This window comes from Beta vulgaris, chromosome 5, assembly GCF_026745355.1.
Source record: "Beta vulgaris subsp. vulgaris cultivar EL10 chromosome 5, EL10.2, whole genome shotgun sequence".
Lineage (NCBI taxonomy): Eukaryota > Viridiplantae > Streptophyta > Magnoliopsida > Caryophyllales > Amaranthaceae > Beta > Beta vulgaris.
Window position 1 is genome coordinate 35,517,872 of NC_079206.1, and position 117,500 is coordinate 35,635,371.

At 35.9% G+C, this 117,500-nt stretch overlaps 3 protein-coding genes across 4 annotated transcripts; 1 reads left to right on the forward strand and 2 right to left on the reverse strand.

Moving 5' to 3' along the window:
• Positions 1 to 8,907: 8,907 nt before the first annotated feature.
• LOC104908329 (uncharacterized) lies at positions 8,908 to 9,519 on the reverse strand. The gene has a single exon (XM_010697422.1). The coding sequence runs from the start codon at positions 9,517 to 9,519 to the stop codon at positions 8,908 to 8,910; it is 612 nt and encodes a 203-aa protein (XP_010695724.1).
• Positions 9,520 to 38,198: 28,679 nt separating this feature from the next.
• On the reverse strand, positions 38,199 to 39,019 carry LOC125497762 (uncharacterized). Its single transcript, XM_048645439.1, has 3 exons — positions 38,833 to 39,019; positions 38,450 to 38,559; positions 38,199 to 38,345 (listed from the first exon to the last, which is right to left on the reverse strand). The coding sequence occupies exons 1-3, from the start codon at positions 39,017 to 39,019 to the stop codon at positions 38,199 to 38,201; spliced, it is 444 nt and encodes a 147-aa protein (XP_048501396.1).
• A 16,772-nt stretch (positions 39,020 to 55,791) lies between these two features.
• Positions 55,792 to 90,184, forward strand: LOC104908328 (pectin acetylesterase 5). Of its 2 annotated transcripts, none has more exons than XM_048644566.2 (12): positions 55,792 to 56,215; positions 56,407 to 56,489; positions 68,287 to 68,416; positions 72,540 to 72,619; positions 72,721 to 72,810; positions 73,987 to 74,111; positions 79,674 to 79,722; positions 80,383 to 80,436; positions 80,551 to 80,628; positions 80,705 to 80,810; positions 88,606 to 88,748; positions 89,856 to 90,184. In XM_048644566.2, the coding sequence occupies exons 1-12, from the start codon at positions 56,011 to 56,013 to the stop codon at positions 89,967 to 89,969; spliced, it is 1,257 nt and encodes a 418-aa protein (XP_048500523.1). In that variant the 5' UTR covers positions 55,792 to 56,010; the 3' UTR covers positions 89,970 to 90,184. The 2 variants fall into 2 exon arrangements, with proteins under 2 accessions (XP_048500523.1, XP_010695723.1); XM_010697421.3 differs by having other exon boundaries at positions 55,794 to 56,215; positions 79,674 to 79,734.
• The last annotated feature ends 27,316 nt before the right edge of the window (positions 90,185 to 117,500 follow it).

Genomic DNA, 117,500 nt, shown 5'->3' on the forward strand with positions numbered 1-117,500 from the left:
TTTAGCTTCCTCTGTCTAGATGCTACCAGGCGAAGAATGCTTAGACAAAGGTCGTGCACTCTTTATCTTGCGTTCCCCGTCTTCGAGGACCCATCCTGTTGATGCCTCCATTGCATAGCTAGAGGCCTAAAGGACAATTCCACGTCTAAGACGAGCGGCTTGCTTGACGCGTGCTAGATTACCCTGCACCGGTAAGGATCGGGTCGTCTGACTTTGTCGTCCAAATCCATAGAAAAGAAATGCATTACCGGCCAGAATAGTCCCAACCCTAGAATGTACCGAAGAAGAAAAGTTATCGGTTCTAACATCAAGACAAACTGTTGGATGGCCGAGATTATTTGACGAAGAACAGTTATTCATTTTTATTGATTTTCTAGAGAAGAAATAAAGAATAAAGGATAGCAAAGAAGAAAAAGGGGATACCTGATGAGCGATCCGGACGTTCGGTGGAGAAAGCGAAGATGGACAAACTGACTCACTCTCTAGAAATTCATAAATAAGGCAGAGTCTCTCTCTAGGAAAATTCTCCGAAAGTGTGAAATGGTTGTATAAAGGACAAAAACACATATTTGTAGAAGGGTGAAAAAACCTTCTAACTAGGTTAAAAGTGACTGTTATGTTCAAAATCAATTAAAAAGACCAATGAAACCGACAAAATGGCCCGTTTTGCCATTTTTTTTGAAAATGTGTTAACTTCCATAAGTAAAAAGGTATTAACCGTCTTGGGGCCAACAGTAAAATCACCTTTTAGGGGAAAATATTATAGCCTAAAAATCAACGACTCCTCAAGAGGGACGTGGATCCATCTAGAGTGTCCACGTGTCCCCTCCCCAAAGAAGTAAAAAGAAAAGGAAGGCTGAAGTTCTGACTTTCACTAAGAAAAAGTACCAACCCACCTTTTTTGGCCTGACAGATTATCCATGCCCAAATCCTAAAAAATGATTGCATATGATTGGTTGATGTTTATCACCCAATCATTGCATGCCACGAGTCAAGCTCTAATTGCCTAGCCAATCAGGTGTCCTTAAATTACGGTGACCTCAAAAGGCAGCAATCGGATCCCAAACACTATGAATTCTCCCCTTAAGACAAAAGGTAACTTTTTTGAACAGTGTGCCAATACTCACTGAAGATACTCTTTCACTTTCTCTCTATCTCTACTTTTCCTTCTCTCTCCTGATACCTGACTTAAGCTTCGGAGGGGGAGCCACCACTCAAACCTCCAGAGTGGGATCAGATTTATCTGACTTGGACATCGTTGCAAAAGTCTCCAGTGAAGAACAATTTAAAAGATAGGAGTTTACTTGCCAGTCAATACTCACTATAAAGATACTATGTAAAATGATTATAGTTCTCTAAGGAGAAATCATGTGGTTTAGTTTATTACCCAAAGATTATTAAGAATTATTATAACTATGAAATAGTTCTAAGAATGATATAGTTGAGTTATAAATGATAGTCGAAAGGAATCTAAAGGGGAAAGTAGCCTCGTCTGAGTCGATGGATGAGGTGACACGAACAATGCCCCATGGACTGTGAACCTTGGGGGCCCCACAGGAAAACTTTTCCATTGCTCTGTGGGGTGATATATCAGGTAATGTGAAACCTATGGATGACAGATGAAATCAGCGGAAAGTGTACTCCGGACTAGTCGCAGTTATTGGCCAAAAGTAAAGCGAATGTTTTGGTGACGACCCCCACTGTTGGAGTGTAAGCTTTATATCCTGCGCCGCGTTCTCTTTCCCCTTGGTTAAAAATAATGTTATCTCAAAGTATGAAAGTTACTTTAATATGGGTTTCCTGATAAAGAAGCATATCACGGTAAGTTATTCTGATATTGGATTCCCGATAAGGAATCATGTCATGGAGTGTTGTCATGCTATTTATTTCCTAATAAGGAATTGGTTGTAAAAGTATAAGGAATGATTGATATAGTATCTGAAAGCATAAGTGTGAGTTTCCGCTAAGAAATGAATTAAAGTAGATAAAGTATATTGTTTATATCAGAGATGGTAAACACATATCGTTTATAAGAAATTGTAATATATGAAATGTCTCTGTTGTGAATGTGTGGGACTTCTCTTACTACGCTTATTGTTATGTGAAAGATGGTGTATTATAAGAAGAGTAATTGAATAAAGGTATTACCTATATGTGTCTGATAAGACACATGTTAAGCACTATTATAACAAATGTGATTATCATGTACGTGTCCCACATGACAAATGTTATACATTTTTATGACATGTATGTGATTGTTTTGACCATGTTGATCGTTGAGAGTCGTTTTCGAGTAAAAGCCACCAAAGCATGTGTTAATCTTATTTATTGGTTCGGTACTCGGCTTTGTTAATGTGTATATGTTGTTTTGTCATTTTTGTGGCGAGTCACTTGGTGGGTGGCAATATCCTAAATATTTTAGGTCGAAGCCGTGAGTAATGTTTCCGGAGCTGAAGCTATAATGTTCTGCAAGAATAATTGTAATGTTATATGTGATACCAAAGTGAGGACGCTTGACTTTGTAGTAGTTAATCGTTTATTTTCTATAATCTATTTCTCCATTTAAGAGTTATTAGTCCTTTTCAAGTTCTATTTAAAGATTATGTTTTTATGATTTGTTTTAGTGTTAGTTATATTTAGAATAAGCTTTAATTTACTGTTTTAATGGTGAATCTATGATTACATACTTTATGTGTTGAAGAAATAAAAATTCAGATTTAATTATTATGTTTAAATTGGATTATTAATTAACAAAGCATGGATTTTTAGGGTATTAAAGATTGGAAAATCATAGTAGTATGTTATAATCTATGAAATTGATTATACTTATAAGTTTAAAGATGTTTAAGTATACTTAAAGGGAGTCTAATAAATTATGTGCTGCTGGAATTTTAAAAAGGTTGTTAGTAATGGAGTTTTATGGATTTTAATGACTAGTATAGTAGTACTATGTTAGGAGATATTAGTGATTGAATTTTTAATGACGAAAACTACTTTTAAGTATTTTTAGAGGAGATTTAAAGTATTTTTGTAACGCCCCGACAAATTTACATGCCTTAATCGTCAGCGAAAGCATAACTTAATCCTGTGGGTTATGACCCACAAATAAAGTAATAGCCTAAAATTGAAAATTCACTATACAAATACTCATCGTATAATAATAATTGTTTATCCATCATACAAAATATCTCAAAACCTCATAGATCGTACATAAACTTCATAACGCAGTATAATAGTGATCCACAACTGTTCTTCCATACCTAAAACATAAAACAAAACGTCGTGAGCCGAGGCTCAGTAACATACTACTCTAACATCGTAAATTCATTTCACATCATTTTAGTTAAAAACAGGGAGAAGAGAATAAGTAAAACCATTTCACAAACATATCATAGCATGTTACATTATCTTCTTTATCATGTTCATCATCATATATTTTACTTTGGTAACTTGGCTATTACAACGGAAGGGACGTCTCCCCAAAACATCATAACATCATAAACGGAAGGCAGCCACCCGAGGACAAAAGCCCTCACTAAACGGAAGGTGGCGTTATTTGCCCAGAATGCGCGGTGCCACCCGAGGACAATAGCCCTCACTAAACGGAAGGTGGTTAACCGGCCGGAAGGTACGTGCACGACCCGGGATAACAGAATACTTGCCAAGAACCGTCTTTCACTTGAATTTATCATGTTTCATTGGCTTTAAGCATATCATCATCATCGTGAATAATTATTTTCTTTCATTTCATATCATAATATCATCATCATCATTTCATAACATCGTATCATCATAAAACATCATAAAACATTTCATTTCCCGCAATCCATATATAAAACATAATATTAATCATGATCATAAAACATACTTTGAAGGGGAATGCGGGTGTTAGCAGTAGACGTTACCTGAATTCCTGCTTACCAACCATGATAGCCGGGGGAGGCTTGTAATATCCTTTATCTTCTTTAATCTATTCAAGAATAATTTTATTAAAGAACGTTTCGTTATTATTTAGCTTTTAAGCTTAAATATTAGTTAGCGCTTATTAAGGTCATAGCGGTCATTATAACGTCGTAAAGTCTCCTTAAAGGTCATTATTTCTTAATCGTTAATAACTTTGTTCAATTAAGGTGACTCTTTAACAACCACGTAATGAAATAACTCATTTAGCTATATTTTTAGAATTAACGAAACATTAAAGTTATATTACTACATATTATACAATCTTTCGAAAACATAACATTATTCTAGTTCATAGTTAGTAACTAATTAGTCGTCCATTAATAAATTAATTAAGTTAAGCTATGCTAGAACCATTAACATTATTTAATATTATTTAGTCATTTAAAATTAACAAGTCAAGTAACTAATTATTATAAGTGAACTTAAGGATTAGTGAAGTACTCATAACTTAAACTTAATTATAAACAACATGCTTAATGAATTAGTTTTTAATTAGTTTTTAGTTAACTCATGCAACTCAGTCACTAGGAATTATAGCCCAAACATAGTTTTAGTAAGTAGGTTGGGTGGTTTAATAAAACTAATTAAATCAGTCCACTAAAGCTCAAAATATTAAAGCAACAAGATTAACTTGAATTACTTAACTAGGTAAATCAGATTATAAGCCCAACATTATACTTAATTAAACTAACATGACTTATTAAAGCACTAAATCAGCTTTAGTTTAAATCAATTTGTCCATCTAATACTAAATAGCTTAGCTAATACAATTAAAAGTCAGATTTGAGCCCAATTTATGTACATGCAATACTTGATTTGGGTTGTTTTAACTAATATAAATCTGTTTCCTTTAGGCCCAACTTAAACTAATTAACACTAGGTAGTAATTTGGGCTTATATTAACATAAACTAGAGAAATCAGAATTTTTTAAAAAAACAAAACATCAACTCTGCTACTAGGAGCAGGGAGACCACGAGTGGGGCGAGGAAGCTGCGAGCTCCGGTGTGCAGCGTCTCCGGCGAACGGCGGCAATGCGACGGCGAGGCAGTGGCGATGTGCGCGTGCTGCTGGCGCGACGAAGGAGAGCGGCGAGAGAGTGCACGAGGAGGAGAGAGAGAACGAAGCTGCTGGCGCGGCGGAGCTCCGGCGACTGACGCGCGAGATGGGGGCGCGACTGAGTCGTGGCGCGAGGCCGGCGTCGCACGACCGGCGGCGACCGGTGGTCGGTTGTGGGGGGGGGGGACCAAAACAGAGGAGAGAGAGTAAAAATTTGGGGTTTTTTTTTTTTTTTGGATTTCTTTTTGTTACAATTTTCCGGCAATTATAGACGGAATTTCTGATTAGAGAGAAGAGATGACGAAGGTTGTTGTTGGTGTGTTCTTGGTGTTGTATCCATGACTATTTATAGGGAAATTTGGAGTTAAAATCAGTGGTTGGGAGGAAGATGGTGAAGTAAATAATCTGATTTTGTTAACTTGATGAAGCTTTGGTGAAGATTGGTGACAGATTTGTCTGAAGAAGGAGAAGAAAGTTGTGCTTGCATGAGTGACAAATGGACATGGTGGAGTGAGGAAGAAGACACTTAATGGGGGGGGGAATTGACCATAGCTTTGTTTCTCTTTTCTCTTTTTATTTTGCAACCCAAAAATCAGAAATTTTTCCATACTAACACTCCTAAACGTGACTTAATGAAACTTTGGGTGAAATGTTGACATTTTATACTTTGTGAATTATCAACTATGTTAGCCTTCTTGTTTAACTCATGAAATCGTAAATTATAAATTATCGTCACTAGTATATTAATATTTTTAAGTTGAGAATTTTTATATTCGTTTTATTAAACGTTACTTAATTAGTGAAACTTTAAGTAAAATATAATTTAACTACTCAAAAAAAATTAATTATTTACTTAAACACGTTTAAGTTTTCAGGATATTACAATTTTAAAGTTGTTTGAATTTATTTGGAGTATTGATTAAAAAATTTATTGGTTGTTTAGGCGGAGAATTCTCTCTAGGCGACTTCTAAAGTTGTTAAAGTGGCCTATCAATTTGTCTACATAAGGTACGTGCATACCTATATGTTGTGTGATGTAGTATCATAATTTTAGGAAGGAAAGTTATGTAGTATCATGTATCGAAACTTTGTGAGTTCATATATGATTGTTATTATGTTGGATTTTACATGTTTTATGCTTGTGTACAAACATGTTAAGTATGAGATTTAATTATGAGATCTATATCATGTTTGTATGGAAGATTGATGCAAGCATGTTGGTTGGGAACTTTATTTTATTAATTGGCATGGGGAAATTAATATATTTATTGTTTTGGATCATGATTTAATCATGTGTTCCCTTTTATTATTATTTTCACTGCTATATGAGGACTATGGGTCTTATTTGGTGAGTTGATATTTGATACCTTTGAAAGGTAAGTTGGTTGTTGGCTAGGTTCAACAAATAAGAAATATTGGGTTATAAGCTGTATGATCACTTATTTAATCGTAAGATAAAAATAAAGTTGTGAATGTTTTATTATATATTATCTGTGTTACTTGTGTGTCATGACAAGTAATAATTGGTAAATCATGTAAAGTGAAACTTGGATAGTAATAAACTTTAGACTGGTGCACGTCCGAAGTTGGACAAAAGGAGTTGGGGTACATGGTGAGCGGGCCATGGCTTTTTCTGGGTTCAAATTGATCATTGTTCCTATTTTTATAGAAAAGGTTCCTTAATATCAGAGGTCATGGGAATACGAAGTCGCACCCGTACTTCGTCTTCCAAAGGGAAGGCTGGTTTTTAGTTAGACAACTCGGTCTAATGACTATTCCATTAAAGTAATAAAAATGTTGTTAAAGTTTAGTTCAGTAAAAGTTGTCTGCATATTATTAGATTGTTATGTCGTTATATATCCCAGCTTAATATTTATTTGTATGTGTTGATCATGGTTTTGCCTTATTGATTCTGTGACGATCCATTTTCTTGGTGAGCAGATTCTCTAGTGCATTATCATCTACAGGTGTGCAGATGATGCATCATGGGGTGTTGGGAATAGAGAGCTTGTGTAGCATGTTGATTTATTTATTGTTTTATAGTTGATACATTTATGGTTAAGTTGGTTTGGAGATAACGTTAACATTGTTATTTGGTTTTAAGGTTGACTTTGTTATTTATTAAATTTCAATTCTTTATGTTTAGTTATATGTTTTCCACTACAAAATTCTGAATAAGCTGATACATTATCACATGGGGAATAATGCTTTGATGATTCTCTAGTTTTATATTTGAAAAGTATTTATGAAAAAGAGAGAATTATCAGGGTGTTACAACTTTGGTTTATGCCCGGGTTTTGTAAGGTTCACATTGTACGCAGGTAAGGTGCTAATGCAAGGTCTTTTCGAACCCTTGACACCAGTATAAAAAACAATAACCAACAATAATATTTTCCAACAACATGACAGACAACTAACAATTACCAACAACAATAACCAAAGGTTGTAGAATCCAAGGATGTTCCTCAATAACCACTACAACTCCACAAGTATCACCAAAATAATAGTGCAATTAACCAATAATAACACCACCACAATCACAATCAATCGATTTCAAGAACAAACTCAAGCCAAAACACTTAATTTCATCTACCACAAAATCTCCAAGTGAAGCCCTAACAAAACCAAGCATAAATACTCAAAAATAAGCAAAATGAACTTAATTAGGAGATATTTTACCACAATTGGAGCCAAATTCTTCCTCTTTTTGCACAATGGAGAACAAACCCGAGTAAAACCCGAAGTGGCCCGATAAGAACTCCGAATTGGTGCTCAGAATATGATTTGGAGGGGGAAATTTTGAGTGGGAGTGAGAATAGGGTGAGTTTTTGGGTGTTTTTTGGGGGATTTGATTGGTTTTGATGAGTAAGAGTAGTGATTTGTGGAAGCTTTGGGTAAGAAGAGGGTGGTTTGAGGAGAGAATGAGGGTTTGACGGTTTGTAATTTGATTGTTTGAGTGAGAGATTGGGAGAGAGTGAGGGTTTGTGCTCCCCTTTTTTTCAGAAAAATCGTTCGAAGCTCCCGCTCCAAACTCAAAGCGAGTGCTCTGACTCGGTTCCTCGTTTTATTTTTTCTGAAAATTCGCCCAAAGCTCCCGCTCCAAGCCCAAAGCAGTCGCCCAAAGCTCTCTCTCTAAATTGTTGGAGTGAGGGCTTCAATATTGCGGCATTTCGTTAAAGGTTTAGAGCGAGCGCTCCAAATAGTTGGAGCGGGAGCTCTGAACCCCGGACTTAGCCACTTTTCTTTCTTTCTGCGGGAGCGGTGCTCCAAATTGTTGGAGCGGGGGCTTCAATATTGCGGCATTTTGTTTGAAATTTTCAGAGCAGGCGCTCCAAATAGTTGGAGCGGGAGCTCTGAAACGCAAACTTAGCCATGTTTTTTTCTTTCTGCAGGAGCAGTCGCTCCATGAGGGTGGAACAGGGGCTTAAATTTTGTGGCATTGGTTTTAAATTTGGAGCGGGAGCTTTGAGCCCAATACTTAGCCGATTTTCCTTTTCCTTTTTCTGCACACACACAAACAACAAACCATATACATACCCAAATCACAAAATCATCACAACAAACATGTCAAAAATCGTAATAATATGTGCAAAGCCAACATTCCAAGTAAACAAAGCTAAAAAAGAAAAGAAAGAAATAGAAGTAGGTGAGAAAAACGGGTTGCCTCCCGCTACGTGCTTGTTTTAAGTCATTGGCTTGCCAACCATAAATCTTGAATCACTGAGAGAGGAGCAGTCCTCAAGTGTAACATAATATGCTTCTTGAATGAGTGCACCATCATAATATAGCTTCAGTCTTTACCCGTTCACCTTGAAGCATCCTTTTGCATCGTTTTAAATCTCGACCACACCATGTGAGAATACTTGATGCACGGTTAATGAACCACTTCACCTTGATTTGAGCTTGCCCGAAAATAACCTTAACCTCGAATTGAACAAAAGGACTTTGTCACCAACTTTGAATTCCCTTTTAATGATTCGTTGATCATGCCAAGCCTTTGTTCTCTCTTTATACACCCGAGCACTCTCATATGCATCCCTCCTAAGCTCCTCAAGCTCATGGACATCAAGCATCCTTCTTTCACCGGAAGCTTGAAGGTCAAAATTCAAAGCCTTGATGGGCCAATAAGACTTGTGCTCCAATTTCACGAGTAAATGACACGATATTCCACAGACAAGCTTGTAAGGTGTCATGCCACTAGGGGTTTTGTACGACGTGCGGTAGGCCCATAATGCATCGTCTACTTTGGAAGACCAATCCATTCGATATCGGTTCAAAATTTTCTCCAAAATGAGGTAGTTGACCTCTCGATTAGATATCTCCGCTTGACCACTAGATTGAGGATGGTAAGAGAGACCCATTTTGTGATGCACCCCATATTTAGCAAGAAGGGCTTTGAATGATTTCTTGGCGAAGTGTGAACCCCCATCGCTAATGATAACTCTTGAAACTCCTAAACGGGGAAAGATCACCTTCTTAAATAACATGACCACTACCATGGCATCATTTGTAGGAGACACTAGTAGAATAAATGCTTATTGTTGCGGTCATTAAGTGGCCTATTGCGGCGGTTTTGGCCGCACAGAAATGAAGGAGGCAACAATAGGTAATTAATATATTGTTGTGGTTTCTGGGTAAAACCGCGGAAATATATTTATTTTATATCAGATTCATAAAGCATATTGTTGCGATTTTTGGATAGGGGTGGATAACCTTAACTACTGCTTGACCGCGGTAATTAACATACTGCTTGACCTCATGCATGAACCTCCGCTTCTGTTGGTAGTTAAGGTCATCTGGTATGACTCCACTAGCATGAAAATTAGCAAAATCCGCGAACAAAGGAGCATACATGGCCTTAACGACATAGAGGAAATTGTCTTCGAGAGAATCATTGATAGGGGGGTCCAAGTCTTATGAATTATCCATGGGAAGAAAAGAAAGGTGGTCGACAACCGAGTTTTTAGTGCCCTTCTTGTCTTTGATCTCAATATCAAACTCTTGTAAGAGTAGGATCCACCTAAGTAAGATACTTGATAACCGTGTGATCTGTGTATACCACTATCCTAGAGCACACAAGATATGATCAGAACTTGTCAAAAGCAAACACGATTGCTAGGAGTTCCTTCTCCGTGGTGGCATAGTTTCTTTGAGCAGAATCAAGCGTCTTACTTGCATAATAGATCACATGGAGCTTTTGTCTTTTCTTTGCCCTAAAACGGCTCCCACTGCGCTATCACTAACATCACACATTAATTCAAACGGCAAGCTCCGATCCGGAGCTTGCACTATGGAGGCGAAAATTAGGGCCTTTTTTAGAGTTTCAAAAGCATAAATGTAATATTTGTCAAATTTGAATTCGTTGTCTTTTTAAAGCAAATTAAATAGAGGCTTTGAGATTTTAGAGAAATCTTTGATAAAATGGTAATAAAAGTCTGCATGTCCAAGAAAAGATCTCACTCCCTTCACCAAAGTTGGTGGAAGTAATCTCTCAATAACCTCAAATTTTAGCTATGTCCACCTCAATCCATTTTTGAGATATCTTATGACCAAGGATTATGCCATCTTCAATCATAAAATGACAATTTTCCCAACTAAGAACGAGGTTCATCTTTTGACATCTCTCCAAAACTTTTTGAAGGTTGAAGAGGCAAATGTCAAAAGAAGAACCTAACACGGAGAAGTCATCCGTGAAGACTTCTATGGTTGATGCAAGCATGTCCGAAAAGATGGCGGTCATACATCTTCGGAAAGTAGAAGGAGCATTGCACAATCCAAATGGCATCCTTCGATAAGCGAAGGTGCCAAATGGACATGTGAATGTAGTACTTTGTTTATTTATTATATTTAAAGTATGAAGTTTAGTTATATATGTTTCCGCTGCAAAATTCTGAATAAGCCGATACGTTATCACACGGGCGATAATGCTTTGGTAGTTATGTATGTTTTATATTCAAAAGGTATTTTTAGAAAGAGAGAATTATCGAGATAATACAAAGTGGTATCTGAGAGCTTTAGGTTATTTTTAAAAAATTTAGGCCCCTAAGTAACTTGCTAGTTATTTATATAAACTTCTTAGAATTGAGCTCCTATTTATTCGTTTTGAAACATGTTATTATTTTAAATTAATAAAAGGAATATATTATTCTGACATTTTATAGGTCAGAAATTTGTTTTTATTAAGGTCCGAATTATTTTTAGTTCGAAATATTTTTTTTATTTATTCGAACTTTTATTTTGTTCGGAATGTTCGTAAGGTTCAAAATTCTTTGTTTTGGAATTATATTCCAAAAATATTTTCGGTTCGATTTTTTTTAATGTTCGAATTTTTTTTTATTCGGTATTAGTAGTCGAAATTTTTTTACGACATTTGGTTCTTATTATTTTATTTGAAAATTACAACTAGTGTATGTATTACGTTATTACCTTTAAAGTTGTACTTGTTGTATTGTGAGAATGGGTAGTATATAAAGGACATGTAGAATAGAAATATTATATGTCTGCATTGAATAGTTAGTTCAACATGTTATTATTTTTATTCCCTGCTAACTATTTATAATTATTTTCTTTCCTGATAAATGTTTATATTTTCTTCCCTGTTAACTATTACATTCTTGTGCCCATGATGTTACTGCTAACTCTTTATTATTTATTGCTGGGACTTGAGTTCAAGGAGAATACCAAATATATTATTGAATATGTTTATTTGTTGTAGATCCTTAACCATGTATGCCATAGTGATGTGATTTTTGTTGGTGGTTCGAACTCTTTTTGTGTTTTTATGAACTTATGGACGAACAATAATAACAATAAAAGGGATAGGCTCTTAAATCGCAGTTTAAGAGGTTCTCTTGTGAGTCTCGGCTCCAAGATCACACGAAGTCGCGGTTTGTGTATTTGAACTCTCAGTTCTATGCAAGCACAACAAGCTTAACACTTTAATCTATAAACTCAAAATCATCCTTTTATTATGATGGCCGGAAATCTTGATTCATAGTACAAGATTCCTAAACCTATTAAAACTAGTAAAGCTTAAGGACCAACATAAATAACTAACTAACTTATCTAACTTTATCTTAAAGGATAAACATAAATAACAAACTAAAACTAATCTATAGCACACGCCTATTATCTAATTCACATGCCTATTTTAAAATAAATATAAAAATAAGACTCCTAATTAGACTCAATGACAAGTAATTAGACTCCTAAGTATAATAGGATTCCTTTATCACTTAAATACTTAAATTAAAGCAATTAGAAATAATTAAACTACATAGTCTCCTAACAGAACTAGGACACTACATACGAATCCTAACAGAACTTGGACTCATAGAAAATGACCATATCTCATATGTTTCACATAGTAGGAAGTTACCAAAATCCTATTGTAATAAGTGATGATGAAGGTGATGATAATAATATCCTGCCAATGATAATAACTATACCATTCTAGATTGGAGTATGCGTACTGTATTAAGATCAGGTGTAGCCAGTGATGAGGAGCTCATTGTGGAGTTCGACCGTGCTAGGTGTCAGACCAGACTAGACATTTACCGTGCATCCTTCAGGTATAAAACTGAGTCAGAATCAAAGAATAAAGAGCCTCAATCTACAAGGAGATCTAAACGACATAAGAAATACGTTGACTATTATGATGAGGACATAGATGAGTTTGAAGATGAGATCTTCACGCCTAAACGGTACAAGGAATCCAACGACAAGAATGATAATGTGATACCTAATATTACTATCTATGTATTTATGATTAAGGAAAATAATATAGTATAATAATATAATAATGTTGAATAGTTGGCCAACAGTGATTAGAGTTGTTTTATAGTACTTTTGTTTTAGGAAAATATAATGTTATAGTAACAAATATTTATTAATATCCTTTTGGAGGAATAAGAGTTAATTATTTATTTATACGAGTGAGCATAATTTATTCTGGGCACATGTTGGGAATCTTTTTATTATTTAAATTTTTATTATGTCATTAAATTCTTGTTTGTTTCCACATGTATGTTTTGATGTGAATATTTTCTTCATGGATGATTATGTGGTTACTAGAGAACATTTTATGTTGTTCTTGGAACTGTTTGAGAAATTGTTTGTTGATGCGATCTTATTTAATCAAATCAAATGTTGCCTTCTTAGAATGACACATAAGTTATATTGAAACCTAAAGTAGAGTTATATTACTTTCAGGTCAGGATAGGATGGCTAACAACAACGACCTAGCTACTGCTATTCGCCTCTTGGCGGAAAAATTGACTCAAGAGAGAGATGAGCGTCCTTAGACTGCTGGGGACATGTTTGAAAGGCTAGCTAACGTTAAGCCACCATACTATAAGGGGCAAGCTAATACTACCTTCCTAGAAAACTGGATTAGAGAGTTTGAGAAATCTTTGGGGCTGTGAAGTATCCTGAGAATATGAGAGTGTGTAACACCCCGATAATTCTCTCTTTCTAGAAAATACTTTTATAACAAATCTAGAGAATTACCCAGGCATTATCGCCCGTGTGAACGTTTCGGCTTACTCAGAATTTCGCAGCGGAAAACTTTATAAAAAATCAACTTTATTAAACTTACGAAACCAAATGACAATGTCAAAACTAAACACACCAACTTAACTATTGTCTGAAAAATATAAACTCCTAGAAAACAACTTAATAAAACTAATGTCACAAAGCCTCTCCATTCCAGATTCCCCAATGAATGCATCTTCGAACCTGTAATGTCAATGCTGTTGACTCTGCTCCCCGAAGGATCACCACAGGATCAATAGGCAAAGCCATGATCACAAACACGACAAGCACGTAATCAGCAAAGCTGAGTACTACATATCAGACATCATAATCCTAAACATGATACTACAAAATATACTTGCAGGAATAAATAATAATAACAATAAAAACTGCAGACGATCTTACTGAACTAGACTCTAAACTTTTATCTTCTTTAAATGGAATAGTTATGGACGAGTTGTCTATACTGAAATAGGAGTATGGAGCTACCACATATTCCAATGACCTGCGATATCGAGGAACCTTTGACTAAAGGAAAGGTGATCAATCCAATCCTAGGAAAATACATATCACGGCGACTATGTATCCCAACCCTTAGTGTCCAACTCTAGACGTGCACCAGTCTAAAGTCTATAACCTATTCTCGTTTCACTTTACGTTGCATTCATTTTATACTTGTGTTGACACCAACCAAGCACATAACACACATACTAATAATCACATAACATCACAAAACTCCTTTTTATCTTAGAATTAACAAGTGTTCACAACTTATCATCAAGACTCCTTTAACTTCTTTTATTCTTTACTAACTTGCCTGTTGAACCTAGCCAACAGTAAACTGTACCTTTATATAGGTATAATCATATTACCAAATAAGATCCACGGTTCTTATAAGATAAATAAATATACTCAAGAATCTATGTAAACATGATTCAACTTACTTACATTAATTCACTCACGAATTAATACTAAACTGAACTTATCTGCTTGCATCAAACTTCCATACAAACATACATACTCATAATACTTCTAGTTTACATGTAGCACAAGGCAAAATACATGTAAACAATTCAGTAAATCATATATAGAACAACAAGTCCTATACATGATACTAATAAATAAAACATCCCTAAGGCATGTTTCTAAATATATAGCACGTAGACTATGTACGTACCTTGTTAAACGAATCGGTAGGCCACTTTTGCGCTCTAAAAGTTCCTACTATGAATTCTCCGCCTAGAAAATAAAATAATAAAATAAATACTTTGAACTAAAAATTTACATCAACTTTAAAAACGTCCCAAACCCTTTTAAACGTCTTTATTTTTTTAATCCCTAGTATAGTACAACTATTCTAATGATTATAAATCATTAAAACCCCTTAAAATACATACTTTCTGAAATTCCAGCACTTATAAAAATTATAAATCTTCTGAAAATATATTTAATGCATATAAAATCATATTCTAATCAAAACTCATATTTATACTTTAAATATATAGTTTCTAGTGATTAAAACCCTAAAAACTATATCTTTCATAATAAAAACTAAAATAATAAATCTGAAATTATTATTTTTTACATATGAAACCGAAATATATTTTCATATAAAAATAATTTAAATCATAAACATGCTAATAATAATAAAATAATTAAAAACTAATACTTTAATGGAATCTTAGGAAGAAGAAAAGAAAAACAACCAAAACAAGAGGAGGAAGGGCGCCGGAGCTGTGACAGCAGCAAGGGGCGGCGCAAGTCTTGGCTTCAAGAAAGATTTGTGACGTTTCTTGTTCAACAAGAAACGTTACTTAGCGAAGAAGAAACGATTTTGAGAGAAAATTGAAACTACGCACAAAGGAAGAAGAGAGAAAAATGTCGAAGGAGGGAAAGGAAGTGAAGGGGGAGAAAAATAATGTGTGGGAAAATATTGGGTTTTAGGATATTTAAATAAGGCTAATCCTTTTGGGCTTAGGAAAAGAGATAAATTTAATAAATTTGATGACTAATAAGATGGCACTTAGGACTTTAGTCATCAAATACTCTTTCCCTTTTTATCTTTTGGGTTTCGATTCCATTAACTTCTTTTCAAATATCTTTTAATAATTAAACTCTTATTAAAACATGCTTAATTAAAATATTACAATTTTATTAAGCTATGAAAAATATTTTTAGTTGACTTTTAAAATAGTCAACCCTTTTTAAAAGTCAAATCATTTTCCAAACTCATTTGGATTTAAATATAACTACATAAATACTTTAATATATTTATGAAAATCTTTTAAATTGTGGGGATTACAGTCTACCCCCTTAAAAGAAGTTTCGTCCCGAAACTTAACACAAAACCCTCGTACTTTCAAAAGTTTGAACTAACATTTCGAAAACTTTTGGAGAAAAGGTAGTGCCTCTGTGCACTTTCCCATTTTTAAAACACTTGTGTTACTTATGAACACTTTTCTTATGCGGAGACTCTACTTCTTTTGCACTAACATGTGCAAATTGCCCACATAGGCATACATATGCATGAAAATCTCATAAAAATAGACAAAAGCGCGAAATTTATCGCATTCTACCCCCTTAAAGAAAACGAGTTACGCCCTCGTAACTCACCTCAAGGAATAGGTCTGGATACTTTTTCTTCATATCCTCTTCGGCTTCCCACGTTGCCTCTTCTGACTCGTGGTTAGACCAAAGAACTTTGACAATATGAACATCCTTGTTACGCGTACTACGCACTTTCCTGTCGAGAATCTTGACAGGTCTTTCCTCATATGAGGCTACTATCTATCTGAACTCTTTCAGGCTCTAACACATGGCGCTCATCAGGGATATAGCGCTTCAAGTTGGGATATATGAAACCATCATGCATCTTTTCAAACTCCATTGGCAAGCCAATCTATAAGCTACTTTCCCAATGCGCTCCAAAATCTCATATGGGCCTACATATTTATCAGCTTGCCCTTTTTCCCAAATCTCATAACGCCTTTAGTGGGTGATACTTTCAGGAATACTTTATCACCTACAGCGAACTCATCTTCACGCCGTTTTAAGTCTGCATAACTCTTCTGCTCTATCTTGCGCAGCTTGAATTCGAGCCTGAATCAATCTAACATTCTTGACGGTCTCCTCAATAATTCAGTCCCCAAAACTATATTCTCACTAAGTCATTCCAGCAAATGGGACTTCTACACTTCCGTCCATATAAGCCTCAAAAGGTGCCATCTTTATACTCGCATGGTAACTATTGTTGTAAGAAACTCAATCAAATCTAATTGGTCCTCCCAACTCCTTGAAAATCTATAGCACAAGCTCGCAACATATCCTCCATAGTTTGGTTAGTCCTCTCAGTCTGACCATCGGTCGCAGGGTGAAAGGCGGTACTCATCTTTAATGTTGTCCCAAGGTTTATTGGACCTTTTCCAAAACTTATAGAAATCTAGAGTCACGATCCGAGATAATGTCCTTTGGAACTCCATGCAACTCACTACATGCTTGATATAGGTTGTAGCGAGTTGCTTCTTCTTCCATGTCTCCTTAATAGGTATGAAAACAGCGGACTTGGTCAGTCTATCCACATAACCCAAATGGTATCATTTCCACTCCTCGACTTGGGTAAGGCAGTCACAAAGTCCATAGAAATCGAATCCCACTTCCATCCAGGAACCTCTAGTGGTTGAACTTTCCCCATGGGTCTCTTATGGTCTATCTTCACTTTCTGACAGGTTAGACACTTAGACACATACTCAGCTACCCCTCGCTTCATGTTCGGCCACCAATAGATCACCTTAAGGCTTTATACAGCTTGTCACCCCAGGGTGCACAGAATATGCAGTGTTGTGCCCTCGTCCATAAGACGTCTCTTAAGGTCATTGCACTTCTGTGGTACACACCACCTCCCTTTAAACCTTAGACTCCCATCATCATGAATCTTGAAGTCTACTTCCTTACCTTGCTTCATTTTCTCCTTAATCTTGTCTAGATGCTCATCCCCGACTTGACCCTCAATAATCTCATCGAAAACTGACACTCCCAAAGAAAGATTACTAAGTCTAGCCTCACTTTCCCCAGGATTTAAAATTTCTAGGTTCAACCTTTGCATATCTCACACAACTCCTCAGGGACTATCAAAGCACTCAAGCTATGACTCGATTTCGATCAAGGCGTCAGCAACCACATTTGCTTTCCCTCATGATACTGGAATCTAGATCGTAATCCTTAATCAACTCTAGCCATCTTCTTTGCCTCATATTCAAGTCTTTTTGGGTAAATATGTACTTCAAACTCTTATGGTCTGTAAATATCTTGCAAGTTGCTCCATAAAGATAATGTCTCCAAATCTTCAATGCAAACACTATGGCAGCTAACTCTAGATCATGGGTAGGGTAATTAGCCTCATAAGGTTTCAATTGACGCGACGCATAAGCTATTACCTTACCATTCTGTTGCAACACACAACCCAAACCATTCTTTGAAGCATCACTATAGACCTCAAATCCCTCATTCCCATCAGGTAGGGTTAAAACAGGTGCAGTGGTTAAACGATCCTTCAAGATCTGAAAAGCTTCCTCACACTTCTCATTCCACTCAAACTTGGACTCCTTTTTCATCAAATTAGTCATAGGTCTGCTATCTTCGAGAAATCTCTCACAAATCTCCTATAATAGCCAGCTAAACCCAAGAAACTCCTAATGTCAGACACACTCTTTGGAGTTGGCCACTCACTCACAGCTTGAATCTTAGCAGGATCTACAGAGACTCCTTCCTTAGACACAAAATGACCCAAGAATGCTACTTTCTCCAAACGAAACTCACACTTAGAGAACTTGGCATATAGTTGGTTCTTCTCAAGGTCTCCAAATATCCTCAAATGTTCATCATGCTCGGTTTCATTCCTCGAATATATCAAAATGTCATCAATGAAAACCACTACGAACTTATCAAAAACTCATGAAAGATTCTATTCATCAAGTCCATAAATATAGCAGGAGCATTGTTAACCCAAATGGCATTACAGTGAACTCGTAGTGACCATAACGCGTTCTAAAGGCAGTCTTAGGTACATCCTTATCAGCTACCCTCAATTGATGATATCCTGAACGTAAGTCAATCTTCGAGAACACACTCGCTCCATTCAGTTGATCGAATAGGTCATCTATTCTAGGCAAAGGGTACTTGTTTTTGATGGTAACATTGTTCAACTCCCTATAGTCTATACATAATCTCATACTCCCATCCTTTTTCTTCACGAACAAAACAGGAGCTCCCCAAGGCGATGCACTAGGTCTGATATAACCCTTATCCAAAAGTTCTTGCAATTGTGTCTTTAACTCACTCATCTCAGGAGGTGCCATTCTATAAGGTGCCTTAGATATAGGTGCAGTCGTAGATATGTCATAGGAACTAAGTCTATGGTAAACTCAACAGCTCTTGCAGGCGGCATACCTGAAATTTCACTCGGAAATACGTCCATAAACTCATTCACTATGGAACATCCTCAAGTTTCAACTCAGCTTCCTTACTCAATCTTGCACGCTACAGAAAAACAGCTCACACCCTTTCTCATCAACTTCTGCACTTGCATAGCAGAGATCACTCCAAAGTTCTTAGGTTTCCCAAATCGTCTATATGAGGTCAATTTTCCCGAAGGGTTTCTCAACACTACTTTTTGAACTTCACAATCGATCCTGGCCTTGTAATGACTCAACCAGTTCATCCCAAGAATCACATCTAAATCTCCTAAGTTAAACTCGATTAAATCGGATGGAAAGACACTCCCTCCTATCTTCAAAGGTAAGTTCTTGAACAACTTAGTACACTTAACGACTTCCCCAGTAGGAATACTAACAGACAAGTCAATTACTCATACTCTACTAATCCCAGACTCTTTAAACAGAAGGCGAAATAAAAGAATAGGTCGCCCCCGAATCAAATAACGTTTTAACTAGAGAAATTACCAGTTACCACATCCGCAGATCTTTCTGCTTCGCTATGACTCATCACGAACACTTTTCCGCAGGTTGTTCTGGGTAGGATTTCATTAGCAGTAGGCCTACTATGGTTTCCTTGGTTATTCTGACCTCCAGGCCTAGGACCCTGGTTCCCTATTATCTGATTTGACCCTGGTCTAGTCTGATTACTATTTCCCTAAGTCTTCAAACCTTTTATGTGCTTAGCGTAGCACTCATACTCTCTGTGCCCTTCTTCTGACAATAATGGAAGGTCACTGCTCTCCCTTACAGTCTTCCCAGGATGGTTTTTGTCACACAACTTGCAATTGTGAACCCTCTAGGTCTACCCTGACTACGGTTATCCTGGTTGTCCTTCCTTGAAAGTTCCCATTTCCATTCCGGTTTTTCTTAAAGTTACCTTGGTTTCCCTCAGTACTAACCTCTTTTCTCTTTTCATCAACTATCCCATTCTTTTTGTCCCTCCTTGATTGCAATCCATAAATATGGAAGCTCTCCCATACACCACATCTAAGATGTAAAGGTCTCACCCCCTAATCCCAGCTGGATTTCATCAGTCAACCCTGTTCGAACCTCTGAGCCTTAAGCTCCTCAGTAGCTACCACCTCAGGTGCAAACCTAGACAGGGTTATAAACTTACTATAGTATTCAGAAATAGTCATACTACCCATTCTAAGGTTAATGAACTCTTGAGCTTTCTGTTTTCTCATGAAAGCAGGGTAAAACTTTCCTCTCAGCACAATCACAAAGGCTTCCCAATTGAATCCCTCAGCAGCACTCAATCTAGCCCCATTTTCTCTCCACCACAAATCAGCCTCATCCTTTAGGTATAAAACAGCCTGGCCTACTCTCATATTAGCAGGGCAATTCACTACCTCAAATAGTTTCTCAAATTCCCTAATCCAGTTTTCTAGAAAAGTAGGGTCAGCTTGTCCCTTAAAATAAGGTGGTTTAACTTTGGCCAGTCTTCCTGATTCAGTTTCTCCGCCAAGAGGCGAATAGCATCAGCTAGTTCAGTGTTGTTAGCCATTCTACTTCGGGACCTGAAAGTAATATAACTCTACTCAGGTTCCAGAAAACTTACATAGTCATCTAAGCAAGGCAATACTTGATTTGATCATTAAAGATCGCATCAACATACAATTTCACTAAGTTTCAACATGGAATGTTCTCTAATATTCATATAGTTGTTCACGTAAATAAATTCATATCCACATGAAATTGAGCAAGAAAGTTGTAATCACATAATGAAAATAAATAAATAAATAAAAACATTTCCCATTACGTGCCCAAAATAAATTCTTACTCCTTGAATAAAATAAACTATATTTTTATTCTTCCATAGAAGGGAAAAAAAAATATATGTGAAATAAAATAACACACTAGTGTATATATTTTTCCTAAAATGGCAACTCTATAAAACACCCTTGTCTTGTTGGTACATATCCCACATTATTCTTATAACTAAAACCTTAAGTATATCTATATGTATATATAAAAAGAATATCTATAAGTACATAACCTATGGCACTACATTGCCATCCTTATCCTTGTCTTCCTTATATTGCTGAGGTATGAAGTCTTCATCACTAGCTTCATCCTCTTCTTCATCCTCATAGTAATCAATGAACTTTCTCTTGATCTTAGACTGTCTAGTAGGTATGGTGTCCAAGTCCTCTTCAGGTTCAGATTCAATCCTCATACATGCATCATAAATGTCCTCCCTAGTAGTACCTCTAGCACGATCCATCTCTATGATGACTTCATCATCCCTAGCATATTCTTTCCTCAAAATGCAACGCATTATCCAATGCAGTTCTTCATATCCCTATGGTCAATGGGTGGATGACGGTTGTCGTCTTCATCGTCAGTCAGAACGATGGGGTTAAAATAGTTTCCTAAATTTGCAGCCATATCAGTAGAGCTACATCACAATAAACCAAAGGTTTAGCACTCTTCCTAACGTGTTCCCACAAATAATCAAAAGGTAAACAAAAACAAAGGCATGTAAACATAACACTTTGCAGGCAAGAATTATAAACAGTTAGCAGGGAAGAAAAACATTCATGCATTATTAGCAGGGAAGTAAAATAATAATGCACTTTTTTTGCAGGGAAGAAATAATGATAATGTTGAACTAACCTCTTAATGCAGGCATATAATATTTCTATCCTATATGCCCTTCTTATACTACCCATTCTCACAATGCAATACTATAAACCTTAAAGGCATGAAAATAATGCAGACACTTTTATAAATAACATTACTTAAGTGCCTAAAATAACTTTTCGAAATAAAATATTTCGGACCCAAGACACTCGAAAAAAAATGTTCACTCGAAAAAAAAAATTTTTTTTTTTTCGGACTCTTCAAATTTTCGAAAAAAAATTTCGAACTCACAGAACTTTTCGAAAACAACATTTTCGTACCTCTAATTTTCCCAAAAATTTTGGTGTTTCTAAAAAATTCTTTTTGAATAAACGTAGGAGCAATACTAAGGTTTCCTCCAAATAACCAATAAGCTAGGTAACTTAAAAACTAAAGTCACTTAATGAGCTAGTTAGTTAGGCGCCTATAAGTCTTAAACTAACCTAAAGCTCCAGATACCACTTTGTAACACCCCGATAATTCTCTCTTTCTAGAAAATACTTTTATAACAAATCTAGAGAATTACCCAGGCATTATCGCCCGTGTGATAACGTTTCGGCTTACTCAGAATTTTGCAGCGGAAAACATTATTAAAAATCAACTTTATTAAACTTACGAAACCAAATGACAATGTCAAACTAAACACACCAACTTAGACTATGTCTGAAAAATATAAACTCCTAGAAACAATTAAATAAACTAATGTCACAAGAGCCTCTCCATTCCAGATTCCCCAATGAATGCATCTTCGAACCTGTAATGTCAATGTGTCTTGACTCTGCCCCCGAAGGATCACCACAGGATCAATAGGCAAAGCCATGATCACAAACACAGACAAGCACGTAATCAGCAAAGCTGAGTACTACATATCAGACATACATAATCCTAAACATGATACTACAAAATATACTTGCAGGAATAGATAATAATAAACATATAACAACTGCAGACGACTCTTACTGAACTAGACTCTAAACTTATATTTCTTCTTTAAATGGAATAGTTATGGGACGAGTTGTCTATACTAAAGTAGGAGTATGGGAGCTACCACATATTCCAATTGACCTGCGATATCGAGGAACCTTTGAGCTAAAAAGGAAAGGTGATCAATCCAATCCTAGGAAAATACATATCACGGCGGACTATGTATCCCAACCCTTAGTGTCCAACTCTAGACGTGCACCAGTCTAAAGTCTATAACCTATCTCGTTTCACTTTACGTTGCATTCATTTTATACTTGTGTTGACACCAACCAAGCACATAACACACATAGCAATAATCACATAACATCACAAAACTCCTTTTTATCTTAGAATCAACAAGTGTTCACAACTTATCATTCAAGACTCCTTTAACTTCTTTTATTCTTTACTAACTTGCCTGTTGAACCTAGCCAACAGTAAACTGTATCTTTTATATATAACTCATTTTACCAAATAAGATCCACGGTTCTTATAAGATAAATAAATAATCTCATGAATCTATGTAAACATGATTCAACTTACTTACATTAATTCACTCACGAATTAATACATAACTGAACTTATCTGCTTGCATCAAACTTCCATACAAATACTCTCATAAATACTTCTAGTTTACATGTAGCACATAGCAAAATATCATGTAAAGCAATTCCAATAATCATATATACGAAAAAGATAGTCCTATACATGATACTAATAAATAAAACATCCCTAAGGCATGTTTCTAAATTATAGCACGTAGACTATGTACGTACCTTGTGTAAACGAATCGGTAGGCCACTTTTGCGCTCTAAAAGTTCCTACTATGAATTCTCCGCCTAGAAAATAAAATAATAAATAAATACTTTGAATTAAAAATTTACAGCAACTTTAAAAACGACCCAAACCCTTTTAAACGTCTTTAAAATCGTTTTTATGTATTAAACTTTCCTTATTTTTTTAATCCCTAGTATAGTACAACTATTCTAGTGATTAAAAATCATTAAAAACCCTTAAAATACATACTTTCTGAAATTTCAGCACTTATAAAAATTTATAAATCTTCTGAAAATATATTTAATGCATATAAAATCATATTCTAATCAAAACTCTATTTATACTTTAAATATATAGTTTCTAGTGATTAAAACCCTAAAAATATATCTTTCATAATAAAAACTGAAAATAATAAATCTGAAATTATTATTTTTACACATATGAAAACCGAAATAATATTCATATAAATAATAATTTAAATCATAAACATGCTAATAATAATAAATAATGTAAAAACTAATACTTTAATGGAATCTTAGAGAAGAAGAAAAGAAAAACAACCAAAACAAGGAGGGAAGGGCGCCGGAAAGCTTGTGACAGCAGCAAGGGGCGGCGGCAGCAATTTCTTGGCTCAAGGAAAGATTTGTGACGTTTCTTGTTCAACAAGAAACGTTACTTAGCTAAGAAGAAACGATCTTTCAGAGGAAAATATGAAACTCACGCACAAAGGGAAGAAGAGAGAGAAAATGTCGACGGAGAGAAGGAGTGAAGGACGTGATTTATGAAGAAAATAATTGTGTGGGATAAAATAATTGGGTTTTAGGATTTTTACATAAAGGCTAATCCTTTTGGGCTTAGGAAAAGAGATAAGATTTAATAAGATTTGATGATTAATAAGATGACAACTTAGGACTTTAATCATCAACATGACTCTTTTCCTTTTTATCCTTTTAGGAGTTTCGATTCCATTAAACTTCTTTTTCAATATACTTTAATAATTAAAACTCTTATTTAAAACATGCTTAATTAAAATATTACGAATTTTATTAAGCTATGAAAAATATTTTTAGTTGACTTTTAAAATAGTCAACCCTTTTTAAAAGTCAAATCATTTTCCAAACTCATTTGGATTTAAATATAACTACATAAATACTTTAATATATTTATGAAAATTCTTTAAAATTGTGGGGGATTACAGAGTGGGTCAGGCTTTGTTGTACCTTAAGGATGAGGCTGATTTATGGTGGATGGAGAATGGAGCTAGACTGAGTTCTTTGGAAGGGTTTAATTGGGATGCTTTTATGATTGCCTTGAGAGGGAAGTTTTACCCTGCGTATATGAGGAAGCAGAAGGCCCGGGAATTCATTAACCTTAGGATAAGTAGTATGACCATCTCTGAATATTACAGTAAATTCATAACATTGTCGAGGTTTGCACCTAAGGTTGTAGCTACTGAGGAGTTTAAGGCTCAAAGGTTTGAGCAAGGGTTGACTGATGAGATACATTTGGGATTAGGAGGTGAGCCTTTACATCCCTAGATATTGTGTATAGGAGAGCATCCAGTCGAGGATGGATAAGAAGAATATTGTGGTAGGTGAGAAAAGGAAGAAATCTAATGCTGAGGGAAATCAGGGGAATTTCAAGAAAAGCAGGAATGGTAATGGGAATTTCCAAGAAAGGAAAAACTAGGATAACCGTAATAGGGGTTGAGCTGAAAGAGTGTATCACTGCAAGAAGTGTAACAACAACCACCCTGGTAGAGACTGTAAGGGAGAACTAGTGACAAGGGTCATAGGGAGTTCGAGTGTTATACTAAGCAGAGCAAGGAGCAGAAAAGCAATGGGAGGTGTAACCTAGATCGGGGTTCAACCAGTCAGCAAACCAAGGTCCTAAGCCGGTAGGGAAATAAAACAACTAAGGGAACTATAGTAAGCCTGCCAGTGAGAAGCTCAACCAGAATAAGCGTGCAGGTAAACTGTACATGATGAGTCGAAATAAAGCTGAGAAATCTGCGAACATAGTTTCTGGTAATTTTTCTATTAACTCCTTCTTTGTTAAAACATTGTTTGATTGGGGGCGACTTATTCTTTTGTGTCGTCACCTGTCCTAAAGAGTCTAGGGTTAGTAGATTACAAAGAAATTAACTTACCTATCAGTATTCCTACCAGGGAGATCATAAGGTGTACCAAATTGTTTAGAAACTTGCCTTTGAAGATAGGAGACTATGTATTTCCATCTGAATTAATAGAATTCAATTTGGGAGATCAGACCTAGATGTTATTCTGGGGATGAACTGCTTAAGTCTTTACAAGGCTAACATAGACTGTGAGGTTCAGAAGGTAGTGTTAAGAAACCCTTTGGCAAAATTGACCTCCTATAGACGTTTTGGGAAGCCTAAGAAATTTGGAGTTATCTCTGCGATCCAAGTGAGGAAGTTGATGAAAAAGGAGTGTGAATTATTCTTCTGTAGTGTACAGGATGTAAGTAAAGAAGTTGAAGTGAATCTTGAGGATGTTCTAATTGTGAATGAGTTTATGGATGTGTTTTCAAGTGAGATTTCAGGTATGCTACCTATATCTAAGTCATCCTATAGAATGGCACCTCCTGAGATGAGTGAGCTGAAAATGCAATTGCAAGAATTACTGGGTAAGGGTTATATTAGGCCCAGTGTATCACCTTGGGGAGATCTTGTGTTGTTTGTGAAGAAAAAGGATGGAAGTATGAGGTTGTGTATTGACTATAGGGAACTGAACAATGTAACCATCAAGAATAAGTACCCTTTGCCTAGAATAGATGACCTATTCGATCAGTGAAATAGAGCGAGTGTGTTCTCGAAGATTGATTTGCGTTCGAGGTATCACTAATTGAGGGTAGCTAATAAAGATGTACCTAAGTCTGCCTTTAGAATGCGTTATGGTCACTATGAGTTCACCGTAATGCCATTTGGGTTAATAAATGCTCATGTTATATTTATGAACTTAATGAATAGGATTTTCCATGAGCTTCTAGAAAAGTTTGTGGTGGTTTTCATTAATGACATACTGATATGTTCGAGTAACGAGGTTGAGGCATGAGCACTTGAGGATCATTTTGGAGACGCTTAGGAAGAACCAATTGTATGCCAAGTTCTCAAAGTATGAGTTCCGCTTGGAGAAAGTAGCATTTTTGGGTCACTATGTGTCTAAGGAAGGAGTCTCTGTAGATCCTGCTAAGATTCGGGCTGTGAGTAAGTGGCCAACTCCAAAGAATGTGTCAGATATCAGAAGTTTCCTAGGTCTACCTGGCTATTATTGGAGATATGTGAGAGATTTCTCGAAGATAGCAAGGCCCATGACCAACTTGATGAAGAAAGAGTCAAAATTTGAGTGGAGTGAAAAGTGTGAAGAAGCCTTTCAGATTTTGAAGGAACGTTTAACCTCCGCACCTGTCTTAACACTGCCTGATGGGAATGAGGGATTTAAGGTGTATAGTGATGCTTCAAAGAATGGTTTGGGATGTGTGTTACAACAGAATGGGAAGGTCATTGCGTATGCGTCGCGTCAGTTAAAACCGTATGAGGCTAACTACCCTACCCATGATCCAGAGTTAGCTGCTATAGTTTTTGCATTGAAAATTTAGATACATTACCTCTATGGAGTAACTTGTAAGATATAACGACTATAAGAGATTGAAGTACATTTTCACCCAAAACGACGTGAATAGGAGGCAAAGAAGATGGTTGGAGTTAATTAAGGATTATGACCTAGACATCTAGTATCATGAGGGAAAAGCAAATGTGGTTACCGATGCCTTGAGTAGAAAGTCGATTCATAGCGTGAGTGCCTTGATAGTCCCTAAAGAGTTGTGTCGAGATATGCAAAGGCTGAGCTTAGAAATTTTGAAATCCTATGGAAAGTGAGGCAAGACTGAGCGCTTTATCTTTGGGGTTGTCAGTTTTCGACGAGATCAAAGAGGGTCAAGTTGGGGAGGAGCACCTAGATAAGATTAAGGAGAAAATGAAGCAAGGTAAGGAAGCCGACTTTAAGATCCATGATAATGGAAGGTATAGGTTTAAGGGAAGGTGGTGTGTACCACAAAAATGTAATGACCTTAAGAGACGACTTATGGATGAGGGGCATGACAATCCATATTTTGTGCACCATAGGAGTGACAAGTTGTATTGTAACAGCCGTATTTTTAAGCATGTTTTAAATTAAGTAATTGTGTTTATTAGTTTAACTAAGCTTTATATCAAACAGAGATTACTAAGAATTATTATTTTAAATACAATTATGATGGTGTGGATTTTATCAAATTGAGGTATTTAGTAAATGATTTTAAGCTTAAAAAGAAAAGAAAAGAAAAAAATATATAAAAGCAAATCTCTCATTTATTTTCTTGTCTTCGTGGCTTATCAAGGAGTAGACACCAATGTGTCTACTTGTCAAGTTATTGTGTCTTCTTTGACAAAAATTAAAACCTCAACTCCTTCTTCACTCAACATCTATTTTTCACTATTCTTCCATTTTCTCTCAATCTCGGACCTTACCATAAGGTGTCATCTTTGTTTCTCTCTCTTTGAAACTCATTTCTTCGATTTAACGATGCTGCCACCACTGGTGCTGCCGCGCTACTGTTCTTATTTCGCTGCCGACGCAAACCGTCGGTGTTGCTGTTTTGTTTTATCTTCTCTTCACCATTGTTGGGGTCATGTGTTCTTCTCCCTCCTCAGCTTCGTTTCTTTGGTGCTGCTACTGTTTTCGGTGTTCCTCGCCGGCGAGCTGCCGGCGTCATTGCATCACCTGTTTCGTTAATGATGCTGGCGAATTTTCTCTCTCCCCTGTATTGATTTTGGTGGCTCTAATTGTTGCCGTCGCTGCTGCTGTACGTTGTTATTGTTGTTGAGTTCTCCAAATTCTGATCTCTTTAGCAAGGTATAAATTCTGGGTTAAGTTGTGAATCTTATTTCATCAAGTTCAATCTAAGCTATATGTTAATAATAGTTCTGATTTTCATAAGTATAGTTGAATTTGTTATTGATTTGAAAAATCAGATTATGGGATTTAAATTGGTATAATTTGGGTTGTTGATATTAAAGATTAAAATTTTTGCTCAATTATTAGATTGAAACTCATTTTTTCGAATTCTATAATCTGAATTTCACTTCTATGTTAAGTTAAAGTATGGAATCAGTTGTTGATTTGGTTTAAGTAACTAGGTAGGTGTAGAACTTGATCTTGTTGGTAAATCCCCTTACGTTAAACTAAATTGTGGGATGGAGAAGTGAATTTGCTTATTTGTTAAGAGGAATAAAGTTAATTACAGTTAGCAAGTGAGATTGATGATTGAGTTAGATTAGAATAAGGGTGTGTATATAAGAGTTATAATAGTTAGTTCATAAAGAGTTTAGAAATATATAATCAAGTTAAGATTGTCAATATGAATTGTTCTAAAGATGGATACTAATTTTTATTGTTCCTATGAGGTGAATGATTGTGGAACTTGAATATAATTTGGATATGGATATTGGATTCTCGAAGATAATTTTGGAGAAGAGTGCTATTTGAAGACGCATAGAGGTACACATTGTCCATCCACTTTTGATTTGGAAATTGGTATTTTTGTATGATCATGAGAGTTCTCTGAAAAACATTGATTTTCATCGTTAATTTATAATGTTGTTTCTGGAAGCTTTAAGCTACAGTTATTTGAGATGTTTCATAAGCTGATTGTATTTATAATGGAGTATTTGATCAGCAATTAGTGTATTGTTCAAAGTTGGTGTTACTATATTAAACCTTCTACTGCAAGTATGATAAGTTTATGAATTATGAATTTGAACAACCTGATCTGAACTTACACTATCTAAGTACTACCATTCGTTGTACTAAACTTACTTGTTTATGAGACCCAAAAGTATTAAATGTGATGTTGGGTGATTTGTATAATGAAGTTTTTATTGCAAATTATGGTTGTATATAAATGAGTTTATAAGTGGGAATGTTCAGACATATTTATCAAGTATAATCGATTTATCCACTAGACAAATTATGAATTTATATTGGGTATGTAAATTATAGATAGATGCTTGTGTTGTGACTCATTATGACTATAATATGAGTCTTCAAAAGGAAGGAGTTTTCCGATATAAATTTTGAGGATTTTATCCTTCGGCTTCGGGGAATAAGAGTTTCTAAGTTCATAAACTAAATACCGTGTTATGTGTTTGCGAGGGGAAGAAGTCCATATTATAATTAAATTATATTATTTAGAAGCACCTTTAGATATTCTCTTAAAGAAACTTTGGTTATACGCTGGAATTTATGATACTATTAGAGCAAGCAATAAATCATTTGGGATATTAGATTTAGTATGCATCTGTAAAGTTATAAGTAAGTTTTCTGAATGTGTTTTGGGGAGGAAGAGAACTTCAGACTAAATGATATATCACATTATTCAGAGGTAGTCTTGGAGAATTCTGAATCCTTGAAAATGGATTTTGTAAGATAGGAAATATATATTGGAGATGGTTGTGAGTTTGTTGGATTGCTAAATAGGATTAAATGGACAGGTTATTCTTCGTAAAGAGCATTTGTGTCTTAGATATAAAGTTTATATAGAATAGAAACTCTAATTTGGAGTTATGATCTTTTGGTAAGCAATGTTTTGTTTTGGAGAATCTTTTATGGGATTGAAGCATAGTTTCTTTAAAGTCTGTATTTGAAAGGGATTTAGCCTAAGAATTTTTATAAAAGGCTGATTTATACCAAGTTACTAGAAACTCGATTATATTATGCAAGCAATTTAATTTGGGTATATTTAATACCCGAAAGTGATTCTGTTATGAGAATTTGAGATTTATGAATCAGAATTTCGAAAATATGAAATTATGATTCTGATTTTATGAGGGGAAGGAGCTGCTAAAGCAGTGATGAACAACATTCGTAGAGCGAGTATTGCTCATTATGTGTTAGAGCGGGTATTGCTCTGGAGCGGGTATTGCTCTGGAGCGGGTATTGCTCCGTTATGTGGAGTCATGACCTAAAAGTCTTGCAAGCAGTACAAAATGGGAGAGGGAGACGTCCCTTGAAAAAAGCTTAGAGAATTCGCCTGGAAGGCAACACTATTCGTGTTCTCTTCCCCAGTGTAATGATTTATGAAAGAAAATAGAATATGTATTTGAATATTCGAGTGGTTTTGTGGAAAGTTATTTCAAACTTTAATTTCTGAAATGATGTTTTACTCACCCAAGTTATGGAATTCATGCGCCGATTATGGAAATGATTTACCAAGAAACTTGTTAGGAATTTATGAAGGAGTTAACTACGATATACATATGGATTAAATGTTTTTGTGTATGAACCACCGAAGTCGGAGATCTTTATTGACGTAAAGTATGTTAGAGTTGACTTCGGAAGATCTTATTAGTTCTATAGAAGTAACATTATAAATTGTGTTCAAATATTTGTTATATAATTCTTTGACTTCACTCTATCTTGATTTTAATTGTTTCGTAAGATAAACTTAAATCTGTAAATACGTTTTAAGCCACTTAAAAGATTGTCTGGTTGGACAGTGTGTACTCAGTTTATCTGATTTTGTTCTTGGAACCTTAACTGGTGGGGGCAGAGTTCATTGTTAGAAATTGTACAGGCAAGCGCGCTCCAGAATGGATTGATGATCGTTAGTTATGGTAGGAGAGGTGTCCAGCTCAACCCAAGATGGAAATCAACATTGTTGAAAAATATTCTTATGATGTATGATTTTATCTATTGAGAGATTTAATTGGTTTAGACTTTGAAGTTGTATATACTATTGTTGGCTGATGTATCGTGGCGATAAAAGAACTGGAAGTGTATTTTTGAATTATATTTTGCTGCAGGTGATTGTGTGATCAAGGTTAATCAATGATAAATTGAAGTTTATGATTGTTAAGGGTAATTAGCTAGTAGCTCGGAAGTGCGGGTTGTTACATGTATAAAGACCTTAAGGGTATCTATTGGTGGCCAAAAATGAAGCGAGAGGTAGCTGAATATGTGTCTAAGTGCCTAACCTGTCAGAAGGTGAAGATAGATTGTAAGAGACCCATGGGGAAGGTTCAATCCTTAGAGGTTCCTGGATGGAAGTGGGATTCTATTTCTATGGACTTTATGGCTGCTTTGCCTAGAACGAGGAGTGGTAATGATACTATTTGGGTTATTATGGATAGATTGACAAAATCCGTCGTGTTTATACCCATTAAGGAGACATGGAAAAAGAAGCAACTTGCAAAGACGTACATTAGGCATGTGGTGAGATTACATGGGGTTCCAAGGGATATCATTTTTTATCGAGATTCGAGGTTTCTTTTAAAATTTTGGGAAAAGGTCTAATTAAATCTTGGGACAACATTGAAGATGAGTACAACCATTCACCCTGCGACTGATGGTCAGACTAAGAGGACTAACCAAACCATAGAGGATCTGTTGAGAGCGTATGCTATTGATTTTCAAGGTAGTTGGGAGGACTAATAAGACCTGATTGAATTTTCGTACAACAATAGCTATCACGCGAGCATTAAGATGGCACCTTTTGAGGCACTATATGGACGAAAGTGTAGAAGTCTCATTTGTTGGATTGATTTTAGTGAAAATGTACTCTTGGGGATATAATTTATTGAGGAAACCGTCAGGAATGTCAAGTTGATTCAGGCTAGAATTCAAGCTGCTCAAGATAGGCAGAAGAGTTACGCCGACTTAAAACGGCGCGAGGATGAGTTTGCAATAGGTGATAAAGTATTCTTGAAAGTATCACCCACTAAAGGATTCATGAGATTAGGGAAAAAGGGTAAGTTAAATGCTAAATATGTAGGCCCGTATGAGATTTTGAAGCGAATTGGAAAAGTAGAGGTTGGCATTGCCAATGGAGTTTGAGAAGATGCATGATGTACTCCACATTTCCTAACTCAGGCGATATATCCCTGATGAGCGTCATGTCCTAGAGCCTGAGCAAATTCAGATTGATAGTAGCCTCACATTCGAGGAAAGACCTGTCAAGATTCTTAAGTGCATAGTACACGCAATAAGGATGTCCATATTGTGAAAGTACTTTGATCTAACCATGAGTCTGAAGAGGCAACGTGGGAAGCCGAAGATGAAATGAAGATGAAATATTCGGACTTGTTCCTTGAGGTGAGTTACGAGGGTGTAACTCATTTTCTTTAAGGGGGATAGAATGCGATAGAATTTCGCGCTTTTTGCCTATTTTTATGAGATTTTTATGCATTTTTATACTTATTTTGGCGATTTGCACATATTGGTGCAAAATAAATAGATTCTCCGCATAAGAAAATGTGTTCATGAGAAACACAATTGTTTTAAGTTGGTAAAAGTGTGCACATGTGTGGCATAATATTTCTCAAATGAAAGATGAGTTTCAAAGTTTTGAAAATGTGTGATTTTTGTGTTAAGTTTCGGGACAAAACTTCTTTTAAGAGGGGTGGACTGTAATCTCCCGTAATTTTATGGATTTTATAAATATATTTTAGTATTTATATATTTATATTTAAACATAATTTAGTTAAAAATGATTTCTTTATTTAAAGAATGTTGACCATTTTGAAAGTCAAAGAAATTATTTTAAGGATTTAAGAAAGTTAAAATATTTTTGTTAAGACATGCTTTGAAAAATGTTTGAAAAACTAATTGGATTTGGAAAAGAAGTTTAAATGGGCTTAAGGAACCTAAATTCTAAGTGGTTTAGGAAAAGGATTTATATTGATGTTAGGAGTTCTAAATCATCAATCATGTTCATCATAAAACTCTATTCAAACCCAATTTCCTTTTCCTAGGCTCAAAAGGAAAAGCCTACATATAAATATCTTAAACCCAATAAATTTTACCACACAAATTTTCTCTCTCCTCCTCACACTTCACAAGAGCCGGTGCATATTCCTTCCCTCTCCTTCACGGTTTTCGTTTTCTTTTTGCTTACTTCTAATTTTCTTTCTTCTTCGTCAAGAAACACTTTCTTCTTTGCCAAGAGGCATCCCACACCACCACAATCATCACCATCACTTCCGCCTTGCTGCCGGTGCTTTTGTTGTGTGATTGGCATCCCTTCCTCAATTGTTTCCTTCATTTCGTTGGTTTAATTCTTTTCTTCCTCCTCAAGTTTTGATTAAAGATTATGTTTTTATGTTTTATTTTAGTAGTAATTATGATTAATAACTTTAAATTACTGTTTTAATGATGAATCTATGATTATCTAAATACTGTATTGAAAGAATAAATTTTCAAATTTGATTATTATATTTAGATTGATTTTTTAATTATCAAAGCATGAATTTTCAGGGTGTTAAAGATTGGAAAATCATAATAGCATATTATAAACTATGAAATTGATTTAATTTATGAATTTAAGCATGTTTAAAGAGAGTAAATAATTTATAAGTTGCTGGAATTTTAGAAAGGTTGTTAATAATGGAGTTATATGGATTTTAATGACTAGTATAGTAGTACTATGCTAGGAAAAATAAGTAATTGAAGTTTTAATGGTAAAAAACAACTTTTAAATATTTTTAAAGGAGATTTAAAGTATTTTAAAGTTGCTGGATTTTATTTGGAGCATTGACTTTGAATTATATTGGTTGTTTTAGGCGGAGATTCTTCAGTATGCGATTTTTAAGGTGATTAAAGGTGGCCTACCAATTTGTTTACACAAGGTACGTATATGCCTATGTGTTATGTGATGTAGTATCATGATTTTAGGAAGGAAATATTGTAGTATCATGTATAGGAACTTTGTAAGTTCATATGTGATTTCTATTATGATTGGATTTTACATGTTTTATGCCTGTGTGCAAGCATGTTGATTATGAGATCTGATTATGAGTTGAATATCATATTTGTATGGAATATCTATGAAAGCATGTTGATTGAGAACTTTAGTTATTAATTCACATGGGGGAATTAATATATTTAATGAGTTGGATCATGTTGAATCATGTATTCCCTTATATTATTATATTCACTACTTTATGAGGACTGTTGGCTTTATTTGGTAAGTTGATAATTTATGCCTTTAAAAGGTAAGTTGGTTGTTGGCTAGGTACAACAAATAAGAAAGATTGGAATAAAAAGGAATTAATCTTGGATTATAAGTTGTGTGATCACTTATTTAATCCTAAGATAAAAAGGAGTTCAGTTGAATGTTTGATTATATATGTCTGTGTTCCTAAGATAAAAAGGAGTTGTGTGCAAGCATGTTTGGTTAGATAACTCGGTCCAATAACTATTGCATTAAAGTAGTAAAAGGATGGTTAGAGTTGAGTTCAGTAAAATTTATCTACAGAATGTTAGATTGTTATATTACTAATTAACCCTGCTTATTATTTATTAGTATTATGTTAGGAATGTTATGTATTATTATGTAGTACTCAGCTTTGCTGATTACGTGCTTTGCTTGTGTATGTTGATCAGGGCTTTGCCTTATTGATCTTGTGATGATCCATTTTGGTGAGCAGATTCTTTAGACACTAGGGGAAAAAAAAGGAAGGGTTGCGCTGGAAGGGCTGCGCTTTTTTCATTATGCAGCCCTTCTAGACAGTAGGGTTGCGCTTATAAATAAAAGCGCAGCCCTTCTGTAACAGTAGGGCTGCACTTTTCCAAAAAAAAGTGCAGCCCTACGTTTTCTTCTCTTTTTTTTTATTTTTGTACTGAATAATGCGCGCATGTACAGTAGTATACCAAAGCTTAGTAATTTTTCCCTCCCTTAGAGAAATTTCACGAGCGAAAAACCAACCCATTACTCCTCCACCACCACAGTGCGCGAACCCTAATTCCAGTGCACCACAACTACTGCTGCTCACCACTTTGCTCCACCACCACCACATTGTTGCCCACCACTGCTGCCCACCACCAATTAATTTGAGTGGGTTATTTGTGCACCACCACATTTGCGCACCACCACATTGCGCACCAACCACCACATTGCGCACCACCACCTTGCGCACCACCCGTCACCATTACCCTTCTCTTCTCTTCTCTTTTCTTCTCTTCTCTTCTCTTCTCTTATCTTCTGTTCTCCACCATTTGAGTGGTTTAGGGTGTAGTGGCACTACTACATTTTTAATCAAAAGCAATGGCTAAAATTAGCTATTGCGACGACTGTGTTTTATACCGTTGCAGTAGGATCATCTATTGCAACGGTCCTTTTCAATGTAGGTTCACGGATTGAGCTATTGCAACGACTTTACGATGACCGTCGCATTAGGTATATCTATGGCAACGGTTTCGTGATTGTCGTTGCATTAGATGAAATTATAAATAGGGTCGTTGCAGTAGATGTTATTTATGGCAACGTCATTAATTAATTGGCATAATTATTCTAATTAATCAATTCCCTCTATTTTTATCAGGAAATTTCAAAACATTTTAAAAGAAAACCTATCTTTCTACCCGCTAATATTTCGTGAAACAAGGAACAAAAACCCATTAACCCATTAACACAAGCAACTGATCGAATTGAGTTGAAACACAGCCAAAAGAAAATCCAACCCCCATATTTTGCAACTGTGCGCATGATTACATACAAAGAGGTAAAGTAAGAATTCACGAGATTTCATCCAAGATTCTTCCATAATTCTTCCAAATTTCATAAATATATGCAAAATTCAAGTCTTTAGCACAGCAAGTAGGTGAAATTATTCAAGAAAACTCAAGTAAAGAGACGAAATTCAAGAAAACCAAACAAAGAGGCGAAATTCGGAGTTCCAAAAGGTATGTACTTCATTTTCAATTATTTTGGGAGTGTTAGTGTCGGTGACTTTTTCAATTTTATAGTCATGGGGATTTCGAATTATGCATAGCATAGGCGAGGATTCAGATTCCTTTGTTTGTATCATATCACTTTCACTTCTCCTCAATTCTTGTATGTAGTTGCACTCTTTATTTCATTAATTCTTTAGTATTCATGTGTAAAAGTATTATGTAGTTGATATCAATAGAAAAAAATTTGCTAAACTAAAATCAATTACAAGTGTTGATAGAATTTCATTAATAAAATAAAATTGGAAAAATTGAACTTATAAATTACCTTGTTTTACCGACCTTGCTGTACATGGAATCACTTAAAAGTTAGATGTGAGGTTTTTCCTTTTATCCGACTTTTGATATTAGTCTAAATGTAGAAATTTATAACTCTAATAATTTGAAAGGTTGAAACTTTGTGAAAATTGAAGAACTAATATTGTTATCCTGTTATTTTTTATGCTAAGTGGACTACTTGTTGCTTATAATTCGAAAGGTTGAAACATCAAAATATATTCTTGATGCTAAGTGCACTACCTGTTGCTTATTAAAGCTTGCCAAAACTGATATTGAGCTGTTATTGTGTGCATTATGTTGTGTGCATAAAGGTCTGTGTTTCTATGTTTAAACTCCAATTTAAGATGTTTTATGAATAAGCAAACACATTGTTTTTCATAATTGCCATACTCAAAGCATAGTTTATTTGAATTGAATCGAGAACTAGATGTTGAAGTAACTATACATCTAACTTTACTAGTTGTCTATGCTATGTAATTGGATACTGCTATGCCTCTAAACTCTGAAAATATCATAAATTCAAGCTAAGTTACTTTACCTTCATATGTAGGTTCATTTCTGCGCTCTTAATGTTTGCATTACTGAAGTTGTTTGACATTCTATGGTTAACAAGTAATAATGAATTGCCAAACTTGATGCACTATAATAGCTATTGTCTATTTTATGACAGGTAGATTTGCCAACTATATCCGTCCCATCTAGCAAGCTAGTCAACTGGGTGCTCCCTTGTGCAAGTATTTCTTCGCTTCTAGTTGTATTAAGGTATCTTCATAACATCATTTTTGTTTGATTATTTACCATGAAAACTAAAAACCTAGTTTAAGATATATATTCTGGCTAGTTTTTAAATAGTGAGGATTTCTGTACATTGTCCATTTTTGGTACAACAAATTTCACCTTGGAGATAGACACTCTACAAAAAGTTGAGGTAAAATATATGCTTGATTTCTTATGGCTTCAAATTCTTGTGGGCTGAAACTATAATGATTAAGTCTGATGAAAAGTATATTTTTTCAATTTAACTGTTACCTTGTATCAGGGGATTGATTTGAAAAGTACCCCCCTTGAAATAGAAAGGAATTTTGTATCAAATATCGTGATCTTGTAGTATCCTTAATATAACAGACGTAGTGTCACAAATGTGACCTAAAAGTACTCCTAAAGCTGTGATGTAAGCCACTTGGCCCTTGTTTTAAATTTGCTGGGGTGGATGTGACATTTTCTGCTCTTCTTAATAAAAAAAAATTATAGCTTTGTGTTTAGGTGCTAACCTTAGGGGTAGATTCATCAAAATGGGATGCAACTAGAAATTAATTTGTTGGATGTGGTCAGTGGTGATGTGGAAATACTTTTCTGAGTTGGATTCAGAAAAAAGGGATGCAACCAAAAGTATATAGTTGGATTCATCAATATTTGTTTTTTTCGTGTTAACTCAAAAAAAGAGGTTTCTCATTTCTACTTCTCTACTGTCAGGATAAGTAGGTGGCTGAAGTTTAGTTAATACATCTATTAGAAGACTGAAATCTGTTAATGAACATTACTACTAAGGAATTCAGTAGCTTGTGAGGTTTTGAGGTTTATGGGAATCATTGTCTATCTGAAAACTAGGCTTGGGACCAATGAATAAAGGAAATAAGTGAGAATATAATGATATAAAACTTGTGGCCATAATGGTGGTGGTATTAACGAGGTATTAATATAATATGTGCAGTTATCAACTTAAGTCTAATAGGAGGTGATGAAAGAATCTTGAAAGCATCCATCATTTTTGTTACACAAATTAGATTGATCTTCAGAAACTGCAACATCACCACCACTTGAGATTTGAGTCCTAAGCTCACTTTTCAACCCTAAGTTCTCTACTACAGCAACCTAAAACAGAATAAAAAATAGTGTAAAAAAATCATTAGTGAATCACTTAAAAATCAAACACATAGAAATAATCCAAGAAAGCTAATAACTTTCAGCTTTCAGACCATCCTACAGACTGTACCATCCTCCTCAACGTGCCATGCGACTTCTTCACAGAGAGCCTTCAACAAGTCATTGTTATCAGCATGTTTAGGCAACTTGTAATTTCCATGAACTCGAAGTCAAGCACAAGAATACCATGACAACGTTAATTGAGGAAGGCTCGAGGATCTCAAGACCTTCTATTCACAATTCTAGTGTTTTCTCCAGTCTTATAGCAACATTAGATTCTCATGAATCAGATAATGTACCCCACTAAAACTGAAGCTACCTCTAAATAATAATAATATATCAAGTATGAATAAATTTATGAGAAACTAGTAAAAATAAGTCAAGTTCAACATATCAACATTATAAGTATTAGTGTAAAAAGTATTAGATCAATTACCTTCCGCAAAATTAAACTGTTTGATTCTTCCAACAACATAGACATCTCCTTCAACGTGTATGCTTTTAATGATATGTGGTACCACTTTGGAGAAAAGATTGTGGTTGCCAATGCACAGGGCCTTAAACAGACGTGCTGGTGCAATAGCTCTCGTTTCGTCGATGATGGTGAATGTGGAGACACCCATTATGATAATATACTGCTCAAGATTATGAGGAAGTAAATAAGAGAGAATTATATAAGTTGATGATGTTGGATGCAAAATGATGAATGTTCTCGTTGGTTTTTATAGAGCTGAAGCTTAGGTTGCATGAAAGCAGCATTTTTGTTGTTTATTTTCTGGTCTACTTTTGCTGATGATAGTGTATGCATTGGATAATGACTTCTCTTTCTGACCATAAAATAAAATATTTGAAGGGTGATCAATTTTTGCTTATGCTCCATATATTATTAGTTGAAAGGTGTGACGTGAGTGAGGAATCTTATTTGCTCGTAAATGTTATTACGTTAAAATTATCAACTACTAATAATGGTATGTTACCAGTTACATGACATGTGTTGTATCTTGTATTAGTTGTATATGTTTGCCATAGGATTTATATCTATAGAAGAAAAATATTACTAGTAGATAAGTAGATAAAAATATTTGTATTAGCCTTTTTTTTGTGTTGTTGATGGTGTACGTTTACTAACTATTATAATGTTTGAATTTTTAGGTGAATAATGAACCAACTGGAGGCCGGAGATCAAACGTAGACGTCTCACTATACATACTATCGGCCAGATTTAAATAGCTATATTATATTATAGTGATGCGGTACTTGGTGGTTTGAAGGAAAATGATCTATATGTACTTATTAGAAGTATTTGTGGTACTAAAACAAATATTTATTTGTTCGGTTTGATTAAATACATTAATTTTCGTTAATCAGGATTTGTCATGTATACTCTAAATTTAATTAGTTTTGGAAATTATAATATAAGTATGACAATTATTTTTGGCATTTGAAGAGTATTTTTGCATTTGTTGCATCGTTACTAATATATATATCCAGGGCTGTACTATTATAGGTTTTCGGTAGGTTACAGTAATAGTCGTTGCAATATCCCCACAAAAATGAAAAAGAAAATTTCGTTGCACTAGCTTAAATTTGTTGCAATAGCTTAGTTCGTGGGGGTTGCACTAGCCAAGAATGTTTCACAATTAACCACTAACATAGCCGTTGCAAAAGATAGTTGACCTAAGGCAACGACATGTTTACCCGTTGCAATAGGGCTAAAAGTCGGTGCATTAGGCCTATTGCAACGCCAACAAATGCAACGGTACAAAACCGTTGCAGTAAGCCTATTGCAACGACTTTTAGCCCTATTGCAACGAATTTGGTGTGTTGCCTTTGCCTTTTAATGTAGTAGTGTGGAGCTCCTCCACCACGCCACATTGCTACCACCACGTCACCAAGTATGAATTAATCTTGTTTTTAAGTTACTTTTGTTTTTCTTAATTGATGTAAATGATTAATGTGCAATGTGGGTTTTGTCAATTGTAGGAAGAAGAGGCTAAGGAAGGCAAATAAAGTTCCAAGTATCTCTTTTCTCTTCATTGCTCGTCGTTGGTGTTAAGAGGTAACTAGCTAGTTTAATTTCGTTGGCATTTTTGTTTGATTTAATTTGTTAATGAGACAAAGTTGTCATGTGCTTCAAATTGATTAAGTAATGATAATTTATTGATATGAGATTGTATGAAAACGCAATGTAATTTAGCCATGAAATCTACAAGTTGTTTGAATCATCATCATATGCCTAGATACCCGTTCAAGACTTACTCATTAGGAGTAAGTCTTGAATAGTCCCCGGTTTGGGACTGTTCTTGGACGTTTGATCTCACTTAGGTGGTGAATGTGTGCCTTCTTTTCAATTCTAAGGAAATTCTTGGCTTATCGTTTCTCTACATTGTTCTATGGGTACATATATATGTAGATAAGCAATTATCTACATTGTGTACTTGGAGAACTGTAGGGAAATGCTGCCGATTTTTCCTTAGAATTGAAAAGTTGGCATATATTCACTAGTGAGATTAGACGTCCAAGGATGGGTTAGGTTGGACTGATAAGGACCTTCGGCTGCATGCATACAATTGAACATGTCACTATCTTAGCTTGCTCTATACGTGTGTGATTTGAATATGTGAGTGTATGTACTTTAATAATGATTGATGCATTATAATGAATGTTGTGTTTAATTATTAGAGGTGGTCTTCTTGAATGAGATGGATCGTACTTGGATGTATGGTAGTCGTGAATCGATTGAGTTTGTGAATGGGGTCTCGGAATTCTGTACAACTGCATTAGAATATCAAACATCCTCTGGAGCAGTCGAATTTTATATGAGGTATAATGTAACTAGTGTGTAGAGTTATAGGCTTTCATTTGTTGTTGGTTGCATTTCGGGAACGAAAATGCCATTTCGGGCCTATTTTGGCATTTTCGCTCCTAAATCATACTTATCGAGTCATTTAACCCCAAATTTTCTTTGAACATGCTTATATGAGGTATAATGTAACTAGTGTGTAGAGTTATAGGCTTTCATTGGTTGTTGGTTGCATTTCGGGAACGAAAATGCCATTTCAGGCCTATTTTAGCCTTTTTGCTCCCAAATCGTACTTATCGAGTCATTTAACCCCAAATTTTCTTTGAAAATGCTTATATGAGGTATAATGTAACTAGTGTGTAGAGTTATAGGATTTCATTTGTTGTTGGTTGCATTTCGGGAACGAAAAGGCCGTTTCAGGCCTATTTTGGCCTTTTCGCTCCCAGATCGTACTTATCGAGTCATTTAACCCCAAATTTTCTTTGAACATGATTATATGAGGTATAATGTAACTAGTGTGTAGAGTTATAGGCTTTCATTTGTTGTTGGTTGCATTTTGGAAACGAAAAGGCCATTTCGGGCCTATTTTGGCCTTTTCGCTCCCAAATCGTAATTATCGAGTTATTTAACCCCAAATTTTCTTTGAACATGCTTATATGAGGTATAATGTAACTAGTGTGTAGATTTATAGTCATGCATTTGTTGTTGGTTGCATTTCGGGAACGAAAAGGCCATTTCGAGCCTATTTTGGCCTTTTCGCTCCCGAATCGTGAATGCTAATGGCTAAGTTTTAATACCCTCCTTTTATAGTTAATAATCAACTTCATGGTCTATGGTCTATGACTAACTTTTACTTTGTCTAAGTTTTAATACCCCCTTCCCCTCCCCCACTACTGCCCTCCCCTCCCCCCACCACTGTTACCCTCCCCTCCCCTCCCCACACCCTGCTGCACACCCTCCCCACAGCCTGATGCCCCCCTCCCCATACCCTGCTGCACACCACTGCCCCCTCCCCACAGCCCCCCTCTGCACACCCTCCCACTGCCCCCTCCCCCAGCCCCCTCCCCATTGCCCTGCACCCTCCCACAGCCCCCTCCCCACTGTACCCCTCCCTTGCACACCCCCTCTACCACCCTCCATGCCCCCTCCCACAGCCCCCCCTCCCACTGCCCTGCACCCTCCCCACACCCCTGCCCCCCCATCGCTCCCCCTCCCATGCACACCCCTCCCCACTACTGCCCCTCCCCACTGCACAGCCCCCTCCCCACTATACTGCCCCCTCCCCACTACACTGCCCCCTCCCTCCCTAAATGTGATTTTTTTTATTAATGCGTATATTTGTACTATTTCAGGGACATGGTGGAGGTGCATACGGATACGAGTGCGGAACACACTAGAGAGGATGAGTCTTTCGATTACCAAAAGGAGCGGGCAAATTGGTTCGAGCTCGCCGTGAAGAAAAAGATGCACAAAGGATAGAAGTCATTGGCGACGAAAAAGAGAAAAGGAAGGGGACCTACAAAGTCACTAGGGAAACCCACCCTAATGACTTTGGAGTACGATCATTTGGGGCAACCTTGTGGAAAATGGCGTCAAAAGTATGCCATGCAAGTTGGGATTTGCATGCATAAGCTCTCCATTCTCCACTCATGGAAAGAGGTGCCCGAGTCTTTGAAAAAGATGATTTGGGAAGATACTATGGTAAGCTTCGCGTACAATAACGTTTAGAATCTTAACACTTTAGTTAAATATATGTGTAATATTTACTAATTTGTGAAATGCGTTTTTTGTAGAATCAATTCAATATTGAAAATGATGAAGCCAAGAAGAATGTGTTTCTATCCGCGGTTGCCCAGAGGTTCAGAGATTTCAAGGCCAAGTTAGTGTTGGGATGGACCATTAAGCGGAGAAAAGTCGTGGGTACAAAGAAGAAGAAAATCTACGGTGGAGAAACAGACACCGGTTCTGAGGCTTCACCGGACACATCATCTGAGGCACCCTCCAAGTTACCATATCAGATATGGAGGCATATCAGACCTGAGGAGTGGCAAGCATTTGTTGCACAAAAAACAACCCCAGAAGCTGTTGTAAGAATATTTTACTAGCTAAGATTTAATACTCTTAGATCTAGTATTATTTTATAACACCATACCTAACCTTTGTTTATTATTTTGTGTTTCAGGCAATTCGTGAGAAAAGTAGCGCGAATGCAAAAGCTAGGAAGTACTATCACCATCTGGGTACTCAGTCGTACGGTCAGGCGAGAGATACGTGGATGTATAGCCGTTACCCCATGATTGGGTCGACAACGGCAAAGGGCACTAGCTCTAAGACGACAGTTGCACAGCCTCGGCAACCAGATAAAGTGCTTAATTGGTGGTGTTTGATGCATCGGGTTGATGCAAAGGGACAGAGAGTCTTGCCTGATCCCGGAACACAACAGATAGCTAATGCCATTGTAAGTACATATTATAAGTTTTTGATAAGGTATATATAATATAACTTGTGCGCTCACGAGCATTTTTCTCTTATTTTTATGTAGATTGGCTTGAAGGAAAAGGAGGCAACTGGTGAGTTCACTCCTAAAGGACAAATTGATGCCTTACACGAGACTTTAGGACGGGACCAATATGGACGTGTGAGGGGCGTAGGAGGTGTCCGCCTCGGGGTGAGAAAGGTGTATGGTGATCAATACACTACTACGTCAAAATCCAGTGCCTCCAGTGTGAATTCGGCAGCTTCAATAGATGTGGAGGCTATGAAAGCTGCAATTCGGGAGGAGCTCAGAGAGGAGATGACTCAGAATTTCAACGCCATTTTGGCGCAAATGGGCTTACAGACTTTTGGTGCTTTCAAGCAGGGCAATGTTATTACACCTACGCAGCCTGATCCAGTTCCGGAGTTCACGGTAATCACTTAATATCACAACTATTGTTCTTAAATGCATGAAATTCTTACTATATATATGTTGTTTCATAGACTAACTATGAATAGAGTTTTTTTTTGAAAGGAAGAGACACCATATAAGCTATTAGCTCGTGGAGATGGTCATGGCAGTTTCATTCTCGTTCTTATGGCCAAGCACAACCCCCTAGGGACCGGGTACGATTGCACAACCAGGCAGTGGCTGATATTCACTATGTGGTCAGTATTTCAGAGATTGTGCCTGGTTTCGAAGAATTACCTCTTCCGCTGCCGAATACAGAAGTTGGTCTACATTCAGTGACTGGTGCCCTTAGCAGTTATGTTCTTTGGCCGCGTGCATTGGTGCGGTTATCAGATGAGGCACAATGATTAACATAACATATATATATATATATATATATATATATATATATATATATATATATATATATATATATATATATATATATATATATATATATATACACATATGCCTTAAGTAGTTTTCAATTCAACTAACTTCCATAATAAGTAAGTTTTCTTTTAATCAATATGATTTCTCAGGTTATTATACAATGAATTGCATCTAGTGAGCCAATGTTTGGTTGGTTATGTCCAAGCATAGTACGAGATGACAGTTGCTTAAGAAACAAAAGGGAGTTGAAAGAGTATCTCAATGCTTCTTTGAAAGCATGTTCTCGTCTTGGATATAAGATCATTCTTCTTCCTTATATTGAAACGTATGCTTCTTAAACTCACTTTACTTTATTTAAATTGACCTATTAGTTGTTCTACGATTAATAATAACTATATTTTATTGTTGTAGGAATCATTGGACACTGATTGCGATATGTTTGTCACGTAACGAAGGCTACCACTTTGATTCTTTGCGTAAACAACCACCACGGTCCTTACTATTTAAATCATTGTTAAATAGGTAGCCTAATCGAAACTCAATATATGCGCACTTATTAATATTAAATGTACATCTAATCTTATAATAATCTATTGATGTAGTGTGATGAAGGATGTTAATGCAATAGGACTTCGATCCCTAAAATCTCTGTTTGGCATTCAGTCGAGGTAACATGACTAATTTTTTTTCCTTATATAGAAACACATAATACACATCTAACATCAATGTCATTTATTGCATCCTTTGGTGAATTTAGTGTCCGCAACAAGAAGGTGGACTTGCGTGTGGGTATTATGTCATGAGGTTCATGTTCGATATCGTCAACCATTGCACTACAGTTGATAATCTTCAAAATGTATGTAACTTATTAATTAGCATATATTAGTTTCTGCCTATTTTTGCCTTTTACACTTCCAAATCGTATTTATTGATTCATTTAACCCCAAATTCATTTTGAACATGATTATATGAGGCATAATGTAACTATTGTGTAGATTTTTAGGTTTCCAATTTTGTTTGTTGCATTTCGGGAACGAAAAGGTCAATTTAGGCCTATTTTTGCCTTTTCGATCCCAAATCGTACTTATCAAGTCATTTATCCCCAAATTCTCTTTGAACATGTTTATATGAGGTATAATGTAACTATTTTGTAGAGTTATAGGCTTGCATTTGTTGTTTGTTGCATATCGGGAACGAAAAGGTTAATTTAGGCCTATTTTCGCCTTTTTCGCTCCCAAATCGTACTTATCGAGTCATTTAACCCCAAATTTTCTTTGAACATGATTATATGAGGTATAATGTAACTATTGTTTAGATTCTTAGGCTTGCATTTGTTGTTAGTTGTATATCGGGAACATAAATGTGATTTCAGGCCTATTTATGCCTTTTTGCGTCCAATTCCTATTTCTCGAGTCATTTATCTTCATTTTCTTTTTGAATATGATAAAATGAGATATATTATAACTAGTGTGTAGAGTTTTAGGCTTTCATTTGTTTTTGATTGAATTTCGGGAAGGTATATGTCATTTTTAAAACTATTAACTACGGTGAAATGATTGAATTCTTATATATGTGTTTATTCCTTGATTGTTTTGCAAGGTTTATAAGAACAATTCCACACCAAGTTTGAGGAACTTCACCAAAGAAAAAATAGATGAAGTTCGGGATAAGTTGGTGTCCCGCATTACCGATGATTGCTTATGATACATTTTAGCTCGAATCTACTATTTGTATCAATTCTATTACACTTTTTACATTATTAAATAATGAAGTATTAATTATTACCTTTCTCCACTTGTCTATATTATTGCATTTCATCGGTTTTTTTTGTGTCAAGGGAGGTTTTGGGTGGGGGTGGGGCTGCTGGGTGGAGGGTGTGGCTGGGTGTGGTAGTGTGGGCAGGGGTGTGCAGGGTAGGCGGGGGGTTGCAGGGGTGTGCTAGGGGTGTGCAGGGGTGGGCGGGGTGTGTAGGGGGTGGGAAGGGGTGGCGGGGTGGCAGGGGGTGTTCAGGGGTGGGCAGGGGGTGTGTAAGGGTGGGCAGGGGTGGGCAGGGGGCTGGCAGGGTGTCGGGGTGGGAAGGGCTGGGGTAGGCAGTGTGTGGGGGTGTGCTGGGTGTGGGGCAGGGAGTGGGAAGGGCAGGCCGGCAGGGTGTGGGGGTGGGAAGGGCTGGGGTGGGCTGGGGGTGTGCAGGGGTGGGATCTGAATTAATTTTCAAAAAAAAAAAATTAAAAACAAGAAGGGCTACGCTTCTTCAACAAGGGCAGCTCTTCTAAGCATGAAGGGCTGCGCGTTTTTCAACAAGCGCAGCCCTTCTAAGCTTGAAGGGCTGCTCTTGTTGAAAAAGCGCAGCCCTTCATAGTAGGAAGGGTTGCACTTGTTGAAAAAAGCGCAGCCCTTCATGCTTAGAAGGGTTACAGCCCTTCAAGCTTAGAAGGGCTGCGCTTTTTAGGTAAAAGCGAAGCCCTTCGTTGTGAAGGGTTGCGTTTGAAAAGCGCATCCCTACTTAAAAAGTGAAGGGCTACTATTGAAAGGGTTGCTGTCAAAAAGCGCAGCCCTTCCTTATAATTCCACTAGTGAGAGCATTGACATCTACAGGTTTGCAGATGTTGCATCATGGGGATCTGGGAATGGAGAGCTTGTGTATGTAACATATTGTTTTATCTATTGCTTTAGTAGGTATAAATTATTAAGTTTTGTTTGAAGTTATCATTTATAGTGTGTTGGTTTAAGTACTTTGTTTATTTATTATATTTAAAGTATGAAGTTTAGTTATATATGTTTTTCACTGCAAAATTCTGAATCAGCCGATACGTTATCACACGGGCGATAATGCTTTGGTAATTCTCTATGGTTTATATTGAAAAGGTATTTTCGGGAAGAGACAATTATCGGGGTGTTACAATTAGGGTGGAGCGTCAGCTTCAATTTCTTGGCAGAATTGTTTGTATAAAAGGGAACTCGGAGCTCCCGTTCCAGAGTTGGAGCGCCAGCTTTGACTCTTCTTCTAGTCTTCTCTGCAATTTGAAGCTCCGTCTCTCCATCCAAAGGCTCCTTTTTGCCATTACAAGCTTCAATATTCTCGATTAGGCCACTACATAACCTAAAAGAAGATAAGAATAAGTCATCATAGGGTGTTCACAACATTCAATCTTCACATAAAGTGAAAACAACCTATAACTCCCAAAAAGGACTCAAAATGCATGAAGCTAGTAGAGTCACTAACATTGAACAAAGCTAAGCTAAATAAGCATGAAAATGGACTAAACAAGGGCTTAATTAGGATGGAAAGGGGTCATAAAAGCGGCCTTAAAAGCCACCTATCATGTTTGAGGGTACGAACACGGTCAGGATCCAAGTCACCCATTGCTGGCCTGTACCAAATATTGATTCATGTCAATTTTTATGCAATAAAATAACCAGAGAATATTTTCATGCACCTTAAAAATAACTTAGTCTAGGTTGATTCAAGAAACACATAAAAGATTGTTCTAGTGACAAGTTATTAAGCAATCAATTTGATTAGCAAAAATAACTTGTGGGTGATAAAAATTATGCATAGAACAATCAGGCAAATATATAATAATATAAGAAAATAAATAAAAGGAAAGAAGGATTAGAATGTATAGTAGAACGATTTTATATTAAAATTCTACATCAGGAAAGAAACAGTTAGAATGTCTGAAAGTATGAATGTCTATGTATGTAGATTTGAATGTGTTTCTGTTTGAATGTATGAGTTTTTGTAGAGAGGTCACGTAAAAGTATGTCAAAGTACAATGTAAAAGTCGAATGTTAAAATATGAAAAATCATCCGAAAACCGTACGAAAATCAAGTGGTATTTATAGAAAAAATGATCGTGCGCTTCACGCCCCCCTACACCATGCACAAGCTGATGTGTGAGATGCAATTTCACGTGTCAGGTGCACATTGGTGCGCCTGACGCGTCATGCCTAGTAGAAAGCGTACACGTGGTACGCGTCTTTAAAAAGATAAGAAATAAAACGTTGCGTGACACATCGTGGTGCGTTAGACGTACGAATCTGTGTGACTTACAGATCCACGTGTCAGGCGCAGCTTGGCGCACTTAATACAGTTTGGCCAATGCATTGAGCGCACATGAGGAGTTAGCACACCGCCTGCGTCCAGCCCATTTGCTAAGCTTTTTCCTTAAACGCACTTTAAAAGATTGTTTTATCCCTTAAAATCCGAAAATTTGATTTTACGGGATAAAAAATGTCTTTAAAAATATTTATTTAATAAAATAAAATAAATAATTATTATCAAATAATTAATTGGGTTTTTACAGGATTGAGCTCCAAGTATAATTAATTATCATCAACAATTAATTGTGTTTTAAAATATGGTTTTAACACTTTTTGAAATAGCTTTAGCGATGACTTTTCCAGGCTGCTCTGCCCTTAGGTTGGACCAATTGAGACCACGATATATTTCATCATTGGATTCTTAAATTGGGAGACATGATTATGTGTCTACACCATGTTAAAAGATAAAAAGGTCATGAGAACTTATAAAGTATCAAGATGTTACTTATAATTGTTCACTTTGCTATTCCTTATGGCTTTGAAATATGTTTTACTCTATTTTCTTCCCCCTGTTTGCAAATAAAATGAATTGAAATGAATTTACGTTGTTTGGGTAGCATGTTACTAAGCTCGAGCTCACGATGTTTTTTGTTTTTATTTTAGGTACTTATGTAGGTGATCGGATGGCGTAGAAGTGAGGATGATCAACCACTTTACATTTATAAAAACTATATATATTGGTTGTGTAATCTAAACTTACTATCACTAGATCGAACATGGACTCAGCTAAACTATAACTATGTAATTAACTATATATATATATATATACACACACACACACACACACACACACACACACACACACACACACACAACACACACTCACAACACCACACACACACACACACACACACACACACTCACACAACACACAACACACACACACACACACACACACACACAATATATATATATATATATATTATATATTATATATATATATATATATATATAATATATATATATATATATATAGATAGACACACACACACACACACATATATGCAAGGCGTTATCAAACAATTTACTATCGAGTACTTGATACGACCAACTCTAGATTATGTGGCTAGACTACTTCGATTAGGTGAACAATGTGGGTTTTCGGACATGATAGACAACATATATTTTATGTATTAGGAGTGGAAAATTGCCCGACACCATGGAAAGCACAATATCAAGGACAAGGAAAAGCTGGTGTTGCTACTTTAGTTCTTGAAGTTGTTGCTGATAGTCACTTATGGATTCGACATTTTTTTTTTTGGGATACCAAGTTCATGCAATGACCTAAATGCTCTTCACTAATCTCATGTGCATGTTTTAAGAGTGTTTTAGGAGGTCAAGCACTACATGTGCACTTTACGATGAATGGCAACCAATATGATGAGGGTTATATCTCAGTAACGATATATATCCAAATTGGGCAACAAATCGATTAAATATCATTAGACTCACAAAGACAAGTTATTTGCTCAACACCAAGAAGGAGCTTGAAAAGATCTTGAGAGAGCATTTGGGGTGTTGCGCAACGGTATACTATAGTTATGATACCATCCCTCGCATGGGTATGAGGAAATTGCCAATGATATAATATTGTCTTGCATTATCATGCACAACATAATTGTGGAAGATGAACGAGATACATATGCACACTACCAATACTACTGAGTTTTGTACAAACACCAGTAATAATGACGATTAATTTGAATATTATCGTGATCGAATCGTATATATCTACATTTACATGGCGAATAAAGACGCAATTGAAGATCAAAATGTGCATCAATCCTTGAAACATGAGTTGGATGCCAATATATGGCAGAAGTTTGGCCATAATGCTAATTAAGAGTATTTTATGTATCTCGTTCTTAATTAAGTTATTATTTGTCGCACCACTGTAGCCTATAATTAAATCAGTGCAATTTTATCCTTGTCAACATCTAAATGCCTCTTAATTAATAATATATTAAAAACACTAATTGTGTCTCTTAAATTAATTATTAGATCATGGATTATGCATGCATTTAAGATAGTGTTAGCTAATTCCATATTCAATTAATTAGTAAAAACACTAATTACCTATGCTAGTTAATTAGTAAAAGCTAATTGTTTTGATAATTTAATCATTGAAATGATTTCAATTAATATTTTTTATCAATTATTAATGGCTATTTCGTATTATTAAGCAGTATTCCCTCTGTTTTTTCTTTCTTTCTCACTTTTATGTGTGCGTCTTCCAATATACATCTTTGAACTTAAATTTATTTCAATATATATTAGTACAAATTATAACGATTGAATATTAGTAAGGTTCTAATTGAGATGAATGAAACAAGACCCCACATGACTATATTTTTTCTTATAGATTGAAAAAATTGAGAAGATTCTCTCTAAATAGGATCGAATAGTGGCAAGATTTTAAGTGAGAATGATAAAAAAAAAAACAGAGGGACTAGATAATAAAAATAGCGAGAATCATGTGGGAATTAGGATGCGTTCTCTTCACCTGAATAGCCCTGAACTTATCTGAACTGAACTTATTGGATCTGAACTGAACTTATTAGACCTGATTGGACCTATTCAACTTATTGGACCTGATTGAACATTATTGGAACTTATTGGACCTAATTGAAACTTATTGACCTGATCGGAACTTATTAGACCTTATTGGACCTGATTGAAACTTATTAAACCTTATTGGACCTGATTGAAACTTATTAGACCTTATTTGACCTTATTAGACAAAAAAATTGATGAGTTATAACATAAATATTACCCTAACGTACTACCCCTCAAATTTTATCATGAAATAATAATTATTAAAATTTGTGCTTTAAAAATTATATATTACTCCCTTCGTTTTTTTTAATTGTTACACTTACACTTTTCACGCATGCCAATTCAAAACTTTGACAATATATATCTCTAGTTTTATATTTGTAAAAATAATAAAAAATACATATTAATAAAATACATACTACTCCCTCCGTTTCCTAAAGATCTTCCCACTTACTGTTCCTACAGATACCAAGGAAAATCAAGTTGTGTGGGGCATGATGTGAGTAAAGTAGGAGAGAGAAAGGGGTTAAGATAAATAAACAAATAAAAAGGGGTTAAAGTAGGAGAGAGAAAGGGAGTAAAATTGAATTAATAATGTAATGGTGGACCATATGATAGTGACATGAGAGGGTAAATAGGGAAATTTGTTTTGCCAAATAAGGAATAAAGTAAAAGAGGGAAGATCTTTTGGAAACACCCTTAAACGGAAAGAGGGAAGATCTTTAGGAAACAGAGGGAGTAAGACGTATCTAACAAGATCCCACATGACTATGTTTTTATTCGCGTATAAATCATAAACGAGGGTCAAAGTGCAATTCGTGAATAGTGTAAAACGTCAAAGTGTAACAATTAAAATGAAAAGGAGGGAGTATTAATTATCTCGTACGATAAACAATTTAACAAAAAAAATACTATTTATATACTTGCCTATATACAACTTTCACCTTTAATATATCTTATAGTCTTGTTAATAGTAATATGAATAATAAAATAGTAGACAATAATACAAGTATAATACTATACATTGTGGTACTTTAATTCAAAATGTAATACTCCGTATTTTTGGAATTAATTCGTAATAATTAAGAAATACCAAGACAATAATAAAATGGTATTTTAGTATTATTTACAAGAATAATAAGAATATAATAATAATAATATGAGTCGGTTGTGTTAATTTCGTAATTTATAAAAGTTAAGCCGAGTTTACCCGATCTAGAGTTACCACTTTTAGAAGGTTATAAAACGGAAAGGAAGAGGAGAAAAATTTCAGAAACCCTAAATCTCTTCCTCTCCTTCCTCAGTCGTCACCCTACCTTTCTTCTCTCTCCTCTCTCTCGTTGTTCTTCCTTCCTCTCTCGATGTTCCTCCTACCCCTCTCGCTCGTCCCTCAGCTTCTCTTTCTCGCTCTCTTGTCACCTCCCCTAAATGCTTCACCGTCGAGGGTGCGTGACGGGTGACGCTGCTGTGGGTGCGGAGTGACGAGTGCTCGAGCGAAGGTGTGCGACGAGGGTTGTGCGAGGGTTGTGTGAGACAAGCGAGTCGAGGGCTGGATCGAAGGCTGTGTGAGCGAGCGGGTTGGTGCGAAGGGAGTGCGAGCGAGTGTGTGAGTGAGGGCAGGACGCGGGCTCGAAGCACGCGACGAGGGTGCGCGAGACAAGCGAGCAGGTCTTCGTGCGTGGGGCTGTGCGACGACGAAGGCTGGAGCGAGGCTCGAAGGTTGGCTCGAGTGCTGAGCGACGAGCGACGAGGTGCTGCGTGGGCTGCGCGAGTGCTGCGGTGCGTTCGAGCGTGGTGGTGCGAACCAGGCAGTAGTGCGCGAGTGTTGTGTGCCGTTGCCGGAAATCGGTCGCCGGAACTTGATTCCCGGCGAGCTTAACGGTATAAAACATTTTATATATTATATTATTATATAAAGTTTAATTATAATTTATGTTTTCATAATTATGTTAAATTATAATTAGTTAATTAATAATTCAAGTTAATGAGTCCATTTTATTATTCTGACTATAATTGCGGTATAACTTTTGGACATAATACTGGATCGGACCTAAGACTTTGGACATAAGATTTTGGACATAAAACATGTTGGACTTATAATTTAATTGGTTTGGTAAAGATAATGGACTAATGACACTAACTATATTAGTATGCTCACTAGCTTACTCTAAAAGACGTTAAACTCTTATAATAAGAAAAGTAACGAAAATTCATAAACAAGGGGTTTAGTTATCGTTTACTTCGAATTATTAAACCGTATAGTCTTAGTTACGTAGTAGTTGTTAATATTACCAACGACGTAGCACTAAAGCTTTTATTTAACGGTTTAGGTCCCAATTTCATAAGCGGAACGTTCGATTAAGACAGCGAAAATTCTCCGTTACAAGGTACGTACGCGTACCAGTTTAATCCCAAGTATTAGTATCATGATTAGGTTGCAATCTATGTTATTGGAACCTAGAAGCATGATAGGGAACGTTTGATTGATTGAGATTGTCTGGTTAGACATTTGTAATTGAAATTGATATGTTGCATTGGAATGCGTAATTCTATCGTAGTATAAACAAGAGCATTTTTAATCTATCCATAGTGTAACAAGGTTGTTACAAGAGATATGATTCGAGCATAAGAGGACAGGTAAATGATTCTATGTATCCATAGTGTAACAAGGTTGTTACAGGAGATACGATTTGAGCATTCTAACTAAGAGTACAGGTAAATGATTCTATGTATCCATAGTGTAACAAGAGTGTTACAAGAGATACGATTTGAGCATTGTAACTAAGAGAACAGGTAAATGACTATATGTGGTTATGAAATGAATGGTTAATATTAAAATGAATTATGGCAATATCTTGTAGCTGGACTCCCTACAAGTGATGAACAATGGGGGGAGTGTGGGACTTGTCCTACGCTCCTACGCAGGCCTACTGTGACGACAGTAGTGTCCTTATATTTTTGACACTCAAGTAGGCGGAAGGTTCCGTTCGATCTTGGGGTATGCATACTAAGGTGATGGGTGTGAGACGGAACAAAACCGTATTTGCATTTCATCTAACAGACCTAGTGTCTGTTAAGGATTCAGTAGCCCGTATGATTCTAGTAAGATGACGGTGCCCGTTCGATGCCAATTAAAGATTAAAGATATAAAGGTTAAAGGATGTAACATATGTGAGCATCATGCTTAAGATTGTTCATGTGTGCATCATTTATGCTTATATGTATTCAATGGTTCATTACGTACTCAGCATAGCTGATTGTGTGTTATTATGTGTTTGATGAACTGCGATGAACCATTGATGCTACAATGGGGAGCAGACTAGGTGTGCTGGTGTTGCTGCATAATCTCGAGCATACGGGGACTAGGCTGTGGTATTTACATTAAAGCATTTTTAAATAAGTATTATTGGTTTTTCTAAGACTTATATAAATGGTTTGTGTTTGAATGAAAGGGGTCATTGATGATTCCCGAGTTGTATTTTTTTTTAATTCCGCTGCATTTTAGTTTTCAAGATGATGTTTTAAGTTATCGTTAACTCTTATTATGCCTTGCGTTCCACCGCGGCGGTAACACGCCCAAAGTCGACGCGACGTAGCAGTGGTAGGCGTGCGTGGATTTTGGGGGTGTTACACAAAAGTTTTCATAATAGCATAATCAACTAATAGTAATATGAATAATAAAATAATAGACAATAATGCAAATATTTAATAAAATAATATACAATAATACAAGTTTAATACGATATAATCATTGTGGTACTTTAATTAAAATTATAATAATAACATAATCAAACTAATAGTGATATGAATAATAAAATAATAGACAATAATACAAAATGTTTATTGATCATTAACTATTTGGACCTTATTGAAACTTATTGGACCCGATTAGACCTAATTGGAACTTATTGCAGCTGATTGAAACTTATTGGACCTTATTAGACCTGATTGAAACTTATTGCACCTGATTAGATCTTATTGGACCTTTTTTTTACAACAAGTACAAACAACGAAAACCTACGGTAGTGGCTTGCCTAGTCTAGCCGATTTGGCTAGGACAGGCCCTGATATTACATCCTGACGACTTACTTTACGGATTTCACAATAAGAAAACTTACTACAAGTTACTTTAATGTCAAGAATCAGGGTGGATATTTCGAACGGCTGATGTTGTGAGCTAATTGCCCGTACTAGCTCGACGCTGTCTGTGTTGATTTGAACACTCATAAAGCCTTTAGTAATAGCTTCCCAAAGTCCTCGCAGCAGCGATTGGGCTTCAGCTTGTAGCGACGTTATAACCATGGTCCTATCGTTACCTTCAAAAACCTCTATACTATTAATTGAGGCAACCCAACCTATTCCTATCCTTGGCTTATTGGACATTATTAGACCTGATTTAAACTTATTGTCCTGATTGAAACTGATTGAAATTTACCTGAACTGAACTGAACTTATCTGAATTGAAGTGAATTTATTGGATCTGAAACTTAATTTATTAAGATGAAGTCATGAAGAGAATGCACCTTTAGTTGGGTAGAGTTAAAAAGTGAAAGAGAGGGGGAAAGCGTAATTGGGATGATTTTTTTTCAAAAGATTGTGAAAGAGAGTGATCTAAGGGCGTTTTAGTATTTCACAATTGCTCCAACCTATGCAGCCCAACTCTGAAATCCTTCTCTTCCATTGCCTTCACGCTGACCCGGAAGTCAGAACAACTGACACAATTCCGGATTTCTCACTGATGACTGAACACTCAGATCTTTCATTCTCTTTCCTCTGTTGAATAATGTAGGCATGCCATTGTTGGCTGCTTCTAAACTTCACCCATTTATTTAATGGCCATCTTAAGACAGTCAGCTCTTATTTGGTGCAGGAAATTCAGCAAGAGAGACCTGCTCACTGCATCTGTTGGTTTAACACTCATTCTTTTTTCTTTCTCCTTCCTCTTCAGCTTTTCCAAAAATACTGTTGTTTTCACTCTTAACAACTCTAATTTTGTCCCACTTACTCTCCTTTTCAACGCCAAAGATCGAGGGGCCTGTAAGTCAACCATAATCTTGATGTATTTTTTAGTTTAATCCTAACCACTTGGTTTGTTTTATTGATGGAATCTGAGTTTTGTCATGAAAACGATTTCATATGACAGTTCATGTTAGCTGACCCCAAAGACTAAGGCTTTTTTTGTTGTTGTATGAAATCTAATTTTTGGGTCTTTCCTTTTCGATTTGCAGTTTGCTTGGATGGGAGTTTACCCGGGTACCATTTTGATAAGGGTTATGGATCCGGATCTAGTAACTGGGTTCTTCACATTGAGGTCAGTTTAACTGTTGGTTGACTTGCATAAGTGAAATACATACTGGGGCCGTTCTTTTCAACTTATTATTGCTGAAGTGAAATTAGACCTAATCTCAACTTATTAGACCTTATATTGCGACTGTGTCAAACTTTTTTTTTACTAAATTGAACTTATATGAACTTATTAGACCTTATTAGCGTATTGCCATATTAGACCTTTTTAGTCCATATTAGACATTGTCTTAACTTATGTGAAATTATTTTTTAAGGACTGAAAGTAAGGTGAACATAATAGATCAACCGAGTCTTTCGGGGTGTCTAACAAGTAATTTGAGCTCGAGTTGATTAGTTAATGTCTAGTAATTTCTTCTGAAAAAATTAAGTTTTTGATTTGGTTGCTTTTTAATGTGAATGTGGATAATTTTGATTGTTTGATGAACATCTATGTTACATCACCATCAAGTGGCTGTTGTGAGTTTCCTATTTGTATTCTAGACTTACATTTTATCCATCTTCTTCATGAAAGAGATGAAATGGGATTTCGTTAAAGGGTTTCTAGGTTTTGCTTTGATCACCTCTTTGTAGTTATTCTATTAGAGTTTTGATATTGTTATGGTATGTTTAGGGTTCTAGTATATTTAGGAACTAGAGTGTGTGTTAATTTATGTAATTGATATTCGAGCAATGTATACCTATTATACTTAGGTTATGGTTTCCTATACAAACCCATGCTGTATTGAAGTTATGTGGGTATGTTGTTGTGAATTAATAATATTGAGATTGAGTATATCTCCATCTTAACATATTGAGTCATACTCCCTCCGCTTTTATTTATTTGCTATATTTTAGTTTACACAAAAATTCCGGAGATGTCATTTTCATTCTTTTTTAGTGTACTTTTTGACCCCTTTAGCATTATATAGGGTGGGAAAAGGTAAAAAAGTAGTACTTTTTGGTGGAAGAAGAGGGGAAACAAATATAATACTATTACTTTTTGGTGGGCTAAGTCTCCTAATAAGGAAATGTAGCAAATAAAAAAAAGCAACCCTTTTTGGAAAATGTAGCAAATAAATAAAAGCAGAGGGAGTACTTATTTAGATTGGTGAGGGAGTACTTATTTAGATTGGTTCGACAAGAGAACATGGCTTTGCTCAATAGATTTTAAATTTTCTAAACGCACCTTAATTGAACTTTTGGGTCCTTATTTGTACTTATTGACCCTTACTTTTAGCTGTGACTTGAACTTAGTTGTCTTTACTCAAATAATTGACCTATATTCGAACTTATTATTGGTCCTTATATGAACATATGAACTTGTATACTTTTTTTTTCCCGAAACTTTTCTTAAAAGCTAGCCTACAAGGTAATTGCATCGTAAGTGGGCATTTCAGGTAGTAAACGTGAGTTTTGAAGCTAGACTTATCTTTTGGCTTGTGGATGGGTGTTGAATGACAAATGGTCTTGAGGACTAAAGTGGCAACATATTGGGGTAATTAAACTTTTTTTTTTGAGATGGTCAATGGAAGGGGAATGAGGCGGGATTGGGAGTTTCTTAAGTAGTTAGATTTTGGTTGGAGTATGACCTTTTACTAATGAATGGACATTGATTGATGGGGTTAATTAGGCTCCTATGCTATTTGAAGTGACTCTTAGTCTTAGTCTAGACACAAGAAGGAAGATGTTGCACCAATTACCTTCCTCCACACCTCACCATTCATGCACAAAACACTGTTTTATTTGAGGCTTGCTTGATCGGAGTTCCTTCAAGCCCTATATCATCGTGGTTTATGTTTTTGATGTCTTAGATTAGTTTTGCAAAGCTTAAGGAATTGCCTTCTGCCATGGCTGAATAGTCAAGATTCTTTTCAATCTAGGGTTTGTTGACAAACACCCTAGCTTTGACTAAATTGACTGAGTGGATTACAAGATAAAAGAATAAGAGGATTGTGTGATCACTGATCAAAATATTTTGGAAATTCCGACAAAGAGACCAACTTAAGAACTGTTAACTAATTAAATCTGAGACGGAAGAATGTATATGTAAGGTAGAAATAGAATCTTTAAACTCGAGGAATGCTAATAAAGTCATGGACAAAGGCTAGAAAATGGCTCCACTGTACCTAAAGAGCTACCTAAAAATTAATTAAGCCCTTGTTGCATACTTCATACCTGTTTAACAGACGAACTTGAGAACTGTTAATTGATTAGTTCTGAGAAGGAAGACTCTAAATTACTCATCTATAAAGTAGAAATAGAATCTTTAAACTCGAAGAAAGCTGAAAAAGTCATGGAGGAATGAATAGAGAAGGGCTCCACCCTACCTAAAGATCTACTTAATTAATTAAGTCCCGTTGCCTACTTTGTACCTGCATAAGAGACGGAGAGCAATGAGACATAGGATATGATCTCCTAATGTCAGGATAAGATTCTTGAGTCTTACGCTCCTAGCTAGTGTTCCATTGGTACCATGAAAAAAAACGCGGTCGCGTTCGCGGTAACGCGGGAACGCCCCGTAACGGCCAAATAGAACGTTTCGTGGCCGTCGCGGCGTGAATTTATTGGAAAAATTCACATAAGTTGGTTTTGAAGCTTGTTTTTTCATTTTTTTTTTTTGTTTATAGTACCATATTATATTGAAATACACTATTTGGGATACTTCTCACACATTAATAATTATTTAAAATATTATTTAACTAATAAATGAGTTAAAATAATCAACAATTCATATAATAACTAATTGTGGAAAAAAATACTTAATATGTGTGTTTCTGTTTTAAATAGCTCACCTTTTCCTCCTTCACCCACTTTATTTGTGTGATTGTGTTTTGAAGTAGTTCAAACGCTCCATGGTTTTGCTTTCATCTTTGGGTAAGTGTTGGGAATTGAGGTTGAGATATTTAGGAAGGATAGTAGTGACGTGGTGGAACTTGTTTTTGGTGAAGGAAGTAAATTAGTGATGCGTTAGTATTTTAGGAGGGAAAAAATGGCGGGAAACATGAAGGGAAATTAGGCTCCTTTATGGTAAAATACATGTAGACACTCGATTTATTTCCATTCTTTTTACTAATTTTTTAGATTAACATATTAAGAAAATTGGTACCATTAGTTAGCAAGTCGCAAGCATAAAATTTAAGCAACTTATTTTTGTAACGAAAATAGATTATTAGAAGTAACTAGTAGTATCGTACATAAATTAAATAAGTTATTAATTATTACATGTCACTAAAAGTAAAATATCAAATTATATACGATACTAATAGATAAGATTACCACCAAAATGAACGACGATGGGGTTCTTTCGTTAGTATCATCTCTAGCCGGCTCACCAAAACTATATGAACCCATTGCCGTGTTCCCCATCTCATATGTGTTAGTTGGTTCACTTACTTGACTCCAATTACTTGAATTTGTGGAGTAATCATAATTTACATTTCCATAATTAATGGTCCCGTGGTTGATGATTTGAACGTGATCACGATATTGAGCTCTAACCTCAGCATCTTCATAATTAGTAGATGTATTAGGCATGCTCCATCTCCAATTTTCTTCCCAATTTGCTTGAGGTTGTTCATGGTATGGCTGAGGTGGGTAATATGGGATTGGTGGTTGTACCTCCATCGCGTCTCCCCAATTGGGTGTAGGGTATGTTTCGTAAAATATATTATTCCCAACGCTGTTACTTGAATAACTTGAATCACCCATATTACTCCCCATGAAATTTGGAGTGTTATCATTTGGCGTTCTGTACGAGCCTTCATCATTCACATGGCTCTTTCCCCGATTTTGGCGTCTTTCATACAATTGAGTTGGTTGAGAACGATGTGTCCTCTCATCATTTTGGTGACCATCCTCTTGTAGATCACGATCATCTAAAGCACTTGAACCTGCTTGTCGATGTGGATTATGATGATATCCATATTTGTCCTCATATCCACCCCCACCATCATCATCATCACTCGGGGGTGTTAATGCGCAGATCTACCCGATGGGAAGGACTGTGGGTTGGTATCATAGTTTAGAGGTGGAGTTACACCAATTCTTATTTCTGGATCATCATCATCAGTATCAATTGTATCATCCTCATCATCACCAAAGTTCATCCACTCTAGATCATCATCTTCAAAGACCGGTTGCTCTCTTTCTTCCAACCATGCATTAAGTGGATCATCCTAAAAAATGTGATCCAAATTGATTGGATTGAAGCTTGAATCGATTTCTTCATGACTCCTCCGTATTGCATGTCTTCTTCTCAATCTCATATTATAACGGAGGTAAACTATCATATGCTCCTTGCCTTGGTATGAACTTGACTCCACATGCTCCAATTTCTTTCACAATTTGAGGAGCACTTTCACCAAAAGTCATCCACCATTCAGCTACAAAATTTAAATTTGTTATAAATTGTTGTTCCTTTGAACTCATTATAACATTAATAATTCGTGTCAATTACATATACTTATTTTTTGTACCTGGATTCATGTGTTTAATAGCACCCTTAACCATGCTATTTCTGAAACTATCAAGCTTCTCCTTGTAGACGTATAACTGTAAATATTATAACAATATGTTATATGTTATACTATTTACCAAAGATATAAATGCAAATCTGAAAGTGAAAAGCTAAGTATTACTTGATTCAAAGCTTTAATAGCATTGTCCAGATTGGGTTCTATTTTCTGAATGACCTTCTTCACCCTCGACATGACCTCATTGTAATCAATAATCTTGTCATTTGAATAACAAAATTGTGGATTGAGAAAATAACCTTCATTCAGTAGTAAAAAATGATATAATAGTAAGTAATAATATCTATAGAAAGTTGCTTTTAGTTGAACTCACCAGCTGCATTTAGATCATGATGTAGTTGAAAATTCCACCTTTCATCAATAATTTTCTAGTAGGTTCTGTAATACCTATAATCCTTTCTTATAGCCAATTTGGCTCTTTCCATTGCCTCGTAGATGAAACCCATAGTCGGTTTTTCATCCTTATCAACAAGCCTCAAAACCTTTAAAAGTGGCTCCATTATTTTTAGAACATCGTTTGCCTTGTTCCAAAATTTAATAGCATTATCCGTTTGTGCAAGTAAAAGCTCACGGACCTTTGTTGCATTGTCGTCTGTCATTTTACCCCATCTAGATTGCTTCCACTCGGGAGATTCAAACATATCCCGCATATCATTCTTATGCGTGACAATGCTCTCTAATGACACAAAATTTGTCGCAAATCTAGTGATGCCAGCCCGCAAGAGCTCTCGGTTGTTGGTGAACCTTTTCATATATTTCACGCACTAAGTCGAATTGTAGATGAAGCTAGATATCGACTTTGCTTGTGATATAACATCCTTGATTGAAGACTTCTTTGCTATGTCCTCTAATATAAGATCTATACAATGAGCAGCACAAGGAGTCAAATATATATGCGGAAAAGCATCCATTAATTTTTTTCCTGCTGCCTTCATGGCAGCCTCATTATCGGTCACTACTTGGACCACTCGATCTGGTTTCTACTACTTTTTTCATCAAAGAAAAATAGTAGTCTTGACGACACATTGGTGGCATCAACTGATTTGTGAAATATCATGCCATGGGGAGAATACACAAGGTAATTCAAAATATGCATTCTGGTTGGACCAGTCCATATTGTGACACCTCTCTCATCCCACACCTTGGCAATTGCCTATATATTCTTTCATCAATGTCATTCTTCTGGGAGATATACTTGTGCAAGCTCATATGCAGATGGAGCTTTGACATCAACTGAAGTTTCACGAATGACATTCATTAACGGGTTAGTGAATGCCGAATTAACAGCGGCAAATGGTTGATTGTTATCTATGATCTAATTACCAAATGCTTTCAGAACTTTCTCTTTTCGCCTTTTTAGCCAACTAGTGTTGATCTTTCTTTGTCTTTTCACCTTTTCATTTTTTTTCTAAATCAATCTCAATGGCTCTTAACCTCGATGCAGGAGTGGATACCGGTTCATACATTTTATCCCTACCTCGTTGTTGACCTCCTTCTCTAACAGTAAATGATCTATTCATTCGAGGGACCCCATTACCACTACCACCTTCATAGTTACTACTTCTCCCCTTCAACATATCACGCTCTCTTTCGAATTGTTGTTGCATTCGACTATGCCGCATTCCCATAACCAAATTTGGATCATCCTCGTCATCAGAATCACAACGATTTATATCTCTCATTATTTCTTGTTCAGAATCAAACTCTCTTCTCTGCTTATTTGTTTTGGATTTCATATACTCTTGTAGTAGATTGTGCATTTCTCTTTGGATTTGTGCCGGAACCTTATCACATGCCATGACATTACCCTTTTTATGAGCCAAGTGCTCTTTAAGACGTGTTATCCCCCCTTTGATTACTTTTTGGCAAAATTTACATTCTACTGTTTTCCCATCTTCAGAGAGTTTCAAACAAAATCTCCATCCCAATCTTTATCTTCAGATTTAGATCGTGGCATTTTGCAAGTAATTCTGTGAAACTAAAACAATGTACATATTTATATTTTTTCTATAGACTGTACAATACATATGCTTTTTTTATGCCCAACTAATTAATTCCATCTTCATATAAGTAGTAATATCTCTCTCTCTCTCTTTCTCTCTCCTTCTCTCTCTCTCTCTATATATATATATATATATATATATATATATATATATAAATATCACAATCTCATTTTAAGTATTCAATATTAAAATTCCATGCTCATGTAAGTATTAATATTTAGCTAATCTATATATATATATATATATATATATATATATATATATATATATTATATATATATATATATATATATATATATATATATATATATATATTAGTTAATTTCTCATGTAAGGGGGCGTTTGGTTGGGGGTGTTAAGAAAGGGTAAGGGAAAGACCATTAATGAAACCCTTTTTTGTTGTTTGTTTCACCACTTTAATGAAACCCTTTACCTATTTTTCCTATTAGGTTACCCCCAAAGTCCTCTAAGTTGATTACCCCACCCCCCCAAGGGTTTTGAAAACCCTTACCCCAACTCATTACCCTCCTCTCTCTCTCCTCTTGTGTACTGCTCAACTCTCTTCAACAATTTGTTTCAATTTTTCCCCTGTGACCACCGGCCGACCTGTGACCACCGGCCGACCTGTGACCACCGGCCGACCTGTGACCACCGGCCGACCTGTGACCACCGCGCCGACCCGTGACCACCGACCGACCCGTGACCACTGCGCCGACTCCGACGACCCCGACGACTCCATAACCCGGCGACTAATGTAAGTACTACTTGTTTCGATTTTCCCCCTCTTCTCCGGCGAGTTCTGTATTTTCTCCGGCGACCAATGCATGATTTCTACTCAAAATTTTGATTTTTATTTTTTCCGGCGAATGCAGTATAAAAAAATGCAGTAGTTATTCTATAAACAAATGCAGTAGATGAAGATTACATATAAAGATGAAATTTTTTTCCCAAAACAAATGCAGTAGATGAAAATTTTGATTTCTATTTGTTTTTTTTGTGTGACTGTTCTATAGTGTAGATGAAGATTTATAAACAAATGTGATGTTTGTGATAAATCATGCTTTCTTAAGAGATTTTGTTTGACTGTTCCGGTGGATTTTGCTTATTGATATGTGCACTCTTTCTTAAGAGAGATGGCAGAATTGGGCTTCTTAGGATCATAAACAACTGAACAATCAATGAATCTATAGAATTTATGATCCTAAGAAGCCCAATTCTATAGATTTAAACTAATCTCCCCAAAACATAAGCTCTAGATCGTACTGTGAAGCTTAAAAAATCTAATAAACTGTTGATTCCCTTTCTTAAAAAACCAAACAGTCACAAAGGGAATCAGGGAGTATACCATTCCCTTTCAGGGAACAGACAGACAAAATCAGGGTCATTCCTTTCCTTTCTCCTTGTAACCCTTTCTGGATTCCTTTCCCTTACCCCTGCCCGAACCAAACGCCCCCTAAGTATTAATATACATTAGCCCAAATCATAAATAAATTAAGTTATTACAATTTTTTTTTAAGAGGACAAGTAATTACATAATTGTAGTATATTATACCTTTTTTTTGTGAACTTTACTATTTTTTTTGGATAAACCATTATATTATACCTTGGTTTATGAAAATTTGATGCACCAATAATGCATCTTATTACAAGCCCACTCACAAAAAAACAAAAAATTCTTTTTCAATAAATATCTAACAAGACTAACATTACACGGTACAACTACACCCTAGTACCCTACACATTTCACATAGTTGTCATTCAAATACATAACTGATAACACATCATCTCTTCTTCTTCCCTTCTACAGTACACATCTCAGCCTTTTTTATTTTTTTAAAAAACACCTTTCTTCATTCAGCTTCTTCGTTATATCTTCGTTATATCTGGTGAACATTCTTCACGCCAAGCATCAAGAAATCACAAAAAAAAATCTTCTCTTCTACTTTTCTTCACACAACAAAAAATCACAAAGAGGAAACAACAAACAAGAAGACAACCAACAGGCAAAAAAATAAACGCCAAGCATCACGGGAAAACAAACGGCAGAATTGCAAAAAAAAAAAATTCGAAAAACGAAAGTAATGCACAACAAATTGAGGTTAGTTGTTACCTGAATATTTGAAAATTATTTGATTTTTGTGTTGTGCTCTTAATCTGTTACTCTCCTCTCAACTTTGCTGAGTTTTTAATTTTTATGTCTTCTACTCTTTAAGGTTAGGGGTTTATATAGATAATTTTGTTGTTTGTTTATGTTGGGTTTTTTGTGAAATTCAAGATACGAATTATATGATTTTTGCTTTATTTCATGTCAAAAATCTACTTTTTCTGCCTACAATCTTCCCACCGCTTGTTAATTTGTCATCTTCTTCTTCCCAAGACCCCATCTGAAAAGAACGGTCATTTTGGCCTGTATAGCGTTCTAGAACGGCATTACACCGTTCTGTAACGGCGTAACGCCGAGAATCTTGTGAATTAAAAAAAAAGTTACATAACGGTATATAACGGAACGACCACTCACAAATCCGTTACAAAGCGGCCGTTCCATAACGGAACGACCGAGTTTTTCTTCCCTGATTGGTACATGCCCTCAGTAGGTTTTACCTATCAAGGACTCTAGGACATGGTCACAAAATTACTAAAATGGCAGTGCTTCCTCTTTGGGCCTGTAAACAAGTTCCCAACTTACATTTTGATCTCATCTCCTCATCCACCTAAAACGAGTGATCTCTTATACGTTTTGGTATCTTCATAGCCCCATAAAGATCGAGTTTTACGAGGACACTTCAAAGTTGGCAGTTCTTCTATCCTCAATTTTATACATTGATTAGTTTCTTATTTTCAACCTTTATATGTTCATATAGCAGCCTATATCTATTATCTTTTGGGTATTGTCCTCAGAAATAGAAGCTTAAGCTTCATGATGGGAAACTAGAGGAGCACACCTCTTTCCTTACTCTTCTTGGCTCACTTTCTTCCCGTGGGTATCAGATGCTGTCATGTGAATTTTGATCATTCTATGCAATCTTGTTGACACTTTGGTGTCTTAAGTATCCAATTTCTTGTTTGATCATATGTGTGTTTAGAAACCCCTAGAAGGCAGAGCTTTTACTTAAACTATTTTTAGTAGTAATTTTGTGGAACTATTTTTAGTGGCAATCATAAGCTATTTTTAGTAGCAATAATTTCCTCAAGATATACTATTATCCTCGTTAAGTAAAAGGCTTGCACACCTTCATCATGTTTGTAGTTTTAGAGAAGGTTCTCGATGGTGCATATAGAGTTTTTGCTTTCTCACATGTCTAATATATCTTTTTGGTAAGGAGTTGAAACAAGAGTTGTGACACGATGTATTTTGAGCTATTTTGGTGTATTTTGTTTGGGATGATGCTCATATCTCCTAGGTTCTCAAAGATATTCAAACCATGGAAATTATGGTGTACTTTACATTCCTTCATGCTTTTGCAACACTTGCTTTTGAGAAAAGCTCATTTACAAATTTGAATCATACAACTTGTGATCGATTAGAAAAGTTTCTCCTCGATGTCACCTTTTTGTCTTATAAATTGAGATTTAAGCAAAAAATTGTGGAGGAACTTAATAAGTGCTATTCTAAATCTTTTGGACTCTTCGAGTGCTGTTGGTCTTCATTGTTCGAGTTCAGACTAAAGGACCGACTTGTGTCTTATTGTAAGGACCACGAAAACCCCTTCTAACTAATGTAGTTCATAATTTTAACTAGGGTAGTAACAACAACGCTTCAAAGTAGGAACATTATTAGTTTGAAGTCACCAACGAGTTACGGAAAATTCATAAACAATGTTCAAATTAACACAAGCAATAAGACAAACGAATAAGATAAGTTTAAAGCATAATTCAGTCCCATAGATCCAGAAGGGGGATGGTCCAATTAGTGTTGATGCAAAGATGACTTAAAGATGGATTGGAAACGGAGGTTTTACTATGGATTGGGGAGATAGTCTAATTTTTTCCTCCCACTTTAAATTATTTTCTTCATTCTTAACTAACCTGCACCGAAATTCGCAAAACGACCACATTTTGACACCAACTTTTAAAGGATAATGAAGTTTTGGGTCAAAATGGAGGAAAGAGGAAGGAAAAAAGCAAAGGAAAACAAAGTCAATGTCGGAAAGTAACACTTGGAATCTATCCAAAGTTAGTTTTTTACAAATTGTATTTAATAATGTAGATTTTCACAAAAACTTATTTCATAAGGTAGTGTGTGATGTATTTTCCTTATATCTTTTAAAACTAGCTTCTACTTGGGAATTTAGGCTCTCCCACTGGAGTTCAGTAGGCAGAGGAGGTTGTGGATGAAGGGGTCCAGCTGGCTGGAGGTGTAAGGCTCTCGTTCTCATGAGGGTCGAATGTCTCTACGGTAGGTGTGCGATGAGAAGGTGGATTAGGTTCTGACTGAGGAGCTTTGAGGTTTCGGTGGATCAATGCCATTTTAGCTCTCGGTTGTGGCTTGAGATTGTTGTATCCCTGTAGACGGCGCCAAACTACTTATGTCAAGAACCTTTAACTAATGATGAAGGGGATGTCAATTGAATGCTGAGAGGGTACGAGAGCTCTGATGTGCATTGACACCGGTAAACTTGCAAAGCACACTGAAAAACTACCTCGGATTTTTTCCGGGAACGCCCCTCCGACGCTCAAATCAGTAATTGAGGTATAGAGAGAAAGCAATAATTGTAGATAGGGATGCTCTAGCTTTTTAGGTGAGAATTGAATCTCTTTTGACTGATGGGACAACAACTATTTATAGTGGGGTATTTAGGTCAACTCCAACTGGTGGAGGATTGATGGCCCTAGAAATAGGGGTATTTTAGTATTTTTGCCGGACATGGGCTGGTCCAAGAAATGGGCCCAAACAGTAGACTTACATTGTTCCTTTTTAGAAAAAAGAGTATCCGTTTATTCTTCTTATGGCTATTGTTGTGATTGCTTTTTTATGTTTTCATTACCATCGCTATGTGATAATGGTGGTAGTCATACATTTATGCTTTCCCGATTTCTTTGCATTCATTTTAATTACTTATCAATAAAATTTTATGTGGCTCTTTCATAGACAACATATGCAATAGTTAATCATCATTTATGGTAATGCCACTTATATGTGAAATCTAACTTTTAACGGGATTTATTGTGGGGTTCTTGTTGCATTCTTTCCTTCTGTCTTTTACGGTCGAGGTTGTGGTCATGCTTAGTTGTGATTTTATGAACGACCAATTATCCTAATTTGCAATTGTTACTTTTTATCTTATAGGGGGGAGGTTGGTGTGAGTCAGTAGCAACATGTTCACTCAGGAAAAAAACGGCATTAGGTTCCTCAAACCACATGGAACAAGAAGTTCAATTTTCTGGAATTCTGAGTAGTGATCCAGCACGGAATCCTGGTACTTGTAATTCCAGCACGAGATATCCTAGTTTGAGTGATCTAGCTTAGTTGACTATCTAATCGTCATGACGTGTACTTAGTTACGGTTAACTTATTCTAACTCTAATATCCTCGTAATGCTCATGGATTTTGTTTCCTCGACAAGATGTTAACATAAAAGCAATCATGACTCATGAGTAGGAAAAGATAGTTTGCTACAAGTCCTTACCAAATATCGTGTCCGCTCATTATTTATGCTTGTGTTTTATGTATTGCTGCTAGTACAACAAAAGAACAACAAGAGAGCCTCAATCCCAAAATGTTCTAACATGAATCGTCATGAGAAGTCGTTTCCATGACAGAATAAACAGTAAAAGTACGAGATAAGATAACAATCCTTACCAAATATTGTGTCCAATCATTATATATGCTTGTGTTTTATGTATTGCTACTAGTACAACAAAAGAATAACACCAATAAAGCCTGAATCCCAAAATGTTTTGGGGTCGACTAACATGAATCGTCATGAGAAGTCGTTTCCGTGACAAAAGAAACTATTAAAGTACAAGATAAGAGTTTAAATAAAGAAAAATGAGGGTGTCGAAGTAAGAGGATTAAGATGATAGAAAACATAAGAAACCAAAAACAGAGATGGATGTATTGATATAAAAATAAAATTTGAGGATATAATATATAAAAGGTAAAGGGTAAAACAAATGTGAATAAGAAATTGACAGATTTGAGAAACCCCTTAAAAGGAAAAAAAGGAAAATGTTTTGAGGGAAAAAGTTTGTGAAATACAAGGAAAAATGTAAAAGAAATGAAAATGGCGACAAACAAAATCAGTATAGATTCTCTCCCTCCACTTCGCCATATCCAACACCATATTTTCCTCAATCCCGTGTAAACTCATCAGTCTCAATCACCCTTTTCCACGTTTTCTTAGGTCTACCCCAATCCCATACCCTCTCATTTTGCAAGTTTTCTGACCTTCTAACTAGTGCATCATTTGGTCTCCATTTGACATGTCCAAACCACCTTAAGCGGTTCTCTCTCATCTTGTTCGCAATAGAAGTAACTCCTTTCTTCCTAATCATCTCATTCCTTAACCCGATCCTTTCTTGTTTGTAGTGCTGCTAGTTATTGATTTAAATGAGAAATTATATGGTGTCAATATTTTTTTTTCAAAGGGAGATGCTCTTAGTTAAATTATCTGGCGATAAAGCTTATGAGTCATAATTGAAATTATGTAGGAGAATGATAAAGTGTCGATTGTGGCAATGCACAATTATTTTAGAGAATCGGTTTGGGTTTATGTTGGGACGATCCACCATAGAAGCCATTCATCTTATAAGACAGATGGTGGAACAATACAGTTGAGGAACAAGGATAAAGTAGTGAGTGAAGCACTTTGGTGGGCAATATGAAGGAAGGGTATACCACGTAAACATATGACTTAGTCAAATATATGTATTGAGACGTGAAAGAAGGTGAGGATCCTCTTACAATAAGTGTACATCATGGATTTGATTTAGTTAGTTTCTATTCGGATTGTTGTCCTAGGTGAGGATACCATTGTGTATGTTGTTTGCATATGATATTGTATTGGTAGACGAGACTGTGATGGGTTTAATCGATATTGGAGTAATGCAGGAAAATTGTAGAACCTCTAGGCTTGAGGCTAATTCAAAACAAATTTTGATACATGAAGTGAATTTTAGTAATGAGAAGGAGTTAAACCAGCTTTTTGTAACGTTGGATGGCAAGGAAGTTCCGGTGAGTTCACAATTACCTTAGGTCAACTTGTAGAGCAATGGAGATATTTAATAGACATGTCTCATAAGATATAGTCAATGTGGCTTAAATATAGCGAGGAGCTGTATATATTATGCAAGACGTGATGTGACTTAACTAGGATATTGTGTGACCGTATAAGGTTAAAAAGGAAATTCTAAAGAAAACCTATTATACCACCACCATTAAATGGCTGGAGTGTTGCATTTTGAAGGATTTTATTAGAAAGATTAGAGTAATAGAGATGTGTTTGTGGTGTGCGGGAACACCTAAGAGGAATAGATATTGAGGTCAAAGTTGAAGTAGCTTATATTAAAGTTAAGATAAGAGAGAATAATTACGTTAGTTTGTGTATGTGAAACATTAATTAGATGATGCATCATTAAGGGTAGTGTAGAGTTGGGATTATGGATATTTTCAAAGAAGTCGACGGAGGTCAAAAAGGACATTGATAGGGGGTGTTAGAATGAGATAGCAAATTAGATTTGTGGAAGCATATGACAACTATAAAAGAGGATGGAAGCTGAAAATCTATGTGGACGATCATGTCGTGTTAAATTATGGCCTTGTTTGGCAAAATTAGATGTTTGAATTCACTCTAGATTATTTAACTAGTCAATCCTCTCATTTGCGCGTTTGGTATAGAGGTTTCAAATAGCTTGTTGGGCCCAGAAAAGCTGGTGGGAGGAGCTTTTAGATATTAGAGGTTTGAGGATGAGTTGGGTAAATTACATTTATGTCCCAAAATTCTTTAAAATTATATTTATACAAAAATGAATTATGTGCCTTTGTCTTTATTGGTCATTTTACGCAATTAAATGGCAATCACTATAGCTACTTACCAAACACCTTTCAAATAGCTAATACAATCCGCTATTCAACTATCCACTAATTGCTAAACACGGCCTATGAGTCATGCAACCGACTCCACCCTATTGGGTTAAGGCATTGACGTTGTTGGTTTAGTTCACAATGTTTTTGTTTTGAAAAAGTTGTATGTGTCCTACTAATGGGGGGGTTGGGGTGGTGGATGGGTGGTTATAAGAAAGGGGAAGGAATCTAGTAAGTTGATTTCCTTGTTTGTTTTGTCTATTTAATCATTCCTTTTACCCCCTTAATTACCCCAAACTCGTGTACATTGATTCCCCATCCCCTCCAAGGTTTCACTTACCCTTTCTCTCCTCTAATTCCATGGTCACCCTGACGACCACACAAGCCACCACAACCACTACTATAACCATCAAACCCATCACACTAGTCACCGGACGTCCGAACCACCATCCAGCTACCCCACGACCACCATGACAAGCACTAAACAACCACCCCACCACCACCACCACCATGTAACCACCACGACACCACCATTGAACCCTACCCCACTACCACCATAACTACGAAATTACCAAGAAGCCCCACCCTACAACAACCACGAAACTCCACCCCGCCACAAAACCACCACACCAACACGGAACACCACAAGCCCACCACCACAAAACCACTACCGGTCCACAAAACCACGACAACCACGTAACCACCACAACAACAAAAAGCCCCATCGAGCCACCAGAAACACCGCCCTACCCACTTCAAAAACGAAAGAAAAGTAAGAAAAACAATGGAATAACCTTCTCTTATCCTTGATTATGACTTTACATGGTCAAATTCGACCATGAAAACTTCAGATATGAAGTTTTTATGGTCGAATTTTACCTATAAAAACTCAAATTTGAACTTTCATGGTGGTCGAGACGGAAAAGAGAGAAGAGAGAAGAGAGGTGGTGAAAGGGCGGCGTCAACAACAATTGGGGGGGGGGGGAGCAACAATGGGATGGGGTGGTGCAGCAACGGTGAGGGGCGACGGAGCAACATTGAAGAGTGGCGGCGAGGTGGTGGTGGAGGTTATTGGGATAGAGAGGGAGAACATATAGGGTGAATGGTGAGAGTAGACAGAGATGTATTATAACCAAACAACACTCTTAATCAAAGGGTTTAGCTTTCCATTCTCCTTGTTTCTCTTTCTTCACCATTTCCCTTTCCCCTTCAGTAACCAAACTCCCAAAGTTTAATCTCATATATGGTCACATATCACATTGAAATCTATTAGCTTATTTACTCAATGACCAATTGTAGATAAATCTTTCCTGTTCTATGTGGTCATTACAAGATTATTTCTAAATGCTTTCATTGACTACACAATTTGCTATCGTCAAATTTCTTTCTCGAGGTTTTGATTTTAGTTTTTGGTTTCAACCTTTTTTTGTGGGGGAGTTTTGAGCTCTAAATGTATAGTTCAATATAATTTTTGCTTTCACTGAAGTAAGTGTTTTGGTGAAATACTGAATTCCTAGATTTCTTCAACTGGAACAAAGTCAAGATCCGTTATTGTGATGGTTCATCATTTGCAGGGCATCCGGAAAGTGAGTTTCATGTAAGTAAAAGTTATCTAGTCATACTGATTTGTGATTTTCGTATTGTTCAGGGACAAAGTATTAATTATGATTTTGTTATCACTTAATGTGAATTTTTCAGAATGGGTCAGGTCTTTTCTTCAGAGGTCAGCTCATTTGGGAAGCATTAATGGACGAATTTCTATCTATGGGAATGTCTAATGCTAGACAGGTATTCTAACCCTCATGTGTTTATGTATGACATACGATGTCTTTGGTTTACGTACTTACATGTGTATTGTTTTGCTAGCTTGCCGGTTGAGTGCAAATTGATGTTTTCTGTTTCTCATTGATTATCCAATGAGCAATACATCCTCCATTTTATTAGTTGCAACATTTGCTTTCTCTTGGTGTTCAACACACGGCTTTGACGATCAATATCTTTAATTACGTGTTCATAAAAGTCATAAAAAATTGATATTTTGAAACTATAAATAGCGATGAATTTAACAATATCCCATATCATAATATACTTCGTAATACTCCTGTTCACACTTCTACCACATTTCCTTTTTGTCTTTTTAGAAATATTTCTACCATTTCTCCTGTTGGTAAGTTTAGGCTTCACTAATTCACCTTCTCTTGCTTTTATCAATTCTTCCACCTCCTCTCTCTTACTTTTATCAATACTACTGTTGTTTCTCTCTTACTTCTAGCATGTCAGTTCAAGATAATTGTATGCTTTTCTAATATTTTAATTAACAACTCTTGTACTTCGTGGCACTTATAAATGGTAGAAGCATTAATGAACTGAGGGAGCATATATTTGGGGATAAACTGGTCAAACTATGAAAGTTTGTAAACTTCAACCTTCAGAAAAAGCAGATGTTGCAACTTGAAAAACAAAGGTAGTATGAAGTTCTGTATGGTACTATTTATGCCAAAAATACCTGCTCTTTTTTTTTTTTTTTTTGGGTGGGGGGTGGGTGGGGGGTGGGTGTGGGGGGTGGGATTGAGGAACACCTCTGGTGGCACACAATTGACTTGTGACTCATGTTCTTTACTCTTGTATTATTGGGAAGAAATTTCCTTGTATGAAAAAATTGCAATAAAAGATAAAATAAAAGGGTGGTGAGGGGACCTTTCAAGCACTCCTTAAATTTCCAACTTTGCTGGGTCCCCTTTATATTCTTTAAATGCAATGATCCATTGGACACTTGGTCTCTTTAAAGTTTGGACAGCCTTCAGTCAATATGCATTATGGTTATTCAGATATCTTCCGAACTTATCTGTTAGTTATTGAGCATCAAACAGTACAAGCTCATCTTGTCAGAAATCTTTAGAATGAGAAATTACTAATCGAAAAACAGTGTTACATTACATACTGTTGCTGCTGATAATCTCATAGGCTCTTCTTTCAGGATGCTCTGCTGGCGGGCTCGCCACTATGATACACTGTGACGACTTTCGTGCTAAGTTGCCGAAGGCTGCTATTGTGAAGTGTCTTGCTGATGCAAGCTTTTTTCTTGACGAGTATGCTTTCTACACAACTTTGATTTTGAGGAACCAGGTCTTAAGGCTTTCAAGTAAAAATATCTATGAAACAATTTTGTGGTGTTGCGGAGCCTCTGTTTCCGTCTTGTTATGTTGTACAGCAATATACGGTATTAAGAGTTTCTGTTTTGCTTATTGCTTCCTGTGCCACTGATCAATTAGCTTCTGAAATCTTCTTTGATGGAGGTTGATGTTTGATTTTGTCATTCAACCAAGGTGCAGCAACCTTTGTCTTTTTGAAGGCCTTGCTAAATCCTTGGAAGTTTGATTGAATATATAGCTGTTAATGTCACAAGGGTAGATGCATTATAGATGGTTGAAGACTGTTGACTATCTAGGTCAAGTATATCAATAATCTTAGGTCTTTAAAGGAGCGGTAATGATGAAGGTGATGATGATGATGTAAGGGATACTGGTTACCAAATATATTTGATACTATGAGTCAGGTAGAGCTGCTTACACTTCTGCTTGTTTTGCTATTATTTTATTCTCCGAGGGGGAAGGGGGAGGTGCTGAGAGAGCACTGAGCACAACGACAATATCAAAAACGTTATCTCAAAAGATGGGGGAACCAAGAATTTGTCCAAAGAGATCCTACCCCTACCCATCTTCTAAATATGATACTTACGGAATGCCCACCGTTGTTACTGTGACAATGGTTTCTTGAATTTCCCCTTGACCTTAGAACGATACAATCTCATAATATCCCAATTGCTCCTCATTTGAACATCGTGGAGTTAATATCTCCATTCTTATGAAAAAACAATCAAGGTACATACTTAAAGGCATCTACTTACCATCTAATGTTACCATTACCTCATTTAACTCCCTCTTAGCAGTGTATCTCGTCCATATTAATCATTTACTGGTGCAAAGAGGAATTGACTCAAGGTTGAACTACGAGCCGTAGTTCAATTGTGATCAGTAAATCCACTAACACTACTCTGTTTGTCTTGACATTTATACTAACCCGTCAATTTGGAACGATCCAATTCGGGATTTTCCTTGGGAGGTATCGGAAAGGAATTGGGATGTAATATCCACTTCTCGTGGTCAATATACTTACGTTATGCTCTTCTTTTGGTCATTGCCTAATAAAACAGATCTCTTAGTAATCTTTCATAAGTAACCATAAGTGAATGAACATATGGCAATTTTTCTGCTTCCCTCGGTAATGCTTTGTCATTTGTCTCATAAGATGGATGGCTTCTATGGTAGATCGTCCTGCCATAGACCCAAATTGGTTCTCCTAGTGCTTTTGCATTTCCTCAATCTCACTTCTATCACTCGCCCCCATAAATTTCCTCTACGAATTACTCCATCCGTCCCATCATATAGTGTTTGATTCCTTTTTTTTTCGGGAATTAAGGTAAGTCGAATCTAAGAGAAAAGTAAAGACTTCTTATTTATTTAAATAAATGATGTACGAAAAAAGGTGTTTTTAGGAGAGAGAATGGAGAATTGGTGAAACATCATTAAATGTAACCCTTGGGTCGAATAAACAAAACAAAAAAACTAATTTCAGGAAGCAAATAAATGATGATGACACGATTGTTCTAGGCCAAAAAAAAAAAGTATGGAATGAAATATAGAACCGAGCGCTATATTTTGGGACACCCAAAATGGAAATGAAGCACTATATTATGGGATAGAGGAAGTATGTATGAACATATGATAACTTGAGGAGTCTTGGCCATCTCCTCCTTTCTTGTAAATAGATACCTGTTCAAATTTCCATCGTCAGTTTTGAAGTTTAAGTCGTTCAATTGGTCTTTTTTGGCATGACAACTGGTGTGCGGATCAACCTCTAAAAGCTTGAATTCTAGATTTTATCATATTCATGTTATTTTATGAGGCCACCATGTTTCAAGGTTTTGATATAAAATGGTAACCATAAGCATTGGAATATTACCTATTAAAGACTTCCCAACGATTGGGAAGAAGATTTGGTCTCAAGGCTTTTGGAATCAATTTTGCTCAAGATGTTTCTCTAAAGAGGAGATGATTTGGCGTTATAAGTGGCTCCTTTTTTGTTAACTGTTGAGAATTCGTGTTTCTTCCTTCAAAAATATTTACCTATGAATTTCCCTAGTTTTTATATTTGGAAATCTTGTTTCTTCCGTTAGGGCGGTGGTAAAGAAAAAATACATACTTAGGATGCTCTCAACAAATGGAGCTTCATCATTACTAGTCGTTGCAATCTCTACCTTAGGAGAAGGTAGAAAAAACCTGATAATCATCGCCTCTTCATTTGTCCTTGGGTTTTGGCATTTATCCTCAACCTTGTTTGGGTGATGGTCCAACCTTGTTAACTCAAAGATATTCTTATTGCATGGAAGGACGAGACGGGATGATTGAGGTTTAGAAGATGATTTTGAGTGTTTAGCCTCCACTCGCGAAGGTTTCTAAGTTCCATTTTTTTTAGACTTATGTATAGTTCCATATAAGGATAAGGGCTATGTTATACCCATGTCGGATATGGGTACGTGTCTGACTCGGCTATTCTGTGAAAGTTTTCAATGTTTGGCCCAAAATGAAGTGTCTAAGTGTTTGTGTCCATGTCGGAGTGTCAAAGATCTAACACGGGTATTTGAGGTGAATTTAAGAGTTCATATAACTAAGGTTCATGGTATTTTGGGACATATAAACGAGTTGTTCCTTATCTTCCAGCAAATAACTAGTTTTATTACCCTAAATTTAATAAGTCGTCATAAAAGTTATACTAGTAGATTATTCTATGGGTTTTTAGGGTTTCCTTATGTTATAAAATGACCCTCTTGGTGATGAGTGTTTGATACGCACTTTAAGCCATTAAGATTTTAGGACTCTTTGTGTATTCTCTTTGTTTTTCTTCATTATAGTGAAGAAGCTCTCGAATCCTGTGGACGTTGGTCTATTTTGACCTGTCTCTTTTGTTTATTTTCTTTATCGTTCTTCTCGTTCTTATTATTTCATTGACTTGTTCCGCATTGATCAAACTCCACACCAACCAGTATCAAGAGCAAGGTTTTAAGGTCTTAGGTGTTCATAGACGAGTTTGATTAAATTATGCCAATGAAATTCGACATTGAGAAATTATATAGGCAAGTAACTTTTCGCCTATGACAATTGAAGATGAAAGCCAAATTGGTTCAAAGTGGCTGTCACAAGGCTCTTGAAGGTGCATCCAAAATGACTTCGGGTATGACGGATGATCTGTGGACGAGATCGATTTCAAAGCTCTTTCAACAATTCAATTAGATCCTGAGAGAGGTTGCAGATTTGTGGTTGAAGTTGGAGTCACTTTATATGACAGAGCGTGACCAACCGTCTACTACTCAAATCTAGACTTCATAATCTCAGTCTAGAAGAAGGTAAACCGCTTGAGTCTCATCTAGATAAATTCTACTTTGTTATTATGGATTTGCAAAACATCGATGCTGAGGATATGCCTATTACGTTGTTGTGCTCTTTACCGCTTTCGTATAAGCACTTTCGAAATACTTTATTGTATGGTAGAGATGATTTGAGTTTAGATGATGTTAATGATGCCTTAACTCACCGAGATTTAATTGACAATAACCCTTCTCAAACTAATGCTTTGGTTGCTCATGGTGGTAAGAACTTTAGCAAAAGTAAAATGTGTAACTATTGTTACGTGAAAGATCATGTTAAAGTCGATGTTGGAAATTAAAGAAGAATAATGAGAAAAAGTCCCCAACGATGTCTTTGATGATGATATTGCACTTTATGGTTACAAGTTTGGGGCTGCGGTTTCTACGATCTCTTCATGATTGGTGCCCTTTTGAGATCTCTTGGTGAAACGAGAAACGGTGTGGATTTTGCTATGAAGTCTATGATAAATTGTTTTTGAGTTTGTAATAAAGTAGCAATATTGGTTATGCATTAGATTTAATTCTAGTTATGTTATTTTTTATCTCAATTTGTGTACTTTTGTGCTTTGTCAAGTACAATTGTAATTTAGAAACTATTGATGTAATTTGAATTTTCTGGAATTGCTTAAGTTTGTTGTTGAGAGGAAGAAGTGTTTGAAGAGAGTTTTGGTCAATTTGAATAAGCATGCTTGGCGTTGGTGACATTATACCCTCATTCAATTCAGGTCATGTGATGGTTTCGTATACGGAGTATTGTGTTCAAATACGCACCGGTACAAAATTTATAGAAGATGTTCGTTCTTGATTCCCTAAAGTGAGTGGCTTATGGAATTTTGTTTAAGGTGGAGGTTTTATGTTTATGGTGAGCATCACTTCTTTTTTTTTTTGAGTTGAAGGTGGAGTTATCTTGATTGATCGATTTCAAGTCAAGGTAGAGATTTGTTATTCATGACTTGAAATTTTGTGAAAATGGCATAAGGCTGACTTTGAATGCACATATTTCTCAATCTATAAATGGTTTTGATGTGCTTCAAAGATCATATGCCCAATTATGTCGAGAAACGAGGAAGTTATGGCTGTTTTACGAAAAACTGTTAAAATTGGAATTGCGTCTCGTACCTGATAGGGTGGATTTTGGCCCGACTGGGCGCTTTGGCCCGGGCGACGCGTTCTTTTCACGGGTTATTCTAATTTTACCATAGGTTTATTAAGCCGTCATTAAAGTAATATCAGTAGATTATTCTAGGGTTTATTAGGGTTTCCTTATGTTATAAAATGACCCTCTTGGTGATTAGTGTTTGATACGCACTTTAAGCCATTAAGATTTTAGGTCTCTTTGTGTATTCTCTTTGTTTTTCTCCATTATAGTGAAGAAGCTCTCGAATCCCCCACCTGTGGACGTTGGTCTATTTTGACCTAACCACGTAAATCTTTGTGTCTCTTTTGTTTATTTTCTTTATCATTCTTCTCATTCTTACTATTTCAATGACTTGTTCCACATTAATCAAACTCTACACCACACGTTTCCTAACACCTTGTCCTTGATTCTTATTATGGCTGGCAGTTTTGTGAAAAGCTTGGTGAGCTGAAACCTGAGTTGGGGCTCGGCTTTTTGTCCTTGATTCTTTTCGTAATATATATCTATTAAAGTTAAATATTTTAAAAAGAATTGTGAAATAAATAAACCAAAAAGAAAGAAAGATGTCAAAGAACAAAAATAAACTTAGGCTGACTCTTATTGGGGTTGGGATCACCTTATTTTGGTTCAAAGCTTAATTTGGGGGGGGGGGGGGGTGAGGTCTTGTGAAACTGAGTCAGAGAATTTTGACCAGGCTAGGCATGGCATTTTGCTGAGCAAGCTTGGCTTAGCTATAATGCAAGTCTTGTGAGAGGCACTACGTGTACACTACTTTATGGTGTGTTGTGGTCACTGAGGGACTGAGGGTAAAGTACTCATGGACTTCACTTTCTCTTTTACCATGTCAGGTGAAGGAGTAATCAGAAATTTTTTTCCCGCATCAAGTTTCTGCTTATTACCTGTTTTTGAAGGTAGACTTGTGCAAATATCTGATAAAATATGGGAGGTTTTCTCAGTAGTATAACCTGTTCATATATTTTTTTGTTCTCCTATAGCTTCTTCTTTGATCTACTGCTGCTGCTATTTCAGGGAGGATGTTAGCGGAAGTCGCACTATGCAGTTGTTCTATAATAATGTGGTGAATCTTCATGTAAAACTTCTGTCTTCAGTTATATGTAAAATATTAATGCTTGCCATATTTTTTCTTCACCTTGTCTGTTATTTTGCTGCATCATCTGGACATAATAGTAGATTTGTAAAGCTGCTGAGAAATAACTTTGCTCTAGGATCACTTTCAAAGTTTTGGGAGCTAATTGAATATGTAATGTATTTCTTAATATTCCAAATCTCCTTTCCCCTTCCCAAAAAATTTATAGATGAAAGGAAAGGAACAGAGAAAAGAAATCAAGAGTAAGAATTACTTTGAGCAGTTTGTCATAGATTATTTGTAGCTGTGCTTGACACGTATTGGATACCTTAAATGGTCGTGGATTATTAGTTGTTATCCTTACAATCGAACAGGAGTACATAGAAAAGCGTTTTATATCCATGCTGGATATTTTTGATGAATTGAACAGTTCTAGTGAGTGATTACTTATGCAGGCACATACATATTTTAGAAATGTTCTTCGTCTCTTTGACTGTCATTGAGTCTGCATCATTGTTATTGCCACTTTGCTATTCTCTTCAATACAATGTTCCTTTGAGAATATTCCTGTCACTTACATATGAATCTGTGTATTCTATGTTTAAAGTCCAATCTTTGATTATTGATGGATTGTCATGGTGTTTATGCTAGGGTGTAGCTAAATCTTTGCCTACTGATTGTGTTGCCAAAATGGACCCATCCTTGGTAATTTTCTTTCACCTCTTACAATGGCTTTAGTCGATGCAAGGAAATCTTCGAGACTCAACTCTGACATACTGATATGTTGAAACAACAAATAATAATTGTATGACATTTCAGTGTTTTTTCCCTCGACAAATCATTGGAAGCGTAAAGACCCCATTATTTCTTGTCAATCCAGCATATGACTTTTGGCAGGTAATTAACTTTCTAGTTCAAAACACACATGCAATACTCTGTAATGGTTGATGACAACTTTCTAGAGCTTTTACAGATACAGCATGTCTTGGTACCAGCTGCATCGGACCTTCCTGGTGAATGGCGAAGATGCCGACTGAATATCCAAAAATGTAATTCGCATCAAATGGACATTCTACAAGGTAGAGAAAAATTTTGTTTGCAAACTTCTGGTCTGTGGAATTCTTAGTTGATGCTCCCTACCTAGATATTCTATTGACTAGTCCTATATGCATGCGATGCTTGCGAAAACAAACAAAAGGTCAATTGCGTAATAATATATACGAAAAATTGTTCATAAAATAAAATTGTATATTTGTCTTCTGTTTTTTGAAAACCAATAAAGCAAGGATGATGTAAATATTTTGTTAATTGAGGGTATAATGGTAAAAGATGGTGATTTGTTTTCTATAACTTAATGGTATAAAAGGGTTTACCATTTTTGGTGTCCCCCCTCCTCTTCCCTTATATAATAGAGTTTTATTACTTAAGGGTATAAAAGGGTTTACCATTTTTGGTCCTCTTCCCTTATATAATAGAGATGACGGCCTTTTCCAACAAATCTTCTATTATATTTCCGTTTTCTCTCAAAAACCCTTTTTTTTTTTTTTTACTGTTGGATACTTCTAAATTTCATACTGACAAGTTTTTCTGTGTTTTTAACCTTGTTTCTAATCACTTATTTCTTTTTGCCATTGCGGCAGTAGCAAAAAAGTTTCGTAGTTTTCCATGTGTTTTTAACCTTGTTTCTAATCACTTAAAAACTGTAAAGGGAGGTAAACAGCGGTAGAAAGAATCGAAAAGGAAATAGGAATTGACAAATTTTTTTAAGAAAATGAGATTTGTTCCAAAATATGGTTTCCGTGATTACCTGAAAATCTAGAAAGTTGTGTACTTATTTCCATCTGGCGCTTAGGAAGTTGAAAGGTGAAGTATAAGTGAGACTCTTCATTGTTGTATGTGTATATTTAGTTCAAATCTCACAAGCATTTAAGTTTTATAGCTCTAGAATCATCTGTATCTTCTATATAAAAGCGGCTGATACAGGATTCTGCTGTAACATAAAAATATTTCAGACCTTAATAGCAAGAGATTCAGAGTTCCTTTCCATATCTGCCTAACCAAATCCTCTTTGCACCTAAGGTGTGTTAGAGCTTTATAGGGTGTCTAGGGCCAGAAAACTAAAGAGAAAAAGAATGAAACCTGTCCAGTTGTAGCAAGGCTTTAACATTGATCTCATCAACAATTTCTGTGCAAGAACGTGGCTTCCACACCCATGGGGGAGAATTCTGATAACTGGTGCATTGAGATGAAGCTCGTCCTAAAAGCAAATACACTATTGCAGATACTGGAGTACAGGATCTAGCAAAAGACAAGTCATAAAAAATGATAAAAAGAATTTAGTGAAGGTGAGATGAAGGATGCAAGGGCCTTATCTCACATAATGTATTGTGTCTTGGACACCATATTCTCGAAAATTATGAGAAAAATAAAATCAAACGGAGGTAATATTAGTTGTCAAAGGCTATTACTCTGGGCCGCATGTAGACTTTGGGGATACCTGCTTCGCTTTCATGGCTAGAAATGACACCATCTATAACCCCCAGAGTTGTAGTGCAAGGCCAGGAAGGGAAGGTCCACGCAATTTACTAGGCTTTCTACTGACGAAACAGGCTTTGAGAGTGTGTTAAACAAAATCAGTTCTTACTTCTTGAGAAAGGATTTAAGAGAAGCAAGATCAAGCATACACTTTACATAAAATAGTGTGGCAATAATACTATTACATGTTATCACTCTATGTTAATGATCTCATTATCACTAGGAACAGGAAAGATGATCTTTGCGTTCAATTAGGAGAGATATATGAGAGTGTATATTACTGATTTGGGCTTAATGAACTGTTTTTCTCGGCATTAAAGTCCATGAATCAGAAGGAAGTTTCATTTTGCAAACTAAGTATGCTATAAACATTCTAAGTACTGCAAGCTGATACCAACTCCCTCGTTAGCTTTCATGAACAAGAAGTTTGAGTTGGATGGCCGCAAATAATTACACCCAAAGCAGCACAGCTGTTTGTTTGCAAGCTGCTTGTATATTACTGCCACAAGGCCTAGTTTAATACTTGTTGCAGTCTGGTAGGTTCATGACTGAACCAAGGTACTATGGATCCTGCAAAAAGAGTACTTGGATACTTGCTATGTACATCAGATGGTATAAATTTAGTAGAAACCTCTATATCTTCCAAGCCTTCAGTCAGATTTTCATCAATAACAAAAAGTTCAGATTTCCTCTTGAATTATCCCTCCTCTTGAAACCTCTCCTTCTTCTTCCTCGTGCAAGTGAGTTGTTAGTAGGTCAATCCGCTTTCTAGTTAGTTTTTCTAAGCTAAGGCCATCAGTATCGGTAGGAAGCAAGTTAGTTGAGTAAAAAAATGTCTATGAGTGGAGTAGTGAAGGTCGCAGGCAGCCATCTTGAGAAGTTTTCTCTTAATAGAGCTTTTGTCTTTTAGACTAAGTATTACTACGCACTATGATGATTTAGTATGTTGAAAGTAAGTGGAATCTTTGCTTGGTTATGATATGATTCTGGGAACGGAATCTCCTTAGCTTCCCTAGATCTTCACTCGACCAAGTTTCACTAAGGATTCTAACTCTAATACTCTGGCTTCACTCACCAAAGATTCAAGCTAGGAAGGTTTTTAGATGATTTAATCTAGCTTCGCTCACTAAACAATTCATCTAAGCTTAATTTAAACTTCACTCGTTTAAATCAAAGATCTTGTGTTTAGGTTCACTCCCTAAAAACAATAATAATTCTGGAAAATACATCCAAAATCAACAATAAACTTACTTTTATACTTTAATCAAAAGCTTCTATATTATTAATAAATTCCACGCATAAAATATATGGTACTTAAAAAAAAAACCTAATTGTACTAGAACTAAGAAAGATAAAAATCAGCAAACTTAATCCTAAATTTACACGCCTAAGATAAAGATAAATAATAAATACGAACATAAGCTAGACTCCTATGTGCTTAAAACAAGTAAAACCTCTCCCAAGTAGGAAAGTGAAACCTTGTAAGCAAAAGACTTCTACGCCATTAGACTTCTAACTATAATTCTACTCTAATTAGTAATCCTAATCCAACTAGGATTTGGACTCCTAACTCAATTAGAATTATGAACAAATTAAACTTTAATACTCCTAACAGAACTAAGAGTTCTAATCCTACTAGGATTAGGATTTCAAGAGTCTTATTCCTACTAGAATTAGGAAAACTACGAATACTACTAACAAACTAAGAATTATAACACCTAAACTATATAGAATTCTAACAGAACTAGAATACTACATAATTAATACTTTCATACGCATCATCATAAAACCCTTCTTAAAAAAAAACTTGTCCTCAAGTTTTGATGTAACCAAGCAATCATCCACGCACAATAACCATGAACTATAAGAACAAGTTCATAGATATGAAAAAAATGTTGAGTCTATGATGCTTGTGGAAATGACAAAAAACTACATCATGATAACCAAAATCAGTAGAAGATGCTTCATAATGTTGTCCCCCACGCTGCTTGGAAGCTTTCTTTGCACATGGAACATCAACTGAAGGTATAGATTCTGTTGCATCAACGCGAGGGGTCGAATCTTCCTCAGGAGAAACTTCAAAGTTCAAATCATTAGCATGGAAAGTATAAAAAGTTTCAACCTTTACATCCTCTTCAACAACATCGCGGATCTGAGATTTTTCCCACTATGTTGCATGAAACATTTTCAAGATACTAATTGAGCTTTTCATCCAAAGTTTGAGTTGAATCATATATTAAATTCCACTTTGTGTAGTAGTCGTAGTGATAACTCTTCAAATATTTTGTCATTAGAAAGACCATCACAAGAACGAAAAGAACAATTCATGTTTACATTGATATAGGTTAGAATCTGCCCACAATCTAAATCGAAAGTTCGGATGTCAAAACTCCATCAAAACTACTTCAAATCTTGTGGTTAGTACTTAGTTCTATGTGTCTGGAACACTCGACCAGAATTTCATCAAAAAATAGCAAAACAATTGATTACAGTTTTTGTTTTACTAACAAAATGTAATATGCGTCAAATGTTTGTGTTTGCTGTGACTTCGTTACTTATTGGGTTAAGCTGAAATTTTGACACAACAAGCTTCACGATGTCTAGTTTAACCACCAAAACTTTCGCAGAAATCCGACTTCACACGCGCCCTTACACGCCTCCACAACCTTGCTGCTCTGATACCACTTGATAGGAATCTGCTTAGCTTCCCTAGATCTTCACTCGATCAAGGTTCACTAAGGGTTCTAACTCTAATACTATAGCTTCACTCACCAAAGATTCAAGTTAGCAAGATTTTAAATGATTTAATTTAGCTTCACTCACTAAATAATTCACCTAAGCTTAATCTTAACTTCACTCGTTTAAATCAAGGATCTCGTGTTTAGGTTTACTCACTAGAAACAATAATGATTTTGGAAAATACGTCCAAAATCAACAATAAACTTACGTTTGTACTTTAATAAAAAACTTCTATATTATTAATGAATATCACGCATACAATATATAATACTTAAAAGAAAACCTAATTGTACTAGAACTAAGAAAGATAAAAATTAGCCAACTTATTCCTAATCTTACACGCCTAAGATAAAGATAAACATAAGCTAGACTCCTATGCGCTTAAAATAAGTAAAACTCTCCCAAGTAGGAAAGTAAAACCTTGCAAGCAAAAGACTTCTGCTACCATTAGACTTCTAACTATAATTCCACTCCAATTAGTAATCCTAATCCAACTAGATTTTGGATTTCTAACTCAATTAGAATTATGAACAAACTAAAGTTTGATACTCCTAACAGAACTAGGTGTTATAATCCTACTAGGATTAGGATTTCAAGAGTCCTATTCCTACTAGAATTAGGAAAACTACGAAGACTCCTAACAAACTAAAAATTAAAACACCTAAACTACATATAATTCTAACAGCATTAGAATACTACATAATTAACACTTCTCTTACGCATCAGGTTAGCTAATTAGAGAGGAGCTTATAGGATTTTGTATGGTTACCTCGCGTTCCTTCCATATTTTTAATGAATTCGGTGAAGTATTATTGAAAATTTGCTATAAAAATCTTTGCAATTAATTCCTCATGTAAGAATCTCATGTGCAAGAAAGTGAAAGAAGCGGGTCCTACCTGCCTTTTAAGCTCTCCTCTGTGTGTATTTTATTGGGTACCTCTGTTACCCGAACTCGCCAAATTTTGCGAAACACTGGTGTCGGTATGACATGACACCGACACGGGTACGAAATTTCTGTCAGATCCGGCAACTTTCACTTGGACATGGCGCTAAATCCTAAAGTTCGAATGCGAAGAGAAGAGGAGGAGAAGAGGATAACTCACCTCGACTCGCCGCCGCAGCTTCGAGCTTCAAACTCGCCGGTAAATTTCATCTCTATCTTTCTTCACTTCTCTTCCTTCTCTTCTTCTCTCTCTTCGAGCTTTTTTCTCTTCACCTTCTCATTTTTTCTTTGTCTTTTTTTTTCCTTTATTAGTCCACTTGACTCTTCATCTTTTTCTTTTCTTTTTTTCTTTTGTATTTTCCTTCTCTCCTTTCCATCTTTTGTTCTGCTTTCTTTTTAAAATAATTTTTTTCTCGTTAGCCTATGGCTATGTTGTTATTCTTTTTAATAAATACCTTATTTTAATTAGTATATTATATTTAGACAACCATAAAATGTAAATTAGCTGATTAATTACTAAATTTTAATTTATAAAAATATTAATTCCGCATACCTGTACCCGTGTCCGAATTTCGGAGTCTCTCTGATTTTTTGGAAGTGGCATACCAGACATTTGGATCCGTACCCATACCCGACACTCCTAGTCGAGTCCAGGTTACATAGTTGAGTACATAGGGTGTTGTCGTAGACAAACTGCTATGAGACATATTCACTTTCTCATAAGCAGTAAATATGCTTGTCCCATCTGCAATAATAATTTTCAGTTTCTAATAGTTAATTAATTAATACAAGTGAGTTTATGTTTCTTATTTTCTACTCCCTCTGTCCCAGAATAGTTTTGACACTTATCAAGTCACGTAGTTTTAGATGATAAGTTGTTTGGTTATCAATTGTTATTTTATTGAAAAGTAGATGTTATAAGAGTTAATAGTTAGTAAAATTAGTATTATTTTATTTCAAGGAGAGAGAACGTGGGCCATGGTTAGAGTTGGTAGGTAATAAAAGTGGTATTATTTTATTTGGAGGAGAGAGATTACGGACCAATAGTTAAAAAGTAGAATGATTAAAATAATAGTGGATCATATCCCAAAATAGAATTATAAAGAGTATTTTGTTACAGATAAAAAAGGAAAGTGTAAAGAATATTCTGGGACAAAGGGAGTACGGTTTTTTCACCAAATACCACTGAGTTTTCAGAAAATTCACGAGTTATCCCCAACTTTTCAAAATACACGGAGTACCTCTAAGTTTCATAATAATACACCAAAAAACCCTTCATGACTGACGACGTTAACCACCGTTAGTCATTAATCCTAATTTTCTGTTTTACAGCCTAATAAACCTCTTAATGCTAACCCTAATCCTAACTCCTACCCTTTAACCCTCACCCTAACCCCCGTCGAATTCTGCATCCCTCTCCCAACATTGTTTTTCACGAAAAACCCCAAACAACCCTAAGCACAACAATTTTTTCGCGGAAATTGAAGTGAGGGGGAGGGACAACGGCAGCGAGCCATCTATTCGGGGGAGAAAATCAGCGGGGGTGGGGTAAAAATCAGTAGGGGGTGGGTCTGAGGGGTTGCGAGGATAGTGGGGGGGAGGGGGGACCCTGGGGTGGGTAGGGGAGGGGAATTGGGTGGTGCTGAAGGTTAGGGTTAGGCTAAGAAGTTAAGAGGTTAGGGTAAGAAGTTAAGAGGTTAAGGTTAAGTAGGAGTTAGGTTTTAGTGTTTACTTAGGTTGATTAGGGTTTAACTAGGGTTAAGACTAACGAAGCTAACCGACGCTAGTCATTAAGGGCATGTGGGTGTATTATTATGAAACTTAGGGGTACCCTGTGTATTTGAAAAGTTGGGGGATACCCCGTGAATTTTCTGAAAACTCAGGGATACTTTATGAAGAAACCGTATTTTCTAAATAGAAATTTGTCCATTGCATTTGAGTCTTCGATCCAAATATTTTCTATGTTTGAGAACACATTGGGATTAAGCGAATGTTATGAAAGGATGTGTATTTATGCTTATGAAGTGAGTAATTTTGTGCTAGACTATATATTTTGTCACATATGCAAGTAACTCAACTTCACAGCTGTCTTGGACTCTAATTTAGGCTTGCTAAGTTTTATGTGTCTAAGCTCGAGATCTGAACATGTGGTTTGCTGGAAATCCACCATGTTAATTTTTGACGGAACCGATGGGATGGAAGAAGATATAAATTTATTGCTATTGGCTTTTGTGCTGAAATCAGTTAGCAAGATGCTGTAACCATTCCACTCTAGACTGTGTATCATGATGTTTGTGCTCAGCCAGTGTAAAATGCTACATAGAAATGTGGTTTCAGTTTTCACCAATTAGACTTCAACTTTCTTACATTATATCATGTGGCTTCTTGACAATCGTTCATACTCCAGTTCTCGATGTCAGTTTCGTACTGTCTATATTATGTCGTCCTGGTTGATTGTCAACGCATCATTCTCTTATTTGCTAACTCAGAATCCTTGCTTTCATTTCATGTTGGTTGAGAGGGGAAGGAAAGAAGGATTGCGTTTGAACTTTGGGAAGCATTTGTTATGGCCATATATACGTGAATTATTCTTTCGTTTGATTTGTGAATTGAGATCATATGTCCATGTTAATGTAGTATACTATAAATGTGTACAGGCTTTAGGAACAACTTGCTGAAGGCACTTAGTGAATTTGAGAGGAGCAAGGGAAAGGGAATGTTCATTAATTCTTGCTTTATACACTGTCAAACTTGGATGGAAACATGGCATGGGCCCAATTCTCCAAGAATCTATAATAAGGTAAGTTAAATCTATTGTTTTATTGACACCCTTTACTCTGGGTGGTGACGTAGTTCACTTCTTGTTCTGTAGGATCCTATGAATTAAAAGAACTGCAATAAGTTTGTCTCTGATTTTATATAAAATGCTAATGTGACTGACCAGGGTAATGAACTTGCATGTCCAAGTATGTGCTTAAGCAGTTAAGCCGTAAGGTTAAGCTGCAAGTAGTTCTGACTTTTAAGGGCTTTTCAGAAGTTATGACAGTCACGACTCACACAACAATTATTGATTGATACTATTTTTGTTTGTTTAATGCTTAGAAATTATACTTTTAGCTTCTTATATGTAAACCTTTGTGCTATATTTAGCTTCTCTCCCCCCCCCCCTCCCCCCTCTTATTGGAGAGATGCTATGTTTAGCCTTTTTCTTTCTTTAATGTTATTCCTGAACCTGTTTCCTTGGGTGACTGACAAATATCAGTGAAAATTAAAGGATTGGGGGTGTTGGGGGGGGGGGGGGGGTTGGGGGTTTGAAACTTGACAATCACATAACCAATCTTATCTATAATCAACTAGAGGCTATTACTGCTTGCTTAATTTATGTGCTTTAAAAAGCGCCCTGTTACTTTTATAGTAGGTAATTGGTGCTTATATATGAAGACATTTGGGAGTAAGAGCATAAGGAGCAAAGTGGAACTGAGGGAGAATAGACATATTTTGTTGTTTCTCATATTTGTGAACATCTCGATTCTACTGAAAGCAGCTGTCACCACCTGAAAGGCTGAAACATTTGGTATTCTTTCTATGAATGACTGTCAACTAACCAATCTTCGTGGGTTAGAGAATCCTTCTGCTCTCAGCCATAAGGACTTTCTTTTTGGCATTGCCTCATCACCACATCCCAGAATTCCAGGAGTCATGGAAGTCTTTCTCGCTCTCTCATGACTCACAAAAATATGGGTTTTTGAGGCAGAGTGGGATGACAAAAAGAAAAAAGAGTTAAAAATATTATTTGCATGAAATCATAGATGCCATAATGTGCTTATTATAAAGTTGAGTATTTAATTTCCTGAAGCATGCTAAAACAAAATGGACTGATGTTGGATTTTTCTGTTCCATTGAAAAGACAATTGCAGAGACTGTAGGCGATTGGTACTCCGAAAAGGAAGATGCAAAGCGAGTTGATTGCCCATTTCCATGTAATCCTTCATGCTACAACATGGATTTCATGCGCTCTTGAATTTTGGTGACGAAGTTGAGACTTCCAACCCTCGTGTTTGGCCCGCGATTTTCAGGGTGATTCACTTGCGGACAGAATTGCAACGTTAATCACATGAGCCTAATTGGTTGTTTTACTTCAATATAAAATCTTGTTTAGTAATTTCAGTGTACTCTCTCTTTATAAAATTGATCATCTCTATTTAATTTTTTATCTTAATTATTCCATTGTTCTTACACCGTTCTATGCCCTGCATCAGTGGAGAGTCGATAGTTGATTACATTTGCTAATAGTTGTTAGCAAATTGTATTAGCTAGTGTGCCCAGCTTTGAATATTAGGTTGATAATATTGATATATTAGATAGTTGATTACATTTGCTAATAGTATCAAAATGTTTAAGTGCTCGTTTGGTTGAATGTAGGGAGTGTAATTTCCTTGAAATACTATCTTCCCCTGTAATTGTATTTCTTAGGAATCGCTAGATGTTTGGTGATTTAAGGAAAATGAAAATTCTCATGGGAATTTTCACTTACCTGTGTCCCTTTAGTTAAGTAACTTCCTTTATTTTGTGAGAAGTGAAACTTTCTAGGAATTTTTACTTTTCATGAATTTGTCAACCAAAAAGCACCAAAAAAATTCCTATTCCTAGGAATTCTAACTTCCTATGTTAGATAATGTTAACCAAACAGCCTCTAAATAACTAATTATGATTGTGTAAAACAAGATAAATACATTGACAATTTGTTGTTGGGCTTTAATCTTTGGGTTGATAATATTGATATATTGTTAGTTGGAAAGAAGTAAAAATGTTGAATGATCAAAAGATGTATACAAAAACCCATCATTCTATTGACAATAATATGTTGATCTTTTAGTTACGGATCGGAACATTGAATCTTCGGATTTGTAAGTTAGGTGAATTTCATCAATATAACTCGCCCCAAGTTCTCGTGATGATTTTAGGCGTCGTGACATTTTAAAAACGGATTTTATGGGAGATCCTCCAATTTGATTTGCGCATGTTTTGACTTGAACGTATTTTGAGTTTCGATAAACTTTGTACACTCTCGCAGTAGAGTTTAGAAGTCATCAAAAGATGTGACTTCATTGTTAGTTAAATTAGCAGAATTATGGGAGGATGTTTTTATTCAAGTACTTTGGTTTATTGTCTAGTGGACATTGGGTTATACTAGGTGAGATGCGGCAATTTATTTTCTGAAGCTCGTCTAGGTTTTGCATCTCAGCAAGTCCCCTCTTATATCAGGTCTTTTACATCAAGACATATAACTCAACCTGATCATCGTTCAAGACAAGTTTTATTTGGCTTGGACCAGTAATAGTTTGTTTTTTCCTTTAGAGTATGTAAGAGTTAATGAAGCTGACTTAGTTTCTGTTTATTTTTTGTTTTCTGTTTGATTGTATTAACATTACGCTTTACTTCTGTTTCTACCTAGTTTCAAATTTTCTCGATGTCAAACAAAAAAAACCCTTACTTTGCAATCGCCATATTCGTGCTTCTGGCCAAGAGCGCTTGCATAAGCTTCATCCTCAACCTAGTGTTTGGTTACCAATTTGAATTTGAAGGAATCAAGTCTCCTTTACTTCAACATAACAAATGCCGTTGTGTTTTGGGTAAAAAACTTGTAAGATGTGGGGTTAGTTAAGATTTAGGTCGATGATCGTTGGAGATGGCCTTGAAGAATGGTGTGAGGCCTGCAAAAATGAGAGTAGACTAACCCAGGGGTGTATCTGGGATCGCCCCTCCGATGCTCAAGTTAGTTATGATACTTAGCGGTTTGTATTTAGTGGTTGGTCTAAAATTCATTACCTGGATAAGTGGGGAACTATTCCCTATTTATAGGCATTGAAATATGTGAAAAAAATACTTGCCAGGCTGAAACAGGGTTTGGGTTGGACCAGGTCCTTTGGCCTAGGCAGTCTTTTGAGCATAGGACGATAATCAGGTACTTTCACCATGGATTGAGGATCCCATCGACATGTTGGGCCTAAACATTAGCCCCACTCGAAATATGCGAAGGAAAATTCCTCTGAGGTCGCGTATTTTGCGGAATGTCGAATCTTTCCTTGGTGATGCATATGGATTAAGGCAACAAGAACATTCAAATTAAGAAAGAACAAAGATAGGAACTATGTATCAAACCGGTTCGAAATATTCGAACAACCACCACTTTCCACAAGCCAAAGTACCACCAATCAAGACCAAACTATAACAATGAGCTTCTAGTTTGAGTCCACTTTGAGTTTCAATCACCAAATCAACGTTTAGATGATCAAATTAGCAAAGGTTTGATAAATGGTCAAAACTGACCAAGAGATACACTATGCACACAGCTTAGTATATTTGTCATAAAAGTTTCAATTTCCACTGGATTGATCTCATTCCAAAAGGAGTACAAAGCTAACATATATGTTTACAACATGTCCAAAAATCAGCTCATTTGGATGACTATAGCTATGCCAACTAGGACAATAAACTAAGAGAAACAAATATTACAACTGTTACAACACACCCTCCTACAAAATAGCTAAGCTACCCTATTGGAAGTTAAAATAAGAAAAACTACCAATGGGATATTAAAATACATTTCTTAAACTAAATATCCTCAAAAGCTTAAAGCATTTTCAGAAGAAATGATCATTGCCCAAAAGCTTCAAAGTGAAGGCTGCTGGGACGCCTGGAGCTGGCAGTTTGCATACCTTGTCATGAAGTCTTCTATTCTCATTTGTTGTTGCTCTTTAGCCCATGTGAACTTCACATGGTCCTTCTACACTCCCATGAGGTCATCAACAAGCTTGAGGTGGCTTGGAATTGCAGCAAAATACATCTCCTTAAGCTAGAACATAATCGGATTACAAGGAAAATAAGCTAGCTTAGCTCTAAACATGATTAGCTTAACTAATACACCTAATTAGGCTAGTTAATCACCTACTAATCTTGATTATCAATACTTAATGATGATTAAGGTTTCATTAGTACTAATTAATTTGATTAGAAGGAGATTAGCAAAAGATTAACCTAATTAAGATGCTTAAGAAGAGTTTTAGGGAAAACCGAGCTAGTTAAGCTTATGAATTGTACTTCCTTCACCATCTTCTCCTTGTGATCATGTGAATAAGAAGACCTTGGTTTAAGCTAGATGCTCCTGCATCATTCTCCTCAGGTTCGAAAAGGTCTTCTTGTAACTCAGATTCATCTGCAATATGGAGCTAAATCACCAACATTGAATGTATGCAGATTGTTCCCATTTCATCTGGCAATTCTATCTTGTATGCATTGTTGTTGATCTTTTCTAGCACTTTGAAAGGCCATCACTTCGTGGCATTAGCTTGTTCTTCCTCCTTGTAGGAAATCTTTCCTTCCTTAGATGTAACCACACTAGATCACCTGGCTTGTAAAGAACTTCTCTTCCTTGCTTGTTTGCTCGAACCTTGTATGCTTCATTCACCTTCTCTATTCTGGTTCGAATTTGTTGATGGAGTTGCTTCATTTTCTTTGCTTTCACTTCAGCTTCTTTGCTACTATGTGCTTCAATAGGAAATGGAAGTAAATCAATAGGACTTAAAGGATTAATCCCATAATTTACCTCAAATGGTGAGTGTTTAGTAGCATAAGTTGGTGATCTATTGTAAGCAAACTCAGCATGAGCTAGCTTTAGATCCCAATCCTTTAGACTTGTTCACAAGTGTCCTTAGCAGCATAGTTAAAGTCCTGTTGGTCACCTCAGTCTGGCCATCAGTTTGAGGATGAGCAGTAGTACTAAACAGCAACTTAGTACCTAAAAGCTTCCACAAGTTCTTCCAGAAATAGCTAAGAAACTTTACATCTTTATCAGAAACAATAGACTTAGGACTCCATGAAGTCTAATTATTTCTTTAAAGAACAAATCAGCAACATGAATAGCATCATCAGTTTTATTACAAGGAATGAAATGAGCCATTTTAGAGAATCTATCTACCACCACCATGATTGCATCTTTTTGCCTTTGAGTTCTAGGTAGAGCAACAATGAAATCCATGCTCACATCTTCCCATGGTTGAACTGGAACATAGGAAGGCGTGTAAAGTCCTTGATGAAAAGAACTTTTAGCCTTTGACATATAGAAAAGAGCTAGAATGCATGAACATCTCCTGCAAGTTTCGGCCATAGAAGTGTTCCTGCAATACATCAACAGTTTTTTTAATGCCAAAGTGTCCTGCTAGTCCTCCTCCATGAACCTCCTTGATTAGCAAATCCCTTAATGACATTTAGGGATCAAGCTTGTTGTTTCGAAAAAGAAAGCCATCTTGCAATGAATAAGCTCCATGAGATCCTTCTTTGCATGCTTCTAACAATAAAGAGAAATCTGGATCATCATAATACAATTCTTTAAGATGACTAAAGCCAAGTACACGAGCCTCCATAGAGAAAGCATAGAATGCCTCCTTGATAAAGCATCTGCAACAATGTTAGAAACTCCAGTTTTATATTTTGAAACAAAATCAAAGGACTGAAGGAATTCCACCCATTTTGCATGTCTTGGACTGAGCTTATGTTGTCCATTTATGTACTTCAAGCTTGATGGTCTGAAGTGAACACAAATTAGCTGGTCTGAGATAATGAGTCCAATGAGTCAAGGCACGAACAATAGCATAGAACTCCTTATCATAAGTGCTGTAGTTGAGTCTAGATTGATTGAGCTTCTCACTGAAATAGGCTATGGGACGCCCTCCTTGTTGCAAAACAGCTCCAATGCCCACGCCACTAGCATCACACTCACTTCAAACACTTTCTTGAAATCAGGTAAGGCTAGAACAGGAGCCTTACTAAGCATTTCTTCAATGTCAAATGCTTCTTGTGCTGCAGGAGTCCAAATAAAGGACCCTTTCTTGATACATTCAGTCAATGGCGCCAATATGGTGCTAAAGTTCTTGATAAATCTCCTGTAAAAAGAAGCTAAACCATGGAAACTTCGAACCTCAGTGATAGATTTAGGAACTGGCCATGACTTGATTGCTTCCACCTTAGATTCATCCATAGAAATGCCATTAGATGACACTATGAATCCAAGAAAGTCACCTTGAAGTAAGAACTCACACTTCTCCATCTTTGCATACAGCTTCTTTTCCCTTAGTTTAAGGAAAACCTTCTTGAGATGCACTAGATGTTCCTGTTCACTTTGACTATAAAAAGAATATCATCAAAATAAACAACAACAAAGATACCAATGAAGGGCCTGAGTACCTCGTGCATAAGTCTCATGAAAGTACTAGGAGCATTTGTCAAACCAAATGGCATCACACGCCACTCATACAAACCACTCTTAGTTTTAAAAGCTGTTTTCCATTCATCACCCTCTTTGATTCTAATCTTGATGATAACCACTTCTCAAGTCTATCTTCGAAAATATAGTGGAACCATGTAATTCATCAAGCAAATCATCAAGTCTAGGTATTGGATACCTATACTTAACTGTAATGTTGTTAATAGCTCTGCAATCTACACACATTCTCATTGAACCATCCTTCTTTGGAACCAAAATAACAGGCACAGCACATGGACTAAGACTTTCTTGCACAAATCCTTTAGCTAACAATTCACTAACTTGTTTTTGCAACTCCTTAGCTTCTTCAGGATTACATCTATAAGCTGGCTTGTTAGGTAATGGTGCTCCAGGAATCAAGTCAATTTGGTGTTCAATTCCTCTACTAGGGGGTAAACCATAAGGAAGGTCATTAGGAAAAACATCACCAAACTCCACCACTAATGGCTTAACCATTTCGTGCACTTCTTTAAAAGTTTCATCATTTTCATCCAATAACAACAACAAATACATAACCTTCCCCTTTTCTACAGCTTTATCTAATTGAGGTTTAGAAAGGATTAAGGTTTTTTTGTTTTGTGTTTTAGGTGTTGTTGTTTTTGGTTTAGAATGATTCGGCCATGGCTTACTAGGACTAAGCACAATTTTCTTCTTACTATGCATGAAAGTGTAAGTATTAGTCCTACCATTATGCAAGGTTTCTTTATCAGATTGTCAAGGTCTACCTAATAGTACATGACATGTATCCATAGGTAAAACATCACAAAGAACTTCATCCTTATAAGAATCACCAAAAGAAAAGCTAATTAAAGCTTGTTTTGTTACCTCCACACAATTGCCATCATTAAGCCAATGAAGCTTATAAGGTTTTGGATGTTGGAAAGTAGGATGATTGAGCTTGTTCACCATAGAAGATGAGGCGACATTGGTGCAGCTCCCTCCAATGAGCATATCTTCCCCCCACCACCTGACCCATGACCCCATCGGATTTGCGCACCCCCATCCTTTACCCTTCCCCCAACTGCACCACCACCCTCACCACTCCCATTCCCTCCCCCCTTTGCAGTCACCTGACCCCCCACCCCACCGGATTTGCGCACCCCCATCCCTTACCCTTCCCACCACTGCATCACCACCCCCATCACCCCATTCCCTGCCCACAATCCCCCTCCTCCCCTTCCCCCACAGTTCCCACCACCCCTCTGCAGTACCGTAACCCCTCCCCTTCCACCAATTGAATAACGAAACACAACCCAGATTTTCGAAAAATTTCGACCCTAAACCCAGATTTTCGAAAAATTTCGACCCTAAACCCAGATTTTCGAAACTTTGCGACCCTAAACCCAGATTTTCGAAACTTTTTGAAACAAAATCCATATTCATTATCATCATCAACACTGTTGCGAAAATTAGTGGGGGAAGGAGTGTTGGGGGCGAAAATCGAAGGGGTGGGAGAGGAAATCAGTGGGGGAAGGACGGTTGGGTTGGGGGAGAAAATCAAAGAGGGGGGCGCGGGGGTGGGGCGGTGGAAGGCTGTTGGGTTGCAAGGTTGGGATTGGGGGCTGGCGAGGCCGCGGGGGTGGGAAAGGGAGAATGGGGGTTGCGGTGGTTGTAGGGGACTGGTGGGGCTGCAGTGGTTGTTGGGGGGTTTTTGATGGGGATGGGTTTGGGTTGGGTTTGGGGGGTGGTGGGTGTGGGGGTAGGTGGGGGGCTGGGTTGGGCTGGGTTAGTGAGAGAGTTAGGGTTTACTTAGGGTTAGGGTGGGGGAGGGGTGTTTAGGGTTAGGGTTAGTGTTAGGATATTAGATTAGGGGTTAAGGTTAGATTTAGGTTAGTTAATTAGGATTAGAGGGGGGTTTAAGGCTTAATGACTAACGGAGTTTAACGCCGTTAGTCATTAAGGGTAAATCAATGTATTTTTTGAAAAGTGAAGGGTATATGGTGAATTTCAAAAGTTGAAAGGGTATACGGTGCAAAAAAAAATTTGTCAGGGGTATATGGTGAAAAAACCGATAATAATATAGTAACTTTCAGATAACTCTTACTGATCAAAACTTCACAACCAATAATTTAATTACTTTATATGAAATAGAGAATGGAACGAGTTGTCAGACTAAAAATCATCCTTCCCTTTGGAAGACGAAATACTGGCACGACCCAGTATTTCCAGGACCTACGATATCGATGAACCTTTAAAATAAAAGGGGAACGATGATCAATCTGGTCCCAAGAAAGCCATGGGCTACCCATGTACTTCAACTCTCTACTAGTCCATATTTTAGACGTGCACTAGTCTAAAGCTATTGCTATTCACGTTTCACTTTATATGATTTACCATTTATTACTTGTTATGACTCACAAGCAACACATATAATACAATGATCAAAGAATCACAAGTTTCATTTATATCTTAGGATTAGATAAGTGATCACACATTTTAACAACCCAAGATTATTCATTCTTAATCCAATCTTCATTGTTTGTTGAACCTAGCCAACAATCATATTACCTTAGAGTAACCCCCCAACAACCACTGCAGCCCCACCAGTCCCCTACAACCACCGCAACCCCCATCCTCCCTCCCCCACCCCCGCGGCCTCGCCACCCCCAACCCCCAACCTCGCAGCCCAACAGCCTTCCACGCCCCACCCCGCGCCCCCCTCTTTGATTTTCTCCCCAACCCAACCGTCCTTCCCCACTGATTTTCTCTCCCACCCCTTCGATTTTCGCCCCCAACACTCCTTCCCCCACTAATTTTCGCAACGGTGTTGATGATGATAATGAATCTGGATTTTGTTTCAAAAAGTTTCGAAAATCTGGGTTTAGGGTCGCAAAGTTTTGAAAATCTGGGTTTAGGGTCGAAATTTTTTGAAAATCTGGGTTTAGGGTCGGAATTTTTCGAAAATCTGGGTTGTGTTTCGTTATTCAATTGGTGGAAGGGGAGGGGGTTATGGTACTGCAGAGGGGGTGGTGGGAGCTGCGGGGGAAGGGGAGGGAGGGGGGACTGCGGGGCAGGGAATGGGGGTGGTGATGCAGTGGGGGAAGGGTAAGGATGGGGTGCGCAAATCCGGTGGGGTGGGGGTCAGGTGACTGCAAAAGGGAAGGGAATGGGGGTGGTGGGGGTGGTGGTGCAGTTGGGGGAAGGGTAAAGGATGGGGGTGCGCAAATCCGATGGGGTGGGGGTCAGGTGGTGGTGGGTCATGGGTCAGGTGGTGGGGGGTCAGGTGGTGGTGCACTAGTGCTGGTTAGGGTTGGGGGTGGTGGGCTGCGGGCTAAGGATGGGGGGGTAGGGGTTAGTGGGTTTTTAGGTTAGATTTTTAGTTAATTAGGTTTAGGGTTTAGGTAGTTAATTAAGATTAGGAGAGGATTATGGCCTAATGACTAACGGAAGTCTAACACCATTAGTCAAAAGGGTAAGTTGATGTATTTTTCGAAAAGTGAGGGGTATATGGTGAATTTCAAAAGTTGAAAGGGTATACGGTGCAAAAAAAATATTTGTCAGGGGTATATGGTGAAAAAACCGATATTATATATATATTATATATATATATATATATATATATATATATATAGAGAGAGGCAAGATCACATGAGAATGCTCCTTACATGAGAAATGAGAATAAATCTCAACCACACGATTGGTTTAGAGTTACAACACTTATTCATTAGAGTTATATCCCTCTAAAAAAATTTGAATTCAAAAAAAAAAAATTGTTTTCTTTTGAATTTTTTTTTCAAATATTTTGTTTTTGGAGTTACATCACATTTTCATTAGAGTTTCATCACTTATTCATAAGAGTTATAGCGTGTAAAATTCATTCTCATTTCTCATATAAATATGCATTCTCATATGAACTCACTTCTATATATATATATATATATATATATATTCCCCCATGTGAAATAATAAAATAAAGTTCCCAACCATATGGTTGTATCAATCTTTCAGACAAACATAATATAATCTCATAATTAACATGTTCCACAATGGCACAAAACATGCAAACTCAATACAATAGAAATCATATATGAACTCAACCTAGCTAGTTCTTATATATGATACTACATGATTCTCCTCCTTAAAATCATGATACTTAGCACATCAACACATAGATATGTACGTACCTTGTGTAGACAAATTGGGTGGCCACTTTTACAATATTAAAAGTCACCTACAACGAATTCTCCGCCTAATAATAATCCGCATAACCAAGAATCAATACTCAAATAATTTCCAGCAACTTTAAATATCTTAAATCTCCTTTAAAATTATTTAAAAATCTTTCCCATCATTAAAACTTCAATTATTAATACTTTCCAGTGTAGTACTACTATACTAGTTATTAAAATCCTTAAAACTCCCACTATACCCTTTTTAAAATTCCAACAACATATAATCTATAAAAACTCCTTTTAAACATGCTTACACTTTTAAACTTATAAGAATAATTAATTCCATAGTTTATAACATACTACTATTATTTTCAAATCTTTAACACCAAAAAAATCCATGCTTTGATAATTAAAAATTCAATCTAAACACAATAAATAAATCTAAATTTTTATTTATTCAATACATAAATTATATAGTCTTAGATTCAAAATCAAATCATCAAACTAAATCTTTTAGGTTTTAAATATAATCAAACTAAAAACAAATCTTAAAAACACAAACTTTTAAATAAAAACGTGAGGAGGAAGAAAAGTAATCGAACCCAAAGCAAAAGAAGAAGGAACAAAGGTGCGCCGGTGAGGCGGTGGTCGGTTGCAAGTGGCGGCAGCCGGCGGTGAGGCGCGGTGGTTGATGAGGAGGGGAGATTACTTGTGGAGGAAGAAAGCGTTGCTTAGGAAGGAAGAAAGAAAACCGAGAGAGAGAGGAGGAGCCGGATTTTTTTGGTGAATGAGGAGAGATAAATTATTGCGTGGGAAAAAATATGGGTTTAAATGGTTTATATATCTTTTCCTTTTGGGCTTAGGAAAATGTAATTGGGCTCAAATAGAGTTTAATGATGAGTAAAGTTAGTGTTTGGATCTCCACACCCAACTAGAAGTCCTTTTCTTAATCTAAATAGTGTTTAGATTCCTCAAGCCCATTTAGACTTATTTTTCAAATCCAAAAAGTATTTCAAATGTTTTTCAAAGCATGCTTAAACAAAATATTATAAAGAAATAAATTATTTTAACAAAATAGTTAATAGTTTAAAGAGATAAATTATTTTAATACTAAATTATATTTAAATATAAATATATTTATAAAATTCATAAATTTACGGGGGATTATTGTCTACCCCTCTTAAAGTAAGTTTCATCCAGAAATCTGACACAGAAACTCACATATTTTCAAAACTTTTGAACTCAACTTTAATTTGAGAATTACTTGTGCCAGTCACGTGCATACATTACCAACATTGAAAGCACTTGTGTAACACCCCGATAATCCTCTCTTTCTAGAAAATACTTTTATAATAAACGTTAGAGAATTACCCAGGCATTATCGCCCGTGTGATAACGTTTCGGCTTACTCAAAATTTTGCAGCGGAAAACAACTTACTAAAAACAACTTTATTAAAACTTATGAAACCAATAACAATATCTGAAACTAAAACACACCAACTTAAAACTAATGTCTGAAAACACAAATTCATACGAGAGCAACTTAAATAATACTAGTAATACAATGAGTCTCTCCATTCCAGATTTCCAATGAGATGCATCTGCGAACCTGTAATGTCAATGCTTTCTCGACTCATCTCCCCCGAAGGATCACCATAGGATCAATAGGCAAAGCCATGATCATACACACAACAAGCACGTAATCAGCAAAGCAGAGTACTACATATCAGACATAAATAATCCTTAACATGATACTACAAAAAATAACTTGCAGGGATAAATAATAATATAAGCATATAATAATCTGCAGACAACTTTTACTGAACTGGACTCTAACATTATTTCTTCCTTTAAATGGAATAGTTATTGGACGAGTTGACTTATCTAAAAATATGAAATATGGGAGCTACCACATATTCCGAAAATGACCTGCGATATCGAGGAACCTTTGAACTGAAAGAGGGATGGTGATCAATCCATTCCTAGAAAAGCCATGGGCTACCACCATGTACTCCAACCCTTAGTGTCCAACTCTAGACGTGCACCAGTCTAAAGTCTATAACTTATTCTCGTTTCACTTTACGTTAAATATATTTTATTACTTGTGTTGACACAACAAACAAGCAACACATAACTAATACTCAAACATTTATAACAGAAACTCTTTTTATCTTTAGATTAACAAGTGATCACAACTCATCAATCAAGACTCCTTTAACTTTCTTTTTATACTTTACTAACTTACTTGTTGAACCTAGCCAATAATAAACTTTACCTTTATATAGGTAGAACTTGTAACTTACCAAATAAGGTCCACTGTCCTTATAAGATAATAAATAATACTCAAAGAATACATGTAAGATATGATTCACTCTAACTTATATTAATCCACTCACGAATTAATAAATAAACTTGACTTATCCTGCTTGCATGAATCTTCCATACAAACATTTATAATCATAAACACTTCTAGATTACATGTAGCACACAGGCATATAACATGTAAAAGTAATTCCAGTCATCATATATATGAACAAATAGAGTCCTATACATGATACTAATAAATAAAATACTCTTAGAGCATGCTTCTAAATCACATAGCACGTAGACGATGTACGTACCTTGTATAAACCAATCGGAAGGCCACTTTTACTCGCTAAAAGTCTCCTACAACGAAATCTCCGCCTAGAAAATAAAGTAACGAAAATAAATATCTCGAACTAAAATTTGAAGCAACTTTAAAACGATCAAAACCCTCCTTAAACGTGTTTTAAAATCGTTTTTACATACCAAACTTTCGTTATTTTAAATCCCTAGTATAGCACAACTATTCTAGTGATTAAAAATCCTTTAAAACTCTCTAATTACTTATTTTTCTGAAATTACAGCACTTATAAAATTTAATAAATCTTAGGAAAATATATTCAATATATATAAAATTATATACTAAGTAAATCTCATGATTTATACTTTATGTATATAGTTTCTAGTAATTAAAAACCCTAAAAACTATAAATTTCATGATAAAAACTAAAATAAACTTAACATAATAAATCTGAAATTTATTATAATAATAGTCATGATAACCGAAAATTATTTATATAAATAAAACAATATTTTAATTCATAAACATGATAAATATCAATATAATAACATAAAAACTAGTATTTTAATGAAATCTTAGAGAGGAAGAAAGAAAAAACCACAACAATGGAGGGAAGGAAGGCGCCGGACAGCAGAATAGACTAGCCACCTGTGATAGAATAAGCAAATGGATGCCTTCTTGTAATGTTGTCTGTTGCTTGTGCAATAGTGAAATGGAATCTGTCCAACATCTATTTTTCCAATGCAGTTTCTCTGCTGTTGTTTGGGCTCAACTGGTGCATCTGATGAGGCAAATAGCTAGAGTGGAAGGGTTTTTAAACCTCACTAGGATGATACAGGAGAAAGCTAGAAGTAAGAAGGATGAAAATAGAGTAATGGTAATGCTATTTACTGAGGTTGTCTACTCTATTTGGAAGTGCAGAAATAGAAAGCTCTTTGATCAACATTCTACACCTGCTCATGTTTCAATTAAGGAAATTGTCTTTAATATAGCTTGTAATTGTAATGAAAAGCAAAGGCAGTTGTTGATTACAAGAGACTCTAGCTAGCTGGCTAATCCTAGGGAGATTTTGTTTCTTGTTGTTCAGCCTCTTGTGGGTTGTGGTTGTGCTAGCCTAAGTTGTAACTCTCCAAAAAGTTCTTTTTGGTTTTCAATAACAATTTTGAATTGCCAAAAAAAAAAAAGATGAGCAAAAATTATGGACACAAATTTTGACTTCTAAATATCTTAATAAAGTTTTCTTTATGAACTATGCTCATAAAAATGGAGATTCACCTCTATGGAGTGCTATCCTAAAAGGGTTCTTCAAGATGGCTTAACTCATAGAATATGAAATGGTAATGACACTTCCTTATGGTTTCATTATTGGGTAGGAGAGGAAGAACTAATAAAATGTGTAGTGTAAAAGATTCCGGATTCTTTAGAACACTGGAGAGTTAGTAGAATAATTACAAATGGCCAGTGGTGGGCAGATGATATTAAACCCTATCAGTCGAAAAGTTTGATCAATCTTATTATCTCTACACCCATTCATTCTAACATAAGAAAAAAAGATAAGTTAACTTGGGGGCCAAGAATTTCTGGAAGGTATGATATTAAAAGTGCTTGCAGGATTATTTCTCCTCCTAATTGTTATTTCTAACATTCTTTAATCAATCGGAAGAGGCTCTGGAAAAATGCTCTACCCTAGAAATACATCATGTTATTGTGGCATCTTTGCCACCAAATACTTCTAGTTGGTGCTATTCTCAAAACTAAAATCCTTAATTTTAATTCAAACTGTGCTAGATGTATCGATAAGGAGGAGGATCATATACATGTTTTTAGGGACTGTTACAATTCTAGGGCTATTTGGAACATGGTCTTAAATTCAAACAGAAATATTGAACATCGTAGTATGAAGGTGTTTATGAATGGTGATTGGAATAATTGGATGTCGCTTAATACTATAGGTAACCAAGATTCGGTGATGGTGTTTGAGGTAACTGTTTGGCATATCTGGAAAAATAGAAATGAGGCAGTGTTTCAGTAGAAAATGAGGCATGGCTCTTATGTTTTTAATAGATTTACAACATATTTGGTGGCCAAGTTTAACTCTTTTCAGGAAAAGGGCAAGAAGCAAAGTACAAAAGCGGAAACGTCAAATGGAGGCTACCTCAAGCTGGTTTTTATAAAATCAACTTAGATGGATGATGGAAATCAACTACTGAAGGCAGTGGACGAGGGGTAATAAGAAAAGATTTTGGCAGCTGATAAGCACATATATGTCTATATTTTTGTCCCCTAAAATTAGTCTTATGGTTGTCTTCTATGTGTTAATTTATAATATTTATTGACTTTTATTAATAAGTGACTAATTTCTGTCCATATTATATTTTATTGAATAATAAGCTTAAATAGTGTGTTATTTTATTATAGGTATTTTACAAGTTCAATTTGCTAAAGGAAGACAACAAGACTAAAAGAAAGAAAAAGAAGAAAAAAAAAAAGTGAGCCCAAGCTCACGTGAGTTTTGTTATGTAAAAGAAAGAAAACAAAGGGGCCAAGTCTACCTTTATTCATCCTTCCTCAACTTGGTATACAGAACAAACAAAAGAAAAGGAAAGATGTTTCTGCTTTCCTAATTCCACGCAGAAACATAAAGAGGGATATGATTTTATCTCCTCAAATTTTCAAGATACGATTATTTATCAGATTTTCAGTTATGAGATTTTATCTTTTTGATTCTATCTTCTACACAACTAGATATAAATTCACCATCTTTTGGAGAGGAAAAGCACGCACACATACAAGAGAGTTCATGAGAGTGAAGAAAATAATCGGGTTCGTCCAAGATCGACAAGTTGATAGGAATTGAAGAATTATTGCGTTCGGAGGCGAATTGAGGGTAGCGGCTACATCAATTCGGGTCTACAATCACGAGTTTTCTCTCTTCTATTTTCAATTAGTTGTTCTTGTGATTGAACTGGATTTTATCTGAATTTACTCATGTTTTCAGTTTCTTATATTTCTATTATTTGAGTCTAATTGGTTAACGTTGAGTTGATTGAATTTAATTATTTAATTTAGTATTTATACAATTCATACTATTGTTGGTTGGTTATGAAATTTGATATCTTTACTTGTAGTTGGACGCAATTAGTTGTTTAGATACTCAAATTGTGCTATATGACTATTAGGCGCAGCGTTTAATAGTTGGATAGGGAGGACGACTTGAGATTAATAAGAGTGAGCGGCTCATCTTAATATTCTTATGCGTATGAATTGTGCTAATAAAACAAGTTTATTAGGGTTGGATTTGTCTTAGCAAGATTCTAGATTTTTAGTAAGTAAGACAAGAATTGATCGCCGCGATAATTCACCAATCTAAGTGCTAAGTTAACTATTAAAGTGGTCTCAATTATAAAGGTTAAGAAGCTAAAGTATGTCTAAACATTCTATGATCGAATCGGGAATTAATAGAGTTTGTGTGTTGTCACTTGTAATTATTAGTTTAGCAGTAGTTTTAATTTTAATTGATCTAAGTATTTGGTTACAACCGAAACCCCCCTAATCGTATATATGTGAATAATGTAAATAGTGTAAATTCGTATAAACTATATATTTTTGTCACTTAGTTGAATATTTGAGTTTAGGAATTATAATAATCTTCTCGTGGGATCGATCCTTTCTTACCCTTTTACTAGTTATAAACATTTTTTCAGGTTAAAGTTAGGTATTATAAATTATTAATTCATGTACAGTAAACGACACGTATCAAATTTTGACACCCATTCTTCTACCACCCCCAAAGTGTGAGGATCCTGGATCATTCTCGATTCCTTGTAGGATAGGTGAGCATATATTTCTCCAGTGTATGCTAGATTTAGGTTCTGCAGTTAATATTATGCCAGTTTCCTTTTATGATGAGTGTAAGATGGGACCATTAAAAACATCTAATGGGTACTTACTATGGCTGATGGTAGTAAGTTAACACAATTGGATTGCTTGACAATGTTCTTATTCAGATTAGACACATGTTCTTCCTAGTTGATTTTGTTGTTCTTGATACAAGCATGAGTCTGAAATATTGCTAGAAACTGCAAGGGCATTGATTGATGTCGCTAACTAGTATGTTATTCTTGAGAGCAATAATGGGGAGCGAATGCAGTTGAACATATTTGAGGAACATACTTTCAAAATAGAGGCAAATGCTACTGATTATGCTACTTATTGTCTTGCACAGGTTGGAGAAGCAAATTTGGAGATTTTATTAGATGAGATGGCCAGCACTTTAGGCCTCGGAGAATTGTTCCTAACTGCTCTAAATGAGAGTATTCTGCAGAATGAAGAGCATCTTACGTCGAGCCAACGACATAAACTAAAGGCGCTACTTGGGAGGCAACCCAAGATTCATTCTCTTTTTGAAGTCTTCTTTTTTTTATTTATTTTTTTTTCTTTAATTATTTTTTTGGCAGATGGCTTGACTTGACAATGGTAGCACTATACAACAGCATGGCTGGGAATTTGATGCCTTCTTTGAATAGATATTACACAACCAGCTAAGTTTTCTTCCCTATCTTCGGTATCGCATTTCATTGAGGACAATGAAAAGTTTAAGTGTGGGGGAGGCTAAGTCTTTGGAGTATTTGATATTAATATGCTGGGAAACAGGTTTTGACATAGTTATAAAAAGTGGGATATGTCCTGTTTTAGGGGAAGTGCTGCCAAATTTTCTGTAGATTTTTTTTATTTTGTTCAGTTACAAAAAAATTATATATAGAAAAAAAGATTGTGTATTCTGCTTGCATAAGTTATAGAACTTTAGTTGCATTTAATTTAGGATTTCCACCTCTTAACTTCCTAAGGAATGGCGATTAGTAAGTTGATAAGAAACTCTAATCTAACTTGTGTTGAAATAAAATAATTTTTTTCGAAATAAAAGATTTTGGAAATGTTATATAATTGGAAATGGATAATCGAACTTGAGAGATTTATAATACAATTGAAAAAAAAATTATCTTGTTCTCTTAAATAAGCTGGCTAGATAAATAGACCAAACCTTGTGAGCTTCTGAGCCTATTAGACTGACACATCTGCATCAGTCTCATTATTTTCTTTCTTGTGTGATAGTTCCTCAATGAAGTGTGGCTCTTGAACTTGACTTGGTACTCTTTGAGACTTTTGTGACAAATGCTATGAAGAAATGATTTAGGCGTCCTTTCAATTTTTTTTAGCCTCAGAGATTTTATTTCATATAATATTTCCTTTGTTTAGCCCTTCTGAGCCTTAAATCCCGTGTTTATTTGCTAACCATACATTACAAACTTGCGGCCTCCTACAGATTATACCCATGCTTGGCTAAGGGGAGCTATTATCTATTGAGTTTGTATTGTAAGATTGTTATGGTAGAATATATTGTTAAAAAAAAAAAGAGAAAACAAGGGTTATAAAAAAAATATTATTGAAAAATATCAAAGAAAATAAATGTTTGAAAGTCATAGAACGATGAAAATGCTATGAAATATCCATATAAGTATTATAATGGCATTACATGTGAAGGATATGGTGAATAATATGAAAAGAAAAAAAAAGTGGAGTTTGTTGTGAGTGGAACATCATAAGTCATGTATTTTTGCTCCCTTTAGCTCGGCTTATAATTATTCCTAAATATTATTCCTACCCTTTAGCCTTGGCCACGTTACAACCTTATGAAAGACCTTTTGATCTTTATGCATTATGTCACTTCAAAGTGGAGAATTGAGACGATAGTCAAGTTTAAAGAAATATACTTCATTTTGAGTCGACTCGGTTATAGGTTTGAGTGAATATTATTTAACCCAGACACATGAGTGTTGAGTGTTTTATTTATACCTGTGAGGGTCTATTTATTGAACTTGATACGCATACATTTGTGGATTCATGCTGGAAATTTTTGAGTTGCAAAAGATAACAATTAGTTCATGAAGTATTATGAGATTTGATAGTTCGATTGTTTAAACACTAAGAGTATGACATCTCCATTAACATTTTCTAAACGTTTTTCTAACTAACTTCAAAATGTTTTAGTTTCTTGTAGTGTGCTTATCTAATATCGTTATTTCCGACAAAGAAAATTGAGGTGGTATATTAGGTCTTGCATTTAGTTTTGTCATTAAATATCCATGTTTGCTAGTTGGTTTGGGAAACTATGTTAATAAGGCTTTGTGGGTATGCCATCTGAAAATCCTCACGAGACCTTACTCGTCCACTAGGGTAGCCTAGGGGTTTAAAGGGCTTGTTGCACATGCTAAGTGCAATCGTGATTCCTACGACAGTGAGTTAGGTTTATTGCTTTCCTAGTATAGTTTTACTTTTATTTTAGTAGTATTTTGATCGAGGGCGATCAAAAGCTAAGTATGGGGGAATTTGTGATAAGCCATATATGTCTATATTTTTGTCCCCTAAAATTAGTCTTATGGTTGTCTTCTATGTGTTATTTTATAATATTTATTGACTTTTATTAATAAGTGACTATTTATGTCCATATTATATTTTATTGAATAATTAGCTTAAATAGTGTGTTATTTTATTATAGGTATTTTACAAGTTCAATTTGCTAAAGGAAGACAACAAGACTAAAAGAAAGAAGAAAAGAAGAAAAAAAAAAATAATAAAAAGTGAGCCCAAGCTCACGTGAGTTTGTAGTAAAAGAAAGAAAACAAAGGGGCAATCTACTTTATTCATCTTCCTCAACTTGTATACAGCAAACAAAGAAAAGAAAAGTTGTTTCTCTTTCCTAATTCCACGCAGAAACATAAAGAGGAGATATGATTTTATCTCCTCAAATTTTCAGATACGATTGTTTATCAGATTTTCAGTTATGAAATTTATCTTTTTGATTCTATCTTCTACACAACTAGATATAAATTCACCATCTTTTGGAGAGGAAAAGCACGCACACATACAAGAGAGTTCGTGAGAGTGAAGAAAATAATCGGGTTCGTCCAAGATCGACAAGTTGATAGGAATTGAAGAATTATTGCGTTCGGAGGCGAATTGAGGGTAGCGGCTACATCAATTCGGGTCTACAGTCATGAGTTTTCTCTCTTCTATTTTCAATTAGTTGTTCTTGTGATTGAACTGGATTTTATCTGAATTTATTCATATTTTCAGTTTCTTATATTTCTATTATTTGAGTCTAATTGGTTAACGCTGAGTTGATTGAATTTAATTATTTAATTTAGTATTTATACAATTCATACTATTGTTGGTTGGTTATGAAATTTGATATCTTTACTTGTAATTGGACGCAATTAGTTGTTTAGATACTCAAATTGTGCTATATGACTATTAGGCGCGCGTTTAATAGTTGGATAGGGAGGACGACTTGAGATTAATAAGAGTGAGCGGCTCATCTTAATATTCTTAAGTGTATGAATTGTGCTAATAAAACAAGTTTATTAGGGTTGGATTTGTCTTAGCAAGATTCTAGATTTTTAGTGAGTAAGACAAGAATTGATCGCGGCGATAATTCACCAATCTAAGTGCTAAGTTAACTATTAAAGTGGTCTCAATTATAAAGGTTAAGAAGCTAAATTATGTCTAAACATTCTATGATCGAATCGGGAATTAATAGAGTTTGTGTGTGTCACTTGTAATTATTAGTTTATAGTAGTTTTAATTTTAATTGATCTAAGTATTTGGTTACAACCGAAACCCCCCTAATCGTATATATGTGAATAATGTAAATAGTGTAAATTCGTATATATATATATTTTTGTCACTTAGTTGAATATTTGAGTTTAGGAATTATAATAATCTTCTCGTGGGATCGATCCTTTCTTACCCTTTTACTAGTTATAAACATTTTTTAAGGTTAAAGATAGGTATTATAAATTATTAATTTGTGTACAGTAAACGACACGTATCAGCAGCTGATTTTTGGGATACTACTTTAAAACCCAAGCTAAAGATCCTGCACATACAGAACTATTAGCAGTGAGAAAAGGAATTTAGCTTGCTAAAGACTTTGGGTTGCAAAAAATTGAGGTAGAAATGGATGCCTTGATCATTCATCAATTGCTGAAGGAGGTGGAAGATAATGAAATGCATGAGCTAGCAAGCTTGGGGGCCAAGAATTTCTGGAAGGATGATATTAAAAGTGCTTGCAGGATTATTTCTCCTCCTAATTGTTATTTCTAACATTCTTTAATCAATCGGAAGAGGCTCTAGAAAAATGCTCTACCCTAGAAATACATTATGTTATTGTGGCATCTTTGCCACCAAATACTTCCAGTTGGTGCTATTCTCAAAACTAAAATCCTTAAGTTTAATTCAAACTGTGCTAGATGTATCGATAAGGAGGAGGATCATATGCATGTTTTTAGGGAGTGTTACAATTCTAGGGCTATTTGGAACATGGTCTTAAATTCAAATAGAAATATTGAACATCCTAGTATGAAGGTGTTTATGAATGGTGATTGGAATACTTGGATGTCGCTTAATACTACAGGTAACCAAGATTCGGTGATGGTGTTTGAGGTAACTGTTTGGCATATCTGGAAAAATAGAAATGAGGCAGTGTTTCAGTAGAAAATGAGGCATGACTCTTATGTTTTTGATAGATTAACAACAGATTTGGTGGCCAACTTTAACTCTTTTCAGGAAAAGGGCAAGAAGCAAAGTACAAAAGCGGAAATGTCAAATGGAGGCTACCTCAAGCTGGTTTTTATAAAATCAACTTAGATGGATGATGGAAATCAACTACTGAAGGCAGTGGACGAGGGGTAATAAGAAAAGATGATGGCAGCTGATTTTTGGGATACTCCTTTAAAACCCAAGCTAAAGATCCTGCACATGCAGAACTATTAGCGGTGAGAAAAGGAATTGAGCTTGCTAAAGACTTTGGGTTGCAAAAAATTGAGGTAGAAATGGATGCCTTGATCATTCATCAATTGCTGAAGGAGGTCGAAGATGATGAAATGCATGAGCTAGGAATGATAATACAGGAGATCAAGGTTGCAATTGCTGATTCCTATTTTGAAGCCCAGTTTGTTCATGTCAAAAGAGAAGCAAATATGGTAGCTCAGAAGTTAGCAAAGTTTGGACTAACAATGAAGGAATGTTCAAGAATCCATGTGCTCATTCCAGAATATGTTAATGAAGATCTTGAAAAGGATCTGGTTGGTGCACAGGTTCAAGGAGCATAGGAGGTTTATCATGATCTTCTTTGGATGGCTGACTAGTCGAACTGAAATCTTAACTCTGTTGATGACGTTTTTAAGTATGTTTTTGTTTATATGCAGTAGGAGTAACTCTAGTGTTGGGCATGTTTGGAACACTGTTTGTAAGATAATTATCTAATATATATAACTACCTTTTGTTTTTTTTTTTTTAAAACATGTGTAAATCGCTAAATTAAACATAAAAATGCATAAAAATATCATAAAATAGGTTAAAGCGCGAAATTCTATCGCATTCTACCCCACATAAAGAAAACGAGTTACACCCTTGTAAGTCACCTCAAGGAACAAATTTTGATACTTCTTCTTCATTTCATCTTCGACTTCCCACGTTGCCTTTTCAGACTCGTGGTTAGACTAAATTACTTTCACGATATTGACATCCTTATTGTGTGTACTACGCAGCTTCTTGTCAATAATTTTCACAGGCCTTTCCTCGTATGTGAGGCTACTATCAATCTGGATCCTCTCATACTCTAGAACATGACGTTCATCAGGGATATAACGCTTGAGTTGGGAAATATGAAACACATCGTGCATCTTCTCAAACTCTGTTGGCAAAGCCAACCTATATGCTACCTTCCCAATTCTTTGCAATATCTCAGATGGGCCTACATATTTGGCACTTAACTTGCCCATTTTTCCCAAATCTCATCACTCCCTTAGTTGGTGATACTTTCAAAAACACTTTATCACCTAGTGCGAACTCATCTTCTCGTCGCTTCAAATTGGCATAAGTCTTTTGCCTATCTTGAGAAGCTTGAATTCTACCCTGGATCAGCTTGACAGTCTTAACATTCTCCTTAACAAATTATGTGCCCAATACTATATTCTCACTTAAATCATTCGAGCAAATAGGACTCTACGCTTTTGTCCATACAGTGCCTCAAAAGGTGCCATCTTAATACTTGCATGATAACTATTATTATATGAGAACTCAATCAACTCTAATTGGTCTTCCCAACTACCTTGGAAATCAATAGCACACGATCCTAACATATCTTTCATAGTTTGGTTAGTCCTCTCAGTCTGGCCATCGGTTGCAGTATGAAAGGCAATATTTATTTTTAATGTTGTCCCAAGATTCAATTGGACCTTTTTCTAAAATTTCGAGAGAAATCTCGAATCACGATCATAAATAATATCTTTTAGAACCCCATGCAATCTTACTACATGCTTAATATACATCTTCGCAAGCTGTTTCTTTTTCCATGTCTTTTTAATTGGTATGAACATGGCAGATTTCGTCAGACGGTCCATAATAACCCAAATAGTATCATTGCCAGTTCTCGTCCTAGGCAAAGTAGTCATAAAATCCATTGAAAATTGAACCTCCTCCATAGATCTCTTATGATCTATCTTCACTTTCTGACAGGTTAGACACTTAGACACAAATTCGACGACCTCATACTTTATATTTTGCCACCAATAGATTTTAATAAGGTCTTTATACAAGTTGTCACCCCCAGGGTGCACATGTTTAGTAGATAGATTTTATAGTTATATAGGATAAACATGTGATTGTACATGGTTATCTTTATGCGTGTGGTTTAGGATAGAAATTAGCTTAATTATTATCTTGTTAAGTTATGTTTTCCTAGTTGAGTTAGCATAGATAGTACCCTATATAAGGGAAGTTACTTTCATTAATAATACATAGATTATTTTCGTGTTTTATACATCTTCTTGATTGTTTGCTTGAGAGCTTAACAAATCAAACCATTAAAGATTCTTCAGGAGTGTTGAATTTTTAGTGTTAAACATCTTAAATTCAGGAGTGTTTTTAAGAGTGTTTAGATTATTGCATTCAAGTTCAGGAGTGATCTTAAGAGTAAGAAATATCCCTAGTTTTGACTAATATCATAAGTTGTTCGAATTCTTGGAGTCTTTTCTTCAAGATTCTTGTTTCATACTTGATTATTGAGCTATTTAGTTTAGTAATCATATCAATTTGATGAATAGGATTTTCCATGAGTTCTTAGATATGTTCGTGGTGGTATCCATTGATAAGATTTTGATATACATATATATGTATATATATGTATATATATATGTATATATACATATATATATATATACATATATATACATATATATATACATATATATACATATATATATACATATATACATATCAGATCGTTTACAAACCACAAAATTCCTGTCTTCTTTTGGGTTGTAAGGTGATAATATTGAAAATAAATAACAACTAAGAGCAAAATGCCTACTATGATGGTTATTAACATCTTTCTATTTTCCCACTTTCTTGGCCGTGTAGAACATGGATTAGCATTATGTCATTCTTACAAGTGATCACCCATCCTAGATTGGAAGAAGTGCTATATGAAGACTTCGAGATCAAATAGAATATGTTTCTTTCCATTCCTCGTGAGCCACTTATTTCTCCGAAACAAGAGATCAAAGTGATTTTATTCCTTTTTCAAATAAGTCGACGGCCTTACACCATTGGGATACTTCGAATAAACAATCAATATATATATGTCTATATATGTATATATAAATGTGTATATGTATATATATATATATATATATATATATATATATATATATATATATATATATATATATATATATATATATATATATATATATATATATATATATATATATATATATATATATATATATATATGTATGTATGTTGTATGCGTTGAGGCATACAAGATTCACTCACATAAAATAATAGACAAGCTTCGACTTGCAATGGAATTCAATTCGAAACTCGAGCACTTTAACTAATCCAAAGATAAGTCACACCACCTTGAATCAATTAAAGATCCTAAGATCACCACTTAATGTGCTAGATTAAGTTAGCATAGGAAGATTTCAATAGTTTCCAATCCAAGAAACGAAAGAAACAAAGGTAAATGTTCACGGTTTTTCAGTCATAAAATCTGCCTTCTTTCATTCATGTTCTTTGCTTATATAGCAATGTATCAATTACAACTGAAAGTTTTTTCTTGCAATAATAAAATTAGGAAACTAAAGAAGTAAATAATACCACTAACACACGTTTATGTTGGCTAATACAACCACCTATGAAAACCGGAACTCCTAGCAACTAACTCCTATAAATATGGCGCCTCATCTTCAGCTTGTTGCACGTTCCTTGGAAGGTAGTTGGGAGTTCTCTTGGACTTGTTCAAAGCACACGTCCAACCTCATTGCTTCATGCTCTTCTCAAGTTGTAAAGCCAGCCATTTACATTCTAGGATTACATGTTTAAAACAAACGAACTAAGCTAGAATTAAACACACTAAAACAAACGTACTAAGCTGGAAATAAACTAAGTTAAATAAGCCTAATGACATGACTTAAGTAACTATACTAACAATGGACTCTAATGATGAATCAATGCTAGTTAGAACCGGAGTGTGAAAGGTGTTATTAATGAGCTCTCCTACCACGCCAATGAACTTGGAATCTTTGTTAATGATAAGTGTAGTAGCCACGCCATCATCCTCCCCTTCTTGAAAAGAGTTTGACCTCAAACTTGGAATAGAAGTGTCATCTTCATAGAAAGGACTTAAATCACTTACATTAAAGGTTGCGGATACACCATAGTCTCCAGGAAGCTCGACCTTGTAAGCATTATTATTGATCTTCTCAAGGACCTTGAATGGACCATCACTTCTAGGGCTTATCTTAGAACGTCTCTTGGAAGGAAAACGTTCCTTGCGCAAATGAATCCACACTAGATCCCCTGGATTGAACTGGACATCTTTCTTCTTCTTATCCATTCTAAGCTTGAGTGTTTCATTGGCTTTAATGATCCTTGCACGAACTACCTCATGCAACTTCTTAATCTCTTGCGCGCGTTCATGAGCTACTTGGCTGAACTTGTTGTGGATAGGTATAGGAGAAAGATCAAGAGGAGTGCAAGGGTTAATGCCATAGACAATTTCAAAAGGACTCATACCCGTGACTTTGTGAGGGACTCTATTATAGGCAAATTCAGCATGGGGCAGCATGTCTTCCCATTGGCGAGGACTCTTGGTGGCTAATGCTCGAAGTAAAGTGCCTAAGGTACGGTTGGTTACCTCGGTTTGACCATCCGTTTGAGGGTGGCTTGAGGTGCTGAATTTGAGCTTAGTTCCCATCTTCTTCCACAAGGTTAACCAAAAGTGGCTCAAGAATTTTGTGTCCCTATCACTCACCATACTTCGAGGGATTCCATGGAGGGTACCACTTCTTTGAAAGTACAATAGAGCCGTTTGCACCGCATCATGAGTAGTGTGACTAGGATGAAAATGTGCCATTTTAGAAAAACGGTCCACCACCACCATGATGGCATCCTTGTGGTGTTGAGTTCTTGGTAGTCCCGTAATGAAATCGAGACTTATGTCTTCCCAAGGGGCTTGAGGTGTTGGTAGGGGCATATAAAGGCCTTGGGGTAGAGAATGACCCTTAGCCTTTTGACACACGAGGCACCTCTTAATAATATACTCTACATCACGCATGAGCTTGGGCCAATAAAAATAGTCACTCACCAATGTTGTAGTCTTCTCAATACCAAAATGACCTGCTAATCCTCCCTCATGAAACTCCTTAATGAGTGTCTCACGCACACTATGTCTTGGCACACACAATCGGTTCTTCTTGAAAAGGAACTCATCAAATATATGGTAGTCTCCTTGAGCATGGATTTGACACTTCTCCCATAAATCACCAAAATCAGGATCATCTTTATAGCCTTCCTTCAAAACTTCAAGGCCAATGACACGTCCCTTTAGAGAGCCTAGCAAAGCATACTTCCTTGATAGGGCGTCAGCTCCTTTGTTCATTTTTCCAGATTTATGTTTGATTACAAAGTGGAAAGCTTGCATAGTTTCAACCCACTTGGCGTGCCTTGGCTGGAGCTTTTGTTGGCTTTGTAGATACTTGAGAGCTTCATGGTCAGAATGAAGGATAAACTCCTTGGCTATTAGATAATGGCGCCAATGTTCAAGAGATCTCACAAGGGCATAGAATTCCTTGTCATAGGTAGAGTATTTGCGTTTTGCTTCATTGAGTTTCTCACTAAAATAGGCTATAGGGCGCCCATTTTGTGATAGCACAGCTCCTATGCCTACTCCGAGGCATCACATTCAATCTCAAAGACTTCTTCAAAGTTAGGAAGGGCAAGGATAGGAGCTGTAGTGAGCCTCCTTTTAACCTCTCAAAGGCCTTTTGTGCTTGTTCATTCCATTGAAATGTTTTAGCTGGTTAGCTCGGTAATTGGTGCCATGAGTGAGCTAAAATCTCGAACAAACCTCCTATAAAAGGAAGCCAAGCCATGGAAGCTCCTACTTGATAAATGGAACTAGGAACTGCCCAATCTCGGATGGCTTGCACCCTTCTCATCTACTTCAATACCTGCATGAGAAACTACAAAGCCAAGAAAAGTTACTTGGTTAGAAAAGAATTGGCACTTCTCCAAGTTACCATAAAGTTTCTCTCCCTCCAATACTTCGAAAACTTGTTTCATGCTCCACATGCTCCATTTCAGTGTGGCTATAGACCAAGATATCATCAAAGTATACAACTACAAAGCGCCCCAAGAATGGCTTCAATGTTGGTTCATTAGGCGCATGAAAGTGCTAGGGGCATTTGACAACCCAAATGGCATAACTAGCCATTCATATAAGCCCTCCTTTGTCTTGAAGGCTGTCTTCCATTCATCCCCTTCATGTATACGGATTTGATGGTATCCACTCCTTAGGTCTATCTTAGAAAAGATCTTAGCACCATGTAGGTCATCCAATAAATCATTTAACCTAGGTATAGGAAAACGATATTTGATTGTGATCTTGTTGATAGCCCTACTATCCACACACATACGCCACTCTCCATTTTTTTTGGCACTAATAGGGTAGGAACAGCACAAGGACTCAAGGATTCTCGAATCATTCCTTTAGACAACAACTCTTCCACTTGCCTCCTAATCTCCTCAGTTTCTTTAGGGTTGGTTCTATAGGCTGGTTTGTAGGAAGACTAGCACCTGGGATGAGGTCAATTTTATGTTGTATGTCACGTTTTGGGGGAAGGCCAGGAGGTATTTGTGAAGGGAAAACGTGAGATATTGGTCAAGTAGAGGGATGAGTAGAGGATGTTTGGGTTCTTGTGGTGTTGGTGTATCATCAAGGCCACTCAATATTAACTCCTTGAAGGAGTCATATTCTTGATGAGCAGATTTCATCAAGGTAGTGAGAGATAGGTGTTTCTTAGTAGGGAATTTGGTTTTCGGATATTTGGAATGAGAGGGTGAGGGTGATTCGCTTGTGGTTTTTAGTGAAGGAATAAGTGTTTT

Excerpts from the sequence above, each read along its gene's own strand:
- LOC104908329 (XM_010697422.1), bottom strand. The coding sequence starts at position 9,519 with ATGGTAGTGGTCATGTTATTTAAGAAGGTGATCTTTCCCCGTTTAGGA.
- LOC125497762 (XM_048645439.1), bottom strand. The coding sequence starts at position 39,019 with ATGGGTGTCTCCACATTCACCATCATCGACGAAACGAGAGCTATTGCA. Across the intron at positions 38,560-38,832 it reads ACAGTTTAATTTTGCGGAAG|TTCATGGAAATTACAAGTTG; the intron begins GTAATTGATCTA and ends CTTGACTTCGAG. Across the intron at positions 38,346-38,449 it reads ATGGTACAGTCTGTAGGATG|GTTGCTGTAGTAGAGAACTT; the intron begins GTCTGAAAGCTG and ends ATTCTGTTTTAG.
- LOC104908328 (XM_010697421.3), top strand. The coding sequence starts at position 56,011 with ATGGCCATCTTAAGACAGTCAGCTCTTATTTGGTGCAGGAAATTCAGC. Across the intron at positions 56,490-68,286 it reads ACTGGGTTCTTCACATTGAG|GGGGGAGGTTGGTGTGAGTC; the intron begins GTCAGTTTAACT and ends TTTATCTTATAG. Across the intron at positions 72,620-72,720 it reads ATCCGGAAAGTGAGTTTCAT|AATGGGTCAGGTCTTTTCTT; the intron begins GTAAGTAAAAGT and ends TGAATTTTTCAG.